Below are 144,179 nucleotides of genomic sequence, written 5' to 3'. Positions count from 1 at the left end.
TTGAATTCATGTAAATATTTGGAAAGTTTGTCTATATACTGATGCAAAAAAATAAAACAGAATTGAGCAAATTAGTCAACCACAACTAGAACCCAACAAAAATCTTCCTATTAAAAAAATTCTTAGAAAGTAACATTTAAAAATTCTAAATAAAATGGGATTTTATTTATTTTGACAGAAAAAAAGTAGTACTATAATAAATATGTCACTGATAAAAATATCTTCCATTTTTTTACAAGCATGTTATATGTAAACTAATATTTAAATATATTTCTTTTCTCTATGACAAATATCAAATACTATGTGCTTTTAGCAGCAACTTTCCCATCCCTTTGTTCTTATGTGAAGCTGTTACTTAGTGTATTACACAGATAATAAAAAGAGAGGCATGAGTAATCTCTACCTATAAAATGTTGTCATAGCTTCCCTTTATTAGTTAATTTATAGTGGCTTGGCATGGTTCTTTACTGGTCAGGAAGGAGAAAAATAAAACAGGTAGGAGATGAGTGTACTTTTTTACATGCTCATGAATATACTTCTGTCAGTCAGACATGTAGACATAGAGAATAATGTCTAACCTTCAGAAATAAATGATAGTTTTAGGTGAATAAAAATATAATTCATCACCTAAAGTGAGCCACTGTCACTCTCCCTATTGTTCCTTTTCATAACATCTATAATAGTATAAGAGGCAAGTAAGGAGATATTGTACCAACTGAAATTCTAGTAAAATTTCAATTATGTCAAAGTCAAAAACTTTTTTAAAAGTCTGACTGAGGGAATAAAATAAATGCAATTTTTGCCTAGCGTTAAATATCCTGGCCTAAGAGCTTTTCATTTGGGGATAATGTAAAAATGTGTCAAATTAACATGAAAATTTTGCAGATTGATAAAGGAGGGGATAAGAAATTATGACAATCCTGAGATTTTAATCACATGCAGTTTTATAAAAACAAACTTTTGAGTAAGGTATTTTTGTTAAATAGAGGATTCATTAATTCTTCCAAACTTTTTAAAAGGATATTTATTGACTGACTTATGTCTTCAAAATAAGATAGAATAAATTAATACAAAGGAGTTATTCATTGACTGAAATTTAGAAATAATGAATGCTAGAATGATCTCTATCACTAGCAAATTGAGGAAACTTCATGAATAGATGTTCGCATGTCAAAAAGATTAGCATAAATCCAGATGGTTGTACATTCTTTATAGTTGGCAAATGAAGCCTAGACAAATCAATCAAGAAAAGTGGCATCTCCTATGCAGTGCTAGAAGTAGTTTCTCTGTATTACAATGTTCAAAGAATAGGGTAACCCTGAACTTTCACATCTGGAGTAGATTCCTGAAAACTGAGTGTGGACTCTGAGCTCTCTCCTGGAAAGTTTGAACAAAAAAGAATCGAATCAAAGATTTGAAATATAATTTTATTTTCTTATTCAATAAGATGTGGTCTCAAGGTTACATTCATCACCTTATTATTGTTTCAGGACCAAACACCTTTGGAATAAATCAAACAAACATTGTATGAGATAGTACAACACGTACCATTACAAAGTAAACATTTGAAAAAAATCAGTCATTGAGCTTAACCTCAAAACCTATTTGATATTAACTTTCTGATTATCTCATTTCATTCACTTTATGATCTCATTCTAAATTACTGTCTTTCAAAAATGAATATTGTGTACTTCTATAAAAGTAAAATGATGATTTCAGTAATTTAAATGATGTAATGAGTAAATGTGTCATGACTTTTTTTAGCCAACACAATTTGAAATCTTTTCTAAATAAAATTGTTTTATTTATATTGCCAAAAATGTTGACTCAATATATAAATATGACAATTCATAAATGTTAGTAGTCATAATTTACATTAATTCTAAATTTAGATAACCATAAGATGTTTAGAGAAGACTTTAAGATCTAGCAAAAATAGCATGTAGAAGTTTTTTTGTCATTTACTTATTTACTAAATTTCTTTGTAGTAATATATTTATCTTAATATTTATATTATATTTGCACAACAGATTTCAGTATTTTTACTAGATCTAGAATTTTATTGAATATCTAAGAGTAGATTTTCTTTTTAAAAAATGCCTATATATTTGCAGAACTACTAATGTATTTGAAGAATATAATTTCAGATAACATTTAGCATTGTCTATATCACATGTGTAATCACATTGAGATAAATGTGAAAACCAATAAAAAATAATTTGTGAGGATCTCTAATTATATGATATTTTAACCAATGGACAAGTTTTAAAAAATGCTTTAAACAAGGCAAACTTCTGGTGATTGACACTCAGAAGACTGTGATAATCCCCAGTAACTGATGAAAATATCCTTGAGGGCAGGATCTGTGTTTGAATTATTAATACATGCAGCACCTGACACATATACTTGCTCATATATTTGAAATAATTAGTTAAATTGAGTGAAACCTTTGCTTCCATTTATTTATTTATAAAAAGTCTATTAAAGAAAAATCGTCTAAGATATTGAATAGTAAATCTTGTTGATGACCTTTTTCTGTATACAGCCAACTTCTCAATGAGGGCGAAGTCAAGAAGCGAAGCAAAGAATACCCAGGAATTGTTACATTTTCATATCAAATTACCAAATAAGCAGGGAAAGCCAAAATACATGACATAGTAAAGGTTATGGAGTGAAGCTGAAGAATATCTAACTTGAAACATAAAACTTATTTTCAAATAAAGTACAATGGTGTTGAATATTATCTCTAACCAGAATTTCCGCCTGTCTTTCCAATTTTATTGCATATTTTGACTCAGGTAAACAGTGTAGAGCTATATTCTATGCCAGGGCTTAAATAGAGTTAAATTACATTTGGTAATTTTAATTCAGGATACTATATTTTTTCTATTTCAGAAAAAAATGTTTATTTTTTTATTTCTCTATATGTGCCCTAGAAGAAAAAAAATAACATGTAGAAAGTACCCTAGAAGGAAAATAATATTGTCCAAGGATAACTATTAAATCTATATGAGAGGTACACAAAACAACTAAATAAACAAAATAAACCAAAATGGCTTACTTCAGTATAAATAAATTATATTATAGTTTCTTTATTATAACATCAGTATCATTCATAGTCTGACTAGGAGAACATATATTTTATATAAATGGTTTAGTCTACCAAATAACAGGAAGGCAATAATGAAAATGTCTGTGATTGTATTTTTAACTTTTAAAATTTGTATTTTAATGCCTAGGATAGCAATGTCTATATTCAGTAAGTCTTTATACCTATTTTTTTTCACTATTATATAAGAAGGGTAGGAAACCTTTGATTCTAATGAGGAGTTATTTAAGTAAGCTTGTTATGGCACTGACAATATTTTAATAGATAATAAAATGAGGAAACAGGCTGAAAGTAAGTCAATAAGTTTTATAAGACCAATTCGTTTGCAAACAAAACTCCAAATCAGTGAAAAGGGCATCCAAATGACTCTATTAAGCTTAATCTAGATGGAAAAGAGAGTACTCTTAAGGATGTAATGAAAATTGAAGCACTTCTTTAATTACCTGCATAAATTACTTAGCCATCAGTATAAAAAAGCATGCAGTAATGCATTTTGGTTTACAATTAAGTATATAAGCAAGGCAAGATGACTAGATTTGTACTAAAATTCTAAGCCAAAAATATCACTATATGATAATTTGATCAGGCAATTATATAGATCAATTGTAATGGTATTCACTCTTGGTGACTAGTAGAAGATAATCAAATATTGAATACCAGTAGAAGTTTAATGTTACTACTATGTATGCTATTATAAGTACTTGGAACATTATTTAAAAATTAATGTGAATACAATTTTTGATGTTGTTCTGAAAATTTACTTGTGATTGAGTAATATACAATATTATATGTCTCTTAGGTCAAACTCAATACAAGTCTATCCTTGTGTTAGGCCTTCCAAAATCATAGAAACTCAAGAGCTACTAGACTAATTTCATTATAGAAAGAAAGAAAAACCAATAATATCAGTGCAAACACTTTGTTCTCCCAAATTTAAGTTAATAAAAATTATTGTAACTTATACTTTCACAAGTGTGATGTTGGTGGGCTGATACAAAACTAAATAGTTTTATAATATGTTTAATTGGTGTTCTTCGGGCAGTTGAATTGAGGGGGGAGGAAAGGTAATTAACCTCAAAGGAGGTTTGCAATGTTTGAAATAACTACTTTTTAAAAAGGTGAAGAATAGTTTAAATATTATTTGCAGATGAAATAGGAAGAGGTTGTATCAAGGAAAATCATTTTATTGTTTTACCAGTTTATATGTCACTTTAATTCAGTTATTTTTATCTACTCAAAATATTATAAAGTACTTATAATAAAGTGAAGCTGTTGAAAGAAAGAATGCTAACTTTCAAGAACACTCAAATAATATCTCTATGAGGGGCTAGGCACCTATTATCCCTAAGTTAATTCAAATCCATAATATTTTCCATATTACATTCCAAAGAGCTTGGAGACAAAAATGGCCTCAAAGGATTATGACTCCTGTCCCTTGATAATCTTCATTTACACATTTTATAGAAACACAGATTTTAAAAACATGGAAGCTTCTGCTCTGAGAAAAGAATGCTTCTTTTCAAAATTATCTGTAAAATCTTTGTGTCATACAATAGTAAACATTTCTTAGTAACTAACAAGTGTCAGATAATTTGTAATCGAATCTACTTTTTGATCTTGCATATGATGAAACCGATTCCCCAAGTAGGCAACTAGGGTGCTCTGGAAAATAAGCACAGCTCTCTCACAACAGCATTTCTATGCTTTAGATAAAGCTCTCCTGGCCGGGCGCGGTGGCTCAAGCCTGTAATCCCAGCACTTTGGGAGGCCAAGACGGGCGGATCACGAGGTCAGGAGATCGAAACCATCCTGGCTAACACGGTGAAACCCCGTCTCTATTAAGAAATACAAAAAACTAGCCGGGCGAGGTGGCGGGCGCCTGTAGTCCCAGCTACTCAGGAGGCTGAGGCCGGAGAATGGCGTGAACCCGGGAGGCGGAGCTTGCAGTGAGCTGAGATCCGGCCACTGCACTCCAGCCTGGGCGACAGAGCGAGACTCCGTCTCAAAAAAAAAAAAAAAAAAAGCTCTCCTAAAGCCATATATGGATGTTATTGCAGGCTTCCTGTTTTTCAGTTAATCTCATAAGTTTAAATCACTTGTCATGCTCCTTTTATGCTGCTGAAACAAAATACCTATGACTGGATAATTTATAAATAATAGAAATTTATTTTTCAAAGCTCTCAAGCTAGGTAGATCAAGGCACCAATACACTGGGTGTCTAGTGAGAACTGCTGTCTCCTCCCAAGATGGAGCCTTGTTGCTGCTTCCTTACAAGGGGAAGATCACTGTTTCCTCACATCATAGAAGGGACAGAAGAGGCAAAAAAGAAGCAAACTCCCTCTGTCAAGCCATTTTATAAGGGCATCTAATGCCATTCATGAAGGCAGGGCCCTCATGACTCAATTACCTTCTAGAGGACATACCTCTTAATAGTGGTGCATTAGGAATCAAGGTTCAACATGAACCATAGAGGAGCCATCATCATTCAAACCATAGTAACATATAAACTGTAGCACAATTCTAATTTATACCAAAGATTAAGAGATGGCAGTATTAATTTTATTTGGAAATTCCTCACATGTGTAGCCAGAATTGTTTCCCCAAAACAATATGGCAGGCTAATATCTCTGAACTTCCTCTCTTTGTCTCCTGTGGTAATGACACAAAAGACTAGAGGCCCACAGATATAAAAAATGATAAGGGAATAGGTTCAGAAATGAATGGAGTACTCAAACATGGCCAGAAGTGGAGTGGAGGGAAGACGAGAAGCATGTGCCCCAGGTTGCAAGAAGAAATTCTTCTGAAGTCCGCCATATTTACCATCTTGTATCTTACTTGAGAAAACACAAAGTATGCATATTAGTCTGTTTTCTGTTGCAATAACAGAATACCACAGACTGAGTAATTTGCAAAGAATAAAAGTTGTTTAACCTCATGGTTAAGGAGACTAGGAAGCCTACGAGCATGATGCTGACATCTGGGCAGCGACTTCTTGCTGTGTCACAACTTGGTGGAGGGCATGCATGGTGAGAGGGCAAGGGCATGTCAGCTCTGGTCTGTCTTTCTCTTCTTGTAAATCACTCATCTCATCATGAGGATCCACCCTGGTGACCTTACCTTATCCTAATTACCTCCCAAAGACCCTACCGCCAATCAAAACAGGAGTTTGAAGATTAAGTTTCCAACACATGAAATTTGAGAGACACAACCAAAGCCTAGCAGTATGGCACCATAAGTTTACCTAGCCACAGCAGTAGAGACACCCAAAGATAAAGAAAAAAAGAGACAAAATCACAAGCAAATACAGTGAGACACCTTGGAGGAAAAAGACCAATGGGGGAGAATCAACAAATAGAAAAATGTAGCATAGAGCAAGAGAATTAATGGGCAAAAAAGTAAACTTTTAAAGAACATAAACAATATATTCAGACTGACAAGAAGACATTAGAAATATGAAAAACATGAGTGTTAAACTAAAGAAACCAGTGTTAAAAGTGAATGGCAGAATAATACAGTAGCAAACAAGTGGTGCACTGGAAATCAGTGAAAAATTCATCCAAGAGATACACATAAAAATGGATCAGATGATAGAAAAATGGGAAAACCAGATTAGAAGCATCAATAACTAGAAAGAGGCCTAGTATAAATAGAAAAGGGGCAATATTTGTAGAAATAATAAACTAAACAGATTGAAAATATTCAATGTCCAACAGAATAGACAAGACAATGACAGTACCAATAAACAAAAAGTAGAGAAGCCATATGTAGACTGCTGGACAAACATTGTGAAGTTTAGAGGATTAAAAAAAATAATCTATTGGATTAGAAGGGTAGAAAACGTTCTTTTTCTGCAGAAAATACAGACATTGGTAAACGTTTGACACTGATAAGAAAATTGAGTTATCAGCTAATGGTGTATGTCAGAGAAATGAAAACGAAATGGTGGCTGGGAATGGTGGCTGGGGATGGTGGCTCACGCCTGTAATCCCACCATTTTAGGAGACTGAGACAAGATCATTGCTTGAGGCTGAGAGTTCAAGACTGGCCTGCACAATCTAGTGAGACCCTGTCTATACAAAAGGTTTTTTGTTTGTTCGTTTTTTTTGTTTTGTTTTTGTTTTTGTTTTGAGACAGAGTCTTCGCTCTGTCACCCAGGCTGGAGTGTAGTGGCGCGATCTCAGCTCACTGCAAGCTGAGTTCACAGGTTCACGCCATTCTCCTGCCTCAGCCTCCTGAGTAGCTGGGATTACAGGAGCCCGCCACAATGCCTGGCTAATTTTGTGTGTGTGTGTGTGTGTGTGTGTGTGTGTAGACGGGGTTTCACCGTGTGTTAGCCAGGATGGTCTCTATCCTCTGACCTCTGATGCACCGGCCTCGGCCGCCCAAAGTGCTGAGATTACAGGTGTGAGCCACCATGCCCGGCCTATACAAAATATTTTTTAAATTAGCTGGGCATTGTGATGCACACTTGTATTCCCAGATACTCAGGAGTCTGAGGTGTGAGGATCCTTTGAACCCAGGAGTTCAAGGGTATAGTGAGCTGTGGTTGCACAACTGCACTCCAGCCTGGATGATGCTTCAAGATCCTTTCTCTGAAAAACAAATAAGCAAACATAATATGAACACATTTTAAAGAAGCAAAATAAAATGATATGCATATAAATTAACAAAAGTGAGGAAACAAAACCAATTTATTTTAAATAAAGAGATAAAAGAGTATTTTAGGAAAAAGTGTAACGGTTATACTTAATAACTGGAAGATAAATTATTTCAGATAAGATGATGAAAATAACAAAGAAAGTCAAGTAATACATTGTCTGTAAAAGGCACATTGCAAACAACAGAATAAAGTATTGTTGGAAATAAATGGGCAATAAAATACATATACCTAAAAACCAGAATGAGGTGGTAAATCATATTAGATATAGTAGAATTTCAGATGGGAATCAAGAGAATGTTTATACATGTAAAGGAATTAACATCTCAATAAAACATAATAGATATATGCAATTGATAAAATTACAGGGAGCTATAGATACAGAAATAATTATAATTTAGTATCTTATAATAACCTCATGGTATATTAATGCATAAAAAGATAAGAAACTATAAAAGATTGGAATAACATAACTTAAAAAACTGTTAATGTACAGAGAATAAATTCATTTTAAGCAGATGTGGGTTTTTAATAAAATTGACACCTAGTAGCTAACAAAACTTCAATACATTTACACAAATGAATATTATTTAAAATATTTAATTAATTTAGGAAAGTATGCCAGAAATATCACTAAACAACATCGAAAGAAGTAAACAGTAAGAAATTTTTTCAAATTATAAGATGTTATATAATTTGAAAGACATTAAAATTTGTTCACATATGATAAAATTGGTAAGATGCAGGTGAAGTACTATTTAGAGGGAAAAGTGTAGCTTTAAATAAATCTATCAAACACCAAGAAATAAACTGTTCAAGAAAATATTTAAACAATACAGATATGATTTTATGATAGTTATAAGGTCACTTTTTCACCAGAAATAACCACTGACTTTTAAGTATGCTTGAAAATTTCTGATGAAGAAAATACAGTTTCCCTAGAATTTTTTAAAAGGTATACACTATCAAATAAAAATAAATCAATAAAAATACGATATTTGAGAACAAATTTTTAAAAACTGAAAAATTGTGTTCTGGTCTGTATTAGTCTGTTTTCAAGCTGATAAAGACATAACAGAGACTGGGTAATTTATAAAGAAAAAGAGGTTTAATGAATTCACAATTCCACGTGGCTGGGGAGGACTTAACAATCATGGTGGAAGGCAAAGAAGAAACAAAGTCACATCTTCCATGGGGGCAGGCAGAAGAGAATGACAGCCAAGTGAAAAGGGAAACCCCTTATAAAACTATCAGATCGTGCAGGCACGGTGACTCACTCTTGTAATCCCAGCGCTTTGGGAGGCCAAGGCGGGCAGATCATGAGGTCAGGAGATCCAGACCATCCTGGCTAACACGGTGAAACCCTGTCTCTACTAAAAATAAAAAAAAATTAAAAAAAAAAAAAATAGCCAGGGTTGGTGGCGGGCACCTGTAGTCCCAGCTACTCAGGAGGCTGAGGCAGGAAAATGGCATGAACCCGAGAGGCGGAGCTTGCAGTGAGCTGAGATCCTGCCACTGCACTCCAGCCTGGGCAACAGAGCGAGACCCTGTCTCAAAATAAATAAATAAATACATACATACATACTGTCAGATACCTTGAGATTTATTCACTACCATGAGAACAGTGTGGCAGAAATTGTCCCCATGATTTAATTTAATTATCTCCCATCAGTTCCTTCCTCTACCCACAACATGGAAGAATTATGGGAGCCACAATTCAAGATGAGTTTGGGGGCGGACACCCAAGTCATATGATGGTCTAAATTTTTCGGGTGGTTACGTTTCATCATAAATATATATATTTTCTAAACTAGTTAATAAGATTCAAAACATAGAACACCTAAATTTTCAAACTTGTCAATATATCTAAAATATCTCTGATACTGAAACTTAATTGTAAAGATTAAAGAAAAAGAGAAAAACAAACTCTATTGTAATTACTATGATTACAAAGTTATAAATAGTGACAATCATCATTATTATATGTTTAAAGTTGATAGTTCGTAGACAATGGGCATTGCCTAAGGAGTAAAAACATGAATGAATGTTCAAAATATAATACCAAAATATCAGATACATAAGTTAAAATATAAATTCAACAAACATCACAAACATGCTCACCCTGATCATTGCCAAACATTATTTCATAAATTCAATATGCACTCTTAAGTAATAACAGAAGATAATTTTAAATGTCTATTTCTCCCCTCGTCTATATCTGGTGAGAGCTAATGAAGAACCAGAAAGCTTTAAATGGAGTCAGAAAATACACTTTTCTCTCAACAGCTTAATGCAGTGTGAATAAATTTGTGGCTTTGCCAGAAATGTTAAAATAAATATTTTCTGATTTACTCATTTTCCATTAATGTGTTGGTAAAACACAATTATACTAATTTATGTCTTAATCTATATAAAATAAAAATAAATTACTTTTATTCAGAATTACTTATTTTTATAATAATATGTACTTGAGCAACTGAGAGCACTCAAGAAATTACGTGTTGTCCTATAGAAATTTTTTAATTAGATGTGTGTAAAAACAGTAATGCAGAGTAAATGGAAATGAAATACATTAAATATTTGAATATATATTTTGTCAAAATTTAATAGTTGTGTCTTCATACTATGTCAGCTTTGTTAAGAGTCTATTAATATGACACATATTCAGACAGTATTCTGAAGACTAGGGAACAGAGAATACTTTGCTTACAAGAATAATTCATTTTTTTAATTTAATTTCTTCTCTAAAGCAATTAGTAAATTGTCCAAGTCAATTTCAATTTGTCCTTATCCCTTAAGGTATATTTTGGGGTGTGTAAATTAAGATATCAAATTGGAATTAACAACTGCTTTTGCATAAGTAGTAATTTGCATAACTTTATAAACCAAAACGTTTTTATATAATCTCTTAACTGTTTATCATAATAATCCTGGGAAGGAACATTGTTAACATTTCTTCATTTAAAATTAAGAAGCTCATGTTCAGAGATAAAATCATACAATTGAGTTGAGTAGCAAGAAATCTGTTTAAGTATACAGGTACAAATCGCTTAAACACTTATTTAACAAATCATTTAACGAAAGGACAAACTTACTTTCCTTCATCTTAGCTGTAATACTGGTATGTGTGTGTTACCATATACTGGTATGTATGTGTTACCATAGAGTCCAACTGATTTGCTAAATTGTTTCAAATAGTAATCTAAGGACAAAACAATCATAAATTAATGACTATCTGACTGTAACAATGTATTGTTTAAACCTCATGTGATCTGAATTTTGGCTGTGAACAAAGAACGTGTGAGCCACTACTAAAAACAGTACATAGGATAAAATAGTAAAACACCTGAATAATGTGGAGTTCAGTAGAATGATGGTCACTTAAAAAACTGAACCATAACTGATGACAGTCAGGTACCAATGACATTTTCTTCTTTTTAGTCCTGGGGTCTAGTAAAGTGCTTTGACCTATAACAGCTTCTTAGTAGATTTTGTGAGATGAATGAATGGATAACATTAAAACACTATAAAATATTGATATATTGGTAATTGCTTTATGGAATATATTGACATGAATAGATTACTAATTGCAATTATTAAGTTTATTGGCCCTATCTATTAACTAAGGGTTAGATGGGATAGTACTAAATGAGATGGACAGTATTTATATTTGATTTTAAGTTTCTTAAATTCAGGAGTTCTAAGAATGTTAGAGAAGAACAGGCCGGGCACGGTGGCTCACGCCTGTAACCCCAGCACTTTGGGAGGCCAAGGTGGGTGGATCACCTGAGGTCAGGAGTTCGAGACCAGTCTGACCAACGTGGAGAAACCCCGTCTCCTAAAAATACAAAATTAGCTGGGCATTGTGGCACATGCCTGTAATCCTAGATACTCAGGAGGCTAAAGCAGGAGAATTGCTTGAACTCGGGAGGCAGAGATTGCCATGAGCTGAGATTGCACCACTGCACTCCAGCCTGAGTGACAGAGTGAGACTGTCTCAAAACAAACAAACAAACAAACAAAACAAAAAACAAAAACAGAATGTTAGAGAAGAACAACGGAGTTTAATAGAGGGAGTATAATTTCTGAAATTAAAAGACTGAAATTCCAACAACTCTGGTGATGTTATCTATTTCCAGCCTGATAAGAAACTTACTTTGCTCTTACTTAGATGCATCCAGGATAAATTGATATCTGAAAATCATTTTGTCCCAAGGATTAGCTACTACCATTACCTAAAATATCCAGCCGTTGACTCAAAATTCCGATGCCGAACTTTACTTTTCATATCATTGGAGTTTTTAATTTGAAACCAGAATTTTCCTGCTTCTGTGAGCCCCACACCAGCCTGAAATACCATATGGGGACACACACAGGCTTACGTATGCACACAAATGCACATACACATATAAACATGGATAGATAGTATAGAGACAAAGATACATATAATAATTATATTTCTAGAAATAAAATATATCTTCTAACTATTTGTTTAAATATCTCTGCTAGTTAAAATTTGATCTCTGCTATTTAAACTATGGTAAACATATAAAACAATTTCATGTTGAAAGATAGCTTTATGCTGAGTGACCAATTGTGTATTACTGCATGATTAATGACCACATTTCCTTTCAAGTTTATCTTATTGCATTTTTTGCAGAGGGGAGAACATATTAAGCATATTATTGCATTAAGAATATTCACTGTGGTTCTTCTTGTTAGAATCATCTCTTATAGTGCATCATTGTTCAAAAGGCAAATCAGAACTTCTAACTCTAACATTTCTCTATCGAAAAATAAATTTGGGGCACTATTTAGACATATTATATGTATAAAAATACATGAGTACTTATTGAGGTTATACAAAATATTCTTCATTTATTTTAATATTTACAAATCAGAGTGATTTCACAGTGGTACATTTTACAATCAGTTTCCCATTTAATAGCATTCACTATTACAGCATTCCATATAATGAATTTGCCATTCAAGGAATTTCCCAGCAATATTAGCAAATGTATCATCTGTAGAGTTCCTTCTTTATTCAAGAAAGTGCATATACATATTTTAGCTTTATAAGTTTATTTTATTTCTAAGAAGGATAAAGATTACAATCAAAGTACATTGCCATTTATTTTGCTTAGTTTATGGTTAGCTACAAATACTTTTATATTTTCTCATTAGCCTTGTTAGCATGCCCAAAGTGGTTATAATATTATATAAGTATAATACCATATAGGCAGAATTGGTTTTAAGATGTAAAAGTTAAAATTGTGTGATACAGATTATCTAAGAAGTATTACAACTATTTAATAGACTGCCTGTCTATTATGACATTGTTTAAAATAAAAATGTGTATGGAGTACAATGACAAGAACTTCTTAAAAATAACTATGTTATAAATGCAAATAAATTTTAAAATTCAAGAGATCAAAAAACATCCACTTGCAACTCACCTTTAAAACAACATTCATGTTTTATGTTCCTCATATAGAAGAAAAATATAAAAGATACTGCATTTTACTGGTATGTAGAACGTTTAGTTTCATAGTCATTAATACACTTTGTCATCTCTTAAAATGTAAAGCTTATTCTGAAAGGAAGTTATATAAGAAATGATCTTTGAGTAAACAAGTTTTGACTTCTAGTATTTTTTAAAAACTTGTGAACCTCTTCTTTGTTCAAGCAGCCCAGGGACAGATTTTATATAGAATGAAGTTTGCACATTACCATTAAAAGACACATTAGGATAAAAGGGAAAATTAGGTTTAACATGGAAAAATGATGTGATGATCAACATATTGAACATTTTAAAAATAAATATTCTTGAGGTTCTAATTTTAATCCTTGTAAGACAGTCACTGATAATCTGATCTGAGACTTTATTTCACCTTGCTTTTCTCTAGTATGCTCAATTTACATAATGTATTATATTGATTTTTTTCTTGATTGTGCCTTATCGAATATTTTGACTTCCTTCTTCTTAATGTAATCCTAATCACCTCACCTTTGGGCTACTTTAATAGAAAACCTCCTCCATTCAATACAATTAGAAAACAGAGCTTTTCTATCCTTTATTTCTATTTTAATTATAATATTTTATTTTAACATCTGTTTACAGATCCATCTGGCTCACCACAAAATACATTTCTAAGTATAAAATATTGAGTTATATTTGGAAGAGAGCACATGGAGTAAATCCATTTATAGTCAACATTATCTTGGAAAATCCCTTAAAACACTCAAAAGAACAAAATGAAATACAGTTACTAAATTTGACATCGTGAGTTTTTACTCATATCAGTTGAAATATAGCCTTTTACTAGGATGGGAATCAGTTCAAGTAGTTGTCTCACATTTAGGAGCAATAATGTAAAAATATACATATATCTTAATAACTGCTCAGTTAATGTTGGATTGGTACAGTTGATTTTGCTTACAGTAAACATATATCTGATTCGACCACACTGTACTTCACTAATCTTTTCTATTCATTAAAATATTTTGATTGAATGCCAACTCTTGCAGGGTAATAAATCTTGATGCCTTGTACACCCTGAAAGAATTCTCACATGTGGAACTTCAACATACTGGGTGTAGTAATCTTTTCTAAAATTTATCTGTATGTCTATGATGGTTAATTGTATGTGTCAACTTGATTCTCTAAGGGAGGCCCAGGTAGCTAGTAAACTATTTGTGGGTGTACTTGAGATGTTATTCTTGAAGAGAATAGCATTTTAATCAGTAGACTGAGAAAGAAATTGTCTAATCAGTGTGAGTGGACGTCATCCAATCCGTTGAGGGCCACAATAGGACACAAACGCAAGGAAGGTTGAATTCTTCCCCTCTCTCTCTCTGACATCAGCACTCCTGGTTCTAGAGCCTTTGGACACACACTGAATTATACCACCAGGTTTCTTAGTTCTCTATCTCGCGTATGGTAGACGGTGGAATTTCCTGACTCCATAATATCATGAGCCAATTCCTATAAGAAATCTACCTATCTCTCTATGTATGTATGTATGTATGTATCTATCTATCTATCTATCTATCTATCTATCTATGTATACACACACCCACCCACCCACACACACACATACACACAACAAAACCTAAAATATAGATATCTATATATACATATGTACACACACATAGATATCTATATATCAGGTTTTATTGGTTCTGTTTCTCCTATTTGTTCTATTTCTCTGGATAACACTGAATAACACAATGTTCTATAATATAAAACATTTATTGAATGCTTATCATGTGTGGAACAGGATTCTATAGCACTGTTTATCTTATTTAATCCTCATTGTAAACCTATAGATGAGCACCACAAGAACTCCATTTTATAGATAAAGGAATTGAGAATTTCAGAGTTTATGTAACTAGCCACAGGCCACTTCATTTCTGGAGGATAAATTTAAAACTCGTGTATTCTGATTCCAGAACCGTCACTGAACCACTGTGTTGTAATCATTTATGTATCCCAAAACAAACTCACAATCAATGCACAAACATGCACTTTTTCACTTGTGTGTAGAATTTATTTTGGTTCCACAGCTGTGTCTTTTGAAATCTTATCAACAATCTTGGATGCAATCTTTAGAATCTTGAAATTTTAAAACTCATACATTTCAGTAAATATACTTTATACAACAACTGTGACTTTAATGTATCTGTCCAAATTTCACATATATTGGTAGAACAGAAATGGGATCCAAATCCTCTGATGTGAAATCACTGTTTAATCTATCATATGCATTATTCTTTATTGTAACATTGAATAATGCATAGTACACATTAAATTTATTTTTATTTTTGTTTGACAATATCAATAACAAAAGGATAGCAAAATTAGTGATCATTCAATCACATACCCTTTCGTACCATTTGAGAGGAGTGTATACTGAATATATACAATGTATTAGGCAAAGTGAAAACAGGAATAAGACCTGTCCATATTGAGTTTACTTTAAGGGCATGAAAAAAATGGGAAAGATCATTTTAAAATTGAAATAATAAAAGAGTGATGATATTTTATTCTAGAGTAAGTAATATATGGGAAAAAAGCAGTGCAGTAAAATAAAGGGAAGTTGAGGGCTCTGTGTGACTAAAATAAAAAAGTAATGTTTAAATAAATATTTGAAGAAAATGATTATATTAACTATAGAAATACCAGAGAAGAGTATCCTAGTCATCAGCAGGACTGAGCAAAAGAAGTAAGAAGCTAGCATAACCAGCATGCTCAAGGAATAATAAGAACACCAATGTCGTTAGAGAAGAGAAAATGAAAGGAGAAACAGTAAGAAATAGAGTCAGAATGGCAATGAAGTGACATAATTAGGTAGAGTCTTATTGACCAATATAAGGTATTTAGCTTTTATGCTGAATGAAATTGAAGCCACTGATAAGTTTTGAGTGATAAAATTATGCCTTTTTCATGGTAACTATATTTTTAATTGTCAAAACTTGGAAGCAACTGAAATATCCTTCAACAGGTGAATGGATAAACAAGGTACATCCAGACAATATAATGAGCTAACAAGCTATGTAAGGACATGGAAGAATCTTAAATGTACATTGCTATATGAAAGAAGCCAATCTAAACGAACTAAGTATGATATGATTCCAATTACAGCAGGTCCTCTAATAAACACGATTTCATTCAACGACGTTTGGTTACAATGTTGATGAGAAAAAATATATATATATATCGATTCCTGGCCTAGGGCACTGTCCATGTGGTGTTTGCAAAGCCTCCCTGTGTCTGAGTGGCTTTTCTCCAGGTACTCTGGTTTCCTCTCACATTCCAGAGACGTGCACAATAGGTGAATTAGTGTTTCTAAATGGTCCCAATCTGAGTGAGTGTGGGTGTGAGAGTGAGTGTGTCCTGTGCTGAGACAGAGTCCTGTCCAGCATGGGTTCCTGTCTTGTGCTCTGAGCTGCTGGGATAGCTTCTGACTACCTGCAACCCTGAACTGGAAGGACCACTATAGTTTTCTTTGGTTGAGAATAATCTATAGGGGCTAAGGATAGAAGTAAAGAATGTATTAGGAAGCTACTCTAGTAATTCAGGAGAGATATAGTTGTGACTTGAACAAAGATGGAAGCTATTAATATGAAAGTATGGGAAGTGATCCATGTATGTCTCTGAATATATTTTGAAGCCACCAGTGTTTCCTGGTGGTTAAATGTAACATGAGGGAAAAAGAGGAGTCAAGATGAATAAAAGCTCTTAGACCAGAACACTGAAAGGATCATGTTTTCATGCATAGATACAAGGAAAAGTGTGGGTAAAGCAAGTTTTGGGGAGAGAATCAGCAGTCTAGTTTTGTTCATGTTTAATTTGAGGTGTCTACTAGACATCCAAGTAGCTGTAATGAGTATGCAGTTGAAATCATGTGTGGAATTTGTGAGAGAGTTTTCGGCTAGAGATGTGAATTTCAAAGTCCTTGGCATAAAGATAGTATTTAAAGTCATTACATCGGATGAGATCATTAAAGGAGCCAGAAAAGAGAACAAAGAAGATCGAAGTTTGATCCTGAGGCATTTTAAATTACAAAGTCAGGGAAAGAAGTAAAATCCCAGCAAAGAAGTCAGGAATAGTACAAAATAGGGTAAAAATAAAGGAGCGTGTGATCACATAGAGAAGCCAAAGAAAACTGCCTCCATGAAGGAATAATGAACAATGGTAAATGCTACCAAGAAATGAACTAAGAATATTAGGTCTAGCTAGTGAAGGTAGTAATACAGAGGCATTAGAGACATTTGTGGGGATCAGGTAATAGAATGAAAGACTTTGGAAATAGTTTATATGGGCTAATGCTTATAGCAAAATTGCCGAAAATGTTAACAGAAAAATAGAGTCGTAATTCAAAGAGGAAATGGAGTTAGGAATGTAACTTTCAATGCTGGAGACCGATCAGAAAATGGAATGTTTACTCACAGACAAAATGTGAGAATCTACACTTGTAAATCCCCAAGTGTGCTCTGTAAATAAATGTAATTAACTTAGTAGTGTTTAATAATAAAGTTTTTAAGTAAAAAAAAAAGTCTATTTACTTTTATATTAATAGGCCATGAAATAAGGTTTTATTTCTGTTTAAATTTCCACATGTAGTTTTAATATACTTAATAAAGAACTCCTGAAAAGTTTTAAAATGGGCAACAGCAGTAGTGTTGAGATGAAAAACACAAAAATGCCACTATAACAAAGACGGATATGAATCATGGAAGAAAAGATTGAAACGGTTTGATCAGGGTTCTGAGGGTACAAAAATGAAAGCTATCAATGTTATCAAATAAAATTTTATAAGCAAATTGGAAACAAAGATAAGCCATATTGAGTGTACCTTTTCTTTTAATCAGATTGAAGGAAAAAATGCTTTCTTGTTACTGCCCACCTGCACAGTTAACAAAAAGAAATAACTCTTTAAATAGCACTTAAGAATGGAATAAAAGCGACTCCCTCATGAAGAAGCAACGCAATAGGCACAGTGTTCACGGCACCATTTTAATTGGAAGAGTAAAAAATATTTCACATTTGAGATAGTTTGTTTCTTATATTTCTGGTGTTCAGGGTTTATTCTCATTTAAACATACATGTTAGAGAAAATAACTTATTCACACACTATTTGGGTGTTTTATTTTTTCAAAGAGCAAAGGTGTAAACATACAGTGTCTAACATATCTCGAAAAAACACTCCTCACCCCCCACCCTGCTGTGTCTCATTCTTAGCCCTACTCCCTCCTCAGTTCTTCTCTTGCAAAGTAAAACAAACCGAGGCCATTAGATTATCCAACTTCCCATCATACAGTGATAGAGTCAAAAAGAGGCATTGGAACGAATAAGGCATTGGAACGAATAAGGATCTCCAGAAATACTGGGGATTTGCAAAGACCAATCCTCTCTCTCCTTTCTCTCTCTTCTTCTGAATCAGTTCATCACCTCTGTCTGGCAATATGCATTGTTGTAAAAGAAAAAAAGACTACACAGAACTCACATGAAAATAAAGTAGAATCAATAAAAAAACAGAACCACAAGACAGACAACAGAAACCAATTCCTAGTAAAATAATTTGACATCCCCACCAAAAAGGAAGGGCTATAGAATATCCATTTATTAACTGATAAATGATTAAGAAGCTTCACCTAATATACATAATTCTTCTATAAGTACATATAAAATAATTTCAAAAAGTAAAAATTATGCAAATCTCAAAAGTTAATTCATTATAATGTTTGACCATAATTAAAATAAGGTAGAAATGAATAACAAAGTATGGATAAAATGCTTTCATATGTGAAAATACATAAACACTTATCAGAGATTCTATCTCTATCAATGTCAAATTCACTTGATTTAGATGAACCCTCCTGCCGATAATAAAAAGAAATTTTGGGAAATGTATTATAAAATATCTCCATGAACGCATTGGAAAGTTGCGTGAATAGAGAGAACTTGAAGGGCAAAATATTGGAGAGAAAGAAAATCTCAAAGGAATAACTCTGATATTTGACATCACTTCTAACAATATATCTCACAGCCTAAAACATTGCGCACGTATTCAGCAGTTTTATGAAAATTGCATTTTAAGACTAATCAAAGGGGAAGGGACTTTATTGGGACTACCAGGCACAGTTTTATCACAAATTAAGGCACTGGCACAGGAATGTTTACAGTGCTTTCTACTACCTGTCCAGACCTTATAATCTCATTTATATACAAATTCTTGCAGAATAGAAATAAAGGCAATTATCTGCAATTCATTCTGGGACATGTGTAACATTGAAACTAAAACCAGATAAAGATACTAGAAGAAAGAAAAATCACAGGACCATTTAATTCACAAATATATAGGAAAAAAACCCTAAAATTAAAAAATAAAATTATCAGTATAAAAAATCCCCAACATATGTAAACATAAAACATCATACATTTTTATTTATCTCAAAATTAAAAGGATGGTTTATTATTCTTGAATCTATAAATGTATTATACCTCATCTGATAAAAGGAGAAAATGTTTATTTTTATGTTGTTTGATTATCTGATCCAAAAGATGGTTATTTATATTTACACTTATTTATACATAATATAAATCAGTTTACATTCATGATTGTAAAATAATTTTCAAAATCCATAAGCATAACAAATAATTAGAATATTAGGCACAATTGCATACAAATAAATTAGACAATTTAGATGAAATTAGCAAAGCCCTAGAAAAACACAAACTACAATAACTGGCTCAAGAAAAAAAGATCTAAATATACTTATAGCCAATTAAGAAACTGAATTAGTAATAATAAATACCCACAAAGAAAAGCCCAGGTCTATATCACTTCACAGGTAAATTTTTATCAGACAATTAAGGAAGAATCAATACCAATCCTTTACAAAATCTTACGAAAATTATGAGTAAGGAACACTGTCCTACTCATTCGATGAGGCCAATATAACCTCATACGAAAAACAAGTATACCAAAAAAACTTCTGACCGATATCTTTCATGAACATCAATCTAAAATCTTCAGCAGAATACTAGCAAACTGAATTCAGCAACACACAAAAATAACTACACTCTATGATCAAGTGAGATATTTCCCAGGAATGTAAGTTCGTGTAACACGAAAAAAACACAAAACGTTACAGGATCCTTAGGGTGTCTCTTCACCAGGTGGAAACCTCTGTGGCCGGCGGTGCTGCTGTTTGAGTTTCGCTCGTGCCCGCTGGGCTTCTTCCACCCACTTGGTAGGGCAGGTTGTGCTCGGCTCACACCACCAGCCTGGATCCCATGCCGGTCAAGGGTGAGCCAGGTGCAGAGCAGTGAGGGGTGTGTGAGCGAGCAAGCAAGCATGGGTGTCCATCCACTATACACCACCAGGCATGCTAGTTGCAGCAGGGTAGGAAGCTCCACGCCCCGGCACAGGAGCCAGCTCCATGCCAGGCTGCCAATGAATCAGGCAGCAGTGGGGAACGTGGTAGCTCCCAAAAACTTGGAAATGACAGAAACTACAGAGCCCCAATGAGGGTGTTACAATGTGTCACAGCCCTGCATAGAACCCCAAGGTCTCGGCCCCCAGAAAGGCTTTAGCTCCTCTCTCCTTGCCACTTGCAGCTTGGTGAGTAGGGGAGGGGGGTGTGTTTCAGCCCATTTATGTTACAGCTCTTTCAGTACTGCTGCCCTGCTTCACTCTGGCCCGTGGCACCTGGGCTCTCCCAGCGCTGCCGCTGTTCGATGGGGTGGCTACCTGGTTCCAGTGGAAGGTAGGAGGGCTATAATGTTACAGCAGCTCTGGTTCAGGGCATCCCAAAGTCTGAGCCCCCAGAAGGGTTGCCACTCTTCACTCTCACAATCCAGGAACATGTCACCACCCACAGCTTGGCGAGCCAGCCAGGAAAGCGTTACCGCTCCTTTCACTCTGGCTGTTCGGTGGTTCTCAAGTTCTTGTCCTGTATCCAGGAAGAATGAGGTTAGGTGGACAACTGGCGGATGAGCAAGGTGGAGAGAAGTGCTATTGAGCAACCGAATAGCTTTCAGAAGACAGCAGACCCAAAGTGGGTAGCTGTTAGCCACAGACAGATTTTCTTCAAAAGTCTCTGAGTTTGTTTGAGTCTTGGCATTTTTATGGGCTCAGAAGGGAAGCAGTGAATGCACATTGGTCCACAGGTGGCCATGGGTGGGCGGGAAAAAGCACCATATGACTAGCTGAAAGACATCAATGAAGTTCTTACTCCAGGCCCTGGACTCCACCTGGAACTGGCAGCCCAGCCTCCAGGCTTCAAGTCCATACTGAGGGACACCCACAGGCCTGAGCTCAGCTGCCCTCAGCCCCATGACCTCCCTACCATGCTCATTGGTCCCCAAAGTTTTAGCCTCAGTGGCAATTTCTGGAGGGGGCTGCGGTGGCATAGGACAAGAATGCACACACTGGGGATGTGGTGACAGGACCTGGGCTCAGCTATTGGACATGTCCACAACTTTGCTCCATCACAGAGTGGGCACTGGGAGTGGGGAGAGGTCAAGGAGCCGAAGCAGGCACTTTAAAACCTGCAGTGGCATGAGGCTTCCTGGGCCTCTAGAGTGCAGGGGTGCCTAGGTCCAGAGCCACAGCCGGGCAGCTGCAGCTGCACCTGGGAGTGTGGGCTCCTGCCCCACCAACTCAGTGGTGGGTGAGGATCCCACTGGGATCACCCGTTCCCAGCCCCTGTCAGCCCTTGCTGAACATGTAGCCCCAGCCATGCCTCCCCTGCTGCAGCTGGTGACTTCTCAGTGACCACTCCAGATGGGCCACCATTGCCATCAATACTATGTCAATAAAATACACGCATGGCACATACCATCTCAGTCAACTCAGAAAATGTATTTCAGAAAATCCAACTCTCTTTCATGATAAAAACATTCAATAACTAAGAGTAAAAGAGAACATCCTCAACCTGACACTGTCAATTATAAAAAATTCACAGCTAAAATCATACTAATGGTCAAAGATGGAATATATTCTCTCAAAGATGACAATAAAAACAAGGATATTCACTCCCACCACATCTATTCAATACTGTACATGTGGGTTTAGACATAGGAATTAGGAAGGAATAAAGAAATACAAGACTTCTGTTTTGTAAAAGAAGTAAAATTATGTCTATATGAAGATGACATTACATTGTACATAGAAAATTCCAAGGAATCTGTTAAAAATAATTAGAACAAACAAATATCTGTAACAATGTTGCAAAATATAACATCACTATACAAAAGTCAACTGTATTTCTACACACCTGGAATGAATAATTCAAATGAAATCAGGAAAATTATTTTATTTAAAATAGCATCAAAAAAGCATAATAATTAGAAACACATTTCATAAAAAGTGAAAAATTATATTCCAAATATGACAAAACATTGTCAAAATAAATTTTAAAAGCCCAAAATAGGTTAAAAAAATCCTGAGTTTATGATTCAAAAGACTTAATATTCTTAAAATAGCAAATGAATTTGTAGAGTCAATAAAATCCTGATCAGAATCACAGCCAGCCATAGAAATTCACAAGTAATTTTAAAATTCATATGAAATAGCAAGGTACCCTAAATAGTCAACACAATTTTGAAAAAGAGAAACAAATGGGAAAAACTCTTTCTTTTTGATTTCCAAACTTACTACAAGGTAACAGTAATCAAGATGGTATTGTACTCATGTAAACGTAGACATAAAGATCAATGCAATAGAATTGAGAGTCCAGAAATAAACCAACATGTGTCTGTGTCTGGTTGATTTAGACAAGGGTGTAGAACCATTCTGTGCAGGAAGAATTTTTTTAACAAATTTTAGCAAATAGTTATTGGGTGACTGGATACCCACATGCTAAAGAGTGAAGTTGGACTCTTAACTAGCACTATATACAAAAAAATGACTCAAAATGGATCAAACACCAAAATATAATAAAAACTATAAAATGTTTAAAAGAAAACTTACGCTTTAATTTTTGTGACCTCAGATTTGGCCAAGACGGACGGATCACAAGACCATCCTGGCTCACACGGTGAAACCCCGTCTCTACTAAAAAATACAAAAAACTAGCAGGGCAAGGTGGTGGGCGCCTGTAGTCCCAGCTACGCCAGACGCTGAGGCAGGAGAATGGCGTGAACCCGGAAGGCGGAGCTTGCAGTGAACTGAGATCCGGCCACTGCACTCCAGCCTGGGCGACAGAGTGAGACTCCGTCTCAAAAAAAAAAAAAAAAAAAAAAAAAAAAAAAAAAAATGGAAGGGATGTGGCAAAATCAGATCCCTCAAACATCCTGGTAGAAATATAAAATGGTATAGTTAATTTGTAAAACAGTCTGAGAATTCCTCAAACGGATTAAATATAAGAATAGCATGATCCAGCAATACACACATATTCATAGTAGCATTATTTAAACTAAAAGAAAAAACTCAAATGTCCATTAATGATGAATGAATAAATAAATATGGTATATTAGTTCAATAGAATACTATTTGTTCATTGAAAGGAATGAAGTACTGATGCATAGTAGAATACATAAGAACCTTTGAAATATTATGCTAAGTAAAACAGTCATGAGACCACATATCATAAGATTAATTTAATATGAAACATGCTGAAAAGGCAAATCTATTGCAACTTAAACTAGATTAGGGTTACTTCAGTGTGCAGGACTGGAGGCAAAAATAAGTGATAGCTAAACGACATGAGGATTCTTTTGGGGATGATGAATGTTTTCTAACAGTGGCTGTGGTAATGGTCGTACATGTCTTAATACACTGAACTATTGAAATTAAAGCACTTTAATTTGATCACTTGTTATATAGGTGAATAATATCTCAAAACTCTAAAAAGTCAAACTTTAAAAGAATAACTATGATCGGGTGCGGTGGCTCACGCCTATAATCCCAGCACTTTGGGTGGCCGAGGCGGACAGATCACGAGGTCAGGAGATTGAGACCATCCTGGCTAACATGGTGAAACTCCGTCTCTACTAAAACATACAAAAATCAGCCCGGTGTGGCGGGCTCCTGTGGTTCCAGCTACTCCGGAGGCTGAGGCAGGAGAATGGCGTGAACCCGGGAGGCGGAGCTTGCAAGTGATCGCGCCACTGCACTCTAGCCTGGGCGACAGAGTGAGACTTTGTCTCAAAAAAAAAAAAAAAAAAAAAAAAAAAAAAAAAAATGTAAATCATGAATTTTGATATATTATTACAAGCATTATTTGAAGATAGTGTTTCTTGGCTTTAATTCTTCTCACATTTTTCTTACTCTCTGTGTTAAAAATCTACTTTTTGTCAGACTTTTTTACTAAGAACTTAAGTAGACAATGAAAATGAAAGCAATACATGATACAGTCATTGCACAAAGTATGCCAAACTAATTTTTGTTAACTAATTTTAAAAGACGTATAGAAATGAGAAAATATGGCTGGGCGCGGTGGCTCAAGCCTGTAATCCCAGCACTTTGGGAGGCCGAGACGGGCGGATCACGAGGTCAGGAGATCCAGACCATCCTGGCTAACACGGTGAAACCCCGTCTCTACTAAAAATACAAAAAACTAGCCAGGCGAGGTGGCGGGCGCCTGTAGTCCCAGCTACTGGGAGGCTGAGGCAGGAGAACGGCGTAAACCCGGGAGGCGGAGCTTGCAGTGAGCTGAGATCCGACCACTGCACTCCAGCCTGGGCGACAGAGCGAGACTCCGTCTCAAAAAAAAAAAGAAAGAAAGAAATGAGAAAATATTTACATGTAAATTAAAAGCATGGTTAATATTCCAAGGAGTAAAAACTTGTATTTCCTCAAATACTCACAGAGAGTTCTGCCTGAAGACAGGTATGTCTAATTCTCTGATAAATTCAGCTGATACTAACAATTTTAATTGTTACATGCAGGAGTACACGTTTCCATTTAACATTATCAGCCACATAATTATTAGTAATGCCAGAAAGTGATTTATTAATTTGGTGAATTGATATCTCTCTAACTTTGAACAAAAAGAAAAGTAGATAATTAACCATCTTACTCTTGATGGAACGTTAAACCAAAACCAGGAAAGATGTAAGAATAATGGATTGTTGATATGTAAACATTTGCAATTTGGGATAAAGTTAAAGTTCTAGTTTAGCTAAAGCATTACTGATAACAAAACTTAGGTAGCTCATTAATCACACTTTATTCAAGATTTACAAAACTAAATCATATATTTGGACAAATTATTTTTCAGAAATGTTATTTTTATTCTATGCATATTAACTGTTTGGCCCTACTATTTCTATGTGTTGGCAATTCTTTATGCTGCTCCTTAACTATGCCAAGATTGAGCATATTTCCTGAATTTAGGGAAGGTAATTGAGAACTCTAGGGCATATTTTTGTTTTAGCAACATTTATGTATCTTTCTATCTGTACATAAATATGTTTATTTTTCATTAGAGTTAGAGCATCTTCAATGTTTTAACATATTTTATATCAAGTAGATGCATAGTATTGTTGAGTATTGTTGAAAGAAATAGAATAGATGTTTATTAAACACACATACACACACAAGTCTAGTTTCAAAACAAGCATTTCACTTGATAATGTCTCAATTTCCTAATGTTGAACACTTCTCTGTAACAATAACAATCATTGTAATATTTATAAAAAATAATAATAGTAAACCATCCCAAAAATTATTGAAAAATAATCATGTTTCATATATTAAAGTTGTTAGAAGCTACTGTATAAACCTGACTTTAGGGATAAAAAAGTAATAGAAATTTTCAAAGGTAAATTGCTAATATGCCAGCACTGGTAGGCTTTCTGCATTATTGACACTTTTGGTTTGCATTTCTAGAGAGACTTGAGGACACACAGCAAAAGCACAATGGCCCACATGTGCCTATGAGAATTTTGAAGTTTCTACTTTTCAGATTTTTTATCTTTTAGAAGTCTTTGTAGAACATACGTATCTTCTCACAAATTAAGGGACATAGATCATATCCACCTACGAGAGTAGGCACATTGAGTTAAAACACCTGTTTAAAGATGGTCCTGTGTTCTAAGATCATGCCTCACAGATGTTAACCCATAGCCTATAGTCTCAAATATAATCCATTTTGGTAATTTTCACAAAATAGCCCACTAGATTTTTGAGTTCTGCTTCTGTGCCAAACTTCTAACATCACAAAAATACTTTTGTCAAAATTCCAATGGATAGATGAAGCAGAGAAAAGAGGCCTGCTTCAGAACCAGAAACCATGTTACTAGCAAATTTTTTTAGAGCTGTATTTGTCTCTTCCTTCCAGCAGTATTTTCTTCTTTTCCTGAAGAAAAAATTAAGGGTAGGGAGGTATCCGATGACATTTGCCAGTTAACTCCTCTTCCTTTGGAATGAGAACTTCAACGTTCACTATCAGGGTGTATTGTATTTTTTGTCACAAGAAATTCCTTTACAAAGACATAGGATCAACCTATACACCTATCAATGGTAAACTGGATAAAGAAAATATGGTACATATATACCTTGAAATATGTAACAGCCATAATAAAAAATGATATCATATCCTTGGCAGCAACATGGATGAAGCTGGAGGCTATTATCCTAAGCAAACTAACATAGGAACAGAAAACCAAATACCACATGTTCTCACTTATAAATGGGGGCTAAACACTGAGTACATAAGAACACAAAGAAGGGAACAACAGACACTGGGGCCTACTTGAGGGTAGAGGGTGTGAAGACTGAAAAACTTACCTGTGCGGTACTATGCTTATTATCTGGGTGAGAAATAATTTGTTTACTAAATCCCTGTGACACATAATTTACCTATACAACAAACACGCATATGTACACCTGAACCTAAAAGTTAAAAAAAAAGATTTAAAAATCAGAGTAGAAAAGTATATATTGTATATATTTTCCATTTGGAAGAAATACCTATTTACACATGCAAAAAAGAAACACTAGGAGGATATACACTGAAATATTAGCATGTATCTCTGGGGATCAGGTTATGTGTCAGTTTATTTTCTTGTTTATATTATTTCAAATGCTTACTACCTGAAATAAGAAAAAATAACAACAAATTGTTTGTTCTGAGACAGTGTCTCACTCTATTGCCCAGGAGGAAATGCAGTGGTATCGTGTGGGCTCATAGCAACCTCTGACTCTCAAGGTCAAGCAAATCTCATGCCTCAGCCTCCCAAGTAGCTGGGATTACAGGTGTGCGCCACCACACTCAACTAATTTTTTGTATTTTTTAGTGGAGACAGGGTGTCACCATGTTGGCCAAGCTGGTCATGAACTCCTGACCTCAGGTGATCTACCCACCTCGGCCTCCCAGAGTAATGGGATTACAGGTGTCGAGCCACAGTGCCTGAAGACTTACTACATTTTTTAAATTATTATTTACTTTTATATTTATTTTTTTTAGACTGAGTCTTGCTCCGTTGCAAGACTGGAGTGCAGTGGTGCCATCTCAGCTCACTACAACCTCCACCTTCGGGATTGAAGTGATTCCCCCTCCTCAGCCTCCCAAGTAGCTAGGACTGCAGGCACACGCCGCCATGCCCGGCTAATTTTTTTGTATTTTAGCAGAGACGGGTTTCACCATGTTTGCCACGGTGGTCTCGATCTCCTGACCTCATGATCCACCCGCGTCGGCCTCCCAAAGTGCTGGGATTACAGGTGTAAGCCACTGCACCTGGCCTGACTTACTACTTTTAAAATAATGATTAACAAGTGATTTATTTTCCAGGGACAGTTATCAATTTAAATTGATTACTTAAATCACAAGTAATAAATAATTTGTTTCAGAGCGATCAATTATCTCTTTCTTACTCAAAGCTACAAAGTCACCCTTAGGACATTTCTGTGAAAAGTCAGGTACAGCAGTTGATCTTGTCCACATCTCTAGAAGTTCCTTCCCAATAAAAGAAAATTCTTAGAAAATAATAAAAAGGAAAAAGTCTAGGGAAGAGATGGAATCAATTCAAATGTTCTACTTCAGTTTTTCATTAGGTTCACTGACAGAGCTTCTGTGGGACATTTATGATTTATTTCAGTATCTCTATAAGGATTAAGAGAGATTTGGTTCATGTCATATATTGCTCAGTGAATAAAGAAGGCAACCTATTGAGGCTCATAAATCAAAAGTCTAGGTTGAACAAACACTTTAATTGAATTGTCCTATATTATAATACTAGTGCAATTATATGTGCAGCAGCATTACACACAGCAAAACAGGCAAAAACATTCAGAAAGATGTTATTGAAGAGGCCACATGATGCAGGAAATGATACTTGGCAATATTTGACCTAAGAGGAGACTTTGAAAGTGTAGGTTACTGTTTCTTAAAAACTGGCTATTTTCATTGGTGATACATTTAGAGGATGATAAAAGTATCTTACATTTTTACTCAGTAAATCATGAATGTAATTATTTAAGCCATCAAAATTTATACACATGATCCCTTTTGTAGCAATCTTTTCTTCCGGTCTTTATCCCAAGCACCAGGGCTTTGTACTTCTTCCATTCCGAATATTTTTCAGGCAGTATGTCAAGCCTCTGATACACACTTTTTTTTTTTTTTGACACAGAATCTCGCTTTGCCTCCTGGGTTCAAGTGAGTCTCATGCCTCAGCCTCCCAAGTAGCTGGGATTACAGGCCTATGCCACCATACCTGGCTAATTTTTGCATTTTTAGTAGAGGCGGGGCTTCCCCATGTTGGCCATGCTGGTCTTGGACTCCTGACCTCAGGTGATCCACGTGCCTTGGACTCCCAAAGTGCTTGGATTACAGGTGTGAGTCTGCACCCAGCCCTCTGCTACACATTTTCAAATTTATTTTCTTCTATTAAACTCTGCCTGTAGCTTTGCCTCAGGAAACTGTGGCCCCACGGCTGTACAAGAAGGCAAGTCTAAACGCTGATCACTTTGTATTCTCTTTATTTCTCAAATATATCAAAGTTTTGTTTTAAGTTAATTGGAATCAGATATGAGCCCACAGAGTGAACCTGGAACTGTGAAAGAGATGGTGGAATGAGAAGTTTTAAGGAAACTTAGCAGGTAAGGATCATGTAAATCCCATTAGCCATCTAATCCAGCTACCTGTATAAGCCATATGAATGGACTACTCCCAACCTGTTCCTAAGTAAAAGCTTTGTCACTGTTAGCTCCCCTCAGATTCTTACATTGAAAATTGGAACTTAGTACCCCTTATTACTTACTAGTTTTGAGACAGCATGTCATCATTATAATTAAATTACTGCAAAAGAAAACAAAATATAGTCATAATAACAACTAAGTATGGAAGGTTTATATCTGCAGTTTAAGAAAAGGTTGAGATTTGTGACTTGTTCTGCATTTTTTATCAACAAATGAATATTTATTATAATTACTTTAAGTCTTCTCTCTCTCTCTCCAAATATTAGCTATCATGAGAAGGAAGGTGATAATGAGTCTGATGATAATAATGATATAATAATTTCTATAACATTTTCAGATAAATTGGTACTTTATATGAAGGATTGTTTTAATCAAAGAATTTTAGTTCAAAACTTAAAACCCTATAATTGTTTATAAATGCGACATAGTATCAATAAATGAATATTATGAATTTCCTTAATGGAATTCAGAAATTAATAAATTTTCTTAATGAAATTTTTGGTAACAGCATTATATTTGGTTTTGTCACCTGCATCTTTTTCACAAATGACTAAGATAATGCCTATGAATCTTTGATTTTATCTCTTTAGTTCATATTGTTTTCCTATGCCTCATTTCAGAATTATGTAATCACACTGATTATTATATACAAATAATTTCTGAACATAGTTCAAGCCCCAGTGTCATCCATATAATTTTATCGAAGTGTGGACATATAGCATTTGATATTTTGAGTCACCTTGGATTGCCAAACCAAAGGTTGCCTAGATTTCTTCTGTGTTTCTTTCAGATGTTCTATATTTTTGTATTTTACATTTAGGTCTATGATCTATTTTGAGATTATTTTGGGGAAAGGTGTAAGAACTTTATTTATATTTATATTTTGCATGTGAATGTCCAATTGTTTCAGTACTGATTGTTGAAAAGACTGCCTTTTCTCTATTAAATTGGATTTGCTCCTTTGGCCAAGATCAGTTAACTAAATTTTTACGCATCTGTTACTGGACTCTCTATTCTGTTTCATTGATATGTTTGCCTGTCCTTTGGCCAATACCACATGGTCTTGATTATTGTAACTGTAGAGTGAGTCTTGACACCAGGTAGTGTTCATCCTCTAGCTTTCTTTCTTTCTTTCTTTCTTTTTTTTTTTTTTTTCACTATTGCGTTGGCTATATTCTAATCTGTAAATTCTAATAACAGTTATAGACCATGCCCAAATGTGATTTGTTTGAAAGTATATGAGACTGGTTCAGCATTCAAAAATCCTCACATCAATAGGCTAATGGAGAAAAATCATATGATCATATAGGTAGATTCAGAATAATCATTTGTTAAAATCCAATGCCCATTTATGACAAAAGTTCTTAGCAAACTAAGAATAGAGAGGAACTACCTCAACTTGATAAAGAGCATGTACAAAACCTATAGCATACACAATAAGAAATTTGACACTTTCTTAGTAAAATCAAGAATAAGGCAAGGATGTTGACTCTCACCACGCCTATTTAACATCATACTAGACATCCTAGCTGATGCAATAAGACAAAGAAAAGAAGTAAAAATGTGCATGATGGTTAATTTTAGATGTTAACTTGACCAGATAGCTGGTGAAGCATTATTTCTGGGTGTGTCAGTGAGGGTATTACCAGAAAAGATCAACATTTGAATCAATGGACTGAATAAGGACGAGCCATCATCATCCAATGTGGGCAGGCACTATTCAATCAGCTGAGGGCCCAGATAGAATAAAAAGTCAAGGAAAGGTGAATTACCTCTTTCTTTTCTCAAGCTAGGACATCCTACTTTTCTTGCCCTTGGACATCAGAACTTTGGGTTCTGCAACCTTTGTACTCCAGTGGTGCACCAGCAGCCTCCAAGTTTCTTAGGCCTTTGGCTTTAGACTGAGAGTTATGCCATCAGCTTCCCCTGTTCTGAGGCCTTCAGACTTGGACTGAACTACATAACCACCTTCCTTGGCTCTCCCACTTGCATGCAACTTATCATGGCACTTCTCAGAATCCATAATTTCGTGATTCAATTTTCCTAATCAATTCCCTCCGATACATCTCTCTCTATCCTGTTGGTTCCATACTGAGTGCAAATTGGGAAGAAAAATTAAATTGTTTATGTTTATAAATTATGATTGCTTATGTAGAGACTAAAAATATCTGCAACTAATACGTGATTTTAGCAAGACTACAGGATATAAGGTTAATACACAAAATTAATTTTCATATACACTCACAATAAAAATTGGAATTGAAATTGAGAACACACTACCTCTTATATTGACACAAAAATGAAGCACCTTTGTATAAATCTAATAAAATATGTGCAATATCTATATTAGGAAAACTATAAAACTCTAACATATATAAAAGATATATATATATACACATATATATATGCATACACAGAGAGAGATATTCCATGTGTATGAATACAAAGACTCAATATTGTCATGTCAGTTTTTCTCAATTTGAAATATAGATTCAATGCAATCTTAATAAAGATGCCATGGGGTTATGTTGTGCATATTGAAAATCTTATTCTAAAGTTTATATGGAGAGTCAAAGGACTCATATACTTTCAAACAAATCACATTTGGTCATGGTGTATAACTGTTTGTAAACATTTTTGTATTCAATTAGCTAATATCTTGTTGAAGATTTTTGCATCTATGTTCCTGAGAGATACTGGTTTGTAGTTCCTCTTTTCTGTCAGGTCTACTTTGGTACCAGGGTGATATTGGCCTCAAAGAATGAGTTATGAATGAGATATATTTTGAAAAGGAAAAATATATTCTAATCTGTAAATTCTAATAATATGCTAAGCTAGATAGTCTTATAAAGTTACAATATAAAGAAATGTCTTTAAACTTAGATAATAAACCAAATATTTTAATGTACTTAATCATTAATTTTTATGCTTTATAAAATTGGTTTTTCTATCATTCTTTTTAAAAGATACATTGAATTAAAATGATATCTCTGTAGAAAAGTTCCAAACAAAACCTAGAATGCTCAACTGTTGCTAACTTTTTTTATTTAATCAAGTTACAGCAATATATTCCTTAATTTTCTATAATAAAATTCTTTGTAATCATTAACACCTTACTATATTTATCTGGTTTATTTCTTTTAAAAGATCGCTAATTTTTTATAAACTTAAGCAAATGCTGTGTTTTTCATTTCTCTACCCTTCACAGAATACATCCATCTTATTACTAAAATCTCTTCTCCATTTTTTAACAAATACTCAGATTTTTAAAATATGTTTTAAATAGATCAGTCTGAAAATTGTAAAGCTTTTCAATACACTTTGAAAGCTAAAACTAACAGAATTGATAGCAAAGATATGACCTTGTTGCCATTTTATTATATGGCATAATATAGATGTCACGCTTTGAATTGAGCTTATTTCACTTCAAGGCTCAGATCACTTTCCTATTTTATGACTGTGGGGAATGATGGATAAGGATAGAAGTCACTTTGGAACTGGAAGCTAAATAGAAATGATTATGCCCTGTGAGGGCAATAATTTCGCACGTTTTAATGTTTTCAGTAGTAGAAGTTAACAGTTTACTAAAGTATATGACTAGAAAATTACACCCTTCAAATATCTGATTCAGTTACTTAAGTTTGTTTTTTAATACATCATTTTCACTTAAGTGGATCTAATTTTCCCATGCAAACGTACTGAAAATAAAATAAAAGCCAATAAAAGTTATCTTGTGACAAAATATGGAAATGACTAAGTCCCTCAATTTATAAATTCTAACCCATTCTTTCCATTGCTGCCAACCAGTAGAATCTAGCAAAGGTGATGAAACAATTTCTGTGATTAGGATACAAAACATTGTGACTTCTGCCTTCCTATTAAACTGTCTGTATTGCCTTCTTGGGAGCTGCCATGTGCAAAATGTTCATGTAGTGAGGAATGAAGTGCAGGCTCCAGTCAACAGAATGTGAACTGAGGCCCCAGGCCACACAACCCAAGAGGAACTCACTGCTGTCAACATTCAGAAACTATGAAATCAATGTGCATTGTTTAAGCCAATAAGTTTTAGAATAATGCAGCAATAGATAAATAATATATTTCCTTTGGCCATCAAACTCAGCAGATTATATAATACTTATCTTAGATATCCTGTTTATATGTTTTGCATTAACTTTTTGAGTAGACATTGAAAATGATAGGTTGCATTTCTGTTGGATACTAAGAATTGTTGGCATATTACTACACATTTCCATTTTAAAGGAGTGGCTTAGATGTATTTTTTCCTTATATAAAAATTCCTAAAATTATTTACTCATTATAAAGCATGCAGTGTAATTATAAAAAGTCTAATTCAATTAGACTTTTTAAAAAATAGCTAATTGTCAGCTAATATAGATTTGTTTTCTTCTTATTAATCTATCTTTTTATAGAAATGTAGTTGTAGTTTGTATCTTACTTTTATTTTTAATTTTAAAAATAATTGGGTGGTCAAAATGGGATTTTTAAAATATTCTCTTCTTCCATTAATATAGTGTTTAGAAAGTCTTGCCCTAAACCCAACATTATCCAAATAGTGTCATATATGTATTTTTGCAATTAAATAAAAGTAAGTCCACAAACATGTACACACACATATTTACTCATATATAGATATTAGCATTATATAATTGAATGATATATCAGTTATATTATAAAATATCATTAAGTTAGAAGAAGCAAAGGTATCTGCAATACAGAAAAATTCTCTCCAAGGATTTTTATTGATTATTTTCCAGTGGTTGTTTTAATGATTGGCTTAGTACATGCCAGAAACAAAAGCCTTAGAGAAATATTGATTATTGAAATTTTAATAAGAAAAGAATAAACTCTCCTTCCAATTTTAAGTATGTGTCACAAAAATTACTAAGAAACTCAATCACGAGTGAGATTAAACATACTTGCCTCAGGAAATCAAACTTTGCATCTCCTTCCTCTCTGAGGACACCGGTTATAGGTAATTCTTCAACTTGTGATGAAATATCAAAATGATATAAAATTGTAAAGTTAACACACAAACTGGAATTGCAAATTGTAATTTGATTTTTAATGTACCTCAATTAAAATATCTTTGTTAAAATATCATATATGTACTATGAATCATTATAATTTATTAACTATTTCAAATGTTATATACATATGTATCTGTTGCCACTGGAAATTCATTCAGTAATCTTAAAAAGATGTGACAATGAGTTAGCCATATTTTTTTAAATATTGGTTCAAGATTTTACTTTCAAATGTGTACTACTAACAAAAATCAAACAAATCAAATATCGCTTTGGTGAAGTGACACTTTCCAAATACTGTGTAACACATTGTTGTGAACAAGGACAGAAATGAACAAAGCAAACAGATGACCCAGAGGAAATAATTTCTAGGCTAAGAAGCTAGTTAGTATTTTTCAATATATTTGAGAGTATTAAAAACATAGTACACAGGTCTTCTTATTAATTTGAATCCTTTATCATTGTGAAATACTCTTATTTTTCTTTTTTGATCTTTGTCGGTTTAAAGTCTGTTTTGTCTAAAATTATAATTGCAACTTCTGCTTTTTTCTATTTTCCATTTGCTGGGTAGATTTTCCTTAATTCCTTTATTTTGAGTCTATCTATGCCACATCTATGCATGTGAGATAGGTCTCTTGAAGACAGCATACCAATGGATCTTGGTGCTTTAGCTTGCCACTCTGTGTCTTTTAATTGGGGCTTTAGCCAATTTACATTCAAGATAAATATTGGTATGTGTGGATTTTATCCTGTCATCACAATGTTAGTTAATTATTTGGCAGACTTGTTTATGCAGTTGCTTCACAGTGTCAATGGTCTGTGCGCTTCAGTGTGCTTTGTGGTGACTGGTAATAGTTTTTCCTTTCCATATTTAGTTCTTCTTTTAGAGATCTTGTAAGCCAGGTGTAGTGGCAGTGAATTCCCTCAATATTTGTTCCTTTGAAAAGGATCTTATTTGTCTTTTGCTTATGAAGCTTAGTTTGGCTGGATATGAAATTTTGGGTTGAAAATTTCTTTTCTTTAGGAATGTTGAATATTGGTCCCCAATGTCTTCTGCCTTACAGAATTTCTACTGAGATCTCCTGTTAGTCTCAAACGTTTCCCTTTGTAGGTGACCAGACCCTTCTCTCTAGCTGCCTTTAACATTTTTTCATTCATTTCCACCTTGGAGAATCTGATGATTATATGTCTTGGGAACAATCTTCTCATGAAGTATCTTACTGGGGTTCTCTGCATTTCCTGAATTTAAATGTTGTCCTTTCTAGCTAGGTTGGGGAAGTTCTCATGGATGATATCCTGAAATGTATTTTCCAACTTGTTTCCATTCTCCTCATATTTTTCAGGGACACCAGGGAGTCATAGATTCGATCACTTTATATAATCCTATGTGTCTTGGAGCTTTTGTTAATTCATTATGTTTTCTCTATTCTTGTCTGACTATATTATTTCAGAAAGTCAGTATTCAAGCTCTCTGCTTTCTTTCTTCATTTGGTCTATTCTGCTATTAAAACTTATGATTACATTGTGAAATTCTTGTAGTTTGTCTTTCAGCTCCATCAGATTGGTTACATTATTTTCCATATGGGTTATTTGTCTGTCAGCTCCTGTATTGTTTTATTAGGATATTTAGCTTTTTTGGATTGGGTTTTAATGTACTCCTGTAGTTCAATCTTTATTCTTAGCCATATTCTTAATTATATTTCTGTCATTTCAGCCATTTCAGCCTGTTTCAGAACCCTTGCTGGAGAGGTGTTACCTGAAGGAAAGATGGTACTCCGGCTTTTTGAGTTGTCAGAGTTTTTGCACTGATTCCTTTTCATGTTTATGGGCTTATCTACCTTCAGTCTTTGAAGCTGCTGACCTTTGGATGCTTTCTTTTTTTCTTTTATCCCATTTGATTACCTTGAAGTCCTGATTATGGTATAAGGTGGATTCTGCTGAATGCCTTCATTTCTAGAAGATTTTAGGGGGTTGACACTCAGATCCCAACTCCTGGACTTCATGTTCTAACTCTGGGGAACTTATATTAGGACCTGAATTTGTTTTATGGCTCCTCAAAGTTAGGAATTCACTGCACTGGGTTGGGGCAGGGTGCTCCCAAACCACAGATCACTTTATTTCAATGGGTGGTCTCAGACAAAGCATTTCATAATGCCATGACAGCAGGATTTGACCTTGTAGCAGCAGCTGTAGTAGAGTGTTAGTGTGTGCCAGGGTGCCTGCCTCCCTGTAGACTGTCACCACAGTGGTGGAGGCAATGCAGCTGGCGGGAGCAGGGAACCTCTGCTGGTGACTGTGTGCATAGTTGTGCTAGAGGTGGTGTTGACTTAACAGCAGGGCACTGGTGGATATGGGTCTGGGTCCCTTTTCTGTTCCTCGCAAGCAGGAGTGGTCATTCAGGGCAGGGGGAGGATTCACAGTTCTTTGTGCAGTGTTAGTGAAGGGCAGGGCACGGGCAGAAACAGGACTGGCTGGCTCTGTGTCCACCAAAGCTCTGTCTACAATGGTGGTTGGTGGGGTAGGGTGGCTTGTTGCCCCTAGCACTTCTCTAAGCAGCTCTCCCGGTCAACTTGAGTTTCTCTGGTGGCCAAGGGGTCCCCTCCTCCTGAGGTTCCAGAGGCCTGTGGCAGGAGAAAATTGCTCCTTGCCAATTCAACTCACCCATTTCCCTGGAGCCACTGGGGAGGAAAAAAGTCCTGGTCTATGGTAACTCCATGTACAGCTCCCAGCTTTCTCCCCGCTTTAGCTCAACTTCTGTGTCTTCCCTCCATCCATTCATGGTGCCTTCCCTCTGAAGATCTGTTAGCTGCATACCAGTTGTCTTGGTCCCTTCACGGGAGCTATTTCACCTGGCTGTGTCTAGTTGGCCATATTGCCTTTCTCCCACACATATTTTTCATTAGTAGCAGAGACAACTGGAAGACTGTTGGGATGCTGTCAAATATCTTTGTAAGATTATTTTGAAATTGAAGATAATCAGCAAAGTGTAAAGAAAGCATAAGTTTTAAAACTAGGAAAGCATACATGAGCAAAAAAGAAAGATCTCTTGAAACAAAAAGTATTTACTACTTGAAATTATCTGTTTTAAATAAAATGCACAAAAATAACACTTTTCAATCAGATAAAATGATTGTTAATCTACTTTTCATTTATCAAATTGGCTATTTGATAAGGGTTAGTGATGAAAAAAGAAAATGAGAGAGAAAATTGGACAAATCCCATATCTAATTTGAATAGCAATACCGATGATTGCAACATCAATAGATATTGAAACTACAACAGAAACAGGTTTGTAGAGGAAGTGAAAGAACAACGTGGTAAATTATATTTCAAATATAATGGCTTTGAGGAGCCTGAAGGATAAACACTTTATAATTACATCAGGCAGTTGACTATAAGATCTAGTGTCATGGGAGACATCAAAGTGAGAAACCGATTACAGAAGTCCTCAGCTTTCCTTTGAAAAAACCTAATGAGAATTGTCTGTATGGTTCAAATCTAGCTCATTCATTTGAAATATTACTATATTTAGATGTCAGAAATTTTAATTGCCAAACAAAATGGGTAATAGACCTACATATAAACCTAAAGCGATAAAACTACTAAAATAAACATATACTAAATGTTTGTAATCTTGGGCTTGGAAAATATTTTTTAGATATGGTGTGAGAAGCACAGTCCAATAAAGAACATTAAAAAAAAGGACTTTACTAAAATTATAACTTCTGTTATCTGGAAAAAATATATTTAAGTAAATAAAAAGACAAGCCACAAAATAAGGAAAATATTTCCAAGTAGAATATATAACAAGAGACATGTAATTAGCATATATTAAAATCTAATTAAACTCAAGAGTAGGTAAACAACCTGATAAAGAAATGGGCAAAGTAGTTGAAAATATAGTTTACCAAAGAAGATAATGCAAATGAGCATATGCTCAAAATCATTGGTCATTAGAGAAATAAGATACCTGTATAAATCTATCAGAATATCTAAAATTTAAAGAACTATATCAAGTGTTGGTGAAGATGTGGAGAAATTGAAACTCTCACATACTATTGTCTGGAACGTAAAATAGTAAACCATTTAAAAAAACTATTTTAATGTTTCTTTAAAAAGTTAAACATATACCTTCCTTTTGATTTAACGATTTTACTCTTAGGTGTTTACTCAAGAAAAAGAAAAATATATGTCCCTATAAAAACTGTATGTGAAAGATTATAGAAGCTTTATTTTTTAATGACCCAAATTTGTAAATAACCCAAAATGTCCACTAACAGTTGAATACATAAACAAACTAAATAGTACTTAAAACAATACAAATTAATAACAACTTGGATGAATCACAAAATAATCAGGTTTCATAAAAGAAGTCAACAAAAAGTATATATTGCATTATTTCATAAACACAAATTTTTAAACATGAAAGTTCATCTATAGTTTCAGGAAATAGGTAAGTGATTATCTGTGGAGAGCAGTGAATGGGTTGGGAAGGGGATAGAGCCAGAGAGATTTCAAGGGGGATCTTGAGCATTGCTTTGGGCTTAATTATACCCCCCAAAATTCCTAAGTTGAAGTTCTCTCTCTCTCTCTCTCTCTCTCTTTTTTTTTTTTCTTTTTTTTTTTTTTGTGATGGAGTCTCACTCTTGTTGCCCAGGCTGGAGTGCCATGGCACAATCTTGGCTCACTGTAACCTGCGCCTCCCTGGTCCAAGCCATTCTCCTGCCTCAGCCTCCTGAGTAGTAGGGATTACAGGAGCGCACCACCACGCCTGGCTAAGTTTTATTTAGTAGAGACGGAGTTTCAGCAAGTTGGCCAGGCTGATCTCGAACTCCTGATCCACCTGTCTCACATCCCAAAGTGCTGGGATTACAGGCGTGAGCCACGTCACCCAGCCCCCATATGTTGAAGTTCTAACCCCCAGTGACTAAAAATGTGTCTGTGTGTAGATAATCTTTAAAGAGGTGATCCGCCTGCCTCGGCCTCCCAAAGTGCTGCGATTACAGAGGAACTCAAGACCAGCCTGGCCAACATGACAAAATCCCATATCTACTAAAAATACAAAATTAGCTAGGATAGGTGGCGCACACCTGTAATCCCAACTACTTGGGAGACTGAGGCAGGAGAATCGTTTGAACCCAGGAGGCGGAGGTTGCAGTGAGCCAAGATCATGCCACTTTAGCTGGGCAAAAGAGCAAGGCCCCAATTCAAAAAAAAAAAAAAAAAAAAAGGTGATGAAGTTAAAATTAGGTTATAAGGTCAGATCCTAATGAAATATGGCAGTATTCTTTCAAAAAGGTGAGATTGGCCGGGCACGCTGGCTCAAGCCTGTAATCCCAGCACTTTGGGAGGCCGAGACGGGCGGATCACGAGGTCAGGAGATCGAGACCATCCTGGCTAACACAGTGAAACCCCGTCTCTACTAAAAAATACAAAAAACTAGCCAGGCGAGGTGGCGGGCGCCTATAGTCCCAGCTACTCGGGAGGCTGAGGCAGGAGAATGGCGTGAACCCGGGAGACGGAGCTTGCAGTGAGCCGAGATCCAGCCACTGCACTCCAGCCTGGGCGACAGAGCGAGACTCCGTCTCCAGAAAAAAAAATAAAATAAAATAAAATAAATAAAAAAAATAAAAAGGTGAGATTAAGTGTGATGGCTAATGCTGAGTGTCAACTTGATTAAATAAAGGAGGCAAAATATTGATCCTGGGTGTGTCTGTGAGGGTGTTGCCAAAGGAGATTAACATTTGAGTCAGTGGGCTGGGAAAGGCAGACCCACCCTCAATGTGGGTGGGCACCATCTAATCAGTTGCCAGCATGACCAGGATATAAGCAGGAAGAAAAACATGGCAAGGCTAGACTGACTGACCCTGACAGTCTACATTCTTCTCCCATGCTGGATGCTTCCTGCCCTTGAACATCAGACTCCATGTTCTTCAGCTTTGGGACTCGGACTGGCTGTCTTGCTCTTCAGCTTGTAGACAGCCTATTGTGGGATCTTGTGATCGTGTCGGTTAATACTCCTTAATCAACTCCCCTTTGGAATATATCTATCCTATTAGTTCTGTTTCTCTAGAGAACTCTGACTAATACATTAGGACACAGATTTACACACAAAGAAAGAAACATTGAAGAATCTGAGAGAAGGCTGCCATCTACAAGCCAAGGAGAGAGGCCTCAGAAGAAACCAACCCTGCTGAGACTTTGATCTTGAACTTCTATCCTCCAGAACCATGAGAAAATACATTTCTGATATTTAAACCACCCAGTCTTAGGAAGTTTATTACAACAGCCCTAGCAAACTAATAAAAGCCTGAGAGGTACTCTCAGCATCTTGATTGTGTTGATGGCTTCATGGGTGTGTATAACTTTTGAAACATCTCAAATTGTACGATTTAATTATGTGTCATTTAATTGTTTCCAATTATTCCTCCATAAAGCTGTGGAAAAATACCAACATTGTAAATGAAACCTTTTGAGCAAATACTCATTTCTCAATTTTCACTCAATATATTTAAATTATCTTTCAAATTTTTCTGTAAATACAATGATTATTTTAATGAGGTCATATGCACTCTGCACTAAAAGTGAAAATCTAACCATTCCACTTTGCAAATAACAGCTAAATGCTATTGTTTTTGTCTAAAATGTTACCAAATTGTCAATTGTTAGGGTTTTTTTGTACAGTGAGGAAAACATACATTCTGGAGTCATATAAGTGCAGTTTAAACACTTGGCCTTAAGCATCCTTGACAATGTCCTGAATGAATGACTTTTTCAGAATTTTAATTTCAAAAACTCGTAGAAGTCAAAATAGCTATCAAATACTGTTTAATTTTTTAAATTAGTTTTCTTTTTGTCTTTTTATTGCTTCTCTTTTTAGCATCCTTGTTTTTCCAAAAAATTCTTTATCAAGTGCCTAATGTTTATGAATACTGATCTAATTTAATTTCCTCAGAAGACTCTCATTTTATCTGCCTCTCTTCTGTTTTCTAAGCAAGGTACATGCACACCTTTGGAAAACATTATATAAAAGCATTGATTAATAAGGCCCTTAGACTTTAAAATGTCATTAAGAAAAGATAAGTGATGAGAGTGATCCATTTTTAGTTTGCAATGTATGGAAAGCATTTTGGTTTATTCAATAGTAATCAACAGCCTCTGCCCTGTTATTTACTGATTGCTATTACATCTTCCTAAGGGGCCTGAGTAGAGATTAAGTGCTTCATAGAAAAGTTACACAGCCTGAGCCTGAAGGCATTGCATAATGAAGGTAAAATTAGAGAGACAGTACTTTGACATCTGTAGGAATCATTTTGAAAATATAGCTTAACATTCTGGGATTTTTTTTTCCTTCAAATTCAGATATGCTGCAAACCTCTGTAGAGACTGTAGAAGTAAAGCTGCCAGCCTGCTTAGTGTTCTCAGAATAAATCCAAATCTCCCTCCTGAGTTCCTGACAGACGTTTTCCATTTACCGGTAGACTGAAATAGGTAAAAACCACAACACCTCTTCCCATTAATATAAATGTTTTTAGGTGACTCTTAGGTTCACATTCTGCTTTAGCAAAGTGGGAGAAGACAAGGAATACTCTCAGGATCAAATTCAAACTGAATACAAATAAATTCTCTCTCTCTCTGTTTTTTTTTTTTTTTTTTTTCATGCAAACTTTTTTAGAAAAAGTGAATATCATTTCAAAATCCAGTGTAAAACCAGGGCAGAAAATATACAACATGACTCTGATGACCCTGTATCATCTGGTAGTTCCAGAACATGAAGATATGCTCAAAACAAAGAGGAAACATACAGATAAGCTTAAGGGAGGTATGTTAAAGGGGATGAATTTCAGTTGAGAACAATGTATCAATACTACTTCACTAACTGAGATAAATGAAACATAGTGATGTGAGATTTTAATAATAGGGGAAACTGAGTAACTGAGTAAGAGTTATTCAGGAAGGAATTGTATTACTTTTCCCATTTTCCCATATATCTAAACTATTCTAAAGTTGTAAACTTCGTTACAAAAATGTGCTTAATCACAAGGATTTTAAAAATAATATAAATTTGGATCACGTTCATCATGAAGTAAGCTGTTAATCCATATGTACACAGATATCCTCTGAAGAATTTTTAAAACTATGTTAGTATTTTTGCAGTGTTCATTTTAAGTTAAATTCATTATTATTATTTTGTCGGGGAATATTTTAAGACTGAGTTTATGTTTATTATTTTTCTTTTTAGTTTTCTGTGTACAAATAGGACTCTGACAATAGACATTATTGTATGAATAGCTCTGGGGAGTATTTAATTAACAAAATCCATCTAACATTGTTTAATATTTCTCAAACTGATTTAACTATGGGATGATTTTATTCTGATAATTATTAACCCTGTGCAAATATTACTTTACATGAAACATAATTTGAGAAATGCTGACCGTTAGAAACTCATGGCCTCTAAACACTGATCATCAGGTGGAAATGCTCCAGAAAAGCTATTTAGATGGACAAAATCAATCACACTTTTAAAAATCTAGCCTATTCAAGTATGAAACAGGCATAATAATGCCCACCACAAAGGAATGTGAAAATAAATATATGCAAATATATGAATACAAATTTATGTGTCTGTGTGCATTTGTGTACTTTGATCTTGCTTATCTTAAGACTAATGATACCTTTGAAATCTTATGTATTAAAAACTACACACATGCATAACCCTTTTGAGTTTGGAAGTGGAACAGGAATTCTAGAAGTTACATTATATAATTTTCATGGAGATGCAGTATCAACATTTTGTAAGTGGTATAGATCTTCCATCTATTTAATCATCCCAAAGTCAATTCATGCATCCAGAACATTTTGCTTCTATTGTGTACTCCTACGTTTATTAGTTAATTTTCCCAGGTTTCGGTGTTGCTTCTCGAACTGTTTGTAATATTAAAAGACTTCTACCCACTGTATAATGATTTTTACCTTCTGTTCTCCTGAACACTTCTTTGCTTGAAACATTGAATAAAACATATTTTCTGTGTTTCACTGTGGTAATAATTTCATTCTGATAATCTTATTATTAATTGCCACCTTGTATCAGCCACTGAGTAAAAACTGTTAGATAAAATGAAAACAAAGAACAAAAAGTCAGAAATTGTAAATAAAATGTATTATTAGTCATTCTAAACTCATGGAAGTGCTGAGAGCATTTTGAACATAATGTGTTACAATCACTGATTGAAAAAAAATGTAATTTTTCTATTAGTTCTCATTGGCTAGAAAAGTCCATGAGAAAACAATACAAAAAAATATAATAAGATATTTATCTGTCTATTCATTCATTCATCCATGTATGTATACATGTGCACATGTATATTTATTTGTGTGCTTCATATTTGCTTATATTTAAATGGATATATGTATATATGGATACACAAATAGATACTTAATGTTTTCCTTCTCTCTGTACAAATATTCCAGGAATTAGAGTATCAAAATTAATCGGCGTGACAGACTTATCTGAGATTGTGTTAGATGGAATCTATGGATGATGGTTTTTATGATAGTTTTTGTCATTTTAAAATTATTTAATAAATAGCACACACTCAAGCTCTCAACAGGCACAGATCTTGAATAGCAGATTTGCTAATATAGATAATCTTAGATAAATAAAATTTTCTGGAGAAGCCTAGAATAGTAGTGCTGGATGAGAATGAAAATAACCAAAGGTGAGACTCTCGAGCTCTGTTCAGTTTTATACAAAGAAAGATAACTTGACTTTTTTAAGTTGTGAAGGTGTAGTGCTATGTAAGTATATCACACTGAATTATATTCTAAGGTGTATAGAAATAATCAATATTGAATTTAGAAAAAAATAGAAAAAACTCTTTATAATGATGACAGAGTTACATAACTAACAAGAGAAGTGGTATACTATAAAATAGAGATTACAGTCAAATCTGGATGTTGCAGATTGTTTGATTTTACAATTAAATACTGCCTTTTCTGCTTACTGGCTACATGTCTTTCTTTAAGTAATTTACTCCATTAAAGAGCATAATAGGAGATATAACCACTTGATGTATGACTGTGAGTGTGAAAATAGGTATTAAGTAGTGTTTGGTTTAGCACAATGTCTTGTGCAAAATCCATTCTAAACATATACAATTTTAAAAAATAATTGTGAAAGAATGTTGAGTTACATTTCCATTTTAGTTAGTTTTCTATAAAATTATTAAAGAAAAAATATAAAATGGTTTACATATCATTTTGCACATTCACTCACTGTGAATTAAAAAAGAAATTAGCTCTGCTGGTTAATTTTAAGTGTCAGCTTGTGTGAGTCAGAGAGATTGGGGGCAGATATTTGGCTAAACATTATTTCCGGCTGTGTTTGTGATGGCGTTTGTGGATGACATTTTCATTTTCATTTAATTGGTGAACTCAGAAAAGCCAACTTCTTTCGCTAGCATGGACTGGCATCATCCTGCTGAAGGCCTGAATAGAACAAAAGGCATTGGAAGAGAGAATTTGCCCCTTCTGTCTCACTGCTTGAGCCAGGACATTGGTATTCTGCCCTCATACTGGGATTTACACCATCAACTCCTCTGGTTCTCAGGCCTTCAGACTCGGTCTAAATTACATCACTGGCAGTTTGCAGATAGCAGGTCATGGGACTTCTCTACCTCTATAATTGCATGAGTCAATTCTTCATAATCTGTCTCTCTCTCTCTCTATATATATATATACACACACACACACACACATATACACACACACAAATATATACATATATACACATCTATATATACATATATATATATCTCCTTTTGCTGACTTTGTTTCTCTGACTTGTACACTACCCAAGGTGCATGCTAAAATGATATTCTAGGTACTTTCTTGAAGCTTTGATTCAAAGACTGTAATATTTAGTCCAGGAATGTGTATTTTAATTACCACAGGAAATTTTTATAATCACTGTTTAAAGCAGTTCATAATCAAAATAAAATCTATGAATTTTAGTAGTCAGAAAATTCTGGGCAACATTCTACTTTATAGATATTTGAATATGAACATGGCACTACATCTGTTTATATGTAACACACAAAATATTATACCTACTTCATAGAATTATTATACTAATTGAATGAGAAAAAAGGTTAATATTGAAGATGCAATACAAAATATTTCCAATACTAGTTTTGTGTAACATAAAAACCTGTTTATATATGTATTTTTATATATATTATCCATCCATGTACCTATATATGTATATTACAATTTTCTAACCATAAATGTACCAATGTTAATATCACTGAATAAAGTTAAAAAGTCAGAATTCCACATAATTAGTTATGATTCATAGCTCCATCACAAGATTAATGAATTATACTTGTTTATTCTCTTGATAAAAATAAACACTTAAGAAAACTTCAAAAAATACTAATTAGCCTTAATTTCAGAACTCAGATATAAAAATGCTAACATTTTGACATTTTGGAATCATACTAGTTTATTTGCATGAGTAGGTGTGTGCTTATACACACTAAATTTTTCTTATTGCCATAGCATTAAGTAATTTTCACAGTGTCACTGAGCAAATGTTTCTTGCCTTCCCATTAGCTGTATCACTTCTATATAATATACATTAAGTACTTAAATATTCTAAGCCTATTTATGCATGCATATATGTAAATGAATATATATTTACACATTAATTATAATTGAATTCAAATCACTAATATATAAGCCATATCTGCTAAAACATAATAGATCAAATCCTTGATTTATCTGAAAGAAATGTTGGATATCGTAAAAGTTAAGTGTACTAGCAAACATTAAATATATTGGCTCTATTAGCAATGATCAAAAAGAGAAGTCTTCATAAATTGAAATTATTCCTTTGGGAAAAAATATTTTAACTGTCATGTAACTGAAAGCATTATTGTTCACTTTCTTATTCTAAGATAGAAGTATTTGCAGAAAAAAAAATATTTCTTTAGTAAATTGCAGTGCCAAGTACAACTTAAAATTATATAAAATTGGCCGGGCGCAGTGGCTCAAGCCTGTAATCCCAGCACTTTGGGAGGCCGAGACGGGCGGATCACGAGGTCAGGAGATCGAGACCATCCTGGCTAACACGGTGAAACCCCGTCTCTACTAAAAAATACAAAAAACTAGCCGGGCGAGGCGGCGGGCGCCTGTAGTCCCAGCTACTTGGGAGGCTGAGGCAGGAGAATGGCGTGAACCCGGGAGACGGAGCTTGCAGTGAGCTGAGATCCGGCCACTGCACTCCAGCCTGGGCGACAGAGTGAGACTCCGTCTCAAAAAAAAAAAAAAAAAAATTATTATAAAATTAATGGTATTATGCTGGTATTCCTTTACTTCCTATACCTCTTTTCAAATTCTGAAGAAATTTTACCCTTAAGGGATTTAAAAATCAAATAAAAAGCCTTCATTCTTACACTATTATTCAAAATTGTATCTCAGATTCTTTGTCTCTTTAGTGATAAACTATTCATATTTCTGTTGAATCTGCAATGAATAATAATTGTTGAGTATCTCAATACTTTTCATTTTGAAGTAGGGATCTACTGATTATTGACCAGCAAAGGAGAGATAGATCGTAGGTCATAGCCAACTACTCACAATTGCCCATTACTTATCTATTGGCTTGCCTTGAGTAAAATTTAGTCAGGCATTTCTTCTTCCCACATATACCTAGATGTTGGTTTGCCCCTCAGCTTGAGTAAAAACTATGTTGCAGAACATCCACCCTTTCCAGCTCATCCTGAGAAACAATTTTAATACAATGGTGGAAGATTCTGTTAGGCATCCCTGATAATGCCATCTGTTCACCTGTACCAACTACAAAATTTCCTACAAAGTTCCTGAAAGCCCTGCTTATACAAGAAAAGTATTTATTTGGTATGATTTTGAAACTTTGTAGATCTTGTGGTCAGAGGATTCTCTGTATTGCCATAGTGAAATGGTTTGGCTGTATCCCCACCCAAATCTCATCTTGAATTCCTACATGTTGGGGGAGGGACCCAGTGGGAAGTAATGGAATCGTGGGGGCAGGTCTTTCCCCTGCTGTTCTCATGGTAGTGAATAAGTTTCACGAGATTTGATGGCTTTATAAGGTGCAATTTCCCCACACAAGCTCTCTTTTGCGTGCCACCATCCATAGAAGATGCGACTTGCTCCTACTTGCCTTCCACCATGATTTTGAGGCTTCCTCAACCATGTGAAACTGTAAGTCCGTTAAACTTATTTCTTTATTAAATTGCCAAGTCTTGGGTATGATTAAGATCAGCAGCATGAAAATGGACTAATAAAGTAAACTGGTACCAGTACAGTGAGGTGCTGCTGTAGATACCTGAAAATTTGGAAGTGACTTTAGAACTGGGTAACAGGCAAGAGTTGGAAAAGTTTGGAGGGCTCAGAAGAAGACAGGAAAATGTCAGAAAGTTTGGTACTTCCTAGAGACTTGTTGAATGGCTTTGCCCAAAATGCTGATAGCGATATGGATGATAAAGTCCAGGCTGAGATGATCTCACATGGAAATAAGGAGTTTGTTGAGAACTGGAGCAATGGTGACTCTTACAATGTTTTAGTAAAGAGATTGGCAGCATTTTGCCTCTGCCCTAGAGATATGTGGAACTTTGAGCTTGAGAGAGATGATTTAGGGTATCTGGTGGAAGAAATTTCTACCCAGCAAAGCATTTAAGAGGTGATTTAGATGCTGTTAAAGGCATTCCATTTTATAAGGGAAACACAGCATAAAAGTTCAAAAAATTTGCAGCCTGATAATGCAATAGAAAAGAAAATCTCATTTTCTGAGAAGAAATCCAAGCTGGCTGCAGAAATTAGCATAAGTAACGAGGGGCTGAATGTTAATCCCCAAGACTATGCAGAAAATATCTCAAAGGCATATCAGAGGTCTTCATGGCAACCCCTCCCATTGCAGGCCCAGATACCTAGGAGGAAAAAGTGGTTTTGTGGGCCAGGCCCAGGATCCCCCTGCTGTATGTAGCCTATGGACATGGTGCCCTGCATTCCAGCCACTCAAGTCTTGGCTAAAAGGGGCCAACATAGAGCTTGGGCTGTGGCTTTAAGGATGAAAGCCTCAAGCCTTGGCAGCTTCCACATGGTCTTGAGCCTGCCAGTGCACAGAAGTTAATAATTGGGATTTGGGAACCTCCACCTAGAGTTCAGAAGATATATAGAAATGCCTGGATGTCCAGGAAGAAGTTTGTTGCAGACGCAGAGCCCTCATGGAGAATGTCTGCTATGGTAGTGCAGGAGAGAAATGTGGAGTCAGAGCCCCCACACAGTTCCTAGTGGAGCTGTGAGAAGAGGGCCACTGTCGTCCAAACCCCAGATTGGTAGATGCACTGATAGCTTGCACTGTGCACCTTGAAAATCTACAGATGCTCAATGACAGCCCCTGAAAGCAGCCAGGAGTGGTCTATATACTGCAAAGCTACAAGGTTGGAGCTTCCCAAGGCTGTGGGAGCCCACTTCTTGCCTTAGCATGACCTGAATGTGAGACCTGGAGTGAAAGCAGATCATTTTAGAGTTTTAAGATTTGACTGCTCCACTGATTTTGGACTGGCATGGGGCCTGTAGTTCCTTTGTTCTGGCCAATTTCTCCCATTTGGAAGGGTTGTATTTACCCAATGCCTGTACTTCCATTATATCTAAGAAATAACTAACTTACTTTTGATTTTACAGGCTCCTCTAGCAGAAGGGACTTATCTTGTCTCAAATGAGGGTATGTATGGACTGTGAACTTTTGAGTTAATGCTGAAATGAGTTAAGAATTTGGGGGACTGTTGGGAAGGCATGGTTGGTTTTGAAATGTGAGTACATGAGATTTGGGAGGGACCAGGGGTGGAATATTGTTCTACTCTTTCCCCATCCAAATCTCATCTTGAATTTCCCCATGTTATGGGAGGGACCCAGTGGTAGGTAACTGAACCATGGGTGCAAGTCTTTCCTATGCTGTTCTGATGATAGTGAATAAGTTTCACGAGGTCTGATACGCTTTATAAGACGGAATTTCCCTACACAAGCGTGCTCTTTGCCTGCTACCAACTATGTAAAACATGACTTGCTCCTCCTTGCCTTCTGCCATGATTGTGAGGCTTCCTCAGTCACGTGGAACTGTGAGACAATTAAACCTCTTTCTTTGTAAATTTCCCAGTCTTGGGTATGTCTTTATCCACAGCATGAAAAAGAACTAATACAAATAGTCTTTTTGAATAAAGTTTCTCCCTAATCCAGACTTTCTAATTTTTTTTTGATAACTATGAACTCTAATTTAGGGGGAAAAAAAAGGAAGTTAAAAATATTTATGTATATGAGAGGGATGAAAAGAAACTCTACAAAAGAAAAAAATGTGTGTGTACACGTAAAAAGATACGTATATAATGTATGCATATATAATATATGAAAAGATAATATATATGTGTGCATATGTATGTGTACACACAGAGATATATGCACAGAGAGAACAGGAGAGCAAGGGAGAGAATAAAATCTCAAAGGACTAAATTTTAATTGAAGACTTCAGGGAAATGTTAATGTGAATGCTTCATAAGTAAAAATATTGCGTTCTCTATGCTTTACATGTATTAATTAATTATATGCTCAAAAAAGCTCTATGCAATATGGATTATTATCTCATTTTTATAACATATTGAGTGAAATCAGGAATAGAGAGGTTAAGTAACTTGCCCAAAGTTATATTTTTGAAATAGGTTGGGATTTGAACCTTAGCCTCCTGGCTTAGGATCTTTCCTCCTAAAAATCACATTTTCTACAGTATTCTATTGGGGATTTGAAAGTGTACGTTTTAATCACCAGAACTTGGCAAATGATTATTTCTAAAATAGTACACATAAAAATGGAAGCTAATTATCAATCGAGTGCTTCAGAAACACTGTAAACTTTGTCTCAAGGAAAGTAAGGGAATTTTGTAGTTGCATGCAGCTTTCATTTTAAAAGGGAAACACAATTATCTAGCATGATTATATCTACTTTTTTGCCAATTCTTTTAGGAACAGAGTTACTTTCTTAACACGATTCTAGATTTCTATATTGTCCTGTGATTATCTATTGCCACATGTACAATACATATGTAAGTTATTAATAAATATATCTTTAATTTGCTTGGGCACTAATTCTTTTGAAATAACAACAAAAACTGCTCTATTTAAAATTGGGACTCAGGAAAAATAACAATGCTGACAGGAGCAGATGTTTCCATCTCATTCTTAATCCCTTTATAAGTGAATTCAAATGCTCCTGACTCCCTGAAATTCCAAAAATAATTAGTAAAAAAAAGTGCTTGGAAAAACATCCAACTTTGATAAAATCATAATCTTTTTCTTCAAATAAATCTGACTAAGGCTGGATCTGAACAACAACTGGCAATCAGTGACACATTCTGTATTTTCATAACTTAAAATGATGTCAACCCTTTTTGTAACCAAATTTTAAAAATAGTATTTGAAAATAGCAGGCATTTATCTGGTACTATTTGTTTTGTAGGTTTTAGTTTAGAAAGTTAAACTGAAATACTAAAAGTTGTCTCATGCGTCCATGTTAAGAGACCACCAAACAGGCTTTGTGTTAGCAACAAGGCTGTTTATTTCACCCGGGTGCAGGTGGGCTGAGTCCGAAAAGACGGTCAGCAAGCATGGTGGGATTATCATTAGTTGTTAAAGGTTTTGGGATAGACGGTGGAGTTAGGAGCAATGTTTTGTGGGCAGTGGGTGGATCTCATGAAGTACATTCTCAAGGCTGGGGAGAATTACAAAGAACGTTCTTAAGGGTGGGGGGGGATTACAAAGAATCTTCTTAAGGGTGGGGAAAATTATAAAGTACATTGATCAATTAGAGTGGGGCTGAAACAAATCACAATGGTGGAATATCATCAGTTAAGGCTATTTTCACTTATTTTATGGATCTTCAGTTGCTTCAGGCCATCTGGATGTATACGTGCAGGTCACAGGGGATATGATGTCTTAGCTTGGGCTCAGAGGATTGACATTCCTGTCTTCTTATATTAATAAGAAAAGCAAAACAAAATGATGAAGTGTTGGAACGGTGAAAAATTTTGGAGGTGGTATGGAGAGATAATGGGAGATGTTTCTCAGGGCTGCTTTGAGTGGGATTGGGGTGGTGTGGAAATCTATGGAGAGATTCAACTGAAGAAAGATTTTGGAGTAAGGGGAGATATTTTGGGGTTGTTAGAAGGAGCATTTGTTGTATAGAATGATTGGTGATGGCCTGGATGCAGTTTTGTATGAATTGGGAAACTAAATGAAAGACACAAGGTCCACATAAGGAGAAAAACAGGAATTAAAGGACTAAGAATTGGGAGTACCCAGGACATCCAATTACAGAGTGTCCAAGGGGGTTCAGCGTACTTATTTGCTTGGTTGGAGAGTTTTTGGGCTCTATCCTTGAGTATTTTTTGTTGTTGTTGTCATATACCGGGCCAGATTTGCTTAGGTAGAAACAACACTCTTCATTTAAAAATATACAGAGTCCCTCCCTTTGTTTTAGCAGTAAGTCAGGGTCTCAGCGATTTTGGAGGAAAGAGAAACTCAAAACCATCAATTGTTGTTAAAGAAGGATTAGAAATGGCTAGGAGACAGTGAGTTTGATAATGTGGTGGAGATAGCTGGGGAGAGGTAGAAGGTGGCATAAGAATGGGAACCAGAATTAGAGTGAGTATAAAAGTAAAGAATAGGACTTCACCAGGGTGAAAGTATTGTAGGATACCTTGTCACTGAAGATCTATCCACTTCAAGAGAGACTTAAGGTTGGCAATTTGAGGTAAAACCAGGAGCCACTAAATACCAAGAGCCTGAGAAATGGCTGGGGTGATTTGACTAATGAAGGCCAATCCATTATCAGACTGTATAGAGATGGGAGGACGGTAAGGGGTATGAAGGTTTCACTAAATACCAAGAGACTGAGAAGGGGCTTGGATGATTTGACTAGTAAAGGCCAGTCTGTTATCAGACTGTATAGAGGTGGGAAGGCCAAATGGAAGAATTATGTCTGACAGAAGGGAAGACATGACCAAGGTCGCCTTCTCAGACCCTGTGGGAAAGGCCTCTACCCATCCAGTGAAAGTGTCTATCCAGACCAAGAGGTATTTTAGTTTCCTGACTTGAGGCATGTGAGTAAAGTCAATTTGCCAGTCCTGGGCAGGGGCAAATCACCAAACTTGATGTGTAGGTAAGGGAGGGGGCCTGAACAGTCCCTGAGGGGCAGTAGAATAGCAGATGGAACACTGAGAAGTGATTTCCTTGAGGATAGATGTCCATGATGGAAAGGAAATGAGAGGTTCTAAGAGGCAGGCTAGCAGCTTATAACCTACATGGAAGAGGTTATGAAATGATGACATAATAGAATGGGCTTGTGAGGCTGGAAGGAGATATTTTCCTTGGTGCAAGAACCTTTTGCCTTGTGTGAGAAGAGATTGATAGATGGAAGTTTCAGTGGGGGAGTAGGTGGGAGTGGCCAGATGAGAAGTAGAAAAACTGGCCGAGAGGGACAGAAGTTGGAACTCTAAGCTGCTTCTTTAGCTACCTTATCAGCATAAGTGTTTCCCTGAGCAATGGGATCTGATGCCTTTTAATGGCCCTTGCAGTGAATGATTCCAGCTTCCTTTGGAAGTAAAGTGGTCTTGAGAAGAGTTTTTATTAAAGAGGTGTTAATGATGGAGGACCCTTGCATAGTGAAGAAACCTCTTTCAGCCCTTATAACAACATGGTGGTGCAGGATATGGAAGGCTTATTTAAAGTCAGTATAAATATTGACGCATAATTCCTTTGCAAGAGTGAGGGCTGGAGTTAATACAATGAGTTTGGCTTGCTGAGAGGTAGTGGAGGAGGGCAGAGCAGTAGCCTCAATGGTAGATGTGGAAGATACTATAGCATAGCCTGCCTTTGCTGTTGTGTGGCAGTTAGGCCTGGTAGAACTGCCATCAACAAACCAGGTGTGATCAGGGTAAGAAACAGGAAAGAAGGAAATATGGAGAAATGGAGTGAATGCCAAGTGTATCAGAAAGATACCGTCATGGGGGTCAGGTGTGGTATCAGGAATTATGTGGGAGGCTGGATGGAAGTCCAGGCCAGGAACAATGGTAACTGTGGGAGACTCAACAAAGAGTGAGTACAGCTGAAGGAGCTGGGGGGCAGAAAATATACGCATCAAGTGTGAGGAGGGAAATAGATTTTGGAAGTTATGAGAACTCTAGAGAGTAAGTGGAACATAGCTTGTGATTTTGAGGGCCTCTAAAAATATTAAAGCAGCGACAGCTGCCACACACAGAAATGAAGGCTAGGCTAAAACAGTAAGGTCAAATTGTTTGGATAAAAAGGCTACAGGGTGCAGTTCCGGCTCTTGTGTAAGAATTCTGACCGCACAGCCCTACACTTTGGCTGTGTGTAACGAAAAAGGGTTGGGATGAGTTAGGGAGAGCTAGTGTGGGGACAGCTTCTAGGGCTGTTTTTAAGGAACAGAAAGGAGTGGCAAAAGGATTTAGGATCTGTGGGGTTAGCTAGGTTTGCTTTTGTGACTTTATATAATGGTTTAGTCAGGATGGTAAAACTAGGTATCCAAAGGTGGAAGTACCCAACCATGCCTAGGAAGGAAAGGAGTTGTTGTTTGGTAGAAGGGATTGGGGTTTGGGAGATTAGCCTGACACAATCAGCAGGGAGAGCACGTGTGTTTTCATGAGAATTACACCGAGATAGGTAACAGATGAGGAAGAAATTTGGGCTTGACTGAAGTAATGGGGGCTGTCTGTGAAGCCTTGAAGCAGTACAGCCCAGGTAATTTGCTGAGCCTGATGGGTGTCAGGGTCAGTCCAAGTGAAAGCAAAGAGAGGCTGGGATGAAGGGTGCAAAGGAATAGTAAAGAAAGCCTGTTTGAGATCCAGAACAGAATAATGGGTTGTGGAGGGAGGTATTGAAGATAGGAGAGTATATGGGTTTGGCCCAGGGGGTGGATAGGCAAGACAATTTGGTTGGTAAGGCGCAGATCCTGAACTAACCTGTAAGACTTGTCTGGTTTTTGGACAGGTAAAATGGGGGAATTGTAAGGAGAGTTTATAGGCTTTAAAAGGCTACACTGTAACAGGCGAGTGATAACAGGCTTTAATCCTTTTAAAGCGTGCTGTGGGTAGGATATTGGCATTGAGTGGGGTAAGGGTGATTAGGTTTTAATGGGATAATAATGGGCATGTGATTGGTTGCCAGGGAGGGAGTAGAGGTGTCCCACACCTGTGGATTAAGGTGGGGAGATACAAGGGGAGGATGCAAAGGAGACTTTGACCTGGGTTTGAAAAGGACAGCAATGAGGTGTGGCTGTAGCCCAGGAACAGTCAGGGAAGCAGATAATTTAGTTAAAATGTCTCGACCTAATAAGGGAACTGGTCAAGTGGGGATAACTAAAAAGGAGTGTATAAAAGAATATTGTCCAAGTTGGCACCAGAGTTGGGGAGTTTTAAGAGGTTTAGAACCGTGGTCATCAATACCCACAACAGTTATGGAGGCAAGGGAACCGGCCCTTGAAAACAAGGTAATGTGGAGTGGGTAGCCTCCATATTGATTAAGAAGGGGATGGACTTACCCTCCACTGTGAGAGCTACCCAAAGCTCGGCGTCCATGATGGTCTAGGGGGCTTCTGAGGCGATGTGGCAGCGTCCATCTTCAGTCACTGAGCCGAGAAGATCTGGGAAGGAGTCAGCCAGAGAGCCTTGGGCCAGAGTTCCAGGGGCTCTGGGAGTGGCTGCCAGGTGAGTTGAACAGTCCGATTTCCAGTGGGGTCCTGTACAGATGGGACATGGCTTAGGGAGGAATCCTGGACTGCAGGCATTCCTTGTGGCCAGATTTCTGGCACTTGGAACAAGATCCTGGGGCAGGTGGTCCTGGAGGAATGCCTGGCTGCTGTGGTTCAGACATTTGGAGTTCTTATGTGCTAGAGATGTGTCCGTGGTTTGTCTCACAATGGAGGCAAGGAATTGCAACTCATAAGTACACTGCTACTTGGCTGCCTCTACTCTGTTATTATACAACTTGAAGGCGAGGTTAATTAAGTCCTGTTGTGGTGTTTGAGGGCCAGAATCTAATTTCTGGAGTTTTTTCTAATGTCGGGAGTGGATTGGGTAACAAAGTGCATATTGAGGATAAGACAGCCTTCTGGCCTCTCCAGGTCTGGGGCAGTAAAGCATCTAAGCGTTGTTGCCAAATGGGCCATGAACTGGATGGGGTTTTTATATTTGATGAAAAAGAGCCTAAATGCTAACTGATTTGGGGGAAGTTGGATAAAGAAAAAAGGAGCGTTAACCTTGACTATGCCTTTAGCTCCAGCCACCACTTTAAGAGGAAATTGTTGGGCAAGAGGGGGAGGGCTGGTTGTGGAACTAAATTGTAAGCCAGACCAGGTGTGAGGAAGGGAGGTGATAGAAAGATTATAGGGTAGGGGAGCAGAGGCTGAGGAAGAATTGGAACCTGGCTTGGCCTGGTGAGGAGCAGCCTGGGGAGAAGAGGAGAGGTCAGATAAGTCCGTAGAAAAGGAGGATTGAAAGGACTCAGAGCTTGGGGTGGAGACTGAAGGAACAGACAGGAGACAAAGAAGAAAGATTTTGTATGAGTCGCATTGGGAGCAGAGACTGGGAGGGACCAATGTTTTTGAAATATGATTCCTGAGACTTTCTCTCAAAGATGATCCTTTGCTTGATCCACGGTCCAAGAATTGCAATTTTAGAAAGCATAAAAAAGAGTCTAATATTTTACTATTGTTTGAAAGCAACTGCCCTAATACACTTAATAAAGGTAGGCTTTTGTTCCCAGTCATTGTTCAGTAATTTAGTAGTTACTACTCTATTTCCCATACCCCTCAACCATTGCTAGGTATGTCCTGGGTTACTGATCTCTTTGTCACTGGCCACAAGATAAAACTTTATAATGAAATCTTATTACTGCTGCATAATTTTCAAGATAAAAGTTAATGAATGAAGAGTACTTCCCTTCGAGTTCCTTTTTTTTCCCCCACATAGCACGACCTTAATATATAAGACATTACTGCATCACTTGATAGCTAATGGGAATTGCACTATTTGCATGCAGCCTTTAATTGTTTGTCCCCATATGACAAGCATAAAAAAACCAAAAATGTAAAATAATCAAAACGAACAACAACGTTTTGACTTTTTTTTTTTTTTTTTTTTTTTTTTTTTTGAGACAGGATCTTGCTCTGTCACCAAGGCTGAAGTGCAGTGGCATGATGCAAGCTTACTGCAGCCTCAAACCCTGGGCTCAAGTGATTCTCCTACCTCAGTCTCCTGAGTAGCTGGGACTATAGATGAGCACCACCATGCCCAGTTAAATTCTTACCTTTTAACAGGAGGTCATGACACAAACTTATTTGAATGTTAATCCTTGACTCCCTGAAATAAGTACCACCATCTCAGAGGAAAATAACTCTTTCAAGATCCAAAATACAATGTCACCTCTTTTACTCAAGTCCCTAACCGAATAATTAGACTTACTTTATGCAACAGACTGAATGTTTGTGTTCCATAAAACTTCAAGTGGTTAAATACTAACCCATAACGTGATGGTATTAGGAAGTGGGGCCTTTGGGAAGTAAACTTGTAAAGGAGGCCCAGAAACCTCTCTCAACCCTTCTAATATGTGGGAACCCAGTGCAAAAAAAAAAAAAATGTTCCTCTATGAATGTAGAAGCTGCCCCTCACCAAATGCCAGATCTACCAGTGCTTTGGTTTTGGACTTCTCAGTTTCCAGAACTGTGAGAAATAAATTTATCTTTAGCTACCAACAGTATTCTATTACAGTAGCCTGAATGAATGAAGCCACTTTGATCACTATTTTTATGTCTTATTAATAATTCCAGGAGATGGGCAAACACAGAAGGTGGAATGGGGCAAAAGATGCTGACTAAAGGACCTTGATCAAAGTTAAAGAGCGAGAAAAAAGTAGAGCTGGATTTTGACCCCATGCAGTTTAGTTCCCATATGTGACTCTCACAGAGAAATAGGTGCATTTCCTTTAAATGAACCTTAAGTCCTACCAACATGGTGATAATATGTCATCTTTTAATCTCACTGGCAAGCATATGTTTTTATATTTTCATTTCTCTCTATATATACCAGAACTCATTATTATCTATAGTCCTAATTATGCATCATTTAATATAAAAAGTAGTTTTCTGTTATCTTTGAACACAAAATGGCTATTGTTTTGTAAATTTTAATTTACTGATGGACATGTTTAAACTAATTTCAGAGACTTTAGATTAAAATAGGCAGTCTCTATATAATTGAATTTGTGCTATAAATCTTCCCTTATCTTGACACATTTAAGATACTATTGGTTTTCTCTTAGCTGTCTTTTTTGGACTTCTTTGGAAAAAAAATATTGCTTATCATATTATAGCTCCTGGTGATTTTTCTTGAGAACATGTAGTTTATAATAAGATAACACAAAAGTCTTAGGAGGATTTATGAACTTTGTTTTCCATGATTGCTTAGCTATATACATTTATGAGGTACCAATAACCAGGAGCAGTTTTCAGAACTTAGGAAGTAAATAATTGTTTTAGAATTTAGGTTTAATAATACAATTAATTTTTCCTTTTTAATTCTTAGTTGACATGTAATTATGGTACATGTTTATAAAATATAGAGTAATATTTTGATTTATGTGTACAATGTGAAATAATAAATTATAATAATTAGCATTTCTATTACCTCAAATATATATTATTTCTTTGTGTGACAAACATTCAATATACTCTCTTCTAGCTTTTTGAAGATATAAAATAAATTATACATAACCACGTGTACCCCGAAGTGTTGCAGATCACTAGACCTCATTTCTCCTATCTAGCTATAATTTTTTATCTGTTAATCAGCCTCTCCATATCCTCCCTTGTCCTGATTATTCCCCTCCCCTAACTTTCCTCAGGCTTTTGTAGCTCATACATATGAGTGAGAACATGCAGCATTTATATTTCTGTGCCTAACCTATTTTATCTAAAATACCCTCCAGGTTTACCTATGTTGTTATGAATGATGGTATTTCATTAATTTTTATGGCTGAATAGTATTCCATTGAGCATATATAACACATTTTTTTAAAATTATACTTTAAGTTCTAGGGTACATGTGCACAATGTGCAGGTTTGTTACATATATACGTGTGCCATGTTGGTGTGCTGCACCCATTAACTCGTCATTTACATTAGATATATCTTCTAAAGCTTATCCCTTCCCCCTCCCCCCACTCCACGACAAACCCCAGTGTGTGATGTTCCCCACCCTGTGTCCAGGTGTTCTCATTGTTCAATTCCCACCTAAGAAGCTGGAAAGCATCATTCTGAGCAAACTATCCCAAGGACAGCAAACCAAATACCACATTTTCTTAATTCATCTATTCATTGATAGACATTTAGGTTAAATCCATATCTTACCTATTGTTAATAGTGCTATGATAAACATGGGGGTGCACATATCATTTGATACACTGATTTCCTTTCCTTTGGATAAATACCTAGCAGTGGGATTGCTAGATTGTATAATAGTTCTATTTTTAGTTTGTTTAAAGAAATCTCCATATTGTTTTCCATAATTGTTATTCTAATTTACATTTCTATCAACAGTGAATAAGAATTTCCATTGTTCTTCATCCTTGCCAGCATTCATTAGCTTTTGTCTTTTTGACAATAGCCATTCTAAACAGGGTAAGATGACATCCCATTTGGATCTGGTTTGCATTCATGCCTTTCACCACTCTTATTCAATATAATACTAGAAATCCTAGCCAGGTAAATTAGGCAAGAGAAAGAAATAAAGGGCATCCAAATTGGAAAAGGTGTAGGCAAATCTTTCCTCTTTACAGATGACATGCTCTTATGTATAAAAAAGCTTAGACTGTGCCAGAAATCTCTCAAAACTGATAAACAAATTCAGTAAAGTTGCAGGACACAAAATTAATTGATAAAATAATCAGTAGTACTTCTTTACATTAATTGCAAAGTAGCTGAATAAGAAATCATGCTCAATAAGAAAGCAATCTTATTTAAAATAGCCACATAAAATGTAAATAAAATACTTGGGAATAAATTTAACTAAGGAGGTGAAAGATCTCTGTAAAGGGAAACTATAAAACACAGATAAAAGAAGCTGAAGAGGACAAAAACAAATAGAAAGCCATTTCATGCACATAGATGGAAAGAATTAATACCGTCTTAAAGTTTAGGATAATTAGTTGAATCAATAAATTTGTTTCTCTCAAAGCTAGAGAAAAGATGGCCTTTTCAATTTGCCTTTAGAATTACAGTAAGTTGAGGACTCAGTTTCTCAAAATATATTCCATAGACAAATTACACTAGAATTATCTGTGATGTTGTAAAAGTTGCAGATTCCAGGCACCAAACCCAGATTTTCTGCATCTGAGTCTCTGGAGTTTGATCTAGCTATTTGTATTTTAAGGAAGCACCTCAGATGTTTGGTCAGTATTAAAATTTAGGGACCACATATATACAGAACGTATAAACAAATGATTCTGGATTCAGAAGATTCATTCAGAAATAATTATTATATGTGCTTATTAAGTCAGAGAAAAATCATTTTAATGCAATTATTTTAATAGTTACCATAGTAGCTTTTGCAATTCTGCAGATGTAAAGAATTTGTACTATGTGTTCAGGGCAAACACGAGAAATAATTTAGGAAAAATATAGATTTCCTGTGATTAGCAGGAGATAGGTACAGAGTTTTGAAAATTAGAGAAGTTACAGGCTATTGTTTCCACTGGCTCATCAATGTCTGAGAGTTCAGTTTGCAGAGCTGGTATAGCATCAGGCTGTCTTGTTTCCAGAACACACAGATTTCCTCAGAATCCAGGAAAAAGAGAAGAAGAAGAAGATCTTCAAGAAACAAATACTATTTATACAGTATTTCTAATCCTCACAGTAACCTGTAAGCCCATACTCATAACATATGCAATAACTGAGATTGTAATCATGGTGAGTAGGATGTCAAATCCCTTATTCTTTCTACTACTTTAAGCTCTCTTCTGGAGTATGGGAAAAAAGTAGCTACAGATCACATGATTCTGTTCTGTTTTGCTTGTGTATCTTATACATGGATCTGCCATGACTCTCGCCAATGGAACTTTGCATTGGGTCAGAGCTATCTTTCCTCAAAGTGAGCTTTAGGGCTAAGTTTCTCTGATAATCACCTTCCTTTCATCAGCCAAAACCTTAATTTGCCAGCACAGTCCCACTATTGATCTCCTCACATCTCTTCCACTCTCTGACTTTACTATGTGAACATCAGGTAAGCAATCTTCCTTGTGATCTCAATTGATCTAGGTACATTCTCTAGCTCCTCTTCTTTCACCTATAAACCAATCTGCAAACTTGATGGCACTTTTCACTGAGGGCTTTCTTGTGATGGCTGTTTGTTTCCTATATCCCTATGATTCTAAGTGCAGGAGGGAGGTTTGATAAACTGTGTGATCCTCATTTACTCAAATAGACTTTTGGAATCTATTTTTTCCTAATAATTGTTGTCTTGAGATTTCTACAGTTTATCAATGAAGGCAAGTATGCTATCATTCTCTACCAACATATGGGGGAACTTCTTCTCATTTATTAAATAGCAGTAATAGATAATTAAAGAACAGAAATGAAAGAAAGGAAGAGGGAGAGAGAAAGAGAAAGCTTTGCCACTTGATTTAAAGCATTGCTTTCTTTTGCATGTTTTATCCTGGTGATTTCAGTATACACGGGATAACCTGTAAAACTCAGGTCTTTTCAATATTCAAATTTTTCATGCATAAAGATTTTTCTCCAAGATTCAAATAAGAAAACATACCAAAAGTCATAACTTGGATTTTACCAGTTGTCTTGCTTCCATCTTCAAGACATGTTTGCTCTTGCAAACATTCCACTCTACATATAAACATTTAGCTTTCAATCTGCTTCCACTCAATTTTTCCACTTCAACTGTTCTACAACCTTGTTCAGACTACTCCACTTTCACTACATACATTCATTTGCTTCATGTCTCTCATCATTAATCTCAGATTTCTTGGTCTATCATTTCAGAAATATCTTTCCATTAATCCAAACTCTAACCACTCTTTCGTTTTGTTTCACAACTTGAACAAGTTCCAATTCCTGAATGAATTCAACTTTCTGTTTTGTCCATTCTTAAAGCAGAGTAACCTGGTGCTGCTAGAGAAAGTCAAACAACTACCAATGTGGACGTATGAGTGGATTCATTATAACTAGATTATTGCCACTCCAAATAATCTATTAATTTTCTCTGAATACCCATGAATATTTCCAATTCCCTTTTTCACTGTTACACACCTACAAAATAGTAATAATCTGATTGAAATTTACTCATTTTTTACAAATTATACAGTTATTTCTAATTCACTTTGTAAAAATGATAGCCCTATTTTTGTTCAAATACCTACCCCAGTGTTTTAGATTTCATTACTAACAATTATGTTTTAATTTCTCTTAAAATATAATATATTCAAACTCTCCCACTCTACTGGTTCTTTCGCACATTTTTTAAAATTAAAAGCAAGGAACCACAAAGAAACTAATTGAGATTTTGTGGTGTACTTTAGATTTCAAGAACATAGACCTTCCAAGGTTAATTACAGGCCTCTTCTTAGTCTATGTCTCCATGTATCTGATAATCTAGAAATACATTGTTGAACCTAATTCATTCCACAAAATTTTCTGATTGAAGTTAGCTAGAGAATCTTATAATGTTATTAAAATATAGATTGAAGTCCAGCACGGAGAACTATTATTCAAATAGAAGGCAAGAAGGAAAATTCAACATAATATTAGCAACATTTTATATAATGCCTATGATATGCTAATATTAAACCAATTGTCTTGAATTGATTATCTCATTTCATCTTAATGAGAAATCATTCTTACCACATTCTAAAATTCAAGTTATTTAAATTAAAAAATGGAGGAGGAAACATGGAGAACACATGAGGACATGAGAACATCCAAAAATAATGAGAAGTCAAACCAGTGTGGGGGTAGTAGGAGTAGTATACTGGGTAAAAACTGATGAAACTTCAACTAAATTATTAGTGATTATTATTAGTCATTAAAGTCCTCTTGTATATTGTGTATACTACTTTCTCAAGGAAAATAAAATAAGAAATAATCTAAGATTTTCACTTTCTAAAGGCAAACAAACTGATTTTGAACTGACTTAATGGAACTGGAAGTTTGTGCCAATAGCATTACAAGTATCAATATACTTAATTATTATTTCTGTGACTTTAATAATAATTTTTCAAAAATGCCAAACTTTCACATAATAAATTGTATTTTTAAAACTTTCTTCTTATCGTGACCACAGTGCAAATGTATTCTGTACAACTAAAGACTACTTAATTTTTGTTGTTTTAAGAAAACAAAGTATCCTTATCCATAAAAGTTTTTTAAAGAAGGACTAATGCAGAAAATTAAAAGAAAACATTTGCAAAATTTCATTTTCCTTTATCTTAATGATTAACACAGGCTCACACACATCATCGGAGTTTTAAGTACCTAAACTTTCTAAAACCAATTTAGTCTCTTTTAGTAATATGCATACTGAGTAAGAACAATGCACACTGAATTTTCTATGAATTAGAAATCAGTGCTGCATACACTGTGCTTAAAAAAATAAGCAGTCATAGCAACAGCTGGAAAAAAATTATGCTTATCCAGCCTTATGAAATGTAGTTGAAAATGAAAGAAATGAGGAAAACACTATTCATAATTTCTTTTAGACACAAAAGAATCATAAAAAGGCCTCCCAAAGGACCAATACACTCAATTCTCCCTGATGCTAAAGAATAGATTGCAGAAAGAGTCTATAAGAATATAATAACATGACTTGTCAAAACTGGACTGTTTTTAGTTCTTATAATTTAGTAAAACAAAAAACAAAACAAAACAAAACAAAAAGTCCTTGTTCTGAAATGCAGAGTAAAATTAAAGTTATAATTATATAAAGGACTACACAGTAGCAGCTGCAAAATCCCTTATATTACTCCCAAACTTTAATTCCCAGAATTAATCCTGATCTTATTGACTGCCTTATTAGCTGCTGTAAATAGCAGAGCAAAGTATTTTTGTGGGAGGAAGTTGGAGGCATCTGAGTACAGGATGAAAAACAGCATTGTGATAATGCATTCTCTCCGTTGTGAATAGTATTCTCAATTCCTAAGTATACAAAAAAGCATGTCAAAAATGTTGATAATAATATCAAAAGGTTATTACTTTCATAATTAAAATTGAAATATTTAATATTTTTAAGTGTGCATTGACTAGGAGCATCAGTTCTCATGATTTATTGCAGAACACAACAGAATATAATGTAATTAATGTTGCTCTGCTTCCTAGTAATTCTATTCTAATTTTTCTAATGTTAAATTAGTTTGTTTTGTTGTTGTTGCTGTTCATTTACACAATGTTAATTGCTCATAACCATTGATTGGTTACATCTTCATTCAACCTGTGTTCATCTAATATTCTAAATTATACCTCAGCAATGAATAATTTAAAAAATCAGGTATACCCAAGTCAATATGGGCATTATATCCCCTTTCAAAAATAGTCATTGGTGGGCCAGGCATGGTGGCTCACGCCTGTGATCCTAGCACTTTGGGAGGCCTAGGTGGGTGGATCACCTCTGGTCAGGAGTTCGAGGCCAGCCTGGCAAGATGTATACCAAGGGTTTGTTAGCCCTTGTTTTGATGTATCAAATTTGATTCCGTAGGCTCCAATAATTGCAATTCTTCAGATTCTGACAATTTACTAAAATAAATACCAAGAATTGATCAAACAATATTTAGAAATAAAGGAATTTTCAAAGTATTGACAAATTGATGAAGACATATTTAACATAAATAACTATAAATAAAAGCATTTAGAAACCAGCGAGAAAGTATTTTTTCATCAGACAATATTTCACCTACCCAAGAATGACTTATTTCTCTATCATACTACTAAATTCATTCTTAGAAAAGTCGTCCAGTAGCTCAGTATTGCCAAAAAATAAATACTCCTTTGACTTCATTGTATATTATCTATCAGCGACATTTAATGTAGAAGATACTTTCTTTGCTTGAATTTTCTGACATACTGACCTCTCCTTCTTATTTTGTTACACAGGCCTGTTATTGATGATGAAAGCCTGGTCTAACTCCCTATTCTCTATTTAGGTTTTTTTCTCAATATTATCAAATCCCATTTTTTCAATTCCCAGATTTATAACTATATCCTCTATCTTGCACTTTAATTTTTAACCAGTTTCATTCATAATCCCTCCACTTGCATTTCTAATTTAGTATTTGAAACCTAACACATTAAAATCATAATCTTGTCCTTTCTTCTAGAGCTAACTCATGCATAGCTCTCTTCCACGTCAGTAAGTAGTATCATCAGCCATTCAATGCTTCATCCAAAGTTCAAAATGTACCCATAATTTCCCACTTTTGCCTACATTCTACATCTAATTGATCAGTAAATGCATTTGGTTTCATCGTTAAAAGAATTATTAATCTTTTTCTCTTCAATTCTATTACCATAGCAATAGCCAGTTCACCATCTCTTCCAATAGCTTAGTTCTGATCTCCCTGCTCTCATTATTGCTGCCCTGATAGCTATTCTTCATCAAATCTTAGAATTGAAATTTTAACATAAATTAGAACCTATATTTGTCTTCATTTAAAATCCTCAAAGCCATCTCCCCGATAAAAATGTAACTTCAACTCTTTATAATGATTGCTAAACCTGACATGTTCTAAGTCTGCTCAGCCTGTATGATCTCAGATTCATCCCAGGATGTATTACGACACAGACCCTTTGGCTGCCTTATTATTCCTATGTTCAAAGCGTTTGCATTTTTCTTCTCCCTTACTTTACCAAAAGCTTAGTCTTTTTCTCAAATTATGGGAAAAGCCACTAAGATCCAGGATGGAACATAACTTTTGTATGCTGCAAGAAGAGATAAAGTATCCCACAAAAGTGGTGAAAAGTAACATTTTCCTGAGGGTTCCCAGGTCAATTTTTCAGCATATAATGTGGATATTGAATCTCTACAGTAAGAAAAAAAAGTATTACCTTTTTTTACATTGGTGTATTTATTAAAGTTTTTAGGAGACTAAATTTAAACATTAAATAAAAACGAAATAGATTGACTCCTACAGATGGAAAGCATATCACGCTAGTAACCACTGGAGACATTAAGTAGAAAGAAAAAGAAAGTTAGGTATTGAAGTAACTTGCCTTTTCCCCATTTATACCCCTTCTCAAGGTAAAGCAAGAAAAAAGGAAAAAAATGCATACAGATTGGAAATGAAGAAGTAATACCAACTTTATTCACAGAGTATTTATATAAACTAAATAGAAACTTTTGTCAAATCTACAAAAATGCCAATAAATATAATGTTATCATGTTAATAGGGAATGAGATCAAGATAAAACTAAAATTTATTGCAAAGAACATTTAAAAACGGAAATAAAATATATAATTATAAATGCTAGTAAAATTATGTTCTGTTTAGCTTGGAGTGGTGCTCTGCACGTTTGTAGTCTCAGCTAGTTTGGAGGCTGACGTAGGAGGATTGCTTGAGCCCAGAAATTTGAGGTCAGCCTGGGCAATAGAACAAGAGCTTCTCTTTCACTCTCTCTCTCTCTCTCTCTGTATGTGTGTGTGTGTGTATATATATGTGTGTGTATATATATGTGTGTGTGTGTGTATGTATATATAGAAAGAGTATATATATATTTAAATATATAGAGAGTATATATATTTAAGTGTATATATATGCATATACACACACACACTTAAGGATAAGTCTGACTAAGAATAAGCATAATTAGTGTATACTCAAAAGGCAAACAAAAAAGAGAAAATATTGCTGAGTAAAATTAAGGCAGATCTAAAATAGAAGATTGCTGTATTGTGTTCCTACATCAAAAGACTCATCGTACTTGAAATGCCAATTCTCTCCAAAGCAATCTGTCAATTCAATGCTGTCCTCATCATGATCCTAGCAAGCAGGCTATTTTTTATTTATTATAAATTGAGAAACTATTTCTGAAATCATATGGAAGTGCTAAGAACATAGAATAAATGAAACAGCTCAAAGAATAACAAAGTTGGAGCATGTATATTGTTTGACTTCATGTTAATTATTAAGTTATATTCATCAAGACAGTATGGTATTAACATCATGGTAGACAAATATATAAATGGAAAAAATAAAACGTCCACAGATAGACTCGCAGATATAAGATCAACTGATTCTCACCAAATTGCAAATTCAATCTACTTAAAGAAAGGACAATCATTTCAAAACATGGTTCTAGCACAATTAGATATTTATTTGATCAAAATTAAACTTTAATTCATAACTTATATCTCATATAATTAACTCATTTATTATAGACTTAAGTGAAAAAATTTAGAGCTGTTTAACTTCTAGAGAAAAATATGTAAGAAAATAATTGTGACCTTGTATTAGGCAAACATTTCTTAGATATAATACAAACAACAAACCAAAAATAAAAATCAAAAAACCCTCAAAATATACTGATTAAAAAGTTGAAAAATGGATTTCATCAAAATAAAAATTACATTTGAAATATACTATTAAAAGCATCAAGAATTCAATCATCAATTTAAGAAACAGCAAAGTACATGTCTGATTAAGGTTTGTATCATGAATATATAAATAACTCATAAGATTCAATAATAAGAAAACCATTAATTTAAACACAGGACAAATAATACAAAAAGTTACTAATTAAGGTATATGAATGTCAAATACACACATAAAATGCTATTAGCAATATTAGTAGTAAAAAGCATTCAAATTAAGTCAACAGTGAGATACAAATGTTCGCATCTACTAGAATGGCTAAAATTAAATAGGCTGATCATAGCAAGTGTTGTATAGGATGTAGAGCAACTGCAACTCTCATACACTGCTAATGAGATGCAAATCGTTTGCACAAAATATAACAACTTTCCATGCAATGTGAACATATATCTATCGTTTGATTTAGTGATCCAGTACAATATTGTTACCCAAGTAAAATGAAGATGATTAACAACCTTAGTTTCTAAGAAAATACAAATTAACAATGAGATACCGCTATATGCCTACTAATAGTTGACTTTTCTAATGGGATTGATTAGAAACTGGAGACACATAACGATTGATGAAAGTCTTTCTCCCCTGTGGATTGAGGTAAAATTTAAAGAAAATATGATTGATTTAGGAAAAAACTAAAGTACTATTTGGATGCAAAATCAGTAACACAATTTGGATTTCGATATATAAATTAATTTGGTAAATGAATGAATATGGATTTTTGAATTTTTTAAGGATTGCTCTATTAATGACAATCTTCAGTTCCAAGTAATATTTAGTTTTCTGAGTACCCAAAGGGATTTAAAGATCTCATTGGTAATATTATATATGATACATAGGGGTTTTCCCATGAGAAAAAAATGTCATTTTAATTAGAATATTGAACACTATAATTGTAGGTCTGTATCCATGCTAAATCTTGTAGGTTAGGAAAAATATTCAAACTTGTTGGAACTGCAAAGCGAAGTTCAACAGTTCCCTGAACCGCCAGATCTTGCCCAGGTACAAAGTGTATGAATATAAATTTTAACCTTATGGGCCATTTGAAGCATTTTTTAAATGCCTACCCATTTGGAGTGAATTTCATGTTATGTTAAAATTATTCCAACCAATACCATTGAGATACTATTCTAGTTAAGTTGAAGATTTGAAATTGTCTTCATAACCAGTAATTTTCATTCAGTAATGAAATTAGGTAATCTTGGAGGAAAAGTTTCTATGAGAAATAGGTGCAGAGGTAAAAGGTTCCTGAAAGTGGAGTATGAGCTACATAAACCTTTCATAATATATAGGACTGACTTTGGGTTAATTGGGACTGATTTATGTAAATACAGTCTTTCACCGATAGAAGAGTTATCAGTATTTGAGGACCTGAAATTTATGGAAATATAGCCTTCCACAGATAGAAGAGTTATCAGTATTTAAGGACCAGGTAATCCCATTTTACTTCTTGAAAGAGGTGACTTAGGAGCTGCAAAGAGATAAGATAGGACTGAATAATCAGTGTGGTAAAAGATGACAAATATCAGAAAATGAATTCCCTTATTCCTTAATTAATTAAACACTCATTCAGTAATTTAACATATATATTGAATAACTTATTTGTGACTAGTGCCATTTTACATAATGGAAATACCACAGGTAATCATTTCTAAAAATCTTTTGCTTTCACAGACTTAAATCAAATAAATATTCTATTCCAAAACCAACATACAGGTTGCTTGCCATTATGCAGATTCTTTTAGTGAACAAAGTATGCACTGCTCACTCTAATTTCAAAACACTTTTGTTTCAGAATTCTATAAGAAAGCAATGCTGCAAAAAAAAAAATGGCCATTATCTGCTAAAATAAATAACATCTGTGATATAAGGTTATGTTTTATATCCAGATGTAGACGATATTAACAAGGGATGCCATTCCAAGAGTTAGTCTAAAATGCTGTTTATCATGATTTGGAAAATTTTCAAATTATTGCAGAAACAGAATTGTATCACATAAGTGCAAGCTGACAAAATCATGTAATTTCATAAAATCTTCACTCTCAATATTATGCCATACAATCTGTACCGTCAGTATTATGCGTAGGTGATTGAAAGCTGTGAAGTTCTGTTGAGGAGTGGTCAGTAATCACTGATGGGATACCATGCTTTTCTTCATGGTGGGGCTTTTCATTCCCTGCACGATGCCTTCGGACAGTCCTTTTGCCTGAATGTGTCACTGTGAATAAACTATTAAAATCATGGACCGAATTAGTGTATTGCATGTGTATAGGGTTTATCCGCTGGTAAAAGAGCAGAACAGATAAGTGTGTGAAGGATTAGCAAAAGTTATGTGTAAGCCACAAGAATAATTTCCCTAAAGAATGACAGTGTCAATGAAAAGCAACCAAAACTAAATTTATAGGAGACAGAGAACAAAAAGTTGATTTGAGGGAAAATAGAACAAGAGGACATAGCAAAGAGGCAGAGTAAAGTTCAGCATGGCATATTTGATAAATCAAGAGGACATATTTGAGAAGAGAGGGTTATGATACCTGCTAATAGACAGTGGCTATTAGTGGATAGAAACATCGGTCACTGTTCTTAAACACAGCTCGCATTAGAGATAAGGCAACAAAGATCAGCACTATCCAACTCCTAAACTATATGTACTTTTTTACCTCCCAAGATGTTTTACTGGCTTCAATATTTAATCACATATAAAGGGCTCCAGGAAAACTAGCTTTAAAGAGAAAACTTTTAGGAATTATTTTGTTTAGTTCCTGAAAAAAAAAAAAGTGGTTTCTTTTAAAACTTGTATTGAAAATTTGGGACCTGGGGCAGTTTTGTTTCTAAACATAAAATCAAATTATAACACTTATCTAGATTATAAAGTCTCTAGTTAGCTTTCATGAAAACCTTAATGATTTAAGGAAGAAGTCAAGACAGTTAGCAAACACATTCAGAGATAAGAAAAGTAATATTCCTAAAATAATTAGATTAAAACCAATTCTAGGTTAAGACTACATTTTGTCTCATACCAAAACTGTCTATCTCTATTGGATTACTCATTTTTCTAGAAGGGTAATAAATATTAATTTAAACCTATAGACGCAAAGGTGCTGAAGGGTGAGATTTTCACTGAGATCATGGAACTTTAAACTACAGATATTGGATAATTTGTCTGAATGAAATGGGCATTATTGTTCACTAAGATATGCTGTCGTGCTACTGAAACTATTTTCCACAATTTTGTACTCAACATAAGATTATTGATTTGTTAGCCATCCTTAGTTAATAGTGTAATGTAGTTGATTGTTGCAAAAATGTTTGCTATAGATACCTCATAAAATTACAGTAATAAGTATCAAAACAATTTATAAAGTATTATTAAATTATAAATTATTTTTAGTTTAAAAGTTTTATATTTTTGCATTATCAGTTAAATTCACTGATTACTTAAAATAAAATTAAGGTAAGCTTGATTTTCTTCAATGAATATGAAATTATATTATAATTACATTAAATAAGAAATATCTCACATTTATCCTAAGCAAAGTTTCTTATAATTGATAGACAGTATTTGTGCACTGATGAAGTATGTCATGTTTTTCAAGGATAAATACTGTTTAACATTACTGTTATTTAACTTTCTTAAAGAGATTAGACGGACCTACTGACTTAGTGAGTTTTTGCATTAATTAACTACCTCATTTATTCAATAAACTTGAGAATGCAGAAGTGTTGCATTAAGAGCCAAAGTCACGAACAAAGATTTGTTCATAAGAATCCCATATTTTTTAATTAGAGAGAAGCAAGCAATAAAGAAGAATACGCGTAAGAAACTTATGATGTGTGATTTCAACATGTCAAAATAAACAGGGATGTTAACTGTGTGTTTATATCACCTATATTATATTGAGGTATGTTTCTTCTATACTCAATTTGTCAAGAGTTTATATCACAAAGGGATGTTAAGTTTTATCAGATATTTTTCCACCCTCTATTGAGGTAATCATGGATTTTTTCTTTGATTCTGTTAATCTCATGTGTCATGTTTACTGTCTTTGGTAAATTGAACCATTCTTCCCTCTCTAGGTAAAAAATCCAGCTTTATCATGATGAATTTTTTTTTGATTGAATTTGGTTTGGTAGTATTTTGTTGAGAATTTTTGCATCTATATTTATCAGGGATATTGGCCTATTTTTTTTTGTGAGTATGTGTTTTTGTCTGGTTTTGGTATCAGAGTAATACTGGCCTCCTAGATTAAATTTGGACATTTTCTCTCATCTTCAATTTGTTGGAATAGTTTAAGTAAATATAATTGGTATTAGTTCTCCAAATATTTGGTATAATTAGGAAGTGAAGCCCTCAGATCTTGGGATTTTCTTTTACGGGAGATATTTTATTGACTTCTTATGGGCCTGATTAGGTTTTCTATTTGATGATAATTTAATCTTGGTAAATTTTATGTGTCCAGGAATGTATTCATTTCTTCTAGGTTTTACAATTTGTTGGCATATACTTGTTTGTAATATTCTCTTATAATTCTTGTATTTCTGTGGTATTAGTTGTAATGTCTCCTTTTTCTTATTTTATTTGAGAGTCTTCACTTTAGTTAATCTAGCTAAGTTTGTTGATTTTTTTATCTTTTCAAAAAATAAACTCTTTGATGATCTTTCTAATTGTTTCTTATAGGCTCCATATATTTCTACTTGGATATTTATTATTTCTTTCCTTCTATTAATTTTGGGGTTAGATTGTTCTTGTTTTTCTGGTTCCTTGATAACAGGTTGCTTATTTGAGACTTCTCTACTCTTCTCCTGACACGCATTTGTTACTATAAACTTCTCTCAGAACTGCATTTTTTGTATTCTTTAGGTTTTGCTATGTTGTGTTTAAATTGTCATTTGTATGAAAGAATTTTTAAATTTTCTTTTGAATTCTTTCATTGACCCATTGCTTGCTCCTAAGAATGTTATTTAATTTTCATGTATTTGTATAGTTTCCAAATGATTTCTACTTGTATTCCAGAGTAGTTGGAAAAATACTTGATATAATTTTACTTTTTAAAAAATATGTTATGACTTGTTTTGTGGCCTAACATATCGTCTATGCTGAGGAATTTTCCATTTGCTGTTGAGAAGAATGTGTAATTGGCAGCTGTTGGATAGAATGGTCTATAGATGTCTGTTAGGTCTATCTGGCCTAGAGTGCAGCTCAAGTTTCTTTTTTTGTTTGTTTATTTGTTAATTTTCAGACTGACTGACTTGTCCATTGCTGAAAGTAGGGTTTTAAAGTCTCCTACTATTATTGTATTGAAGTCAACTTTATTTATATCTATTAATATGTGTTTTATACATTTAAATGCCCCAGTCTTAGGTGCATATATATTTACAATTGTTATATTTACCCAATATATTTAATCTTTTATCACTATCTAATAGCTGTCTCTGTCTTTTATTGCCATTTTTATGTAAAGTATATTTTTATCTAAGTATAGCTATGCCTGCTCTTTTTTGGTTTTCATTTGTAGAAAGTATCTTTTTCATCTCTTCAGTTTCAGTATGTGTGTCTTTATAGGTGAAGTAAGTTTCTTGCAGGCAGCACATAGTTGGGTACTTTAAAAAATGTATGGCGCAACTTGATGTATTTTTAATTAGAAACTTAGTCTGTTTGCATTAAGCTATTACTGATAGGTAAGAACTTATGACTATCATTTTTAACTTGTTTTCTGGTTGTTTTATAAATTCTTTCTTCCTTTCTTCCTTTGTGGTTAAGCGATTTTCTCTGGTAGAGTATTTTGATTGCTTGCTTTTTATTTTTAGTGTATCTATTATGGATTTTGTGGTTACCATAGGGCTTACACAATCATCTTACAGCTATAACAAGTTGTTTTAAGCAGATGACAACTTAACTTTAATCACAAATAAAATCAACAAAAGTCTAAGAAACTCTATACTTGAACTACATTTTCCCCACATTTTGACTTTTTGATGTCTCAATTTACATCTTTTTATATTGCCAATCTCTTGACAAATTGTTGTAGTTACTATTATTTTTAATAGTTTTGTCTTTCAGTCTTCATACTAATTTGAGTCATCCACACACCACAATTACAGTATTTCAGCATTCTGAACATCTATATAATTACTTTTACCAGTGAGTTTTATCCCTTCAGATGTTTTCTTGTTAGGTTTTGCACTCTTTTCTTTCAGATTGAATAAATCTCCCCAGCGTTTCTTTAGTACAGGTTTAGTCGTGATGAATTTTCTCAACTCTTGTTTGTCTGAGAAAATCTTTATCTCCAATTTACGTCTGAAGAGCAGTTTTGATGCATATAGTATTTTTGATTGGCAGTTTTTTTTTTCTTTAAGCATGTTAAAAATGTCATGTCACTCCCACGTGGCCTGTATAGTTTCCACGAAGAAATCTACTACCAGGTGTATTGTAACTCCTTTATAAGGTATTTGCTTCTTTTTTTTTTTTTTTTCTTGCTGCTTTTAGGATCCCTCCTTTGTTCTTGACCTTTGAATTCCATCATTATATGCCTGAGGGTAGTTTCATTTGAGTTGAATCTGCTTAGCGACCTTTGACCTTTCTGTACTTGTATATTTGTAACTTTTGATATTGTTGGCTGTGTCCCCATCTAAATGCCATCTTGAATTGTGTCTCCCATAATCCCCACATATTGTTGAAGGAACCTGGTGGGAGGTAGTTGAATCATGGAGTTTTTGTCCATGCTGTTCTTGTGATAGTGAATAAATTTCACAAGATCTGATGGTTTTATAAAGGGCAGTTCCCCTGCACACTCTCTCTTGCCTGCTGCCGTGTTAAGACATGCCTTTGCTCCTCCTTTGTTTTCTGCCATGATTGTGAGGCCTCCCCAGCCATGTGGAACTGTGAGTACATTAAACCTCTTTTTCTTTATAAACTACTCATTGTCAGTTATGTTTTTATTAGCAGCATGAGAACAGACTAATATACTTTTCTTTAAGTTTGGAAAGTTTTCTATTATTATTCCTTCACATAAGCTTTCTCCCTCTTTCTAGTTCTCTACACCTTCTTGAATGCTAATAACACTCTTGTTCTTTGATAAATTTCATAGATCCTGTCAGCTGTTTTTTTTTTTTCTTATTTTTTTCTTTTTTTTTCTATTCTGATTGTGTATTTTCAAATAGCCTGTCTTTGAGTTCACTGATCCTTTCTTCTGTTTGATCAGTCTGCTGTTGTGACCCTCTAATGCATTTTTCAGTCTTTTAACTTCATTTTTAGCTCTGGAATTTTTGTTTTAATTTTAAAATATTTGAATCTATTTGTTAAATTTCTATGATAAATTTCTGAATTGTTCTCTGCAGTTTTTATTTTTATTTTATAAGCTTTGTAGATCTTCCTTAAACAGCTATTTTGAATTCTCTGTCTGAGAGACCACACCAGGGTCAATCACTGGTACACTATTTAGTGTATTTGGTGAGGTTGTATTTTCTTGATTATTCTTGATGGTTGTGGATGCCTGTTGATGTCTAGACTTTAAGGAACTGGGTATTTATTCCAGTCTTCACTGTATGGCCTGCTTGTACCGTTACTTCTTCAGAGGACTTTCCAAGAATCAATGGATTCTGATTGTTAGGGTTTCTAACCCTGTGATTACTACAGCCATATAGCAACAGAGGGCACCCTAAGCCCAAGCTTGCTAAAACTGTCTCACAGTCTCTGTGGTCCCTGACCCAGATGTACCTGGAAAAGACCACACCCAGGGGTGTTCCCTGTGTTCCAAGGCAGAGTCCATTACTCAATTTTCTCTTATTCTCCTAGGCAGAAAAACTCTTTCTCATCTCTGTGCTGCCTGGGGTTGGAAGTTGTGATGCAGGCATATGTGTGGCTACCATAGTTGATGCTGTGCTGAGTTATGTCTAAAGCTCATAGCCTCCCAGATCACCAGAGTGCAAGAGCTCACCCAAAGTCTATGGCCACCATGGCCTTCCAGCTGCTAGAATGTTTTGGGGTCCTGAGACTATTTTAGTCAGATGGTAGTGAAGCACGCTGGGACACAGGTTCAAATTGCTGGGGTGGTGGATTCCCTGCTGGTGCCAGGGAAGGTCTAGAACTTTCATCCATAGACACAAACTTGGAATCAGGGGCCACGAGGATTTGTCTGGTGTTGTGTTATTCTGTGGTGGGACTGTTGCTGGGTTTCAAAGCCAAGTTGACGCACACTTTCTTCTCCTTCCCTTAAGCAGATAGCATCTCTCTCCATACTTCACAGCTTGGGCAAGGGGGAGAGATGGTGAAGGCAATGAGATACTGTTCTTCCTATCCTCTCCAATGCATCCTTTCTTATTATTTTGCTAAAACTAGGTATTGTGATCTCTTAACTGGTTTTCTTAAGTCAAGTGAAGATATCTTCTCATGTGAATAGTTGTTCAAATTGATGTTTCTACAGGGGCACAATCACTAGAGAGTCCTGTTCTGCCATCCTCCAGTGAGCAGAGTCTCTAGTAAATTATGTCAGCGTATTTCAATCCATATCTGCACTATAATAGGTGTACGTTCAATCCATACCTGCACCTATAATAAGTGTACATTTACTGTTCACTTAAGTCATTCATTACTTATAGAAATAATGCAAACATCAGCATCCTGATGATTACTTTGCACTTTAGAGTGCTACAATATGCCAGTGACAATCTCTAAAGCAGGAGGTGATTATTTTACCATTTATATGGGTTTGAGGTAAATAGAAGAGTCAATACATTATAAAATGTGTGAATGCATGAAGAAATATTTTGGCATAAAAAGAGAAACTGTCTCTAATAAAAATGTTCAAAATTATGGAATTATTTGATTTAACATAAAATTAAACATAAACTCTGGAAGTATTAGTTATAGTGACATCAAATCATATGTTATGTAAATAGAATTAAAGGCAAAGTACTAACAGTGTAATCTGGCAAAATAAAGTGTTTTTTTTCCTAAGGCTTTACAGGAATATAAAAGTCTCTACCACTATCAATGATATTTTATATGTCAACAATAAAAAACAAATATTTTCCAAGCATTGTGAAACATTGTATTTATGAGTTAGGCATTGAATTCTTGACAGATATGTGACCATTTGAGACAGGAAATCATTGGGTCATTTTCTCATCTATAAAAAACAAGTAACTACTGCAACTGCTAACCAAGCTTTAGTGAATGTTATAGCTGGAACACTAATAATTTAAATGACTAAAATGATTGCAAATTTCAGCTGAATCACATTTTAATTGGCTACTTAAGAAATATATAAAACCAACCAGACGCATCATCATTCATAAAGAAATTTTAAAATATACATATAAGTTTCTTTCTTTGTCCAGAAAATCTTGAATTTGGCCATAGGATTTAATATCATATCACAAATGGATGTATGATGTTATCCTTTCTTTCTGTCAATGTTCTTATGATTATCTTTTTTGATCAGCTGTTATCACTTTGCTTTATCATCTGCTTTCCTATAGTTAATTTGTAGTTATTACAGTTGATGTTATTATTATTACTACTACTGTTGTTATGGAATGGGCTCTTATCATATGTTAGAAAGCTCACTATATGTTTCTTCAGAATGCACACAGCCTAGAACCAAACTATGTGTCTTTCTGATGCAGAGTTTAATTGCATAACCGTTCATCTGTGTTACCTCTGTTTAAAGTATGTATGTGTTCAAAGAGTAATTTACCTAATGTCTCCAGGAAAATATTATGTAGGAAGTAATATATAATATCTATAAAGATGAGAAAAGTAATACTATTATAGCTCCCTCCTCACTCTCCCCTGCCATCTTCACCCACACACAAAAAAATAGCTTTTATGTTATAGGACAATGCTCAGGGTAGAATGATAACTCCAAAGATAAGCCCAAGCAACTCATGGGGTTCACAAAACAAGCAAAACAAATGCAAAAGGCAGTTAACATTAGTCATTTGCAAAAGGATATACCTGCAATAAACTTTGCACTTTGAACATTCACAGGTTCCAACTAATAAAGGACCACCACTGAGGAAGTGAACATTTTAGCAAGACAGGGCCTGAGAACAATACACTGAGAAATACAAAAGTAGATAAAAAGACACTGGGAAATTCAGGTAAGGCAATAAGTCGACCAATACATAAGGAATGCATTACATATGAGAAAATTTTCTTGCTTTTGGAGCAATTCAAAAAAGAGAAAATGTCTTTAGATAAAAAATGCATAATTAGAGTAACAATGGAATATGCAATCATAAAAGTAATAATAAAAAATTTAAAAATAATGAAAACTGCACTGGTGGAGATGGGGTAGAAATGAAGAAGTGTAAACTCACAGATCTATAGAAGAAATATGAAACATTATAGCCTTCTTATAAAAGTCTGAAAAATATAAAAGCTAATGGAAATATATTTTATATCAATCAATATGATAAGTAATTGAACACATTCATAAATAATGGTTAATGCATACCATGGAATATTATGAAAACATTGTATAGTTGGAGCAAATAGGAAGTTGTCAATTGTGTTATCCATTTGGGTTCCCTGGACCACATCATAAAAAGAAGAATTGTCCTGGGCCACATGTAAAGTACACTAACACTAATGATAGCTGATGAGGTTGAAAAAAAAAAAAAAATCACACACAAAAAAATCCCACAATGTTTTAAGAAAGCTTATGAATTTGTGTTGGGCCATATTCAAACTGTCCTGGGCCACATATAGCTGGAGGCCCATGGGTTGAAAAAGCTTGTTATAAAGTGAGTAAAATTTACATAATGAAATCCCCTTAAAACAAGGGAGAACAATTTTCTAGTATATATGATTATATATTTGTTTATATATTATGAGTTGGGGAAAGTTTTGTGATACAATAGAAATTACTTAATAAATAGGAAGAGCTACTGGTGTCAGAAAGGAACAAGAAAACAGGACAGATGAGTTATGGTGAAATTAAAATAGGCATTCAAAACTAAACATAATTATGAACCAGTTAAGTTTCACAGCTTTAATACATCTTATTCTTAGCACAATCAGTAATTTGTGTTATCCCTAAAATTTCTCCTGAATTTCAGACTCATATACAAGTGTGCTTTTGACTTTCATTTATATGTTTAATAGTCATCTCACATTTGATATGTTTGTTGTTGTTGTTGTTGTTGTTGTTGTTGTTGTTGTTTTCTTGAGACGGAGTCTCGCTCTGTCGCCCGGGCTGGAGTGCAGTGGCCCGATCTCAGCTCACTGCAAGCTCCGCCTCCCGGGTTCACGCCATTCTCCTGCCTCAGCCTCCCGAGTAGCTGGGACTACAGGCGCCCGCCACCTCGCCCGGCTAGTTTTTTGTATTTTTTTTTTAGTAGAGACGGGTTTCACCGTGTTAGCCAGGATGGTCTCGATCTCCTGACCTCGTGATCCACCCTTCTCGGCCTCCCAAAGTGCTGGGATTACAGGCTTGAGCCACCGCGCCCAGCCCACATTTAATACGTTTTAAACAAAACTGTTGATTTTCCAGTACAACCCTATTCCTTTCCATCTTTTTCACATCAGGAAATTGCGACATCATTCTTCCAAATTGTATAGCTCCTCTCAGAAAGTCTTCCCTCCTCCACCCTGAATTTATGTACTGATTCTGGTTTCTTTCACTATCTTGTACAGACAATTATGCAGGTCCAAAATGCTGGTGATGTTTCACCTAGGCAATTGCAATATCTCCTGGCCTTTCTCCTGGCTGCCAGTCTTCACTTCTTGAGAGTCAATTCTCTAAACTAAGGCAGAGTAATCCTGCTAAAAATTAGTAATATGTTACTGTTCTGCTAAGTCCTTGCCGTGGCTTTCAATCTTACGTAGAGTAATGCCCATAGATTTGTCAACGCTTTGGAAGACCAGCTTACAGATTTCCTCTCTAACTTTTTTTTTTTTTTTTTTTTTTTTTTTTTTCCTGTGGAGAAGGAGTCTTGCTCTGTCGCCCAGGTTGGAGTGCAGTGGCGCAATGTCAGCTCGCTGCAACCTCCGCTTCCCGGGTTTAAGCAATTCTCCTGCCTCAGTTTCCGGAGTAGCTGGGATTACAGGCGCACGCCCCCACGCTCGGCTAATTTCTTCTGTATTTTAGTAGAGATGGGTTTCCTATGTTGCCCAGGCTGGTCTCAAACTCCTGAGCTCAGGCAATCCGCCCGCCTCGGCCTCCCAGAGTGGTAGGATTACAGGCGTGAGCCACTGCGCCCAGTCTCCAACCTCATTTCTTAAAGCACTCTTGCTTTCATTCATTTTGGCCCAGCCACTATGGCTTCATTGCAGCTAATGGAATTCATCAAGTATATTTATTCCCACACCAGGCCCTTAATGTTTGCTTATTCCGTTTAGTGTATTTTTCCTCCCAATGATCGTGTATTGCTACTTCACTCCCTTTAGATCTCTGCTCAAATTTAACTTTATCAAGGTGGATCTCCCTTGTGAATTACATAAAACCTTACCCCTTACAGACCTCATTATTCTCTCTACCCTGCATTATCCCCGTTTCACGTATACTTATACACAAACAAGATAGCAAAATAAATAGACTGATCAATTGATTGATCAATAGATGTCTAGTCTCCCCAGGCAAACTTTTCTCTCAACCACATGTATGAGGCTTTGTTTTTGGTAAAAAAATAAGCAAAATATTAGATTTTTTAAAATAAATATATTTAATGGTTAAAAATGTTTAATTTCTTATTTTTTTCTCAAACAGTCCTCCTTTTCTGGCTGCCTTATCTTTTTTCACAATGACTGTGAGTCTATAACTATCTCCTCTGACTCCCCAGTATATACACACACTCTCTTCATCATCTCACTCTCATGTTTGCAACATTCATTTTCTCTTTTCATTCTCACTGCCACCCCCTTAAGAGAACTATCTCTTGTTATCATTCTTCTAGATTTCATGGACTCCATGTATTTTCCTTTCTTGAACATATGTGTCACAATTTTCCTAATTTCACTTTGTAAAACCTAGTCAAATGTGTGACATGCAGCACTTTTTACCTTGCTTTTGCAGCAACTTGCTCTTTAGATACCCTAACTACATCTTCTACTTTCCAATTCTATTCTTTTTTCAGGAACTCAATTAAAATGTCAGTTATTATATTTTCCCCCTAGAATATTAGCTAAGATTGATCTGTTTTTTTAACTCACAGTATTTTAAACTTTTATCTTATTCAGTATGAGAAAACAAATATTTGCATATATCACAAAGCAGGTACATTTTTGAAAATATAAGCTATTGTATACGTTTATATTTCTAAAGGACTCATAATCTCAGCAAAAAGGAAAAGTCTATCTTTAGAGAGTGAAAAATCCTATGACAAAATTTAAGGTTAAAAGGCAAATTAAGTGAAAGATTGTCACAATACAATGAATGATGGATAATTTTACCTATTGAAGAATGAGAAATAGATAACAGTGCATTTAAAACTATAAAGAATGATGAGCATGCTAAAAATATATTGTTTATCCTTGATTAATATTATAGCTTCATTTCATCTATTTTTCTCTAGATAGATCCCAAAATTATCTATAAATTAAAAGGCATTATAGCACTAATGATTTTGTTGGTTTATGAGGATTTTTTTTAAATTATGTATTTGTAAACAATTTGTCCAGTGACTAGAAGGTCAGAGTTTCCAACAGTGAAGGTGCTTCATTGAAGTTATCATCCCCATCTGTGAGGAATACTTTTATCTAGAGCCAATGCGAAGTACTTTGCTCTGCTGAGACCACAGATTTTCTGTGTGTGTGTGTGTGTGTGTGTGTGTGTGTGTGTTGCATACGAACATTCTGCACGTGGCACTCTTAGTAGCATCCTGCCTTCTGCTGGGGAAGTTTGTAAAGATTTACATAAAAGTTTTATTTATATCTTTCCTTTTATTTAATTTGTATTTATGTACTTTGAGGCCAGCTTCTCTCAAGAGAAGTTAGATTTTATTGTGATAATCTCACAAAAGGGCATTACACTTCTACTTAACACATTTTGTAAATCTCTTGCTTCCTCAGTAGAAACTATATACAAAGATGTATATAGGAAACATAAACTCAGTAAATAGATTCATTAAACAACTTCAGCTTTCACAAAAGCAACCTGGCAGGTATTTCATGGAACAGCCCATGCTATGAACTTATCCTATTTCAGTAAAGCATTGTGTAGTGGATACGTAGGAATTTGTGCCCCTTCTAATATTTGTTATACTTTCCTCTACAATTGGAAGTAACTTCGGCTTAATTAAACTTCTTTTCTCTCCTTATGATTCAAATATATACACATATGACCCCACTGCATCTGCTCAACTATTTTCTCCTTTATTTCTCCTCTAAGATGACATGTATCTTAGTCCATTTTGTGCTGCTATAACGAAATATCTGAGACTGGGTAATTTATAAAGAACAGATATTTATTTCTCACAGTTCTGAAGGCTGAGAAGTTCACGATTAAGACCCCCACAGTTTCAATTGTCTGGTCAGGTTGTATCCTTTGAAAGAGCAGAACACTGTGTCCCCACAGGCAAAAGAGCTGAAGAGCAAGCTAGTCAAACTCTGCGTGCAGCGTCTTTTACATAGCTTTTGGTTTCATTAACAAGAAACTCTCCTGGCATAATCAATTCTTAAATGTCCCACCTCTTAATGCTAGCACATTGGCAACACTTGAATTTTGGAGGGGACACATTTAAACTATAGTCACATGTATATTTTAAACTGTTTAGATAAATTAGTTTATAATTCAAAGTAATTAAATATCTCACATAACACACGTGATAGCTACAAATAATATAATTTATTATTTATCAATTGAGATATTCAAGAGAAAAATGGTATGAAAACAAATACCAATTGTATGTACTAGAGACTGAATGAAATGCAAAAAATGAGAAGAAAAAATAAGAAAAGTAAAATAGTTTTACTCAAGAATACTATACTTATTCAAATAGACATTCACTTGTAAATGTACTAGAATAATATATATTCAAGGATCAATTAATATCTATGTAAAAGGCTTTAGAAAAAATTTAAAACCTCAGACAATAGAGACTCAAATCAAAATACTAACTCAAAATCTAGATAAACTGTGATCTATAAAGTTGATTACACACTAAAAAAAAAACCAAAGTATTAGTTAATCATGAAATATATGGTTACAAAACAGAAGGCAAGAATCCTTTATGAAAGAAAAGAAAAACTATTATACTTATAAACAGTTTTTAAAAAGCATATTGACCTTTTCACAGAATGTACCAAAACAAACATGGAGAGAGGAGTAGATTTAGAAAGTTATAATTTTAAGAACACTCTAAATTAAAGAATTAATGGATGCTGTTGCATTATTGCATACAAATCATTCAAATACCAAGAGAGAAAATGCACAAAAAAAGAAAACGATAGTAACCACATATAAAGAAACATATGGTATAAAAACAACAAATATAAACAACAAAAGTAAAATCAAAGAATTCATACATATGGTCTATGTGTGTGTGTGTGTGTGTATATATATATATGTATATATTTATAAAACAAAACATACAAAATTTTTACCACTGTCACTTCCATTGCTAATACTTAGGCCATACTCCATCAACTCTCATCAGGATTACTTGAAATAATTCAATAATTACTGAATAATTGAATATTTTAAATAACAGTGCTAGTTTGTATTTATCAAGTAGTTAATACATACATGCTACTTTCCAAATATTATCTCATCGAATCATCACAAACTCCCATAAACTACGATATTTTCCTATTTAACAAAAAAGGATATGGAGAGGTTGAACCAATAATCAACACTGACTCAATGCAGTAAATGCCAAGGACTGTCTTTCAGCAGCATCCATGTTTACAAGCGCAGCTTATATTGCCATACAGAAAAAGTCAGGAAAGAACAGAGCTTCATTTTCTTTTTTATCTGATAGTAAAATGTTAATATTTATAATCAATCTAAAAATAATAAATAGAAAATAAAATTTGATGCCTATCTTATTTATAAGTAAAGACATAAATATACTGGTGAGTCTTCTGGGTCCCTTCTTGCATTTGCTAAGGAGTTTCTCAATGAGTGTCCCATTGGTGCCTTCTACAGTGTGGCAGGTTCCTCCCAATCCTCATTGGTGTCATTCTGATACACACACTAATCCCACTAATCCTCTAAGACTGATTATTGCCTCTGATGTCACTCTCTCCCACTCCCTTACAGTCCATTCTCAACAGAGAAGGTGAGAATATTATGCAAAAGTGTGAGTTATTTTGCTGCTCAGAACTGCTTAACATATTATTAATTCACTCAGAATAAAAGTCAGCATCTTAGCAGTGTCTTGGGAAAAAAAAGGAAAAAAAAAAAACCCCTATAGGATTTGCTTTACACTCTCTAGTCTCATTTTCTAATACTTCTCATTCATTCTCTCTACTCCAACAGAGACTCCTCGCTCTTTATCCTTCACCCTGGCACCCTGCCACTTCATGGTTTTTGCGCTTTCTCAACTAATCCCCAAATAACTTATTCTAATGCTCAGACGTTATCCTTTCCCCTTGCTGTATCTTATCTCCTTTATATCTCTGCTTAAATGTTAATTTTCTGTGAAGTATCCCTAGGAATTCTCATCTCTTATTTGTGCACTTGGCCTCTCATATATATGTATATTGTACTGTTTGCCCACACCTTAAAGAGTGCTTACTACATAAATGGAGCTCAGTAAGTATTTGCTAAATAAATGGATGATTTTGTGCCTGTTTATCAAAGATTTTAGATACTTTGGTTATCTTCATCCTCATTAGCTCTTTCCAGTTATGTCATTTTCACTTTGACTTGGCCTTAATTCTGTCCATTATCTATCTGGTCCTCACTTATCTTCTGTACTGTGCAGACCTAAATTTTGCAAGAGGAGCACCTGGGCACTGGAGCTACCAAGAAGGAAAAGAATGTTGGATTAATTACTGCTTCTTAGAATAAAAATTTTAGATTTTTCTAGCATCTGTATGATTCCTTCCACCAGTTAAAGTGACTCTTCATTACTGCATAATGTTTTCTACCAGTATAAGATGAAGATTCCAGTAATGAACACTCCACAACATATAAAGTGCATTATGGATTTCATTTAGACAACCTTAATTTAAATTATTTTGGCTGCTGCCCACCAAATATAATTGAGTTACTTAAGCAGTCCCTTTACTGACAAAATGAAATGTTACATGTAGAATTTTTTGAACCATGTAGAAGATTTACTGATATTAGTCCCTTTCTTAATTTAGAAAATTAAACTGTGAATTAATTTTGCTTAATCTAATTTTCCTTGAGAGAGAGGGTATACTATTTTTTTTTTTTTACTATTCATTTGTTGATGCCTTTATTAAATGAACAAATAATTACTGAGCATCTATGTATGCCAAGCAGTGGAATTTCATAAGGTTGAAATTTGCCATGGGATTTCAGTTATAAAGATACAAATAGCCAATTAATTCTAACTAAATACCAGACACTGTAGGGAGAACTTGGTATAAAACTAAGAAGAGATAGAATATTAACTAATTTAACCCTAATTACATCCCCAAAATTCCAGTCTCTTACTGTTTCCTTTTACAAATGAGAAACGGTGAAATAAAGAAGATCGTTTGCTCAATGGCATATTGCTCCTATCTTGAAAGCTCAACTCAAGGGCATCTGAGACCATATGGCTCCAAAATCCCTGTTATAATAGACTAAAACCTACTATCTTGAACATGAATAAACTTAATTCCTACCATCAAAGACCTTACAGTATAACAGAAAAAATGAGCAGCTAAAATATTTAATACTATGGTATAAGTTGATATGCCTGCTGTAATAAAAGTTTGTATGGAAATTTAAAGAAACTCAGATTAAGAAGTAACTTTACAAATGGGTAACAGGTGTTAGCAGAGAAAGCTGAAGAGAAGCAGTGACCTAGATGTCTGAGAAATATTATTTAATAAGCAGGTCTAGCCCATTCTAGGAAATGAGAAAGAACAACTGTGATTAATTATTAGATAACTTTGTGAGGTCAATTCCAATTCTCTGGGAGTTGCATCTGTCTCTTTCTCCATGAAATTGCAACCTTATTACTCTAACGTTTGAATGCCTATTTTTAGAACATATAACTTTATAAACATGCAAAGACTGGAAGAGAAAGTATTCACATTCACAAAATGAATGCTATATTCACTGTTAATGTGTCTCATTTCCCTCCTTCTAAATACAAGTAGTACCTTTCAATTCCATATACAGTAAAAGATAATTGGGTACTTGGAAACAATATAACCAAAGATGAAAGCCATGAACATCCCAATCCCATTGTCAGTCTGTCGCATTAATAAAAGTGCAATCATCTTGCTTTATTTTAAATATGCCATGTGAGAAAAATTTTAAAAAGCAATCCAGCACCCCTGGTATGCACCATTGTTCTTTTTATTGCCAGGTTATTCTCGATGCAAAAATCACAGATGTTGACCAAAATTAAAGTAATAGTTCACTCTCATAAAAGCAGTGGTTTACAGATTGCTGAGATAATATGGTAGCTATGATCATGACCATCTGCTTTATGTCCAGCCATTAGTAATGTGACTTTTTTTATTTGATTAAAAACCTTACACAATCAGCTACTCAATAAGTTTCTGTGAAAACATTTTTACGTTAAATAAGATTGCACCTTATGTTTTCAACCTTGGATATTACCCTATATGGTTTCCATTAATCTCATGATAGCTAGAATTATGGAAATTTATTCTGTGCACCTCTCTCTTCCTGCTAGTCATGGTGCTAAAACACATGTATAGTTTGGTAGAGATAAAAAGTAATTAAAAATTCTCAATTTTTAATTTTTGTGATTGATGCAAACTAAGAGAAATAAACACCATAATGGATCTACTTCTTCCTTTCCCCAAATTCTAGACATATAGTTGTATCAGACTATACAAATACAAATTCTACAAATATGTTGAGTTCTCACTTTATGTCGGTGACTTTCTTTGTATTAGAAATGCAGGTGTAAAAGAAATACAAATCTCTGTTCTCATGGAGTTTCATAGGTAACAGAAAAATATACACAGAGTCAAACTACTCATGTAGTTATGAGTGCCATGAAGACAAAAACACAGTGATATGAGAGAAAGTGACAGCTGGGTTGATTTGGACAGATGGGTATGTTGCATTGTAGTTTTAAGGAAGCTATTCAAAGAAGGTAACATTTTAGCTAAGTTTCCTGTCTATAAGAACAACTTATTTTTTCTATTAGAATACATTCTAAATTTGTGCCATGAAACATGAGAGTCAACAAAACCAGACAAAACCAATGTCTGTTAATCTTTATAACACCATTTTGTTCTTACTATACTCAGCCACATTGGCCTTTTTTTCCGATGTTTTGAAAGTAGAGATATTACTTATGGATTGTATATGAAAGCAGAACAATTGTACATGCCTACATGTGAAAGATAAAGAAAAGAGAAGAAACACTGCTGACCTCTTAGGATTTGGGCTTGAGTAACTGGGATAACTTTAGAACCATTTACTGAGTTATGAAGGAAATATATCCGTGTCCTTTCCTTTTCTCTCTACTCCTCTCCATTCTTTTCCCTTTTTCCTCTTTCCCCTTTCCATTTTCCTCTGTCTTCCTTTCCATTTTTCTGTTTCTTTCCTCCTCTCTCTCCTGCTCTCTCTCATTATCTCCCTTTTTCCTTCCTTCCTCCCTCCCTCTCCTTCCCTCTTTCTCTCTTTCTCTCTCCCTTCCTTCCTTCCTTCCTTCCTTCCTTTCTTTCTTTCTTTCTTTCTTTCTTTCTTTCTTTCTTTCTTTCTTTCTTTCTTTCTTTCTTTCTTTCTTTCTTTCTTTCTTTCTCTTTCTTTCTTTCTTTCTTTCTTTCTTTCTTTCTCTCTCTCTCTCTCTCTCTCTCTCTCTCTCTCTCTCTCTTTCTTTCTTTCTTTCTTTCTTTCTTTCTTTCTTTCTTTCTTTCTTTCTTTCTTTCTTTCTTTCTTTCTGCCTCCCTCTCCCTTTGTCTCTCTTTATTTCTTCTTTCTTTCTCTTCAGGATATATTTGGATATATTTGCGTTTTAAATAATTGTAAATATTGGGGTGACACTTGAGCCTTCTCTCCTATTTCCCTTCACCACTGTGAGCTCTAAATCAGTGACAAATCACTTTAAACAAACATGGCTTTTCTGTTATTTACATCAATATTTCTCAACATTGTGCTTATGCAGATATATTTAAATCATGAGACAAAATAGAGAAATTGCAGAGGGAAGAAGATGTTTGTGACCCACATAACTAATAAACATTAAAAAGTTAGCACAAATAATAAGATTGGCAAAATAAGTTAATAGGCATGTCACAAAAGAGACTATCTAATGGCCAAGTGATCATATGAAAAGGTGTTTAATTTCGTTTATTAAGTAAATGCAAATTAAAGCTACAAGGAGAAATCAGTAAGCCACAGAATGTCTAAAATTAATTGATTGAAAATTGAAGTACTGGAAAGAAGGTAGAATAACAAAAACCTTTAATAACCCTCAGCCTGCTAGCAGGATTTTATATTATTGTATATATTTTGGAGAAATTGTTTGGCCATATTTATGACAGTGAAAGTACTTGCTCTCTGTGACCCAGCAATTCCACATGTAGAATATGTATCTGTGTTATTTTATTTTCCCATTGCTGATAAAGACATATCTGAGATTGGAAAATGTACAAAATAAAGAGGTTTATTGGACTTACAGTACCACATGGCTGAGGTGCTCTCACAATCATGGCAGAAGGCAAGGAGGAGCAAGTCACATCTTACATGGATGGCAGCAGGCAAAAGAAGAGCTTGTGCAGAAAAACTCCATTTTTAAAACCATCATATCTTGTGAGACCCATTCACTATCATGAGAACAGCATGACAAAGATCCACCTCCGTGATTCAGTCATCTCCCACCAGGTCCCTCTCACAATATGTGGGAATTATGGGAGCTACAAGATGAAACTTGGTTGAGGACACAGAACCATACCATATCATTCCATCCCTGGCTCCTCCCAAATCTCATATCTTCACATTTCAAAATCAAGCATGCCTTCTCAACAGTCCCCCAAAATCTTAACTCACTTCAGTATTAACTCAAAAGTCCACAGACCAAAATCTGATCCAAGACAAATCCCTTCCACCTATGAGCCTGTAAAATAAAGAGCAAGTTTGTTACTTCCTAGATACAATGGGGGTACAGGCATTGGGTAAATACAGCCATTTCAAATGGTAGAAATTGGAGAAAACAACAGGGCTACAGGTCCCATGCAAGTCCAAAATTCAGTTGGGCAGTCAAATTGTAAAGCTCCAAAATGATCTCCTGTGACTTCATGGTTCACATCCAGGTCATGCTGATACAAAAGGTAGGTACCCATAGTCTTGGACAGCTCTGCATCTGTGGCTTTTCAGGGTACACCCTCCTTCCCTGCTGCCTCCATGGGCTGGCATTGAGTGTCTGCAGCTTTTCCAGGTGCAAGGTGCAAGCTGTCAGTGGATATACCATACTGGGGTCTGTAGGACAGTGGCCCTCTTCTCCCAGCTCCACTAGGCAGTGCCCCAGCAGGGACTCTGTGTGGGGGACTCACCTCATATTTCCCTTCTCCACTGCCCTAGCAGTGGGGTCCACGAGGACCCCACCCCAACAGCAAACTTCTGCCTGGGCATCCAGGCATTTTCACACATCTTCTGAAATCTAGGCAGAGGTTTCTAAACCTCAATTCTTGACTTCTGTGCACTCACAAGCTCAGTGCCACATGGAAGCTCCCAAGGCTTGAGGCTTCCACCCTCTGAAGCTGAAATGGCTCCGTTGTCTGGAGTATATAACCTGGTTCTTTGTCTTGGTCGAGAAAAAATTCAGGACATGGATACACACAAAGAGTGTTTTTAGGAGTGGAAAGTTTAATAGATAAAGAAAAAGAGAGAGAAAGAAAAGCTTCCTCATGCTGAGGAAGTGGGTCGCTCAAGAGATGGTTTCTAGTTTGTGGTGGGATGTCATTGATTTTGTATGGAAGCTTGAGGAGACCTTATGATATACGTAGGGTCCAGAGGATTTGTTTGACCAGGTGTGCCATTTATATAGCCCACAAAAAGACTGGCCCTCCACCCTAGTCTTTTATTATGCAAATGTGGCCTCTAGCTGTTGGTTTCCATAATGATTACACACGTGGTTTTACTTGCATGATACTAGCACACAGGTGGTGACAAGGTAAAGAGAGCAGGATGCAGCATATTGAATTTACCTGGTTTCCAGGTACAGCTGCCAACATTTACATATAAAAGCTTCTAGTTTGCATATCTATGCCTGACTCTTCAGGCTGCTTTCTGTTAGAGATGAAATGATTTAGGGCTTCTTGTTATTAAAGGAAAATTCCACCAAGAACTCTTTTACCCTTTCTAGCTGCCTACAAATAATTTCTTAATAACTCCTGTATTATTTCCCCCCTCAGGAGACATAACACTAATTGCTGTCAGAGGGTGTTGGACAACAATTCTTTCTAGCTACTTCCTGCTGAAAAGGGGCATCTTGTTGGGGGGACAGCAGTTGGGGCTTCTCCTGAGGTTGATCTAAGGGTTCTTGGAAAAATGGCATGTTTATGTGTGGCTCTGTTTGCAGCACCATTTGGAGTTTGATTGCTTCTAAGTGAAAAGAGATAAATTTTATAAAAACGTTTAAAATATATAATTAGAATATGGGTATTAAGATTACCACGGTTAGTGGAGGTCCTATAGACTCCAGCTACGACAGTAGAGTTTGATATCTATTAGTTACACCAACGGATTATAATACCGGTTTGTCTCCACTAGACGGCGCTGTACATTACCAGAATTTTTAATATAAAAGTAACATACTCCTTTCCACTTTGCTTTGGCAGCAGTGAATAATTTTAGGTTTAGGCCATTTTCATAACTTGTGATATGATTGAGAAAAATATTATTTAGTGGCTAAAATAACTTTAGTGTTAGTCTTGGGAATTTCTTTCCTTTAATTGTTATTTTATGACTTCCTCAGCCCTCTTGCAACATACTTAAACTTTCTGACTTGTCCAAAACATCCGCCCTTTAAACAACCAGTCATTTCTTTTTAGGACAAGAATTTAACATACAAGATCCTTTCTTATCCTTTCCTATATAAAATATCTTTCTTTATAACCTTCTTTATATAGCTTGGGTTCTGACCCTGGTAACCTCCACATCTGGGTGCAGTTTAATCTCCAGTGGTCTCCACCACAGGCTGGACAGGGTCAAGGTGGCTTCCTCTTGCTGTTTCGTCACTCTTTCTAAAATGCCCTGGCTTGGCACACTGATAGTGACCAGTGGATATGCTTCAGGGATCCTGGACTTTGCAAGCCTTTAAAGCAGCTACTAGAGACTTTGTCCTTCTCCTGAGCTTTCTCTCTTTCTTTTGTGCCTCCTCCTGGTCCCCATTATAAAAGACCGAAGTGTCCACTTTCAGGAGGTTCTGTAAGGTACTATATGGTCCTACAACTTGCTTCTGTAGTTTCCTTCTAATATCAGGAGCTACCTGTGTAATAAATGGATCCTTTAGAATGACCTGTCCCTTATCAGGGGATAAGGAGTAGTGCTCTATTAGTGCCACTCTCAATCTTTCCCTAAAGGCTGCAGGATTCTTTTCTGGCTTTTTGTCTATTATAGACAGTTTAGAGAAATTACAAGGTCTGACTTTAGTTATTCATAGGTCCTTTAGAATGTATATTAAAAAGTGCTTCCTTTTCTATTCATCTGCAGAGCTATTGGGATCCCAGTCAGGTTTGTCAAGAGGAAGTACTTCCCCTCGTATTGGGAATGGTGTTTTTGCTATTTCTCCTTTATTCCCTTTTGATGTATTATAGGTGATATTGCTCATCTCTGAAAGTATCTGCTGCCTGCAGAGTTGCCTGCTTTTCAGATACTGTTAGGGTTTGGTTTAGCAGCAGCATAATGTCCTTCCATGTGAGGTGAAACACCTGAGTTAAATTCTGGAAAGCTTCTATATGCCTATTGGGGTTGCCAGAAAATTGACCTAAGTCTTCCTTTATTTGCCTAAAGTCCTGTAATGAGAAGGGAACTTTAGGTGGCCCCAAATAAGAGGAATTCTTAAATATTTCCCCTGGAAATTGCTTTTCTAATTCTGGGGGAATCATTCTCTATAGCCCTGTCTGATAATGCTTGTTTAAAAAGCTGGGTTGATTTTACAACGCTTGCAAAGATTTAGTAAAAATACCATGCCCTTAAGGAAAAAAAAAAAAAAAAAAAAAAAATTGGCTGCTTTTATCTTCAAAGTCCTAAGGTTAAAAAACTTCCAGTGTTTCAGAGTGCACTCCAGAGGGGTACAAGCTGAAAATTGTCTGTTACCCATCAGAAAAAGAAGTAAGAATAAAAGCATCCTTTTAGTCTCCCCTTCTTTCACCACGACCCAGGATGGAGGGGAAGAGAGTGGGAGCGTCCCCTCTTTCTCTTTGGTTCCTGGGTCCTGCCACCATGTTAAATGTACCTCCCATGGTTGTAGGCATGGTCCTCTAAGTCATGGAGCCCTCTGAACTAAGTGATAAGATTAACCACGTTTTACCCGCCCAGCCTTGGTATATTTGCCTGTGTGATCTGCCTGGCTCCCCAAAAAATGGATCTCCAAAAAAACTGTCCTCTTTAGGCAAGGCTTCTTTAATGGAGGCAACGTGCTAAACTGTCTGCTATTATGGCCCAGGTAAAACATTTACCCTTAAAAAATGGTTCCGGTTAACTTCTGAACTTATAACAAACACCCTACCTAATTAAGTACTGTTCTAATTGGAGACAGAATAGGTACCTTAAATGAACGTAGAGACCCAGTGGTGATTTTTCCTGCTTTTGGGACAGTTTTGGCACTAAAATTTGACTGCAGAGGACATTTTACTCCTAATTGTTGAAGGCAGAGCTTTCCTGTTCATAGATGGGGCTTTTCTAGCAGGGCAAAAAGAGGGGAATTGGGAAGCTGCAGTGCTACGGTCAAGGACCCGCAATGCACCACATGAAGAGGATTTCTATGTCCACTAGGTGGCGCTGTTGGGTTAGAAATGCCATGAGCTCACCAGGGAAATGATTGAGAGCGCGACACTCACTCATTATAGCATTTCCTGATCTTTCCTAACAGAACTGTTTCCCTGAACTGTAAAATTTCCTACACATTGTACACACAGAGACATAGCAACTGCAGATACAAAATAAAGAAACATTTTGCAACAGGATAGCTGGAGACCAATTACCAGCCCCCAATGGGCTGTCAGAGGCTGGGTTCAGTCCAGAAGCCTTTGAATAATGCCAGGGTGAGCCCTGCCCAGAAGTCCCCAGTTGCCCCAGGACTTCTCCCAGCCTCGCATGATGGCTAGGAACTCCATGAAAGGTAAACAGATTTGAAGAGAGTCTTGAGTTTAAAGGTCAGATTTGAGGTTTGCTCCATACGCAACAGTCTGATGTTTCTATCTTCTGTTCTGATCCCAATCCCTGATAAGCACCCAAGTGAAATGGCTCTGTTGTCTGGGGTATATATACCCTGGTTCTTTGTGTTGGTTGAGAAAGAATTCAGGATATGGACACACACAAGGAGTGAGTTTAAGAGTAGTAAATTTAATAGACAAAGAAGAAGAGAGACAGAAAATGCCTCCTCATGTTGAGAAAGCAGGTTGCCCAAGAGAGGATTTCCAGTTTGCAGTGGGAGGCAATCAATTTTGTACAGTGGCTTGAGGTGGCGGTTGATTTACATAGGGTCCCGGGGATTGGTTTGACCAGGTATGCCATTTACATAGCCCATGAAATGACTGGTCCTCCCACCCTAGCCTTTATTATGCAAATGTGACCTCTTCCTGGTGGTCACCATGATGCCTGCACACATGGTTTTACCAGGCAGCTGCCATGATACCTGTACATGTGGTGACAAGGTAAAGAGAGCAAGAACTACCGTATTGAATGTACCTGGTTTCCGGGTACAGATGCCGACATTTACATATATAAGCTTCTAGTTTGCATATCTATGCCTTACTCTTCCCACTGCTTTCTGTTAGAGAAGAAATGGTTTGAGACTGCTTTTTATTAGAGGGAAATTCCACTGAAAACTCTTTTACCTTTTCTGGCTGTCTGAAAATAATTTCTTAATAACTTCTGTATTAAAGCCATAGCATGAGCTCTATGTTGGCCCCTTTCAGACACCACTGGAGCAGCCAGGATGCAGGGCTCCAAGTCCCTTGGCTACACACAGCACAGGGACCCTAGGCCTGGCCCACAAAACCACTTTTTCACAGGACTCCAGGCCTGTGATTGGAGGGGCTGCCGTGAAGGTCTCTGACATAGCCTGGAGGCATTTTCCCCATGATCTTGGGGATTAACATTAGGCTACTTGATACTTATGCAAATTCCTGCAGCTGGCTTGAATTTCTCCTCATAAAAGGGATTTTTCATTTCTACTGCATAAGCAGGCTGCAAATTTTCTCAACTTTTATGCTGTTTCCCTTTTAAAACAGAATGCCCTTAACAGCACCCAAGTCACCTCTTGAATGCTTTGCTGCTTAGAATTTTTATTCCACCAGGTACTCTAAATCATCTCTCTCAAGTTCAAAGTTCCACAAATCTCTAGGTCAGGGGCAAAATGCTGCCAGTGTCTTTGCTAAAACATAGCAAGAGTCACATTTACACCAGTTCCCAACAAGTTCCTCATCTCCTTTTAAGACCACCACAGCCTGGACCTTATTGTTTATGTTAATATCAGCATTTTTGTCAAAGCCATTCAACAAGTCTCTAGGATGTTTCAAACTATCCCACATTTTCCTGTTTTCTTCTGAGCCCTCTAAACTGCTCCAAACTTTGCCTATTATCCAGTTCCAAAGTTGCTTCCAGATTTTTGGGTATCTTTTCAGAAATGTCACACTCTACTGGTACCAATTCACTGAATTATTCTGTTTTCACGCTGATGATAAAGACATACCTGAGACTGGGAAACTTACAAAAGAAACAGGTTTATTGGACTTGCAGTTCCACATAGCTTGGGAGGCCTCACAATCATGGTGGAAGGCAAAAGGAGCAAGTCACATCTTATGTGTATGGCAGCAGGCAAAAGGAAAGCAGAGACACTCCTGTTTTTAAAACCATCAGATCTCATAAGTACCATTCACTATCATGAGAACAGCCTGGGAAACACCACCCCCATGATTTGATTATCTCCCACCAGGTCCTTCCCACAGCACCTGGGAATTATGGGAGCAACAAGATGAGATTTTGGGGCAGACACAGAGCCAAACCATTTCAGTATCCAATGTGAATGCATGCACAAGTGAAACAGAAAATATGTAGAAGTATGTACTTAATAACATGATTACCAGTACCCTAAAATTGCAAACCACCTGTATGTCTATTTATTATTAAAGAAATGATAATTTACTAACATAAAGATGTGTTTTATAGCAATATAAATAAACTACAGGTATGCACAACATGGAAAAAACCCACACACTTAAAAACAGAATCCAAATAACAAAATGAGATTTACTGTGAAAGACAGGGGCCAGCTACTATATTTGAAAAAGAGTTTGGCTTGAACCTGCATTTTAATTGAGCTTAATAACCTAACCATAACTATAGCTGCACCAAGATAATATTTGACCTGAGCAATCTATCTTGAGCTGGAGGTTAATTGTTTCCTTGATCCATAAAATACAATGTGAACTGAAAGATTCAATTTTAAAATGAACATATTAAATGGATGACCAGTACGCATAGGTTCAGATGACATACACTGCTTCAGATTTCCCTGATACCTTTTTCTACTCAGATTAGCTTTCTAGTGCTGCCTAAGAAAACACTGCAGACTGGGTGCCTTGTATCAGGTACATTTATTTTGCTATAGAACTGAAGACCGGGAAGTCTGAGATCAACATATCCACAAATTTTCTGATGTTTCTTTCCTTGGCTTGTAGATAGCCACATTCTCCCTGTGTCCTCACATGGTCCTGGGCCCGTGCCTGTGCGTCCCTGGTATCTCTTTGTGTTTCCTAAGTTCCTTTTCTTATAAAGGCACCAGTCAGACTGGATTCTACTCTAATGACTCCATTTTAACTTAATTTCCTCTTTAAAGGCTGAATTTAAATACAGTCACCTTCTGAGGCTTTGGGGATTAGAGTTTCAACCTATGAGTTGTAGAGGACACAATTCAGTCCATAACACTGCTGCTTTTTCACCTCACCTTAAAAAAATATTGTATGCCCCCATGGAATATTATCTATGGTTATAGAAAGAAAAGACAAATCCACATGGCCTGATTTCCTGATTACGCGGCATGATGTGTTATTTATATTCAGTCATTCCTGTGTAAAGACCCATAGTTTGGCTTGTAGTTTACAGATCTGGAGTAACAAAATTGAAAAGTTGGGGACAAAGTATGAAGATACTTTTTTTTCTTTGATGTCCACATGAATATTTATATCTCTGTGGAAGGAGATCTAAATAACAAGGAGGATGTGAAGACCCATCTTGTAAATGCCAGTTAGCCCCTTTCCTCTGTTCAAAGGGTCTCTGTGCCAAGTACTCATGATGGCAATGATCAAGATCAAAGCTGGGCTCAGCAATATGAACATTCACTCACCCACTCTGATCCTATTGTCATCACAGCTGAATGCCTGCTGCTGCTGAGGTTGACACATAACTCCAGATGTGGCACCATTCTGTGGATGTGGTGGGGTAAATGGCAATCAGACAGCTCTCAGTAGCAGAATAATTACACTAAACACCTTTCATCATGGACAGTCAATGCTTTCTCAACATTGGAGTAGACATATTGAGGGAATAGATGTGCATTATTTGGCTATACTGCTGTGGCCAGCACCAACATTCATAGACCTGCATAATATTTCACCTTTACCAGCTTTATTCCACAAATTATCTCTTCTTTCTAGACAACCAATTCTGCACTATAGTCATGAATTCATGCCTAAAGAAATAATTAATCCTAGGGTCAGCTGGTTTGATAGAGCAGTGAAATGCCTGACTGAAGAGTCAATTACCACATCAACTGGGAAATAACACCCTGAAAACTTGGCCAGTTATCTCAGAAAATGACTTCAGTAATTACTTTAAACCAGAAGCCAGCTTATGGTACCGATTTTGTCACAGGATGACAACAATGAATGCAACTAGCAATATTTTGATCACCATGAGCAAAATAGCCCCTTGGAGACATTTCTTTTTGTGCCATGATTTGGGGCTCACTTGATTGAGAGTCACCAGTGGCCAAAGAAATGCTTCCAATAGGAAACATAGTAACAGCTTCATTAAATCTCAAATTGAGACTGGACTGTGTATATTTGGCCTCCTATTGCTGGTTGAATGAGCAGAGATGATGAGTGACACTGACCAGGGAATTCTAATTACCAGTGGTAAAGTAGATTGCTGCTGGACATTACAGAAACAGAGAATATCATTTGAAACCTTGAGACTTAATTGGGGTGCCTACTTTTCTTGCTCAATAATCCTGACCAATGGATAACTGTGGCAATAAAGACCAAATCATCAGGGACTAAACTCCTGCAGAGATAAAGGTATGAGTCACTCTACAAGCTAAAAAGTCATGTTAGGTAAAATGCTAGTAGAATATAAAGGGAATATGAAAATAGTATCAGTTGAAGGAAGCAACAATAATTGCCAATTTAAGCTAATAAGCAATTGCAGAACTGAGGACAGTAGAAGCGGCTATGATATTAATTGCACTGACCTATATCTGTCTGCTATATTAAGAGTATAGTGGTAGGTAACATTTTAATTTGCATGTGGATATATGACTATATTACCATGATATCAGAATAATTTAGTAGCCCACAGGCCTTTTTATGTCCCCTTTTACACAGTTTTTTAACTGAAGAGAGAACAATGGTAGATGTTATGGTGCAAAACAGGATTAGGTAACTTCCATTAATCTACCTTCACTTTTGTTCCCAAGGCTGACATATCTTGACTAAATCAAAAGACTCCCTTTTTTTTCTTCCCTGGTGACTGATGGCCAAAGTGGAATACCAACAGGACAAGGAAGGGAGGAAGGTGAATGAAGTTGGTATGTTTGTTTCAGCTCCCTCTTTGAAGGCTTATTGCACTCTGGTGCTGGGCTTTGATAAAAATTCACAGCTTACATATTGTTTCACATGACTGATTTGGATATTAAGAATAAAATACAATATCAATAAACATGTCAAAAATAACTAGTTATATACTAATATTACCACATAGCCACCCAGTACCTCAAACCTCATAAAAATCTTTCAGTTTTCTCCAAGGTATAAGTTACTTTTACTTGGCACCTAAAATTAGTTCTATATATTGATGGACAGAATGAGTAACCAAAAGACTATTGCTGTACAAAAGAATCAAGCAAAGAAAATAGTGTCATTTTAGAGGAGAGAAACTTAGCAACTAATGGCACTTTGCCAACCAAGAAGCAGATGTTTAACTATAACTGTCAACAAAATATGAATAGAAAAAAATAGCATCATGTTATGATCGTTTTAGTTTAGAAAGTACAAAATCAGAACCCTAGCATAAGCACCAACACAAAAAGCAAAGGTGTAGTGAAATCAGTCACTGGTTTTTTGATTTGTTGATGATCCCTTTTTAAACTCAAAGACTATTATGATAAGGGCAAATCAAATGTCAATGAATTTGATGGTTCCTAAGATTTTTGGAAAGTTCAGAATAAAACTTCTGGAAAGAAATTAGACAAAAGTTCACTCTGGTGGCTAGACTATATTAACACTTGGAACAAATGTGGACTTTTAGTGAAAGCAATCTAAGAGCCAGGTTACCGGTTTATATATCTGAACAAGAAACACTGATTTAGAAAGATGTGCTTATGAAAAGGGTCTTTCACCAGAAAATGAGCATCTTTCACCAGTGAATTTGCTTAATAATATGGAAAAACTTGATATTCTTTTACATGAAAAATGTCAGTCCACAGGCTCTCTAATCATTATTTACAGATTATTTGGTGGGTAAATATATAAACCTCTTTCTCCTTGTTTAAATAGCATGCTTTCCTTATGCTTCCATGGATATTGAACAGTAACTACAAAATTATTATTCCTCAAAAGGCTAAATTTTATATTTGACTATGTACCCATGCCAAATTCACAACAGAAGTCTTATAAGTATAGTTCACTTAGCTTTGTATTGGTATGTAATGGCACTTCATTTGTTAGTATATATATATATTTTTTATTTTGGGGGTCATTTCTAAAAAGAAATAAAAATAAAATGAATTTAGGTGTGGAAATTTGTGTCCCACAGCAAAACTAGCATTTTATGTGATAACTTCTGAGAAAAGAAAATCAAAGAATCAGTATACTTTAATGTTTATTACACATTACAAATTCACAGGTACGATTGCATGCTGTTCTTTCCAACAATAATCAGAGTTATACTTACAGTATAGTCCCTAACAGATGGTGAAACAGGTAATGTTATCCTCCTAAGGCTAAAAATTAGATTTTAAAATGTATACAAGTAAATTTCTAAAAGAAATAAAAACTGGCAAGTCTGTCTTTGTACATAAACATTTATTTGAGTTTAAATTATCCAGTTTAAATGGTAGTGCAAGTTTATTGTAAAACACCGTTAGTGATTTTAATGTTTATGTAGGTGTGTACTTAAAGTCTTAAGGAAATTTGTTTCCATTCTTTTTAAAAAGTAAGAAAACTAACAAAGAAACTATGCTCTTAAATTTGACATGTGGGCAAGGAATGATGTCTAAGGAACAATCCACCCATTAACCATAGAATGTACATTCTTCTTATCTGCATAGGGAACATATTCCACATGCTTGGCCATAAAAGATCTCAATAAATATAAAAAAAATTAAAGTCACAGTTTGCCAGTATTTTATTGAGGGTTTTCACATTGGTGTTCATCAGGAATATTGACCTGAAATTTTATTTTTTTGTCATATCTTTGCCAGATTTTGGTATCAGGATGATGCTGGCCTCATGAAATGAGTTAGGGAGCAGTCCCTTTTTTCTGTTGTTTGGAATAGTTTCTGAGGGGATAGTACCAGCTCCTGTTTGCACCTCTGGTAGAATTCAGCTGTGAGTCCATCTGGTCCTGGGTTTTTTTTTGGTTGGTAGGGTATTAATTGCTGCCTCAATTTCAGAACTTATTATTGGTCTATTCAGGGATTCAACTTCTTCCTGGCTTAGTCTTAGGAGGGTGTATGTGTCCAGGGATTTATCCACTTCTTCTAATTTTCTAGTTTGTTTGCATAGAGATGTTTATAGTATTCTTTGATGGTAATTACTATTTCTGTGGGATCAGTGGTGATCTCCCCTTTTCATTTATTATTGTGTCTATTTGATCCTTCTCTCTTTTCTTCTTTATTAGTCTGGCTAGCAGTCTATTTTTGCTCCTGGATTCATTGATTTTTTTTTGAAGGGTTTTTCATGTCTCTATCTGGTTCAGTTCTGCTCTGATCTTAGTTATTTCTTGTCTTCTGCTAGCTTTTGAATTTGTTTGCTCTTGCTTCTCCAGTTCTTTTAATTGTGATATTAGGGTGTCGATTTTAGATCTTTCCTGCTTTCTCCTGTGGACATTTAGTACTATAAATTTCCCTCTAAACACTGTTTTAGCTGTGTCCCAGAGATTCTGATACATTGTGTCTTTTTTCTCATTGGTTTCATGTAACTGATTTATTTCTGCCTCAATTTTCTTATTTACCCAGTAGTCATTTGGGAGCAGATTGTTCAGTTTCCATGTAGTTGTGCAGTCTTGAGTGATTTTCTTAATCCTGAGTTCTAATTTGATTGCACTGTGGTCTGAGAAACTGCTTGTTATGATTTCCATTCTTTTGCATTTGCTGAGGAGTGTTTTACTTCAAATTATGTGGTCAATTTTAAAATAAGCATGATGTGGTGCTGAGAAGAATGTATATTCTGTTGATTTGGGGTGGAGAGTTATGTAGATATCTATTAGGTTCACTTGATGCAGAGCTGAGTTCAAGTCTTGAATATCCTTGTAAATTTTTTGTCTCAATCTGTCTAATATTAACAGTGGGGTGATAAGGTCTCCCACTATTATTTTGTGGGAGTCCAAATCTCTTTGTAGGTCTCTAAGAACTTGCTTTATGAATCTAGGTTCTCCTGTATTGGCTGCATATATATTTAGGATAGTTAACTCTTCTTGTTGCATTGATCCCTTTACCGTTATGTAATGCCCTTCTTTGTCTTTTTTGATCTTTGCTGGTTTAAAGTCTGTTTTATCAGAGACAAGGATTGCAACCCCTGCAATTTTTTTGCTTTCCATTTGCTTGGTAAGTAGCCCTTCATCCCTTTATTTTGAGCCTATGTGTGTCTTTGCATGTGACAGGGGTCTCCTGAATACAGCACACTGAGGGGTCTTGACTCTTTATCCAATTTGCCAATCTGTGTCTTTTAATTGGGGCATTTAGCCCATTTACATTGAAGGTTAATATTGTTCTATGTCAATTTGATCCTGTCATTATGGTGCTAGCTGGTTATTTTGTCTGTTAGTTGATGCAGTTTCTTCATAGTGTCTATGGTCTTTACAATTTGTTATGTATTTTGCAGTGACTGGTACCGGTTTTTCCTTTCCATATTTAGTGCTTCCTTCAGGAGCTCTTGTAAGGCAGGTCGTGGTTGTGACAATATCTCTCAACATTTGCTTGTCTGTAAAGGATCCAGCAGCACATCAAAAAGCTTATCCATCATGATCAAGTTGGCTTCATCCCTGGGATGCAAGGGTGGTTCAATATATGCAAATCAATAGAGTAATCCATCACATAAACAGAATCAATGACGAAAACCACATGATTATCTCAATAGATGCAGAAAAGGCCTTCAATAAAATTCAACACCACTTCATGCTAAAAACTTTCAATAATCTAGCTAGGTATGGATGGAACATATCTCAAAATAGTAAGAGTTATTTATGACAAACCCACAGCCAATATCATACTGAATGGGCAAAAGCTGGAAGCATTCCCTTTGAAAACTGGCACAAGACAAGGATACCCTCTCTCACTTCTCCTATTCATTCAACATAGTATTGGAAGTTCTAGCCAGGGCAATAAGGCAAGAGAAAGAAATAAAGGATATTCAGATAGTAAGAGAGGAAGTCAAATTGTGTCTGTTTGCAGATGACATGATTGTATATTTAGAAAATCCCATCATCTCAGCCCCAAATCTCCTTAACCTGATAAGCAACTTCAACAAATTCTCGGGATACAAAATCAATGTGCAAAAATCACAAGCATTTCTATACACCAAAAATAGACAAACAGAGAGCCAAATCATGAGTGAACTCCCATTCATAATTGCTGCAAAGATAATAAAATACCTAGGAATACAAATTACAAGAGATGTAAAGGACCTATTCAAGGAGAACTACAAGCCACTGCCCAAGGAAATAAGAGAAGACATAAACAAATGGAAAAACATTCCATGGTCAAGGATAGGAAGGAAGAAACAATATTGTGAAAATGGCCAAACTGCTCAAAGTAATTTATAGATTCAATGCTATCTCCATCAAGCTACCATTGACTTTCTTCACAGAATTAAAAAAAAACTAGTTTAAATTTTATATGGAACCAAAAAAGAGCCTGTATAGCCTAGACAATCCTAAACAAAAAGAACAAAGCTGGAGCCATCATGCTACCTGACTTCAAACTATACTACAAGGCTACAGTAACCAAAACAACATGGTATTGGTACCAAACAGATATATAGACTCATGGAACAGAAATGAGACCTCACAAAAAAACTCCACACATCTACAATCATCTGATCTTTGACAAACATAAGAAATAGAAGCAATGGGGAAAGGATTCCCTATTTAATAAATGGTGTTGGGAAAACTGACTAGCTATGTGCAGAAAACTGAAACTGAACCCCTTCCTTACACCTTGTGTGAAAATTAACTCAAAATGGATTAAAGACTTAAAAGTCAGACCTAAAATCATAAAAATCCTAGAAGAAAACCTAGACAGAACCATTCAGGACATAATCGTGGGCAAATAATTCATGACTAAAACACCAAAAGCATTTGCAACAAAAGTCAAAATTGACAAATTGGATCTAATTAAACTAAAGATCTTTTACACAACAAAATAAACTATTATCAGAGTGAACAGACAACTTACAGAATGGGAGGAAATGTTTGCAATCTGTCCATCTGACAAAGGGCTAATATCCAGAATCTATAAAGAACTTAAACAAATTTACAAGAAAGAAAACAAACAACCTCATCAAAAAGTGGGCAAAGGATATGAACAGACACTTCTCAAAAGAACACATTTATGCAGCCAACAAACATATGAAAAAAAGCTCCTCATCAATGTTCATTAGAGAAATGCAAATCAAAACCACAATGTGATACCACCTCATGCCAGTTAGAATGGTGATCATTAAAAAGTCAGGAAACAACAGATGTTGGAGTGGATGTGGGGAAATAGCAACACTTTTACACTGTTTGTGGGAGTGTAAATTAGTTCAACCATTGTGGAAGATAGTGTGGCAATTCCTCAAGGATCTAGAACTAGAAATACAATTTGACCTAGAAATCCCATTACTGGATACATACCCAAAGGTTATAAATTGTTCTACTATAAACTCACATGCACACATATGTTTATTGCAGCACTCTTCATAATAGCAAGCAATTTGGAACCAACCCAAATGCCCATCTGGATAAAGAAAATGTGGCACATATACACCATGGAATACTATGCAGCCATAAAAAATGATTAGTACATGTTCTTTGCAGGGACATAGATGAAGCTGGAACCATCATACTGACCAAACTAACACAGGAACAGAAAACCAAATACCACGTGTTCTCACTCATAAGTGGGAGTTGAACAATGAGAACACATGGACTCAGGGGGGGGAGCATCACACACCGGGACCTGTTGTGGGGTGGGGGGCTACAGGAGGATAGCATTAGGAGAAATACCTAACGTAGATGACAGGTTGATTGGTGCAGCAAACCACCATGGCATGTGTATACCTATGTAACAAACCTGCACATTCCTCACATGTATCCCAGAACTTAAAATACAATAATAAGTAAATAAATTAATTAATTAAATCAAATTAAATTAAAACCACACCAACTATACTCTTGGACAACAGTGGAATAAAAAATAAAAATAATACCAAGGATGTCTCTCAAAATGACACAATTACATGGAAATTAAACAACTTGCTCCTGAATGACTGTTGGGTAAACAGTAAAATTAAGACAGAAGTAAAAATAAATTGCAATAGGCCTGGCGCGGTGGCTCACGCCTGTAATCCCAGCACTTTGGGAGGCCGAGGCGGGCCGATCACAAGGTCAGGAGATGGAGACCATGGTGAAACCTCGTCTCTACTAAAAATACAAAAAAAAATTAGCCGGGCGCGGTGGCGGGCACCTGTAGTCCCAGCTATTCAGGAGGCTGAGGCAGGAGAATGGCATGAACCCGGGAGGCAGAGCTTGCAGTGAGCTGAGAGCGCGCCACTGCACTCTAGCCTGGGGGACAGAGTGAGACTCCGTTTCAAAAAAAAAAAAAAAAAATTGAAATAAATGAAAATAGACACACAACATACCCCAATCTCTGAGATGCACCAAAATCAGTGTTAAAAGGAAAGTTTATAGTGCTAAGCAGCTACCTCAAAAGGTTAGAAATATCTCAAATTAATGACCTAACATCACACCTAAAAGGACTGGGAAAACAAGAACAAAGTATCCCAAAAGCTAGCAGAAGAAATGAAATAACTAAAATGAAAGTAAAACTGAATGAAAACAAGACTCAAATATCCATACCAAGGATCAATGAAAGCAAATGTTGATTCCTTGGAAGCTTAAACAAGACCAAAAGACTGCTAGCTAGATGAACAAAGACAAAAAAAGAAGATCTAAATAAGCACTATCAGAAATAACAATGGTGACATTACAACTGATACCTTATAAATACAAAAAAAAAAAAAAAAAAAAAAAGATCCTCAGAGAATATTATGAACACCTATATGCCCACAAACTAGAAAATCTAGATAATATGGATACATTTTTGGAAACACACAATCTCCCAAATTTGATTCAAGAAGAAATTGAAACTCTGAACAGACTAATATTGAGTTCTGAACTTGAGTCAGTAAAGAAAAAAAAATACTAATGAAAAAAGCCCCAGACAAGGTGGACTAACAGTTACTTTTTCTAGATGTACAAATAAGAGCTGGTACCAGTCCTATTGAAACTATTCCCAAAAATCAAAGGAGAAGGATTCTTCCCTAACTCATTCTATGAAGCCAGCATCAGCCTAATAGAAATATCTGGCAGACCCAATGAAAACAAATAAAAGATGACAGGCCAATATTCCTGTGTATTCCACAAAAATTCTTAACACAAAAACTAGCACACTCAGTGAAGCAGTATATCAAAAAGTTAATATACCACAATCAAGTAGGTCTTATTGCTGGGTGGCAATGCTAGTTCAACATACACAACTCAATAAGGTTCACCACATAAACAGAATTAGAAAATAAAACCATGTGGTCATGTCAACAAACATGAAAAAAGCTTTCAATAAAATCCAGCATCCCTTAATGACAAAAAGCCTCAACAAACTACACATCAAAGGAACATACCTCAACATAATAAGAATTATCTATGACAGGCCTACATCTAGCATTATACCAAATGGATAAAAAATGGAAGCATTCCTCTTGAACTCTGGAAAAAGTCAAGGATGCCCACTCTCATCACTGCTATTCAACATAGTACTGGAAGTGCTAGCCAGATAAATCATCAAAAGAAAGAAATAGAAGGCATCCAAATAAGAAAAGAAGAAATCAAACTATTTCTCTTCATTGATGATATGATTCTATACCTAGAAAACCTTAAAGACTCCATCAAAAGACTCTTGGAACTAATAAACAACGTCAGTAAAGTTTCAGGATACAAAATTAATATACAAAAATCAGTAGCATATCTTATACACCAATAACAGGTGCAGTTAGAGGCCATTATTCTAAGCAAACTAATGCAGGATCAGAAAACCAAATAACACATGTTTTCACCTATAAGTGAGAGCTAAACAATGGATACTCATGAACATAAAGATGGCAACAATAGACCCTGGGAACTACTTGGGGGAGAGAGTGGAAAGAGCAAGGGTTGAAAAACTATTAGGTACTATGCTCAGTACCTGGGTAATGAGATTATTCATACTCCAAATCTCAGCATCATGCAATATGCTCAGCTAACGAATCTACACATATACTCCCTCATTTGAAAAAATGAATCTGTTATAAAAGTTGAAATTATAAAAAATTAGTAGAATGCATAAGTGACATCATCTGGATCTGGAATGTTCTTTGCATGATGATTTTTAATTAATTTTATTGGTCTAGTAATACATGCTATATCATTTTTAGTCTGTCTTAATAATTTTCTTTCTATGAATTTGCTTATAATTTATAGTTTTCATGCCTCTAAATTGTCATAGCAATGGATGTATAAAATAATGTGAAAGAAAAATAAATAAATAAAATGTAGTTAATTGTAAGAGGTTAAAAAAACCCCGGTATTATTACAATCAATATATCAAGCGTTTATTTAGGCTGCTTACAGTTGGCATAGGATGTTTTTAAAAGACATTGATGGCAACCCAGTCCATCACTTTTGTTTTATAACTGTGAAAACTGAGGTTCAGAGAGCTTAGGTGATATTCACAAGGACATACAAGAATGAATGACAGAATATCACTATAGTACAACTTCGTGAATCATGGTTCACGATTCCTTCTATGGTATCCCACTGCTAATAATTTACATGACAACTTACAATATGTATTTGCCCTTAAAATGTACATTTCATGCATCACATATATTCTGCTTTAGGAACTAAACACCTAAAACATTCTAAATTCACACTAATTTACATAAACATAAAATATTTTTTCCAAAAGTGTTATTTAAAAGAAAGATTCCATTAATTACATCATTATTCTGAAAACAACTTAATAAACACAGAATATCCTTAGGGTGCATATTATTATATAAGGAATAAAAGGTAAAGTACATATTGCTTAATATAGGCACTATTAGTCCCCAAAATATAAATGGATTATTGATAAAAATTATTATCTTCTACTAAGTTAGTTGACACTGTGCAGTTCTACAAACAGGAACAAACCCATAAGCCTAACATCGTGAAGAACATCACTAGTCAACTGTAGAGAAATTGTCTACATAATGCACATAGCAGAGAGATTTACTGATTACAGAGTATCTACACCCCTAACTTCCCTCCCACACATAGCAACACATTTTCCATTTTAATGCAATTGAGTGAAGTCATAAAAATCATGCCTATTCTACTACTAAAAACATATCAGTTTGTGTTTGTCATAATGCTTCTCACAATCAGCCCTTTCGGAAATCTAGTATGGCGACAAAACATTATCACCACCAGATTAAGTATCCTCATTCTCATCATAGTCCTTTCACTGTTTTTTATTGAGATTCATTCACATTTACTTTTGGTGCATTCAAAGGAGCAAAGAAGATCTGGCATACAGTATAGCAGATACTTCTAATATCAAATATACCGTATGTATTATTCAGGGTTCTCTAGAGGGACAGAACTAATAGGATAGATGTACATATAAAGGGGAATTGGTTAAAGAGTATTGACTCACAAGATCACAAAGTAAGATCCTACAATAGGCCCTCTGCAAGCCGAGAAGCAAGGAACCCAGTCCGAGTCTCAAAACTTCAAAAGTAGGAAAGCCAACAGTGCAGCCTTCAGTCTTTGGTCGAAGGTCCAAGAGTCCCAAAGCTGAAAAATCCAGAGTACGATATTTGAAAGCAGGAAGCATCCTGCATGGGAGAAAGATGTAGGCTGAAAGACTAAGCCAGTCTAGTCCTTCCATGTTTCTCTGCCTGCTTTTATGGTATCTGAGCTGGCTGATTAGAAGGTGCCCACCCAGATTCAGGGTCGGTCTGCCTCTCCCAGTCCACTCACTCAAATGTTAATGTCCTTTGGGAACACCCTCACAGGCACACCCAGCAACAATACGTGCATCCTTCAATCCAATCAAGTTGACACTCAATATTAACCAATATACCATATATGGACCCATTTCCCTGTGCTGTTAGCAGGCTTTTTTCAGTCCTTATGCTTCTCAAGTCTCCATTTAGATCATTTTTTCTGGTCACTTTAAGCAAGGGTAAGATGTACATTTCAAACAGAGTGTGTGCCCTTCAGGACACAAATAAGCCTATTACATTTTGTGCGCCACTTTATTTGTGGGACTCTTCAAACACAATGATTTGTTTTTCAATGCTTGTGGGGATATGTCTAGTGGCATAATTTAGTGATTTCCTAAAATTTCATGGTGGTTACTGGTCTCTGAATTAACCGTTTGAAGGATATAACAATCAACCCCTGTATGTTATGTGAATAACTATTCTTAGCAAACCTTGTATTTAAGGGTGGCTGAATAGATGGTGGAGCACAGTTACAAGGAACATTTGGGGCCTCTTTAAAAAAACAGGAAAACATTTTACCTATTTTTACCACTGTCACTTGATCCATCATGACGTTCTATATTTGCTATTTAATGTCATACTCCTTTGGGCACAGGGATACCCAAGTGTTCAGTGCACACCTTCACAGACCCTCAGCTACCCATACCATGACTTAGTGTGTGGGACACCACATGCCTAATGCTGACTTTCCTGTGCTTGTACCCAGGCCCCCTCCAGGGGCTGGATGTGGTAACAGTGACTGAACTGAGGTGGAGGCAGAAGGCAACTGAGAACCTGACCCAAGAAGGCAACAAGAGACTGAAACATACCAAACACATGCTTTCCCCAGTGACAGCACTGCTCTTATTGCTACTTCTTATTTTTCCTCAATCACAGTATCATCAGTATAATGAGCCAGTTCACTCTTAATCAATGTAGGAAATCTCTTCTATGAATACTCCTATATTTATGTTTCACATCTTTCCACATAAAGCAATTGAACTAAACTCCTTTCTGTTTTGGGGATGAAAGATAAGGCATTAGTTGAATCAACCATAATTTACTTGTATGTTCTGGCCCGCGAAAGCTCTTTGATTTAGAATCAATGTCTGGTTCTGTTAATTTTACCTGAACACTAGTTGACTCAATCTTCTGTTTTCATGATATCCTCTGGCCAACTTGGACGTTTACAGATTTAGTCAATTGCTATAAAACACCCTGTGTTTTGGTTGTTGTTGTTGGTTGTTTTGTTTTATCATTTCTTTACTAAAGGTTGAACTTCTCTGGTGCTTTCTGGGAATACATATAGCTTAATAGTCACCACACAAAATGTCTGAGAAAGTCTCAGTGGTTCCAGTTTCACGTATCTAATTAGCTCTTAAAGAATGTCTTCTGATTAATTTACATTCAAGCAATGACAGCAGTATTTCCAATTGCTACATCACACGAACCTATTCCAATTATGATTTGGGGCTCAGGTATCATTAGCAGTGTTACTGTTGACTTCTCATGTTCTAGTTGTAGTTTCACTGTTACTGACCACTTTCAATCACAGCATCTGTGTAACTTCCCAATCTCACTGTCAGTTCTGAATGTGTCCCTTCATGGTCATAATGAGTATAACTGTGTTGAGAATCTGTATTCAACAACCCACAGAATAATTGTTGCCACTCAAGTCTGAGAGTGGTAGACAGCCAGTCACCTTTTGCTGAGGCTGTAGGTAAATAATCCTAGTTTTTGAGACACTGATTTTTTTCTCCGTCATATTTATATCCAAGGTGAGTTTGTCGCCACATTTCAGAAGAATTTATTTTAATTCTTCCTCTACATCAATATTTTAAATTTATCTTTATTGGGATAAACTGACCACATTTGGTGTTTTTTTTTTTTTTTTTAACTTGACTTATACATAGGGATTTTTATTCCTCTTCTGACTTAGTAAAGAAAGTGATCTGGGGTCAAGATTAGGCTTCCAGTAATGCAAAATGTAAGGATAGAAAGACAATAAATTCAGCAAAATTAATATATTAATTTAAAAATTCACAATAAAGCAAATATCAACATTTTAAATAATGACAACATCTGCACCCTTAGTTTCCTTAACACAACTTCATTTGTTTCATTTATATTGATCCCTGTTTTTAAGAACCTGCAGAAAATTCTACTCAATTCAGTCATCTTTTTTTACAATTACACAGAGGCTGAGGATTGCTTTATTTTCTTACCTTGTTCTTTTTTGAGACATTTTCAAAATGTTTTCTCACCTACATATCCAATGTGAAGTAATTAAAAGATTATATCTACCACTGTGACTTGTGTGCTCTCTTCTCCCTCTCCTCCAAATAAAAGCCACATAAGAAACATCAGTCTGAAAATACCCCTATCTCAAACATTCACTCTGTTTTCAGTAAAGAAGACAAGGTTCGATAAATGTCTATAGTGACTATTATATAACAAATCCTGGCCGGGCGCGGTGGCTCAAGCCTGTAATCCCAGCACTTTGGGAGGCCGAGACGGGCGGATCACGAGGTCAGGAGATCGAGACCATCCTGGCTAACACGGTGAAACCCCGTCTCTACTAAAAAATACAAAAAACTAGCCGGGCGAGGTGGCGGGCGCCTGTAGTCCCGGCTACTCGGGAGGCTGAGGCAGGAGAATGGCATAAACCCGGGAGGCGGAGCTTGCAGTGAGCTGAGATCCGGCCACTGCGCTCCAGCCCAGGCGACAGAGCGAGACTCCGTCTCAAAAAAAAAAAAAAAAAAAAAAAAAAAAAAATCCAATGCAGATGATGTTTACAGCATTCCAAACCAGGTTAGCAAACATGTTCTTTGATGGTAAAGAAAATAGTACAAATTATCTTTCATATATTGACTTGTTTAATGTGGTTTTTACTCACTCAAAGAGAGGCAAAGCTAGCACATTTCAGTTGTCACTTGGAATGGCAGCTTCTAAGATTCCCTCTAATTATTCTCATTTTCTTCCCATCTTTTTTGATCTCTTCCCCGGTAGTGAGCTATGATCATGATTAAAAGTAAGTCCCTAATGATGTAATTACAAACCAGAGAATACGGTAAAAGTAAGGGAGTATCTCTAATGTGATGAAGTTGTAGGTAATTGTGACTACTGTCTTGCTAGTAGACTATCTCTATTGCTTTTTCTATTTATAGACTTTGATAAAGCTTCATGTGTTGGAAAGGTGCACAGGGCAAGAAACTGAAGGCAGCCTCCATTGACAACAAACAAGTACTGAGGGATTGAGTCCTATATTCCTTGAGGACTGAATTTGTTAACATCCACATGAGATTGGAAGTCAATCCTTCCTCACTTGAGCATTTGGATGAGACTCTGTCCATAGCTGACATCTTGATCACAGCCTTGCAAGAGACCCTAGAAAACCCAGTTAAGCAATGGCCAGATTCCTTAATCTGGAAGATAATAAACATGTTAAACCTGTGTTATTCTAAGCACTGTTTATGCTAATTTGTAAGCATAATTCATGCATTAATAAATGTTGGATATCACACCTAGTTACTGATCAGCTAGTACTTACCATAATAGGCAACTGATAATAGAATAATAAAAATAAAGTTACTAGATCCACAATTATTAAATCTAATGATTCACAAGAGTAAATTTGAATATAAAATATATTTTTCTGTAAAAATAAAAATGATAGGTTTGACTAAAAGCAGATTTTTCAAGTGTCTTCTGCTATTTCTCTAGAAATATTTTAATTATTTTACACTATAGTCCTCAATTTCCGTAGAGTTTTTACTCCTCTACTCAGCCTACAAAGCTGTAATTTTTGTTACTAAATGCCTCATGGGGTAAACACTATGATTATGATGTTTTCCAAGTCTTCACAGAAACATTAGGATGGTAATGTGAGCCAGGTTTTGTTTCCAAGACTGATCCTAAGGTAATGTGATTAGAGCTTCCATCATCCCTGGCTTCACTTGGCCAATGCTTCCTATAACAGAAATGTAATAGGACCATGTGTCATTTCTGCTTCACTTTGGCTTTCTTTTTCTACTAGTTTAGACATTTAAATAAGGATCATATTACTCATCTAAATACCGTTGATACAATCTGTCACATGCCACAAAACTTTCACTTGTTCAAAATTTGAATGAGGTGGCAACCATCCCAACATAAACATTGCTAGTGCATACATACTTATCACATTTTTGTTTTTTTAAGAGATTGGGTCTTGCTCTGTCACCCAGGTGGAGTGTAGTGGTGTGATGGTTAATATTAAGTAAGTGTCAACTTGATTGGATTGAAGGGTGTAAAGTATTGTTCCTGGGTGTGTCTGTGAGGGTGTTGCCAAAGGAGATTAACATTTGAGTCAGTGGACTGGGAGAGGCAGATGGACCCTGAATCTGGGTGAGCACAAAGTAATCAGCTGCCAGTGTGGCTAGAATAAAAGTAGGCAGAAGAACGTGGAAGGACTGGGCTGACTGAGTTTTCCAGCCTTCATCTTTCTCACATGCTGGATGCTTCCTGCCCTTGAACACCGGACTCCAAATTCTTTAGCTTTTGGACTCTTAGACCTACACCAGTGGTTTTCCAGGGGCTGTCAGGCCTTCAGTCACAGACTGAAAGCTGCACTATTGGCTTCCCTACTTTTGAGGTCTTGGGACTCATACTGATTTCCTTGCTCCTCAGCTTGCAGATGGCCTATTGTGAGACTTCATCTTCTGATCATGTGAGTCAATACTCCTAATAAACTCTCTTTCACATATACATCTATTCTATTAGTGCTGTTCCTCTGGAGAATGCTGACTATTGCAAGTGGCATGATCATAGCTTACTGCAGCCTTGAATTCCTGGATTCAAGCTTTTCTCTTGCCTCAGCCTGCCAGGTAGCCAGGACGTCAGGATGTGCTACCATGCGTGGCTAATTATTTTTAATTTTTCTGGCATTGGCGTCTTGCTATGTTGCCCAGGCTGCTCTTGAACTCCTGGCCTCAAGTGATCCTCCTACCTTGGCCTCCTAAAGTACTAGGATTGTAGGTGTGCACCAATGTGCGTGGCCCTCTTTTAATCCAAAATACCTTTTAAAAATTTACCTGTAGGGTGGGGGAGTCTTTGCCTCAATACCCTCACTGTCGTCCATTCAATACATGATCCCTGATGATATCAGTTGATCCCATGTTCTGAATTCACAAAAGTATCCAAAAGACATCAAACCTGAAAATATAAACAGCAGATAAGGGAGTTATTATAACATTTCAAGTACAGCTTCTTGACCCCTCAGCAACATGGTGAACATTTGACTGCAAAAGATGAACTAAAGAAGACAGAAACAATTTCAACTTATATAAACTATATCACTGATTTACCATACATCTTTTCACTGTGCTGGTTATCTAGGTCCTGTGCACTCTTTCTTGAGCTGCCCTATGTCTTCAATCAGGAGGCTCAGAGTACTTAATTCTAACAGCTAAGTACAGGAGGCTCAGAGTACTTAATTCTAACAGCTAAGTACAATCTGAATGCTCTATCTTTAGTTTAATTTACATATTTTGTTGATCAATATTGCAAAAAGCTGAATTCATGATCACAATATCAAGTCTCTCTTATAGTATTCTGAGCATGACAAACAAAGTTAAATGCAATTGTTATCATGAAATGTTCAAAAAAATGCTCCTTTGAAAATGGCTCTGGAGTAGGAGTAGGAATTCGGAGAAATAACAATTTATTTCAAAATGACTAATATATATTTTATGGTCTTTTATGAGGCTATCATGTTGCTACATTAAATGGGAAAATATGAAAATGCAAAATAAAAAAATAGCCTTTTATACTGATAAAATTATAAAGTTTATAGTTATGTTTATTCATATATGTCTTATTTATAAGAGTTCAATTATTTTTTTCAGAGCACTTTATAAGTAAGCAATACAGGTTTTCCATAAAAGTTTTGGCATAATTGAAGTTCATCAAATATAAAACATAAGAAATAGAAGAAACAATAAAATGATAGTCATGTATTTTAAACTAATGGCTTTGTCAGATAATTCTTCATCTTCAAAAGAGGATATAGCTAAAATACCGATAGGATTATCATTTGTTTCAGCCAGTTTGGCCACCATGCTAAAAGTATCCAAAGCTTTGGATAAGGGGATAATGTGATTATTTTCCCATGATGTGTATTGTTGTCTCTATTTCAGCCCTAGCCTGACATAGATAATAACTGCAAACAGTACTGATCAGGAGGAACTCCTATTTTTGAAAGGCAAGTAAAGCCTGGCAAGAAGGGTAGCAGAAATATGATATTAAGTTGGTAATCAGCCTTTATCAGTATTTTCAGACTATATAATAAAATGTCATGGAATAGGTGGCTTATAAACAACAGAAATCTATTTCTCACTATTCTGGAGTGTGGAAGTCCAGGATTAGGGTGCCAGCAGATTCAGTGTCTGGTGAGGGCCACTTCCTTATAGATGGCTGTCTTCTCATTTTAAGGTCACATGGTAGAAGGGGCAAGAAAGCTCTCTTGGGCCTCTTTTATAAGGATACTAATCCCATTTATGATGCCTTCATCCACATGACCTAATTATCAATTAAAGAATTCACATTCTAGGTCGGGCGCGGTGGCTCACGCCTGTAATCCCAGCACTTTGGGAGGCTGAGGCGGGCGGATCACAAGGTCAGGAGATCGAGACCATCCTGGCTAACACGGTGAAACGCTGTCTCCACTAAAAATACAAAAAATTAACCGGGCGTGGTGGCGGGCGCCTGTAGTCCCAGCTACTCGGGAGGCTGAGGCAGGAGAATGGCGTGAACCCGGCAGGCAGCGGAGCTTGCAGTGAGCGGAGATCGCGCCACTGCACTCCAGCCTGGGCGACAGAGCGAGACTCTGTCTAAAAAAAAAAAAAAAAAAAGAACTCACATTCTAATACCATCACACATCACATTTGGGGTTAGAAGTTCAAAACATGAATTTTGAGGAGACACATTTATTCATACCATAGCATAAATCATGCTAAGATCTAGACGGCTAGCTAGAGCAATAAATAATTCTGAAAGTTAATATGATGACTATCTACCCATAAAAGAAAACTAGATAGGATATTTACTCATACATGAGTTTATGCGTTTTAAATACTATTGAGTTGTTGACACATTATAAAATAATATTTATTGCACACTTAACGTGTTCAAAGTAATTTACTACACTAAATTTATCATTGCAACAACTCTATACAGCATGTAGATCCATGTTATTCCTTTCCTGATGAAATAACTAAAGTAGAGAGAGGATAAGTCACATGAACAAAGTCACTAAACTAAAATTTGATCCTAGTCTAAGTCCTGAGTATACACTCTTAACCAACCTAAGGCAACTATGTTGCCTTCTCTTAAAACTCTGTAGGTGAGACAAAAGTTACTGATTATTAATTGGATATCAAAGACAATGACAAATTTGTATAACATATAAAGTATTAACAATATACTAAATTTTCATGATGAGTTTCATACCATATTCAACTTATATACTTGTTCACACACATTTTAACATATATATACACACAGAAAAAAATATTTTAATTAAAAAAATTAAATTAATTTTAATTTAATTAACTTAATTAAATTTATAAAAACTTTTTATACATTTTGTATGTTTTTATCAGAAACACTTTTAATTGATTTAAAAAACACTATTTTTAAAAGAGCATTGTAAAAAGATAACTACCATTGTAGTTACCATTAGTACTACCATTGTTGTAACCATTGTAAGAAGGTTACTTGATAAAGATAAAGGTGTAGGTAGGGGTAAGGCAAGGCTGATGAACATAGAGATCAGTTTATTGAAAACAAACTAGTTTCTTATCTAAATGAATTCTAAAAATCTATTTCTTCAGTGGAATGATATTAGGAGGACATTTTGTATGTGGTTTATACTGCTTAAATTTTTAATGATTTCCTACTTTCAACCTATTTAATAAGCAAAAAGTTGTATTTCAGGTTTTTAAAATCTGAGTTACCATGAAAAAGATACTGTAAAATTAAGTCTAATTTTTCATAAAAATCTAACAAAGATGTTTCCAGTTACATGTATTCATTACAGATATGACAAAGGAAACTCATTAATACTAAAGCTGTTGAAATATGAATTTGTTTTATTTTTAATAATGAAAAATAGTGAAAACATTGTTTTTTTATTCTCTCTACCAAGTAGGTTACAATTCTAATTGTGACTCTCATCAGATTTTGATTTATCTTTTTCTCCATTCTTGTACCTAATGGGGAACAAATTACTTATTACTCATGAAAGACACTAACTACCTAGTGTTGCAGAAAAAGAGAATATTACAATTTACATTTAAATGAGATTTGAAATGTTAATGAACAGATCCAGTATTCTAATTATCTCTACAAATACATTAAGTTAAGGTGAACTTACATAGATAGATCATTTTTTGCTCCTTACTCTAGAGTGCCCTACAGGGTTGTGTGATAGCATATAAAGCATATGATACCCACATTAGATGTATTTATTGTTATAATGTAAAAAATATACAGTCAAATGGCTATGATTATTGTTAATGAACATATAATTTTACTGTAATGAATACTCATAAATCACATAAAATATTTTTAAATTAAAAAATTATCATATGAAAGCATTATTGAATTGCAAATTTTACTCATTTATTTTTCTGGGGTTAAAATAAAATATATGATTGGTTGAATATATAGACAGTTTTGATAAACACGTTTTCCATGCAACAAAATAACACCATCCTTCTTACCTTAAAACCACCCTTTTCTGTAATACATAAATGTTTTTGTAAGCAGTAATAATGAAATGAACACTAAGGTTATATGTGATTTTTTTCTTGGTTGATTATGCTTTGGGCTACCAAGGAACATGAGTTCAACACGAAACCTTCCATCCAGCTAACTGCAGTGACTCATAAAGAAAAACACAGAATACAAAGTCCTTGTCTTTTTCTGTACCCCTATTTAAATATTTGCACTGTCCTCGAAAACACCATTTTAATGTTTTCTCACATGTATGCAATTTGGTGAAGCATCTCAAATATGAGAGCAACTCCAGGATACAAGAACACAACTAGTGACTGGAAAAAGAAGGGCCATAAGTTCAGAAGAGAGGTTAATAAAACATGAAAAAAAAAAAAAAAAAAAAAAAGCAGCTAGAGCAATAGTTTTATAGGAATCCACACAACGCATGGGAAATAACACGTAGTTCGTAAGAGTGTTAGAAACGAGAGCTTCATGCATCGTTATTACAGTTATTGTCTGCTTTAAATGGGATCAAAAAACAATTACAGTGAATTGAAGCTAATGACAATCCCAGCACCGCACACCACCACCTCATAGTATGTGTGAAAAGAGAAAGCAGCCACAATGAGCACTGGATTTGTGTTTTAAATCAGTCCAAAGAAGGAATAGAAAAACTAATCAGTCGTCATTCTGCCCTTGATGTTACAAAATTCCATCTGAAGCATGATGATGTCCTTCTGTCATAATCAACTCAAGCTTCTATAACAAAATGCCATAGACTGAAACGTTACTTTTCACAGTTCTAGGGGCTAGAAGTCTGAGATAAGGCTGCCAGCATGGTTGAGTTATTGGTTGAGATCCTCTTCCTGGCTTGCAGATTATCTTTTTTGGTGTGTTCTCACATGACGGGGGGAAAGGAGAGACAGTGAGAGTGAGAGAGTTTTAATTTCTCTTTGTAAGGGCACTGATCCCATCCTGAAGACTCCATCTTCAAGACCTCACGCAAACTTAATTACCTCCCAAAGACGCCGCCACGTTCAAATACCATCATATTGAGCATTGAATCTTAACATGTAAATTTTGGGAGAAACACAAATATTAAGTCTATCCCTTCTTTTTTCCATCTCTTCTTCATAATTTTAAAAACACATGTCTTAACCATACACACCTCAGTCAGAAGAATTTAAGGTCTTTCGTCTATGTTTGATATTTTTTTTCCTACTATATTAGCATTACTCTATTTACTAAGAAGCTAAGATATTAAGATTAGTGGAAAGTTTTTATTAGGTTTGTTGTAATAAAAACACTGAAGAGGAAAGAAATGTTCTGTCCCAACTCTTATCATAAGTATGACCCTAATAAACAAAAACTATAATACAGACATTTTAGGAACACATGTACCGTGTTTAGAAAAGAAAGAAAAACAAAACAAAAAATATATAAAAACACAAACAATAGAATGTGACCTTTCAATATTTAGATTAAAAATTAACACTCAATTTACTATTATAGTATAATTAAGATACAGATAGAAATATCACCTATGAATTTGTACAGAAGAAAAAATAGAGAGATATTATCATCTGATAACACGATGTAAAAGAAACATAGACATTAACTAACTCGAAATTTGAATCTTAAGCATTTTAAAACTTAAAAGTAATCAAATATAAAACAAAATGAAGTAAAGGCAGACCAAAGTGAAATTGAAGTGACTTCCTAAATTTAAATACAGTGAAAAAGTATTTAAAAGTTTTTGTTTCATAACATACAATTGAGAAATTTTGGAAATAAATTTCTACAATATGCAAACTTTTTTTTAGGACCACATATTTTGTTAATATTACAGTCACCATTTTCATGTAACCTTATATTTTAATTGAGAAAATGTTCCAATGAAAAGAAATTCAAGATAGACTTAGAACATATGAAAAACTAAAAAAATGTGAATTATAAGTGAAAAGCATAAGAAAATTTGTATTACTCATGTCATTAAAACAATATAGCATAAATACTTGGGTTTATTTAGTTTCCCCCATTCCTTTACATTTAATCTGTTGCCGAGGTTCCAGTGAAAAAAATTTCATTCTGATGTTGGACAGAGTTGCTTATTTATGATCACTTGATCCCAGTTAGGCCAATGATAATTTCATTTCCTATTCCTTTCACACTTGGACACAGTGTTATAAAAAATATTTTGGTGCAGTATAAACACAGTGTTTTGTTGAGAAGTGATGCGTGTTTAGGAAGAGTTAATGGAAATGAATAAGAGTTTGTCCTGGGGAAATTTATGAACAAGTTAAGATAGTGTTAAGAGAGTTTGTTTTCTTCTTACCAAGGGGTTTAAAGAGTCAGAAAATGACAAAATTTAAAGAAATTTGATAAATGAGATGCATAATTACATAGAAAGAATAAAGAAAAGTAGGAATTTATCATGGTCATCACACTCTTAGTTCGATTTTCTCCTGGGTCCCAGGTGTGCAAATGTCTGAGTTCTGCATGAGACTAAAGTTATTGTAATAAATCCTTCCTTAGGTATTCAAGTGCATTTTTGTCAAAGGGTCCTATGATTGAATAACAAGACTCAACAAAGCATACTCACATAAAGCATATTATATAGAGCTTTCATAAAGACAAAGGATTTGGAAAGTATAAAAAGCTCAGATAAGTAGTTGGGACTAACAGACTCCCAAGCACAGCTCCCCGGGACACACTTATCCAGATTATAACCAGCAAGATACATGCAAGAAATCTTAGTTTCACAAGAGCTTAAGCAAAAGGGCTCAGTAGTGTCTTTTTATATCTCATTTGTTAGAAAGCCAAGCCAGGTTGCATTACCCTTTAAAACAGACAGAAGCCACCACATACATAAATAATATAAAATAACTGGCTCTGGGTGTTATGAGGGAAATTTGAAACTTTAAATAAGCATAGAGATGGCCTAGCAGATATAAGACAGCTCCATCTTATATACAATCTAACATAAATGGTGATATCAAACATGTTTAATATGTATATGTTTGTTTACTATTACCTGGTTTTCCAAGCATTTCAAAGACTATTTAAACAAATAGTTTGATACAGTATAATTTTTAAAATGCACATATTTAGGGGTGTGTATTAATGATTATGAAACCACCATACATGTTTATCTTATGTTGGTGCAAAAGTAATTGCGGTTTTTGCCATTACACTCTAATGTAATATAATTAAACAATTAAGTAAACAGATGTCAAGTTATGAGAGTCTGAGTTCACATTTTTAGAGGGAGACGTCACAGAAAACAAGGGGATAAAGCTAAAATAACACATTTGGTCATGACATTGAGTTGAAGGCGTTATGCAAACTCAAATTTGAACAACACAGATACAGATATTACATATACAAATACTTACAGATATGTGTATATAGTTATGTGGCCATACAAGGGTTACTGTAGACACATGTATTCCCTTGTTTGCCAATTGAGTGAGCATATAACATGCTAGTAGCAGTGGAGACATCTAGCATCAGATCTTGATTCTAATATTATTCTTCAGTATTAGAGGAAACCAGTAAAGCTGAAGAAATGGCAGCTTTTAGGGTTTGGACAGTGACTATTTAAGATGAGCCTGAAGCATCATACAGTTATAGAAAGTAAGAAATGTTTGAAACATAAACATGCGCGTGCACACACACACACACACACACACACAATGTGGTTATGTGAAAGGGACAAAGGACCCAATTGAATGAGTTTTCTAAGCCTAAAGCTGGAAAAATTTGAGCAGCAAAATAAATAAATTAGCATTAGATTATGACCCAAAGAATAAAATATTCACGTGTCCACACTGACACAAATAAATAAGTGAATAAATGTAAGAGCATGGACATTATCTTTTGCAAAAATATTACAAATAATTTATATAGATATCCTGTTTTCAAGGGGGTAGAGAACTGCTCTCCATTTCTTACGCATGGGTAGCACATAATAATTTTCTTGCAAAGAGTATGTCAGGCCTCTGAGCTGAAACCAAGCCATCGCATCCCCTGTGACTTGCATGTATACACCCAGTTGGCCTGAAGTAACTGAAGAATCACAAAAGAAGTGCAAATGCCCTGCCTCGCCTTAACCAATGACATTCCACCACAAAAGAGGTGAAAATGGCCAGTCCTTGCCTTAAGCTATGATATTATCTTGTGAAATTCCTTTTCCTGGCTCATCCTGGCTCAAAAACCTCCCCCACTGAGCACCTTGGGACCCCCACTCCTGCCCGCCAGAGAACAACCCCATTTTCACTGTAATTTTCCTTTACCTACCCAAATCCTATAAAACGGCCCCACCCTTATCTCCCTTCGCTGACTCACTTTTCCGACTCAGCCGCCTGCATCCAGGTGAAATAAACAGCCATGTTGCTCACACAAAGCCTGTTTGGTGGTCTCTTCACACGGATGTACATGACATTTTGGTGCCGTGACTCAGATCAGGGGACCTCCCTTGGGAGATCAATCCCCTGTCCTCCTGCTCTTTGTTCCATGAGAAAGATCCACCTATGATCTCTGGTCCTCAGACCAACCAGCCCAAGGAACATCTCACCAATGTTAAAATCGGGTAAGCGGCTCCCTTTTTTACTCCTCAACCTCTCTCACTATCTCTTAACCTCTTTCTCCTTTCAATCTTGGCACTACCCTTCAATCTTTCCCTCTCTTTGAAAGGACACAAAGATGTGTACCCACCCCCCCCCCCCCCGCTACACCCTATTGCTAAACCCTTTGTTCTGCTCTCTAATCTTTGCACATACCAGAGATTTCGTAAGTTCTGTGAGTACCTGTTTTTCTGCACGTACCAGAGATTTTATAAGTTCTGAGGCAGGGTCACGAGACGTGTTTAAGTAAGATAAACTCTTGCTGCCATAAACCGGTTGTGCAACCTGACGCAATATAATTAACTGCCTTTGTGTAAAACTGCTCTCCCGCCTCAAAGGTTTAACCGAAATATCAGAAATGGCGGGAACCAATCATAGTTAGCCAAATCGCCTTGTTCAAACACTAGCCAATCATACATCTGATTTGTATAATAATTCTATGCCCACTTTTCTTAAACTATATAACACTGTTCGGGGCTCAGTGGGGGAGCTCTCTCCTGCCCGTCTCCTTTCGCGAGCGAGTGAGAGTTCCAGGTTCGAACCTGTAATAAAGATCCTTGCTGCTTAGCTTTGACTCTGGACTCTGGTGGTCTTCTTCGGGGAATAAACGGTCTGGGCATAACATCTTAATTTCAATTCCTTTCATTTTCTGGCAGAGACAAAGGAGACACATTTTATCTGTGGAACCCAAAACGCCAGTGCCGGTCATGGACTGGGGAAGGCAGCCTTCCCTTGGTGTTTAATCATTGCAGGGACGCCTCTCTGATTACTCACCCACGTTTCAGGGGTGTCTGACCATGCTGCAGGGACGCCTGCCTTGGTCCTTCACCCTAAGCGGCAAGTCCTGCTTTTCTGGGGGAGGGACAAGCACCCCCAACCCCTACTCTCCCTGTCTCTACCCCTTCTTTGCTTTTCTGGGGGAGGGGCAAGCACTCCGACCCCTTCTCTCCCTGTTTCTACTCCTTCTCTGCTTTTCTGAGGGAGGGGCAAGTACCCGACCTCTTATTTTTTGCCCCCGACCTCTTATTTTTGTGCCCCCTCTTATTTTTGCACCCTGATCTCTTATTTTTGTGCCCCAATACCTTATTTCTGCTCCCCACCCCTTTCCCACTTTTCTGGAGGGCAAGAACTCCCAAACTCCGTCTGTCCCTATCTCTACTCTCTCTTTTCTCTGGGCTTGCCTCCTTCACTATGGGCAACCTTCCACACTCCATTCCTCCTTCTTCTCCCTTAGCCTGTGTTCTCAAGGACTTAAAACCTCTTCAGCTCACACCTGACCTAAAACCTAAGTGCCTTATCTTCTTCTACAACACCGCTTGGCCGCAATACAAACTTGACAATGGCTCTAAATAGCCAGAAAACGGCACTTTAGATTTTTCCATCCTACAAGATCTAAATAATTGTCATAAAATGGGCAGATGGTCTGAGGCGCCTGACGTCCAGGCATTCTTTTACACATCGGTCCCTCCCTGGTCTCCGTTCCCAATGCAACTCGTCCCAACTCTTCCTTTTTTCCCTCCCGCCTGTCCCCTCAGTCCCAACCCCAAGCATCGCTGAGCCTTTCTAATCTTCCTTTCTACAGACCCATCTGACCTCTCCCCTCCTCGCCAGGCTGAGCTAGGTCCCAATCTTAACTCAGTCTCTGCTCCCCCACACTATAATCCTTTTATCACCTCCCCTCCTCACACCCTGTCTGGCTTACAGTTTTGTTCTGCGACTAGCCCTCCCCCACCTGCCCAGAAATTTCCGCTTAAAAAAGTGGATAGAGCTAAAGGCATAGTTAAGGTTAATGTTCCTTTTTCTTTATTCTACCTCTCCCAAATCAGTTAGCATTTGGGCTCTTTTTTATCAAATATAAAAACTTAGCCCAGTTCATGGCCTGTTTAGCAGCAACCCTGAGACGCTTTTCAGCCCTAGACCCTGAAAGGTCAGAAGGCCGTCTTATTCTTCATATGCATGTTATTTTATTACCCAATCTGCTCCCGACATTAAATAAACCCCCAAAATTAAATTCCAGCCCTCAAACCCCACAACAGGACTTAATGAACCTTGCCTTCAAAGTGTACAATAATAGAGTAGAGGCAGCCAAGTAGCAACTTATTTCTGAGTTGCAATTCCTTGCCTCCACTGTGAGACAAACCCCAGCCACATCTCCAGCACACAACTCCAAATGCCTGAACCGCAGCTGCCAGGGGTTCCTCCAGAACCTCCTCCCCCAGGAGCTTGCTGTAAATGCCGGAAATCTGGCCACTGGGCCAAGGAATGCCTGCAGCCTGGGATTCCTCCTAAGCCGTGTCCCACCCGTACGGGACCCTCCGGGAAATCGGACTGTCCAACTCGCCCGGCAGCCACTCCCAGAGCCCCTGGAGCTCTGGCCCAGGGCTCTCTGACTGACTCCTTCCCAGATCTTCTCGGCTTAGTGGCTGAAGATCGATGCTGCCACATCGCCTCGGAAGCTTCCTGGACCATCACAGATGCTTTGTGTAACTCTTACAGTGGAGGGTAAGTCTGTCCCCTTCTTAATCAATACAGAGGCTACCTTCTTTTCAAGGGCTTGTTTCCCTTGCCTCCATAACTGTTCTGGGTATTGACGGCCAGGCTGCTAAACCTCTTAAAACTCCCAAACTCTGGTGGCAACTTGGACAACAGTCTTTTATGCACTCCTTTTTAGTTATTCCCACCTGCCCAGTTCCTTTATTAGGCCGAGACATTTTAACTAAATTATCTGCTTCCCAGACTATTCCTAGGCTACAGCCACACCTCATTCCTGCCTTTTCCCCCAGTTCAAAGCCACCTTCACATCCTCCCTTCGTATCCCCCCACCTTAACCCACAAGTGTAAGATACCTCTACTCCCTCCTTGGTGACTGATCATGTACCCCTTACTATCTCATTAAAACCTAATCACCCTTACCCCACTCAACGCCAATATCCCATCCTGCAGCACACTTTAAAAGGATTAAAGCCTGTTATCACTTGCCTGCTACAACATGGCCTTTTAAAGCCTGTAAACTCCTCTTGAAACTAGGCCTCATAATTCCTAAGCCTCATAAAATTTAGAAAGCTTGGCCATCATGAAACTTAAACCCCAGATGGCCACGGATAGCCCCCCGATGTTCCCAGAACCCAAACAGAAAGACAATTCCGGGAAATAGCCTCATGAGGTCCCACCCTGATAACCTCATGGGGTCCCACCCTGACTCAATGTCCCCGATGTTCCCGGAATCAGCAATTCCAGGAAAGAACCTCCTAAGGTCCCGCCCCAACCAATCAGAACAAGATACCTTGCTCAGGCCATAGACAGACCCAATTACCACGCGCCTAAATCTTTGTTTGAATTTTGCGCCCTAAGCTGTGTTTGAACTTGTGTTTGCCTATATAAACAACCTGTAACAAGCACTCGGGGTCCCAGGGCCAACTTAGAGCTTGGGACCCTAGCGCGCTAGTAATAAATAACTCTCTGCTGTGAATCTCATGTCAGTGATCCTTCGCGGCGACCCCTGCCCAGGAGGGAATCGACAGTTCGGTTCCAACACTCTTACAATTCCCCCATTTTACCTGTCCTAAAACCAGACAAGCTTTACAGGTTAATTCAAGATCTCTGCAACTTATCAACCAAATTGTCTTGCCTCTGCATCTCAAACATACTTTCTTTACTATTCCTTTACACCCTTCATTCCAGCCTCTCTTTGCTTTCACTTGGACTGACCCTGACAGCCATCAGGCTCAGCAAATTACCTAGTCTGTACTGCTGCAAGGCTTCACAGACAGCCCGCATTACTTCACTTAAGCCCAAATTTCTTCCTCATCTGTTACCTATCTCAGCGTAATTCTCATAAATACACACTTACTCTCCCTGCTGATCGTGTCTGGCTAATCTCCCAAACCCCAATCCCTTCTACAAAACAACAACTCCTTTCCTTCCTAGGCATGGTTAGTGCGGACAGAATTCTTACACAAGAGCCGGGACCGCGTCCCGTAGCCTTTCTGTCCAAACAACTTGACCTTACTGTTTTAGCCTAGCCCTCATGTCTGCGTGCAGTGGCTGCCACTGCTTTAATACTATTAGAGGCCCTAAAAATCACAAACTATGCTCAACTCTCTACAGTTCTCATAACTTCCAAAATCTATTTTCTCCCGCCAACCATCGCTCAGGACAATGCTTATGCTGATAAGTTACCTAAAAAAGCAGCTAGCTTCCAACTTCTATTCCTCACGGCAGTTTTCCTCCTTCATATCGGCCACTCCCACCTACTCCTCCCGCTGAAACTTCCATCTATCAATCTCTTCCCACACTAGGCAAATGGTTCTTAGACCAAGGAAAATATCTCCTTCCAGCCTCACAGGCCCATTCTATTCTGTCGTCATTTCATAACCTCTTCCATGTAGGTTACAAGCTGCTAGCCCGTCTCTCAGAACCTGTCATTTCCTTTCCATCATGGAAATCTTTCCTCAAGGAGATCACTTCTCAGTGTTCCCTCTGCTATTCTACTACCCCTCAGGGATTGTGCAGGCCCCCTCCCTTTCCTACACATCAAGCTCGGGGATTTGCCCCTGCCCAGGACTGGCAAATTGACTTTACCCACATGCCCCGAGTCAGAAAACTAAAATACCTCTTAGTCTAGGTAGACACTTTCACTGGATGGGTAGAGGCCTTTCCCACAGGGTCTGGGAAGGCCACCGCGGTCATTTCTTCCCTTCTGTCAGACATAATTCCTCGGTTTGGCCAGTTTTGCCTCGCACAGGGTCTCTTCTTCCTCTGTGGATCCTCTGCCTACATGTGTCTACCTGCTAATTGGACAGACACATGTACACTAGTTTTCCTTACTCCCAAAATTCAATTTGCAAATGGAACCGAAGAGCTCCCTGTTCCCCTCATGACACCGACACGACAAAAAAGAGTTATTCCACTAATTCTCTTGCTGATTTTTTTAGGACTTTCTGCCTCCACTATTGCTCTCGGTATTAGAATAGCAGGCATTTCAACCTCTGTCATGACCTTCCGTAGCCTGTCTAATGACTTCTCTGCTAGCATCACAGACATATCACAAACATTATCAGTCCTCCAGGCCCAAGTTGACTCTTTAGCTGCAGTTGTCCTCCAAAACCGCCAAGGCCTTGACTTACTCACTGCTGAAAAAGGAGGACTCTGTATATCCTTAAATTAAAAACGTTGTTTTTACCTAAATCAATCTGACCTGGTATATGACAACATAAAAAAAGTCAAGGATAGAGCCCAAAAACTTGCCAACCAAGCAAGTAATTACGCTGAACCCCCTTGGGCACTCTCTAATTGGACGTCTTGGGCCCTCCCAATTCTTAGTCCTTTCATATCCATTTTTCTCCTTGTTTTATTTGGACCTTTTATCTTCCGTTTAGTTTCTCAATTCATCCAAAACCGCATCCAGGCCATCACCAATCATTCTATACAACAAATGTTTCTTCTAACGACCCCACAATATCACCCCTTGCCACAAAATCTTCCTTCAGCTGCATCTCTCCCACTCTAGGTTCCCACGCTGCCCCAATCCTGCTTGAAGCAGCCCTGAGAAACACCGCCCATTCTCTCTCCATACCACCCCCAAAAAATGTTTGCCACCCCAACACTTCACACTATTTTGTTTTATTTTTCTTATTAATATAAGAAGGCAGGAATGTCAGGCCTCTGAGCTGAAGCCAAGCCATCGCATCCCCTGTGACTTGCACATATACGCCCAGATGGCCTGAAGTAACTGAGGAATCACAAAAGAAGTGCAAATGCCCTGCCTCGCCTTAACCTATGACATACTACCACAAAAGAAGTGATAATGGCCGGTCCTTGCCTTAAGCTATGATATTATCTTGTGAAATTCCTTTTCCTGGCTCATCCTGGCTCAAAAAGCTCCCACACTGAGCACCTTGTGACCCCCAATCCTGCCCGGCAGAGAACAACCCCATTTTCACTGTAATTTTCCTTTACCTACCCAAATCCTATAACGGCCCCACCCTTATCTCCCTTCGCTGACTCTTTTCGGACTCAGCCCGCCTGCACCCAGGTGAAATAAACAGCCATGTTGCTCACACAAAGCCTGTTTGATGGTCTCTTCACACGGCTGCGCATGACACAGTATGGAAAGAAGACAAAGAAAATATGTACAATCAAAGAACCCAGCAAATACCACCTCAGTCAGATGAGCAAGATTAACAATAGCGATAAACCATGTTGATGGCATATATCCTTGATATAAAATAATAAGAATGACATTTTATTTCTGGGATTTTTTCTCTCAAAAATACATGACTCTTTTGTAATAATGAGAAAGACATAAGGGCATATCCCAATTAAGAGGCGTTGTATAAAATACCTGACAAATATTCCTTATAGCTGTCAAGATCCTTAAAACTAGGAACACCTGAGAAACTACCACAGCCACAAGAATCCTGAGGAAACAAGATAACTGAGCATAATATTGTTTCCTGTATGATACCATCAGGGCAGAAGAGAAGTACATTAGGTAAAAACTAAGGAAAACTTAATACATTAGGAATCACCTTGATATGGTTTGGATTTGTGTCCGCACACACATCTCGTGTCTAATGGTAATCTCCAATGTTGGAAACGGAAGGTGATTGGATCTCTGGGGTGGATTTCTCCCTTGTTCTCCAGATACTGAATGAGTTCTCAGAAGATCTGGTTGTTTAAAAGTGAGTGGCACCTTCACTCTCCTCCTCCTGCTTCTGCCATGTAAGATGTGCCTGCATCCCCTTTGCCTTCAACCACAATTGTAAGCTTCCTGAGGCCTCCCCAACCATGCTTCCTGTACATCCTACAGAACCATAAGCCAATTAAACCTCTTTTCTTTATAAATCACCCAGCCTCAGGAATTTCTTTATAGCAGTGCAAGAGTGGACTAATACAGATCTTTAATCAATAATAATAATGATTAATCAATATATTTTCATTATGACAAACATACCATACTAATATATGCTATTAATAGAATAAAATTGGGGTAGTTATATGGAAACTCTTTGTATTAATTTTACAAATTTTCTGTGAATTTAAAGGCTTTTTTAAAAATACACATTAAACGACAAACAGATTAAACAGAGAAATTCAATAATCAATGAACTTGGGATATTATGCAGCCAATTGCTATTTTCATTCTTGAAACTTTTTTGCAATACTGATAGTGTTTACATATAACACCATATAAAATGTATTAAATCACATATTTCACTATAGCCAATTTGGTTTTGTGCATAGATATTATATCTTCATATACGTTAATGCTATTGTCAAATGTGACTGGGAAGTCAGTTTTACTATTAGTAGGATGCAAAGTTTTTAAACTTTGAATACTCCCCCTCAATGCAATTGTATTATTTGTATGTGAAATAAATCCAAATTTTTATTTTAGGAAATTTGGTCTCATTTAGTTTTTGGAAGCACAATAACTTATGTTTTAAAATATCTTCAGTTGGATATCTGTATGCTTTTAGTTGATACAATTTTGTATGTCAATATACTTGTAGGGTAAAATGCAATGTTCTCATATATGTACACATTGTGGAGATAAAGCTAATTAATCACCTCACAAACATCATATTTTGGTGATGAAAACATGTACATTTTACTCTATTAGCAATTTTTAAATATACCATACATTGTTATTAACTATACTCACCATGCTGTATAATAGGTCTCTAGAACTTATTCCTCTTGTCCAACTGAAACTTTGTACATTTTGACAAATATCCCCTCAATTTGTCCCACCCCCTGAAGGCCCTGCTAACATTCATTCTACTCTCTACTTCAATGAGTTTGAGTTTTTTAGATTCTCTATATAAGAGAGATCATGAAGTATTTGTCTTTATGTGCCTAGCTTATTTCACTTAGTACAATATCCTCCAGATTTATCTATGTTGTCACACAGAATTTTCTTCTTTTTAAAGTCTGAGTAGTATTCTATTGTACATACACTGTCACACTGTTGATGGACACTTGACTGTTTTCATTATCTTTACATATTTGACTATTTTGAATAATGCTGCAAGGAACATAAGAGTAAAGACGTCTCTTTGAAATACTGACTGTATTTTCTTTGAATATATGCTCAGAAGTGAGATTGCTAGATTATATGGTAGTCCTATTTCTAATTTTTTGGGTCACTTCCATACTGTTTTCCATAATGGCTGTACTGGCATACACTTTACCTGAAATGGAAGATGAGTACACTTAAGATTCTTTTTAGCACAGGCATTCAGCACACAAAGCTGTCCTTAGGACATCTAACAATTAGAATTAAGGAAACTTAATCCTTCTGGGTCACTGTAGTAACTTCTGTCATCTTTGAGAGCTTATCATTAATTATAAGGCTTTTCAAACAGTATAGAACTCAGTGACCCTGTGAGGAGTGCTTCACTGTTTTTAAAAACAGAATCTCAACCCACAAAGAGGTTTGAATAGATAATACCTTTTTCATACTTTCATCACTTCCTCTGCCTTGAAATTTTGTCTAGCTTTATAACATTCACCCTTTGCCAGAGTAGGTAAAAAAAAAAAAAAAAAAAAAAAAAAAAAAAAAATCACCCAAACCTAATGTATTCTAAATCCAATAAATCCAATCCAGAGGTTGACAAGACACATTATCTTCTTCCTTCTATAGTTCCATTAATTTACCTTTCTTTCTTTCTTTCTTTCTTTCTTTCTTTCTTTTTTTTTTTTTTTTTGGCAGAGTCTTACTCTGTCGCCCAGGCTGGAGTGCAGTGGCGCCATCTTGGCTCACTGCAAGCTCCACCTCCTGGGTTCACGCTATTCTCCTGCCTCAGTCTCCGGAGTAGCTGGGACTGCAGGTGCCCGCCACCACGCCCGGATAATTTTTTGTACTTTTAGTACAGATGGGGTTTCATCGTGTTAGCCAGGATTGTCTCATCTCCTGACCTCGTGATCCACCCGCCTCGGCCTCCCAAAATGCTGGGATTACAGGCATGAGCCACCGTGCCTGGCCTAATTTACATTTCTTAGTGAGTCATTTTCTCTCTCTCTCGCTCTCTGTTTCTCTCTCTCTCTCTCTCTGTCTCTGTTTCTCTCTCTCTCTCTCTCTCTCAGCCTACATTGAGGACACAAAACTCTCTGAACATTGATTTAAAATAAGAAAAGCTAGTATGGCTATGGCTGTTTCTTTGCTTTTTCACACTACATGTACGGCTTTTTTTGTGGAGCTTTCATTTCATAGTGCATAATAGAACAAAAAATGTGAATGCATTGGGTCATGTCTCAGTTACATACTGCTCTTGTAATCCAAGACACAGTTCCAGGGATTATTGCAATATTAAAATTTAGATAGAGGGGTAATAAAAAAGATCTATTGGACATACACAAGCAACTATTATCATTAATTTTAAAGTTATTTTTCATGGCAAGACATAGTTTGGCTATAATGCTCTAGAGTATGCATGAAAAAGACAATGAGAAAAGGTATTGGGTGATACTTCTGTCAAGATAAAAGTGGTGCATAGTATATATATTTGATTACACAGCTACATTTTCAAAAGTATTTTCTACATAAAATCTCATTGACTTCAATTAGAATTTGCAATCTAAGTACACCATATGGCTTTGCTTAAAAGCAGTGAGACTATCAAATTTAATTACTTTTATAGGCGTCTCGCATGGTAAAGGTGCTTGTTAAAGGAGCAGCACTACATGAGAATTATTTCCAGTAAAAATTGAAAACTAAGAAGATGGCTACCGTCTGGTGGTTACTAATTGACAGTCAATTCCACAAGAAAAGTAATTTTCAGTAATACTTAAAAATAGCATGCAGAGAACAATGTCACTTTGCTAATTTTATTGCTGTTCTATATAGCAATATTGGAATATAATGTGAATTAACACTACTACACTAAAAGCAAAGTATGTCTTCTGCATATCGGTCTTGTCTTCTTTTTGCCCTTTCCTCATGAGGAAGAAATGCAAAGATGCATTCTCATATAGATGTACACACAAATGCATAAATAGATATATTCTTCTATATAAACAATACAGGAGAATATATTGGTAGCAGTACAAGCATTTCCTTCATCTTGTTTTACTAAGGAAATACTTTAAATTCAAAGTCCTAATAAAGTCAGATACAACACAATGGGTAGAAATGAGTTACGTTTTACTGTGAAAATATACAGTTTGGTCTTTAATGGAGAGTCCTAAAGTTTCAGGCAAATTGGAAAGCAGATGCCATTTTCGAAGAATAACCTTTTGTTAGCTCCAGCTATCTTTCTCACATGACAATTGTACTTTATCCACTATTGCCAGATAAGTTGAATTTATTTTTAAAAGAAGCTAGAAATTCCCATATGAAATAAAATCTTCAACTTTTAAAATGTGAAAAAGAATTAAAAAATTTATGTGCAAAACATATCTATAGGATAAAAGCCATCACGGGCTGTCTGTTTGCTTTCTCATTTTCTAGAGTTCTGACTTTATATCACCAAACAAATACAAATTAAACCAAGAAAACCAAGAATCATTATTTCTCTGCCTGATCAGGCAAGTACATAAAATCACGAGTACTACAAATCTTAAGTAATGAAAAGTAAACTTTACCTATTAAAAGAATTATTAGCAATTGAGAAAACAGTCCAGCAAAACTGAAAATAATTTTGTATTACACAAACTTGTTAAAAGCTGGTAAGGTTTGTTCAGACAATTTCTATGAAGTAGTGTTATTTCCTTATCATTATGGTAAACTTTTTTTTTCTGGTTTTGACTTCCCTTAGAAATCAGTGGTTATTTGTAATCAGAATGGTTGATTGAACATAGGTGATTATTATTCCTAGTACCAGAATCTCATTAAAAAACTGAATAAGTAATTCTAAAAATTACCATGAATTTCACTGTTGAAAAATCATAAAGGCCACATCACCTACATGTGTAAGTGTTTCTTGAAATAAAATGCATATGATAATGATTGTAGAGATAGTTAAATTCAGTGGAACAGAAATCTGCTCTTTTGTATAAACAAAGGAGCCCCTGCCTTCTCCCTGCCAGCCTTGAAAAAGAAGTGAGCCCTCTACCTTCAGGTCATTGTCGGATTAGCTCCAAGATGAGAAGTGGAGAGACAGTACAATTTTGTGTTGTTTTCATTTCTTGTTTGTTGTTATTTGTCTTATGGAAGTGGTCTTGAGACTCTTAGGATAGATGTTTTAAGGACCGTGAAACAGCTGTATCTCTGTACCTGTTTTACTTAGCAGCTTGTTTCAGTATTTTTCTCCTTTGAAAAATTCTGTGCACCCCCATCTAGATACTGAAGAAAATTGCCTTTGGAGACACCCAGCCTAGAACCTGGGACCTAAGCAAAAACCCTGGATACTTTGCCCACAGAAATGGCTATCTCCACTCCAAGAAGGCACTGTCTTCACACAACCTTAGAAACAACCTATACTTGTACACCCTTTATTCATTATTGGTAGAGCTCCTTTAATCATTGTCAGAGAAGCAAAAAGTTTTATTTAGATTAAGGAAATATATGCAAGCAAACAACAAATCTCAGTTGATGCCCCTATTTGTAAATATTAGAAGATAATTTCAGATGTAATTTTTTTTATTTGAGATAAGCCAATAGCATGAAGGAAAAATAAATATAACAAACCCTCAATTACAGATAAATAATGCTGGGAAAGGAGTATACATTTTCAATAAATAAAATGAATACTCTCAAAACAACTAATAATATCCCATCCAAAACTAAGATTAATTAGGCTGTTGTTAAAAAAAAAAAAAAAAGCCAAGGTTAGACTTCTTTGAAACCCAAATTTGGCTGTCAGAAGAAAATGCATAAGATATTAAAATGAAAATTGAATATTGTAAAGAATAATTTTTTTTGCAGAATAAAATCTCTAACAGTGGTAGGTTTTCAAATGTTAGTGTAGAAAGTCGGTTTTTTTTCTTTTTTTTCTTTTTTTTTTTTCCTGCAAAGTCATATTCTTATTTGAACTCTTATTTTTCCTCAACTTTCATTTTAGCTACAGGGGGTATATGTGCAGGTCTATTCCATGGATATGTTGCACTAAAGTATTGAGCATAGTGCTCAGTAGGTAGTTTTTCAACCCATGCTCTCCCTTCCTCCCCACTCTAGTAGCTTGCAGTATCTATTGGTTCCATATTTATGTCTGCAGTTGCTCAATGTTTAGCGCCTACTTAAAGTGGGAATGTTCAGACTTTGCTTATCTGTTACTGAGTTTACTTAGGATTATGACCTCCAGCGCTATCCATGTTGCTATAAAGTACATTATTTCATTTTTTAAATGTCTGTGTAATATTTTATAGTATATATGTACCTACCACATTTTCTTTATTTAATCTGTTGATGTGCACCTAGGTTGATTCCGTGTTTTTGCTATTTGTGAATAGTGCAGTTTTAAATGAATGAGTGCATGTGTCTATTTGGTAGAATGATCTATTTGCCTTTGGGTATATACCCAGTAATTGGATTACTAAATCAAATGGCAGTTATTTGAAATATCTCTAAACTACTTTCCACAGTGACTGAACTAATTCACATTCCCACCAACCATGTATAGGCATTCCTTTTTCTCCACAGACTTGCCAGCATCAAAGACCAGTTCTTCAAATCAACCCAGTCAAAGAAAATCAGAAAATGAATTAAGAAAGTGAAAACAAAATCTGGAATAAATATGAGAATAAGATACCAAATCCATGATTTATTGCCATTCCTGAGAGATAAGAAGAGAGAATAAACAACTTGAAAAAATATATTTGAGGATGTAGTCCACAAAAAATGTTCTAATTTAGGTAGATAAGTTGACATGAAAATCCAAGAAATACAGAGAACCCCAGTGAGATACTATACAAGATGACCATCCCCAAGGCACGTAGTCGTCAGATTTTAAAAAGTCAATTCAAGATAAAAAATCCTAAAGGCAGTTAGAAGTGTCACGTACAGAGGGAACCTAATCAGGCTGGCAGCAAACCTCTTAGCAGAACCCTTATAAGGAAGAAGAGAATGGGGACCTATTTTCATTGTCCTATAAAAAAAAAATCCAACCAAGAATTTTATATCCTTCCAAACTAACCTGCATAAGTGAAGGAGAAGTACCATTTTTTTCAGACAGAAAAATGCTGAGAGAATACAATACAAACAGACAAGGCTTACAAGAGGTCCTAAAAGAAGTTCTAAACATAGAATTGAAAGAACAACATATCTGCTACAAAACACAACAACAAAACGAAATCACACATAAGCGCATAGGCCACAGGCGCTATAAAGCATTTACACAATCAAACCAATGTAAAACAAGCTAATAATAAAATGACATCATCAAAATGTCACATATCAATACTAAATCTGAATTTAAATGGGTTAAATGTCCCACTTAAAAGACATAGAGTGGCAAGGTGGATAAAAATATAAGATGCAACTGTCTGTAATCTTCAAGAAAATTTATATATTGACACCCCCATGTCCAAAATATAGGTATGGAGTAAGATCTGCCATGTAAATGGAAAACAAAAAGAGCAGGAGCCACTATTCTTAAATAATATGAAACATATTTTAGAATAATAAAAATTAAAGATGGACAAAAAAAGGAACGTTCCATAATGTAAAGGGTACAATCCAACAGGAACACTTTTATTTAACTAGCCTAAATACTTAAATTTCTATGTACCCAACACTGGTACATCCAGATTCATAAAACAAGTATTCTTGGCCTATAAAAATACTTAGATAACCCCAAATATCAGTGAGTGGGAGATTTCAATAAACCACTGGTAGTGCCAGATATATCACTGAGGCAGAAAACTGAGAAAGAAATTCTGGACTTAGATTTGACACCTGAGCAAATAGACCTAGTAGATGTCTACAGAACACTCCTCTGGACATCCACAGAATATACATTCTTCTCATCTCCGCAAAGAATATATTCTAAGATTGACCACTTTCTTGTTCATAAAAAGTCTCAACAAATTCAAAACAATTTGAATCACAGCTAGCACACTCTCAAACCACCGTGCATTAAAACTATAAATGAATATCAGCTGGGCGCGGTGGCTCACGCCTGTAGTCCCAGCACTTTAGGAGGCCTAGGCGGGCGGATTACAAGGTCAGGAGATTGAGACGATCCTGGCTAACACAGTGAAACCCCGTCTGTACTAAAGAATACAAAAAATTAGCCGGGTGTAGTGGCGGGCACCTATAGTCGCAGCTACTCCGGAGGCTGAAGCAGGAGAATGGTGTGAACCCAGTAGGCGGAGGTTGCAGTGAGCCGAGATTGCGCCACTGCACTCCAGCCTGGGCGACAGAGCAAGACTGTCTCAAAAAAAAATACATATATATATATGTGTGTGTGTGTGCGTATATGTAAATGAATATATATAAATATATATGATGTGTATATAAATATATATTATATATATTTATATATGTAAATATGTATTATATATATTTATATAATGAATATATATAAATATATATAAATGAACAAGAGGATCTCTCAAAAGTACACTATATATATAATATAATATATATAAATGAATAGCAAGAAGATCTCTCAAAAGTACACAAATTCATGAAAATTAAAACACTTCCTCTTGAATAACTCATGGATGAACCTTGAAATTAAAGCATAAATCAAAAAATTATTTGAATTAATAGAGACATAACCTACCAAAACCTCTGCAATGCAGCTAAAGCAGTGTTAAGAGGAAAGTTTATAACCCTAAAATGCCTTGATTGAGAGTTAGAAATATCTCAAATTAGTAATTTAATTTTGTGCCTATAAGAATTAGGAAAAAAAAGAACAAACCAACAACCTAAGAGCTAGCAGAAGAAAATAAATAACTAAAATTAAGGAAGAACTGAATGAAATTGAGATGCAAAAATCCATAGAAAAGATCAGTAATACCATGAGTTGTTTTTTCAAAAAATAAACCAGATTAAAAGACACCTACATACACTCACAAAAGAGAGAAGATCCAAATAAGTACAATCATACATGATAAACATGACATTATAACTTATGCCACAGAAATACAAAAGATCCTCGGAATACTGTGAATAACTCTAGGCATACATAATAGAAAACTTAGAGAAAATGGGTAATTTCCAGAAACAGGCTCCCAAGATTTAATCAGAAAGGGATTCAGACACTAAGTAGACCAATATTGAGCTCTGAAATTGAATCAGTAATAAAAATTCTACCAACCAAAAAAAGTCCCGAACCAGGTGAATTCACACCTGAATTCTGCCAGGTATGAAGAACTGTTACCAATCCTACTGAAAATATTCCAAAAAACTGTGGAGGAGTGGCTTTTCTGTTATTCTTTCTATGAAGCCAACATCAGTGTAATACCAAAATCTGGCAGACACAACAACAATAAAAAAGAAAACTTCAGGCCAATATTCCTGAAGAACACAGGCACAAAAATTCTTAGCAAAACACTAGCACACTGAATGTAGTATATGAAAGAGTAAATATACTACAATAAAGCAGGATTTATTCCTAGGATGCAAGGCTGGTAAAACATATAGGAATCAATAAATATTCACCATCTAAACCAAATTAAAAACAAAAACTATATGATCATCTCAATAGATGCAAAGAAAGCTTTCAATGATATCCAACTTCCATTAATAAAAAAAAAAAAAAACTTGAGTGACTAGATATGGAAGATCGTATCTCAAAATAATAATATCCATTTATGACAAACCCACAGACAACATCATACTGAATAGATAAACACTGGAATTATTTTCTTTGGGAACTGGAACAAGACAAGGATGCCCCTCTCACCACTCCTATTCAATATACTCCTTGAATTGCTCACCATAGAAATCAGATAACAGAAAGAAATAGAAGGCACCCAGAAAGGAAAGGAAGAAGTCAAACTATTTATTTTCACCAGTTATATGATTCTATACCTGGAAAATCCTGGGAACTTTGCCAAAAGGTTACTAGAACTGATAAATAATGTAGTGAGGTTTCAGGATGCAAAATCAATGTATAAAAGCCAGTAGCATTTCTATACGCCAACAACATCCAAGCTGAGGATCAACTCAAGAACACGATCCTACTTACAATAACCACAAAGACAATGAAATACCTAGAGATACTGCTAACCAAGGAAGTGAAAGATCTCTACAAGGTGATCTACAACACACTGCAGAAAGAAATCCGAGATGGCAACAGTAAATGGGAAAACATCCCATGCTCATGGATTTGAAGAATCAGCATCATTAACATTGCTGTATTAGTGTGTTTGTGTGCTTCTGATAAAGACATATCCAAGACTGGGTAATTTATAAAGAAAAACAAGTTTGTTTAATGGACTCACAGTTCCATGTGGCTGAGGAGGTCTCATGGCACAAGGCCAAAGACACTTCTTTCATGGTGACAAGATGAAACTAGAGAAGGTAAAGTAAAGAACAAATTCTCTCCCATAGGTTCTGGAGGGAACGTGTTGATTTTGAACACCTGGCTACTCGAACTATGGAAAATAAATTTCTGTTTTTTGAAACCATCCAAGTTGTGATAATTGCTATAAAAGCTTCAGAGAACGAATCCGTTCCTTGTCATGTTCTATAGATGTTGTATTTGAGCATAGAGACGTTGGAATCTTTCCACAGCTTAAAATGTAGTAAGGGTGGAAGGAGTAGGTATTGCAGAATGATACTGTTATGAAGTGAAAGGAATTATGTTAATATAGTGATTTCTGCGTTTGCAAATGCAGGCAAATTTTTAACTATTCAATAAAGCATGAATTACCTAATACACTGGTTTAGTGCATTTGATTGGTTTAGTCTGTGCATAAGAGTAGATAGGTCCTGATATAATGCCCTCCAAGCACATATTGGAAAATAAAATTGGTCATCTTAGCAGGCTAAATGGTGCTCTCCTCCAAGAAAAAAAAAAAGTCTTTATTAGAGTCTCAGAAAATATCACATACCATGACAGAAGGGTGACTACTATCTTATATAACAAAAGATGTGATTAAATTATGTCTTTTGACAGTAAGAGCTTTTTCCGGATTCTTGTGGTGGGGTATAAGTGCAATCACAGATATCCTTATGAGAGAGAGGCAGAGGAAGTTTAGAGAAGACACACAGAAGGGAAAGGAATGTACAGATGGAGGCAGAGGTTGCAGTGATATACGTACAAGTTGAGGAATGCCACTCTGGCAGCTACCAAAAACTGGAAGAGGTAGGGAATGGAGTCTCTTCAGGTCACCTAAAGGAACACAGTCCTGCCAGATTTTGGACTGTGAACATCTGGACTCTGTGAGAAGATATATTTATATTGATTTAATCCACCTAGTATGGGATAAATGATTATAGCAACCACAGGAAACTGATACATTCATAAAAAAGAAAAGGCAGCAGTTTAACCAGAAAAGCTGGATATTATTTGGTGTATAAAAGGACAAAGTGGGGCTAGTGCAAATAAATTTCTAATGCAGGCTATTACAAAAATTATGAATACTCATCACTTTGATGACTAATTTAACCACAACAACATAATATTGTGGAGTGTATTCATACTATGCCAAATTGTATATTCTATATCCTATAGTAGAAATGTTTACTCAGCCAAGAAATATAAAATGAAACTCCATAATATTTATAAATACTGTTTTAACTCAGAGCAAGAATATTTAAAGTAAATTACCCATGTGAAAACGCAAAACTACAGTTAAACAGTCCCTAAAGTTAAAGCCTGTGTCCTGAAGAAAGAGAAGACCTTTTTAGTCTACTTAGTAAGGCAATCTAAGAACATCCTGGTTGCTTTATTTTTTATTATATACATTTTCATTTTCCTAAACAAAATATATAATTTTTATTTTAACAAACATGGAATAGCAAGTAAAGAAAATTTAACTTATTCATTGCTTCTACCATTGAATAGATTTTTAAAATCAGTATTACCTCAAATAATATGATAAACTCAAGTGATAAACCTATACTTCTACTTTTTTTATATTAGCTCCAAAGGGCAAATAAGCTGATGATTTTAAACATGTTCTATTGCATTTTCTACAAAACAGCATCTTAGAGAAATACGGAGTATGCTGTAAACTCTTTTACTTTAAGATTATTGCTACAATTTGGTTAATTTAATAGGTATAAAATATTGGCCTTCTGTATTAATATGTGTGTAATTACAATTCAGTTAAAACCTAAGAAATTTAAGTAGCAAAGTCAATCACAAAATATTTTTCATGAAAATAAATTAACTACAAGTTATAAATACAAATATTTATAGCTTATAAATATTTTACAATGTTTGCTGAGATTTCTGAATATATTACATAGGCAGCATAGTCTTTCATTTACTCAAGAATAATTTAAATTGAAGAGATCCTTATCACAAAGCTGGCATGATCAAAATAAACCAATAATAATCTCAGTTTCAACAAAAGAAAAAGGGTGCTTTGGATAAAAAGCTCTGAAAATATGGCTGATGATTTATTCTCTCTGGTTTATGTTTCTTACATTAGAACCATTTTTTTTGGTTTATGCTCTTCCATCTCTAGCTGGAATATTTTATTACATTATCAGAATATGAGTATATCTTAGTATATGATGTTTACTCATAACTGTAGTAAATTCTAGGTAAAAGTTTCAATAATAGCAGTTTCACCAAAGATTTCAATTCTTATCGTTAAGCTAGACTTTATGTTAGATATCCATTTCTATTCATAAAAAAGCCTAATACCAATGCATCAAGACTTTCTTTAAAGCTTTGCTGTATTCTATAACACATTGAAATTACTTCATCTGAAGAGTATTCTTTATTATGAATAATACATGCTGAAGAAAAAAACATGCTTAACTAAATTGAAGTCTTTCTTTTTCATGATCAGCTGCTATAAAACAAGTCTGTAATGATAAGAGAAGTCAACTAACTTGTGCAAACATTTGCAAGTCATATTTTCAAAACCTACCTAGAAAACATTTTGATTTCTAAACTTACATGCTATGGAATCTTTACTTTCACAAACATAGCTGTTAGCAATATAGCAAAATCCTCCACACATAGCTTTCTATGAATGTATTATATGTGTGTGTGTGTGTGTAGATACAAAATTAAGATAAAAAAAATTTTCTTCATTCAAGAACAGAAGCAGTACTTTTGATAGCACTATGCCAATTTCTAACAAAAATTTGGTCTTTTGATATATAACACAGATATATTCAACCTGCTGAATCATGTGGCATCTGAAAATACAAAGCATTATTTATTTGGTTACTAATTCAGAATCACCTTGTGTGTGAGCAGATGTTTGTTACTTTATGCCAAGCAATTAAAAGATATTGGTACAACTGAGTTTTGCATTTGAATGAAAAGATGAACAAAATGGTTGTTAAGACTTATCACACTTGAAAATTGTTTATTGGCACCAACAATCTTCATAAAACAAAGTTATTCAAACACATCCATCAACATCAAACACAAACAGATTGTTAAAAATTCATAAATAAAGCCCAAATACGAAAAAAAGACATTTCTTTATATTGCTAAACAATCAGAAGTATGATATATATAAATGAATGTCCTAGTTGTGGTCAACTACTACAAGCATTATAGTATGAGAGAGATTCCAAAAGCATCATGTCAGTTGATATTAGTATCAGTTTCCTAATATGTCTTCACTAGTCACATGTGCATTTAATCGTTTTAGATGTAAATTGTTTTAGACACACGACTAGTGCATGCAGACATAGCTTGCTTTTAAGACATTCAATCAATTTTGTCATTTTTCTCTTCTTAAAGGAACAGTAAGCAACAACAATATTAAAGTCAAGGGAACAAAGAGATTTATGCTGAAGAAATCTTTATATTCTATATATTCTATATAACTACAATACAATGTAAATGTATATATGAATTAGGTTTTTGTAATTAAACAAATTTCAGACTAAAAAACTAAACTTGGTTTTGAGTATTATTTTAATTTGTCTCAGCACAGAAATTCAGTACATATTCAAATTATTTCAAGATACACAAACACATACACACACATAAACACACGTGTGTATGTATTGTATGCATGCATATATAGTACATATAAATTAAATATTTTGGCCAGGTGTGGTGGCTCATGCCTGTAATCCTAGCACTTTGGGAAGCCGAGGCGGTCGGAAAACCTGAGGTAGGGAGTTCGAGACCAGCCTGACCAACTTGGAGAAACCACGTCTCTGCTAAAAATACAAAATTAGCTGGGTGTGGTGGTGCATTCCTGCAATTCCAGCTACTCGGGAGACTGAGGCAGAAGAATCACTTGAACCCGGGAGGCAGAGTGAGTCAAGATCCTGCTATTGCACTCCAGCCTGGGCAACAAGAGCGAAACTCCTTCTCAAAAATAAATAAATAAATACATACATACATATATAAATACATAAATAAATAAATGTTTTAGTCAAATTAATGTCAATACTCTTATAACTTCTATTCATTTATTTATTATATAAACATGTCTATTGATTGCCTCTTAAATGTCAGGCACTATTGTGATTTCTACAAATAAAGTTTCCATGGTAGTTTTAAAATAGGGGGTGGAGAGACAGGAAACAAATATTTGATACAATATCAGGTAATGAAAATGAAAATGAAATTAAAGTATCATAAGAAAGGTTAGAGTAGTGGCAAGAGGTGGAGCATTTTTTTTTTTTTTTTTTCCAATAAGATGATCAAAGAAGCCTACTTGCTGAAGGGAACTTTAAGTGGAAATATAACAGCTAAAAGAAAGTTAGCAATGGTATTACATAGGGAAAGTGCCTTCAGGATAAAGATCAACAATTGCAAATACCTCAATCTGCACATTTCTGCAGATTTTTTATTTGCATGACATTGACATTGCAGACTTTTACTGCATGATATTTTACTTAATTATCACATAGTATACAATTCCCCTTAAAATGTACAACTGAATATTATGTAGTATATTCACAGAGATGTGCAATTATCACATTCACTTTTAGAACAATTTTATGAAATTAAAAAATATATCTATACCAGACCTAATTAGCAGTCATTCCTCATTTTACCCCAACTCTGCAGCACTAGATAGACAGTAATCTAATTTGTTTCTAGGGATTTGTCTATACATTTCATAAATTTCATATAAATGAAATTGAGCATTATGTGATCTTTTATACCTGGCTTCTTTCACTTAGCATGAAGTTTTCGAGGTTCATCTATGTTATATCATTAACAATGCTCACACCTTTTTATGGCTGAATGGTATTTTCTTGTATGGTTATACTATATTTTTTCATCAATTTATCAGTTGCTAGAAATTGGATTGTTGATAGTAATTGGCTACTATAAGCAATGATACTCTGAGCATTGTATACAAGTTTTTTTGTGGATATATGTTTTACTTATATTTGCTATATGTATTAGTCCATTTTCACACTGTTGTAATGAACTATGTGAAACTGGGTAAGTTATAAAGAAAAGTGGTTTGAGTCACAGTTCCACATGGTTGGGAGACTTCCGGACACCTATAGCTGAAGGTGAAGGGGAAGAAGGCATGTGTTACATTGTGGCAGGAGACAGACAGCCATGGGGGAAGTTCCACACTTTAAAACCATCAGCTCTCATGAGAACTCACTATCATGAGAACAGCATGGGGGAAATCCACCCTCATGATCCAATCAATCACCTCCCACCAGGTACCTCACCTTACACATGGGGATTTCAATTCGTGATGAGATTTGGGTGGGGACACAGAACCGAATCATATCAGTGTATATCTAAGTGAAATTTCTAGATAGTATATCATCTCTGTGTTTAACCTTTGGAGGAACAATCAACACTTTTCCAAAGTGAATAAACTCTTTTTCATTCCCACCAGCAATGTAGGAGAGCTCCATTTTCTCCACATCCACACAAACACTTTTTATTATTTTTTACTACAGCCATCTGAATAAGTATTAAATAGCATTTCATTGTGGTTTTGATTTGCATTTCCCTGCTTAATTATGCTGTGACTGTTTTAATATGCTTATTGGTAACCTGTATATCGTTTTTGGAAAAAAAAAATGTTTTTTCAGGTCTGCTACCATTTTTAAAATTGTGTTATGGTATGTCTCATTATTAAAATTTAAAAATTATTTTTTATATTCTGAATTCAAATTCCTTATCAAATATGTAATTTTGCAACATTGTTACCTACTCTTTGGTAGTCTTTCAAGTTCTTGATGGTAACTTTTGAAGCACAAAAAAACGTAATGTAGACCAGCCTAATATATGTACTTGTTTATCTTTTCTTGCTTGTGCATTAAATGTCATGTTTAAGAAAACTTTGCCTAGCTCAAGGACACAAAAAGTTTATCTCTATATTTTCTCCTAAAACTTTTATAGTTTTAACTCTTATATCTATGATACATTTTGAGTTAATTTGTGTATATGGCATGAGAAGGAAGTCCAAGTTTATTTTTTAAATTATTATTATTATATTTTTTTGAGATGAAGTCTCCCTCTTGTTGCCCAGGCTGGAGTGCAATGGTGTGATCTCGGCTCACTGCAACCTCTGCCTCCTGGGCTCAAGTGATTCTCCTGCCTTGGCCCCCCGAGGAGCTGGGATTACAGGCACCTGCCACCACGTCCGGCTAATTTTTGTTTTTTTAGTAGAGACAGGGTTTCACCATGTTGGCCAGGCTGGTCTTGAACTCTTGACCTCAGGCGATCTGCTTGCCTTGGCCTCCCAAATTTCTGGATGACAGGCGTGAGCCATCGCCCACTGCCAGAGCTCCAACTTGATGATTTTGCATGAGGACATCCTGTTTTCCTAGTAACAGTTGTTAAAAAGATTATCCTTTTACCTAATTAATAGTCTTGGCACTCTTATTCAAAAATCAATTGAATTATGAAATAAGCAAAGATTGTAGTGTAAAGACCTCCAAATACTGCTCTTCCATGAAAGTAAGGAAAAATGCCAAAACTATCAAAAATCAACTTTTTCAGAACTCTGGAAATTATCCAAAGAATTGCAGCATTCCAGAGAATGTTAATTTTGAAAACTGCTAACTCTTAGTAATGATATAAAACTTTGTGATGTTTTAACTCACCCAAGGACCATCCTTTACTCTCTTGCTCAGCAGTATCCATGAAAATAACAGTGTACATTCTTTGTAATGTAATGCATACAGTAGACAAAATACTTCATTCATAAAGAATTTTAATTTGTACATTTTGACCCATCTGGTGGTTCCTGGAAGATTGGCTTAAAGGGTCTGTCTTTATTTTTCCTAACTGGGAACTAGCTTCAGAGGCAAAGCTCTTTCCAGGGCCAGATGAACATTTGCCAAAAATACTTACCGGCTAATTACATTGCTGAAGCCTTAGGCAAAGCTTTGGAGAAAAGACTGGGAAATAAGATGTCTGTAAAGGTTTTGAAATGCTCAGATATATTCCTAGGAATCTATCGGGCCACATGTATGGTCAGGAATGTGTGCATGTTAGGAATTATAAGAGAAGGCCCTAAGCTCTCAGGTCTAGGTGACCTTGACACTTGACACAGAAGCCAAAAGTGAAAGCT

The 144,179-nt window shown here is 35.7% G+C and overlaps 1 long non-coding RNA gene across 5 annotated transcripts; it reads right to left on the bottom strand.

Annotated features, from left to right (window-relative positions):
- Window positions 1–54,095: 54,095 nt before the first annotated feature.
- LOC123573936 (uncharacterized) lies at window positions 54,096–125,432 on the bottom strand. 5 transcript variants are annotated; one of them, XR_010587321.1, is made up of 3 exons: window positions 125,248–125,432; window positions 112,326–112,446; window positions 54,096–55,317 (listed from the first exon to the last, which is right to left on the bottom strand). It is a non-coding gene; the product is annotated as an uncharacterized lncRNA (long non-coding RNA). The 5 variants fall into 5 exon arrangements; XR_010587319.1 differs by lacking the exon at window positions 54,096–55,317 and adding an exon at window positions 68,236–69,443; XR_010587320.1 differs by lacking the exon at window positions 54,096–55,317 and adding an exon at window positions 99,307–100,972.
- Between the last annotated feature and the right edge of the window lie 18,747 nt (window positions 125,433–144,179).

This window comes from Macaca fascicularis, chromosome 6, assembly GCF_037993035.2.
Source record: "Macaca fascicularis isolate 582-1 chromosome 6, T2T-MFA8v1.1".
NCBI lineage: Eukaryota > Metazoa > Chordata > Mammalia > Primates > Cercopithecidae > Macaca > Macaca fascicularis.
This window is presented reverse-complemented; position numbering and strand designations above follow the sequence as displayed.